This window comes from Lactuca serriola, chromosome 4 (genome assembly GCF_051521515.1).
Source record: "Lactuca serriola cultivar US96UC23 chromosome 4, Lser_US96UC23_V15, whole genome shotgun sequence".
NCBI classification, from domain to species: Eukaryota; Viridiplantae; Streptophyta; class Magnoliopsida; order Asterales; family Asteraceae; genus Lactuca; species Lactuca serriola.
In genome coordinates, this window is record NC_136411.1 from 312,780,423 (window position 1) to 312,924,601 (window position 144,179).

Consider the following 144,179-nt stretch of genomic DNA (forward strand, 5'->3'; position numbering starts at 1 on the left):
TTGGATAGAGATTCGTGTAAGTCTTTCCATCTTAAATGTTTCTTTGATTGGAAGGAAGTGAGCGGATTTGGTCAATCGGTCGACTATTAGCAACATGGTATCGTACCCACTCGGAGATTTGGGCAATTTAGTGATAAAATCAATAGTAATCCTCTCCCACTTCCACTCATGTATTTTCGGCTGCTAAAGCAATCCTGAGGGCTTTTGATATTCAACCTTCACCTTGGCGCAAGTCCGACACTTGCCCATGAAGGTAGCGAGCTCTACTTTCATGTTTGGCCACCAATATAACTTCTTGAGATCTAGGAACATATTATCCGAATCTGGGTGAACGGAGTATCTAGTCGTATGAGCTTCGTTCATGACAATCTCCCTGTAACCACCGAGTTTTGGGGTCCAGCTCCGGTCCATGAAATAACAGACTCCATCTCATTTGATCTCTAAGTTCTTTTCCACCCCCCTCAGGGCTTCACCCGACATGTTCTCTGGTTTTAAGGCCTCCTTTTGAGCCTACTAGATTTGCGCAGATAAATGGGAATGGATTGTCATTATCAGTGCTTTCACTTTACGACATGAATACTCTTTCCAGCTAAGGGCATCAGCTACCACATTGGCCTTACCTGGATGATAACGTATCTCGCACTCATAATCACTGAGCAGCTCTACCCATCGACTTTGCCTCATGTTTAACTCTTTCTTGTCAAAAATGTGTTGTAGGATTTTATGGTCAGTGAAGACAGTGCACTTGCTTCCATAGAGATAATATCTCAATACCTTTAATGTGAAGACCACTACTCCCAATTCCAAATCGTGAGTTTTATAGTTGACTTCGTGTGATTTCATCTTCCTTGAGGCTAAGCAATAACCTTTCCTCGCTGCATGAGCACACAGTAGGCCCTAAGTGGACGCATCACAATAGATGTGACAACCCGAAGTTTATTCTATCGCTGTAACCCATTCCGTCAATAAAATTCGTCTCTTTCGAATTGTTTCTGTTTGTGTTTTTAAAGTAAGTCATTAAATTTGAGACTTCTATTATGACATAATGGGTGTCCAAACATGTTAGAAACACATGAAAACACCCCAAATTATTACTTAGAAAATTTTTAGTTTCGACCACGTCTGTGACAACCCGAAATTTCCATTTGTACGAACAATATCTATTCAATAGAAGTCAGTCCAATTTCAGTGATTTTCTGACTTTTCCGAACAAGTTAATGTACCTTAGGGTTTACACTTTAGGAGATATCAGGAGAGTGGATGCTCCTGAGTTTGTGAAATTTGGACATTTCAAGTTTCATAATGTTACAGTCTAAGTTCAAGAATAAAAATATTTTCTGTCAAAATATTTCAGGACTATAAATAGTTTTCTGAATTTATTTAATTCATTATTCACAATTCCAACTAGAGAAAAGCCATTTTCTCTCTGACAGATCTTCGGGTTTTTATCCCAGATTGTGAGTAACTCTTTCTAGTAGTGTTAGATTACATATTTGATGCTTATAACATGATTTAGTGGGCTAAATCATGAGATCTAGGAGTTTACTCCCCAAGGTGTTCTTGGGCGGTAAACTCCCGAAACAAAGCCAAATCGGACATTGATGCTAGAATAAGGCCTTAGGACATTAGGTAAACACATTAGGGACATGAAGTCACACACAAAACCACCCAAGATTGGGAGTTTACGGCCCAGAACTCTCTTAGGCCGTAAACTCCATTTCAAAGGGGTAAATGGTGGTTTTTGGACTAAAGGACTTTAAGGCTTGCATCTAGATTAATTCCCCAAGTAGCTTAAGGTCTTAAACACTTCAAATGGCACAAAAGAAAGTGAGTTTACGGCCCAGAACTCTCCTAGGCCGTAAACTCCATGTAAATGGTCACAAAGGGTGTTTTCATGACACCTAAGGTCCTAGCCCTTTACAAGAAATTGTACCCACTAAATGGAAGGACCAAACCACACCAAAATCACTTAAACAAGTGAGTTTACGGCCAAGACATGGTTCTTGGGCCGTAAACTCCTAAAAAGGGCACTAAGTGGTGCCTAATGCCTTCATATGCTTGGATTAAAAGTCTAGAACACATCCCACTAGTACAAGAGACTTGAAATCAACCAAGGAATCACCCCAAGGGAGTTTACGGCCGTAAACTCCAAGGGGAAATGTCCTTTAGGCCGTAAACTCCTATTTTGAGTACTTCTAGGCCTTAAACCCTTCCAAGAACATAGCCACTTGGTTAGAATAATTCTAGAAAGCATATTGGACTTCAAAACACACCAAACACACATGTTTGGGAGTTTACGGCCGTAAACTCAAGAGTTTACAACCGTAAACTCCATGTGTGATGGTATATGGAGAGTAAACTCTCATATGGGGTCCTTTGGAAACCCTAAACTCAAGTACCCTGTCCCACAATAGCTTAGATGAAGTCCTTACGGCTTAAAACACTTACATAAAGTGTTATCTATATCTAAGATGTCTTAAACATTATCAATTAGTTTTTGGTGTCTAATTGAGTGCATATATGTGTGATTAGATGTTCATTAGGATCGTAGTGTGTGCACAAGTCCTCGCTTGACACCTAGCCATCCGATACCGTTCAGTTCATTCCAATCACCAACTGCAGGTGAGTTCATACCCCGTAATCAATGTTTTAAATGATTTTAAATGCTTTAATGGGGGGAATACAAGTAGAAACAAACATGTTATTAAATCAGTTTCATGTATTTTATAACTGTGTTTTCACTCAGTAGATTTCACATATTTCAAAAGGAGTCACGTGAAATGGTTTTCTATCTTAAAATACTTGGACAACAGAAGTATTAGTTTTGAATTGTATAATGACTTCAAGTCACTTTAAATTATTGTTCAAAGCTCTTAGATATCTTTCATAAACCTACTTGATCAATCACATACTTTCCAGTTAGCTATCATAGGGATAGTTAGAAGATATCAAACGAGACTCAGTTCATTCATGAGTCTATACTAATGCCTTACATGATACATGAGTACACGTACTTAGGATTATATGATACATGAATATGTTTACATATACTTACTTGTTACATGAACACACCTACATGAATTCTATAAAGGGACACTTCTTCATAGGTACATTATTTTATACTTACTTACCTTGGATACTTGAACTTAGATCTAAGAGGATGATTTATTAGTATTTACTGTATAAATTGTCTTTCCTATCCCCGTTCAATGGGATGTTTCGGCGGGACTTACCATTCCGAATCTCACTGATTAGCACCAGTGATCGATGACATCTACGGATGTCTAAGGTAGTCACTTGATTTGTGGTCAGTGACGGGACTAACTATCCCTCCGCCCACTGTTGCAACAGTGGACGAGATGTGAATCTTCGGAGGATCATTAGGTTGACGATCTACGTCAAGAGATCGATGCAGGGACTAACCCTCCTTCCATCCTGCTGCTGCTACAGAGGATGAGGGGACACTCTTCGGATGTTCCTTAGGGTCTATCTTTCGCTTCATGCGATGTAGTGTTGGTCCTAGTACCTAGTGACAACACTTACCATATTATATTTTTCCTGTTCACCTTATTCTGTGACACATTCACATAAAGGATGAGTTAGACTAAGCACTTTAAGTACTAGTCTACACAAAGGAAAAACTATCATTTTACAAACAGAACATTCGGGTCTTGGTAGAAGACTGCAATTCATACTTACAAAACATTCGGGTCTTGGTAGAAGACTACACATCATACATACAAAACATTCGGGTCTTGGTAGAAGACTACAGTTCATACTTACAAAACATTCGGGTCTTGGTAGAAGACTAGACATCATACATACAAAACATTCGGGTCTTGGTGGAAGACTGCATTTCATGCTTACAAAACATTCGGGTCTTGGTAGAAGACTACACTTCATATATACAAAACAATCGAGTCTTGCTAGAAGACTACACTTCATTCATACAAAACATTCGAGTCTTGGTAGAAGACTACACTTCATACTTATAGAAAATAAGGGTTTTTCTAGGGATTTCATACTTACCTCAACATTTTCACTTAAAGGTTTTTCATGGCATTCATAGCAGGTTTTCACAAACAAAGCAATGACACTTATATACTTATGAACTCACCAGCTTTAAAGCTGATACTCGCTTTCAAAATAACTTGTATTCTCAGGTCGCCAGTAGACAGGTACGGAGGCCAGGTTTTGAGAAGACGGAGCAGTCAAGTCTCGTCTTTTATTTTGATTGTATATTTTTGGTGTCTTATTACATATAAAGAACACACATGTATAAAACTTTACTTATAATGCAATGGATGATGTTGTTGCTTGTTTATTATATTACACTGTTGTGATACTGTACATGACGTCCTACACCCCTGAACGTTTCCGCCGTTCGTGGTTTTGGGGTGTGACAGATTGGTATCAGAGCATTGTTTATAGTGAATATAGTATATCAACCCATAAAAGATATACTAACTATAAGTACATGGGATTAAAACACTTTGTCTAAGAGTTATACTTTTAAATAATAAAATATTTAACATAGTATACGTGCCTGCATTCATACTAAAATCAGTGTCACAACGACAAGAACAAAAATATTACGATTGTTGGATATCACAAGTAAGACAGGCGTATAAGGGACATCGAACGTCTACTGTCGGAATCAAGGACTCATGTTAGTAGTTCTCGTCGCCGATAGAATATCGTTATCTCATCTTTTGGATATAACCTAGTTTATGTAAAACTATGGTCTAATTTCCTGTCTATATAAATCTTAGACCTGTTAGGTCTTTATCTGATCTTAAGTCTGTCAAAATTTTCCATCTTGGTTGATGTAAGGCCTACTCTTAGGCCATTTTTCCCGAACTTGTTACATCTGTAATTCCAGTTTTATTGACAGATATCTAATCTTATGGAAATTATTATCCAACTGCTATCTTCTTCATTTAGTCATGCTATTCTTTCTGTTGTTGGACTATGGCGATTTAGTCCATGAGACACATTCATTTATCATTTATTCTTATCCATGTGGTCATCTTTTAAACGTATAGTTAAAGATGCCGCCACGCAGGAATCCTAGGAGGAATCCAAACAACGAAGCACCTATACCACCACCTCCACCACCACCTGTACGTCTTCAACCACCAAATCCTTTTGATGTCACTATGTTCCAGGCAGCTTTCACAGCAGTAGTTGCAGCTGCTGTGTCAGCAATCAACGCTCCTGCCCCTAGTGGATCAGGAACAGGTGCACCACCCTCAAACCACGGCGAAAGCCATGGACACCCTCGGGAATGCACCTACAAGGATTTTACTAACGCCAAACCCCGCAGCTTCAATGGGACTGGGGGTGTTATGGTGTTGAGGCAATGGATTGAAAAGATGGAATCCGTCTTTGAAATGTGTGCCTGTCAGGAGGGCAGCAAGGTCAAGTTCGCAGCTTGTACCTTCTCTGACCGAGCACTTACATGGTGGAACAGCCATGTTAACTATCTAACTCTGTCGGTGGCGTATTCCATTGGCTGGGAGAAATTGAGAGATGCTCATGAAGGAATACTGTCCTCGAGGTGAAATACAAAAACTCGAGCAGGAATTCTGGGGTCTACAAATGGTTGGATCCGACATCACTACCTACACAAATAGGTTTTGTGATTTGGCAAACTTGTGCCCCGACATGGTTGCTCTCCAGAGCAAAAAGATCGAGAGGTATATATGGGGACTGTCACCCCAGATCCAGTCAAGTGTGATCGCTTCCAAGCCTATTACTTTTGATAGTGCCAAGGAACTGGCACAATCTCTTATCGATCACCGGAAACCTCAGAACATAACAATCCCTACCCCTGTACCACAAAAGTCCAACCCCGACTACCACAAGAAGGGGTGGAATAAGAGGAAAGGAGGGGCTCCGCAAGGGTCCTCCAAGAAACAACAATATGTGTTAATCAATGCTTCCACAGTTACTCCTGTTGCCCCTGCCAACCTCTTACCAGCAAGGGCATATGCTGGAACCCTCCCGAAGTGCACCAAGTGCAACTTCCATCACAACGGACCTTGCAGGGAGATGCATTGCTCTAACTGCAACAAGAAGGGACACACCGTCCGCTTCTGCAAAACTCCAACAGCTCAAGCTGCTCAAGTTCCTAACGCCGGTATGGGCCAAGCTTGCTACGGATGTGGCGAAGTGGGCCATTACAAGAGGAACTGCCCTAAAGCAGGGATGGCTGGAGGAGTGGGAAGAGTTATGGCTCTAGGCCACGAGGAAGCAGTAGCTGATCCAACGATAGTTACTGGTACGTTCCTCCTCGATAACTCTTATGCTTGCATACTTTTCGATAGTGGAGCCGAGAAAAGTTTTGTAAGTCACAAATTTGCACACCTGCTTAAACAAAAACCATGTGCATTAGATAGTTCATTCACGGTAGAAATGGCTAACGGGAAAACAGAGAGTACAAACTGCATATACATAGGTTGTAGTTTAACTTTAGATAGCCATACTTTCAAGATAGATCTTATGCCAGTTACCATTAAATGTTTCGACGTCATCATCGGAATGGATTGGTTGAGTCTTCTACGTGCTGACATTATGTGCTTCGAAAAAGCAGTCCGTCTTAACCTTCCTAACAACGAAACTTTAATTATCTACGGCGACAAACCTAGTACGAGCCTTCGCATCATTTCGTGCATTCAAGCACAAAAGTGTTTGCGGAAGGAGTACCATGCATTTCTCGCACACGTCGTCGATACCAGCCAAGAACAGAAAGACATCCAGAAAATCCCAGAAGTACGCGACTTTCCCGACATATTCCCAGAAGAACTTCCCGGTTTACCACCACAACGCCAAGTCGAGTTCAGAATCGACTTAGTGCCAGGGGCTACCCCCGTAGCCAAATCTCCTTATCGTCTTGCACCGGCTGAAATGCAGGAACTTTCCAGTCAACTTAACGAACTTCTCAAGAAGGGATTCATTCGACCAAGCTTCTCACCATGGGGAGCACCGGTCTTGTTCGTCAAGAAGAAAGATGGATCGTTTCGCATGTGCATAGACTATAGAGAACTCAACAAACTTACCATTAAAAATCGTTACCCCTTGCCCCGTATTGACGATTTATTTGATCAACTTCAAGGAGCCAACTACTTCTCGAAGATAGATCTACGATCCGGATACCACCAACTACGAGTGTTAGAGGAAGATGTTCCCAAGACAGCCTTCCGAACTCGTTACGGGCACTACGAGTTCGTAGTGATGCCATTCGGATTAACAAACGCGCCTGCAGTATTCATGGATCTGATGAATAGGGTGTGTCATCCTTACTTGGATCAGTTCGTCATCGTCTTCATTGATGACATACTCATCTACTCTCGAAGTAAGGAGGAGCATGGTCAACATCTCCGTAAAATCTTAGAAACATTGCGAGCGGAGAAGCTCTACGCAAAGTTCTCAAAGTGCGAATTTTGGATTTGGCGAGTCGAATTTTTGGGCCATGTGGTTAGCGAAGAAGGTATACACGTGGACCCTTCCAAAATTAAGGCCATCGAGAACTGGTCAGCACCAAAGACACCTACCGAAATTCGTCAATTTTTAGGTCTAGCTGGCTACTATCGCAGGTTCATTCAAAACTTCTCCAGCATAGCGAAACCTCTTACAACCCTGACCCAGAAAGGTGTGGCCTTCGACTGGGAGGAGAAACAGGAAAAAGCGTTCCAAACGCTCAAACGAGCCTTGTGCACCGCCCCGGTACTATCCCTTCCCGAAGGAATAGAAGACTTCATTGTCTATTGCGATGCATCCAATCAAGGACTCGGATGTGTTCTGATGCAGCGAGGTAAAGTCATCGCCTATGCCTCGAGACAGCTGAAGACACATGAGGTTAACTACACAACCCACGATCTCGAGCTAGGAGCAGTTGTGTTTGCTCTGAAGATCTGGCGACATTACCTATACGGTACCAAAAGCACGATCTTTACAGACCATAAGAGTCTACAGCACATCTTCGACCAGAAAGAGCTCAACATGAGACAACGACGGTGGGTCGAACTACTTAGTGATTACGAATGCGAAATTCGTTATCATCCGGGTAAAGCCAATGTAGTAGCCGACGCCCTAAGTCGGAAAGAATATACTGGTCGTAGGGTCAAATCTTTGACTCTAACCATCCATTCGCACTTGTCCACACAAATAAAGGAGGCTTAGCTCGACGCTTTGAAACCTGAAAATGTGGCGGGTGAATCCCTTGGAGGGATGGATAAGAACTTGGAAGTCAAGGGTGGCGGAGCCTTATACCTCATGGATCGGATCTGGACACCGAAACACGGTGGCTTCAGAGACTTGGTCATGACGGAAGCTCACAACACTCGTTATTCCGTCCACCCGGGTTCAGATAAGATGTATCTGGATCTTAAAAAGCTATACTGGTGGCCTAACATGAAAGCAGATATTGCTACCTTCGTGAGTAAATGCCTTACTTGCGCAAAGGTCAAGGTCGAATACCAGAAACCCTCCGGTCTTCTACAACAACCGGAAATACTAGAATGGAAGTGGGAGCGGATCACTATGGACTTCATAACCAAGTTGCCCAAGACGACGGGTGGACTTGATTCCATATGGGTCATCGTCGATAGACTGACCAAGTCTGCACACTTCCTACCGATCAAGGAAACAGACAAGATGGAGAAACTTACCAGAACTTACATTAGGGAGATTGTAAGACTGCACGGTGTTCCTTTATCTATCATCTCAGACCGAGATAGTAGATTCACTTCGAGGTTCTGGCAGTCATTACAAAATTCCCTAGGAACTAGGCTGGACATGAGTACAACCTACCATCCACAGACCGACGGGCAAAGTGAGAGAACTATCCAAACCTTAGAAGATATGTTGTGCGCCTGTGTGATAGACTTTGGAAAAGCTTGGGATACTCATTTACCCCTTGTTGAATTCTCCTACAACAATAGTTATCACACGAGCATCAAGGCAGCTCCATTCGAGGCCCTCTATGGCCGGAAGTGCAGATCCCCTCTTTGCTGGGCTGAAGTGGGTGATACCCAGTTAGCTAAGGGACGCATTCCCGAAAGCACTCTCACGGGTCCGGAGATCATAAAGGAAACGACAAAGAAGATCGTCCAAATTCGTGAACGACTAAAAGCCTCTAGAGACCGACAGAAAAGCTACGCCGACAAGCGTAGGAAACCATTGGAGTTTCAGGTGGGCGACCGAGTCCTACTGAAATTGTCACCCTGGAAGGGCTTGATAAGCTTTTGAAAGCGTGGGAAGCTCAATCCAAGATACATAGGGCCTTTCGAGATTCTCGCGAGAATCAGCCCTGTGGCTTACAAGCTCAATCTACCGAAAGAACTCAGTAACGTACATCCTACCTTCCACGTGTCAAACTTGAAAAAGTGCCTATCTGACGAGACTCTTGTTATTCCACTCGACGAGATCGAGATCAACGAGAGCCTCAACTTCGTGGAGGAACCAGTAGAAATCATGGACCGAGAGGTCAAGTGAACAAAGCAGAGCCGTATCCCGATAGTGAAGGTGAGCTGGAACGCAAAGCATGGACCGGAATTCACTTGGGAACGTGAGGATCACATGAAACTGAAATACCCTCACCTTTTTGCTTAGTTATTTGTAATTTCTTAATTGCTTACATTCTAATTTCGGGACGAACAATATCTATTCAATAGAAGTCAGTCCAATTTCAGTGATTTTCTGACTTTTCCGAACAAGTTAGTGTACCTTAGGGTTTACACTTTAGGAGATATCAGGAGAGTGGATGCTCCTGAGTTTGTGAAATTTGGACATTTCAAGTTTCATAATGTTACAGTCTAAGTTCAAGAATAAAAATATTTTCTGTCAAAATATTTCAGGACTATAAATAGTTTTCTGAATTTATTTAATTCATTATTCACAATTCCAACTAGAGAAAAGCCATTTTCTCTCTGACAGATCTTCGGGTTTTTATCCCAGATTGTGAGTAACTCTTTCTAGTAGTGTTAGATTACATATTTGATGCTTATAACATGATTTAGTGGGCTAAATCATGAGATCTAGGAGTTTACTCCCCAAGGTGTTCTTGGGCGGTAAACTCCCGAAACAAAGCCAAATCGGACATTGATGCTAGAATAAGGCCTTAGGACATTAGGTAAACACATTAGGGACATGAAGTCACACACAAAACCACCCAAGATTGGGAGTTTACGGCCCAGAACTCTCTTAGGCCGTAAACTCCATTTCAAAGGGGTAAATGGTGGTTTTTGGACTAAAGGACTTTAAGGCTTGCATCTAGATTAATTCCCCAAGTAGCTTAAGGTCTTAAACACTTCAAATGGCACAAAAGAAAGTGAGTTTACGGCCCAGAACTCTCCTAGGCCGTAAACTCCATGTAAATGGTCACAAAGGGTGTTTTCATGACACCTAAGGTCCTAGCCCTTTACAAGAAATTGTACCCACTAAATGGAAGGACCAAACCACACCAAAATCACTTAAACAAGTGAGTTTACGGCCAAGACATGGTTCTTGGGCCGTAAACTCCTAAAAAGGGCACTAAGTGGTGCCTAATGCCTTCATATGCTTGGATTAAAAGTCTAGAACACATCCCACTAGTACAAGAGACTTGAAATCAACCAAGGAATCACCCCAAGGGAGTTTACGGCCGTAAACTCCAAGGGGAAATGTCCTTTAGGCCGTAAACTCCTATTTTGAGTACTTCTAGGCCTTAAACCCTTCCAAGAACATAGCCACTTGGTTAGAATAATTCTAGAAAGCATATTGGACTTCAAAACACACCAAACACACATGTTTGGGAGTTTACGGCCGTAAACTCAAGAGTTTACAACCGTAAACTCCATGTGTGATGGTATATGGAGAGTAAACTCTCATATGGGGTCCTTTGGAAACCCTAAACTCAAGTACCCTGTCCCACAATAGCTTAGATGAAGTCCTTACGGCTTAAAACACTTACATAAAGTGTTATCTATATCTAAGATGTCTTAAACATTATCAATTAGTTTTTGGTGTCTAATTGAGTGCATATATGTGTGATTAGATGTTCATTAGGATCGTAGTGTGTGCACAAGTCCTCGCTTGACACCTAGCCATCCGATACCGTTCAGTTCATTCCAATCACCAACTGCAGGTGAGTTCATACCCCGTAATCAATGTTTTAAATGATTTTAAATGCTTTAATGGGGGGAATACAAGTAGAAACAAACATGTTATTAAATCAGTTTCATGTATTTTATAACTGTGTTTTCACTCAGTAGATTTCACATATTTCAAAAGGAGTCACGTGAAATGGTTTTCTATCTTAAAATACTTGGACAACAGAAGTATTAGTTTTGAATTGTATAATGACTTCAAGTCACTTTAAATTATTGTTCAAAGCTCTTAGATATCTTTCATAAACCTACTTGATCAATCACATACTTTCCAGTTAGCTATCATAGGGATAGTTAGAAGATATCAAACGAGACTCAGTTCATTCATGAGTCTATACTAATGCCTTACATGATACATGAGTACACGTACTTAGGATTATATGATACATGAATATGTTTACATATACTTACTTGTTACATGAACACACCTACATGAATTCTATAAAGGGACACTTCTTCATAGGTACATTATTTTATACTTACTTACCTTGGATACTTGAACTTAGATCTAAGAGGATGATTTATTAGTATTTACTGTATAAATTGTCTTTCCTATCCCCGTTCAATGGGATGTTTCGGCGGGACTTACCATTCCGAATCTCACTGATTAGCACCAGTGATCGATGACATCTACGGATGTCTAAGGTAGTCACTTGATTTGTGGTCAGTGACGGGACTAACTATCCCTCCGCCCACTGTTGCAACAGTGGACGAGATGTGAATCTTCGGAGGATCATTAGGTTGACGATCTACGTCAAGAGATCGATGCAGGGACTAACCCTCCTTCCATCCTGCTGCTGCTACAGAGGATGAGGGGACACTCTTCGGATGTTCCTTAGGGTCTATCTTTCGCTTCATGCGATGTAGTGTTGGTCCTAGTACCTAGTGACAACACTTACCATATTATATTTTTCCTGTTCACCTTATTCTGTGACACATTCACATAAAGGATGAGTTAGACTAAGCACTTTAAGTACTAGTCTACACAAAGGAAAAACTATCATTTTACAAACAGAACATTCGGGTCTTGGTAGAAGACTGCAATTCATACTTACAAAACATTCGGGTCTTGGTAGAAGACTACACATCATACATACAAAACATTCGGGTCTTGGTAGAAGACTACAGTTCATACTTACAAAACATTCGGGTCTTGGTAGAAGACTAGACATCATACATACAAAACATTCGGGTCTTGGTGGAAGACTGCATTTCATGCTTACAAAACATTCGGGTCTTGGTAGAAGACTACACTTCATATATACAAAACAATCGAGTCTTGCTAGAAGACTACACTTCATTCATACAAAACATTCGAGTCTTGGTAGAAGACTACACTTCATACTTATAGAAAATAAGGGTTTTTCTAGGGATTTCATACTTACCTCAACATTTTCACTTAAAGGTTTTTCATGGCATTCATAGCAGGTTTTCACAAACAAAGCAATGACACTTATATACTTATGAACTCACCAGCTTTAAAGCTGATACTCGCTTTCAAAATAACTTGTATTCTCAGGTCGCCAGTAGACAGGTACGGAGGCCAGGTTTTGAGAAGACGGAGCAGTCAATTCTCGTCTTTTATTTTGATTGTATATTTTTGGTGTCTTATTACATATAAAGAACACACATGTATAAAACTTTACTTATAATGCAATGGATGATGTTGTTGCTTGTTTATTATATTACACTGTTGTGATACTGTACATGACGTCCTACACCCCTGAACGTTTCCGCCGTTCGTGGTTTTGGGGTGTGACAACGTCGGGCTGCGACAACTAAATCGGGTACGACCAAAAGCCTCGTTTAACGTCGGTATCGGGTAGAATTCCACCGTGTCTCAAACTTAACCATATTTAAGGTTGAAAGAACTTCATTTTGAAGCTTTTCACCCTCTCTCTACTCTCTCTCTACAAATCTCAACCTTTGATCCAAAATCATCCAATTCAAGCTCAAATTCGGTAAGGAATCAATCCTAGCTTAGAGTTTTGATTTTTAGCTTACAATTTCGTGTTTAAATCATGAAATAGGACCAAAAACTTGTGTTTACGGCCCTGGAACAGTTCTAGGCAGCAAACACACATAAATGGGGTTTTGGAGCCCCAAAACCCTTCCAAACCATCTTTGGAGCTTAGATATGACTTAGGGCTTACAAGACCGAACTTGGAACACCAAAAACTCAACATTTGAGGGGTAAACATGACTTTACGGCCCAAGAACATGCTTGGACTATAAACCCCCTTTCTTAGGCCGTAAACACCTTTTAAGGTGTTAAGATGCCCCTTAAACGCCTCCTAAGCCTTTGAATAATGTCTAGAATCATCCACAAGTGTGTTAGGGACCTTAATCATCAAGAAAACTACCCCCTTAGGAGTTCACAACCATAAACCCCCCAAGGATGGGTTCCTCGGCCATAAATTCCCAATTAAATCGGTCAAATGGTGCCCTAATTTCATTCTATGGCATGTATACTGAGTTTGAATCACATGTGATTAATCTTGGACCACTAAAACACCAAAGGAATGGGTATAAGAGATTTTATGGCCGTAAACTCCTTTTTTACAGCCGTGAACTCCTTAAATGGTCCATATGATTCATCAAATCCCTTTCCAATGCCCTAGAGCTAAACCTAGCATCATCCCTCAAGTGTCACCAGGCCATTAAGCACCCAAGAGCATCACCCATGAGTTTACGGCCGTAAACTCATGGGGATATGGTCATTAGGCACGTAATCTCCAATAGAAGTTTACTCTTGAAGAGTAAACTTCATATCTAGGTCATACACATCGATAAATGCCACCCAGGTCACTCCTAACACTTGAATTGAAGTGTTTTCGCCCCTCGAAGTGTTTATTCATGTTAATTAGTAAATCATGGTCTAATTAGATACAATTTATGTAATCAAGCCCCGAACTGACGTTTAGCATCCAAACCGACACATTTCTCGACTGGTGAGTTCATACCCCTATGCCTTTTTCCGTGTTTTTCAATGTCTTCAAGGGGGAATACACGCAAACTATAAATGTTTTCGAAACATAAAACTTGTGTAATTCTATAAATATCTGGCAGACTTTTCGATATCTTTACCCCTTATGTATTATGTGGAGCATAAGGGATGTTTTCTGAATATAACTATATGGATTTTAATTACAGTGTAGGAAATAATCAATACAATCATATTATTATGGGAATAATTGGGGATCTTCATTTGTTGTTTTAAGAGTTCGGATTTCATGCAATGTCAATAGATAAACATTGATATTTATACGACTCACAGTACGTATTAAAAATAAGATTGTTAACGGATTTTATTTCTTTCCTCTATCTATAGTTTTATGTATTAAAAATATCTACTGTCGTACGGGATGGTATTCCCAGGGTTTTCAATCTATAGTTTTATGTATTAAAACTACCTACGGTAGTACGGGATGGTATTCCCAGGGTTTTCAATCTATAGTTTTATGTATTAAAACTACCCACGGTGGTACGGGATGGTATTCCCAGGGTTTTCAATCTATAGTTTTATGTATTAAAACTACCTACGGTGATACAGGATGGTATTCCCAGGGTTTTCAATCTATAGTTTTATGTATTAAAACTACCTACTGTGATACGGGATGGTATTCCTAGGCTTTTCAATTTATACTTTTATGTATTAAACTATCTTCTGTTGTACCGAATGGAATTTAGAAGTTTTAAGTTATTTTTTCTTAACATACTAGTAATAATTAGGGTTTATTTTATAGAAATCGATAAACGTAATAACAAATATGGGATTTTCTTGGATAACAACGTTTTTCAGAAAAACAAAGGAAACTTGTTCTTTTTACATAAACAAACAACTTATGAACTCACTAGCTTTATGCTGATTTTTAAATTGGTTGTATTCTCAGGTTCTCCTTAGACAGGTATCATGCGTTCTTTTGCAGAAGACGGAGCATATGGAAGTCACGTCTTACTTTGTTTAAACTTATGTATTTACAAAACTTGTATTACTTTACTTTCAAGCAAATGTAATGATTCTATGTAATGTAATGTTTTGTGTTACTTCGCTTACTATGTACATTGGTTGTGATACTTAACATGAAGTCACCTCCGCCCCGGAACGTTTCCGCATTCGGTTTCGGGGTGTGACAGTAGACAACGAAGTCCTTCGTCCCTTCGGGCAGAGACAGGATAGGTGTGCTGTATAGCGTCTGCTATAATGTTTGAAACGCAGTGTCTTGCTTTTCTTCCCAACAAAAGGATACACCTCTTTCGGTCAGGGTGGTTAGAGGCTTAGGAATTCTGCAAAAATTTTGGATAAAATTGCGATAGTAGCCAGCGATACCCAAGAATTGACAGACTTCTGTGGGCGTCTCCGGTGCCGACAAACTCTCAATCGATTTAATTAGAAGCGTCCAAGTGTATGCCTTCCTCGCTTACCACGTGACCAAGGAAAGTTACTTTTCGAATCCAAAATTCGCAATTGGAAAACTTTGCATCAAGCCTTTCCACTCTCAGTGTCTCTAGCACTAGCCTCATGTGCTACCTATGATCTTCCTCGCTCCGGGAATAGACAAGTATATCATCAATGAATACTATCACAAAGTTGTCTAGGAAAGGGTGGCATACCCGATTCATCAGGTCTATGAATATCGTTGGTGCATTGGTTAGACCAATGGGAATTACTACAAAATCGTAGTGACCATATCGAGTCTAAAATGTTGTCTTAGGAACATCAAACTTATGGACTCGTACTTGATGGTGCCTTGATCTTAGGTCTATTTTCAAGAAGTAGCTCGCTCCTTGAAGTTGATCGAAGAGAATGTCGATTCGGGAAGGGGATAACGATTTTTTACGGTAAGCTTGTTCAATTCACAATAATCTATACACATCCGAAAGGATCCATCCTTCTTTTTCACAAATAAGATCAGGGCTCCCCAGGGTGTGGAACTCGGCCTGATGAATCCTTTGCTGAGTAGCTCATTGAGTTGGCTGGATAATTCTTGCATTTCTACTGGTGCTAGACGGTATGGGGATTTAGCTACAGGGGTAGCTCTGGGGATTAAGTAGATGTGGAACTCGACCTGGCGCTCAGGAGGGATTCCCGGAAGCTCTTCGGGAAAGAAATCAGGGAAGTTGCTAACTTCGAAGACGCTCTCGAGGTCTTTAACTTCCTGATCATTAACAACATGGGCTAGGAATGCATAACACTCCTTTTGCAGATATATTTGAGCTTTGATGCACGAAATGATACGGAGGTTGGTGCTAAGTTTATCGCCATAAATCATAAGAGTTTCAACAGAGGGAAGAATAAGGTGGATGGCTTTTTAATAACAAAGGATATCAGCACGATTGGGGCTCAACCAATCCATGCCAATGATGACATCGAAGCTTTTTATGGAAACTGGCATAAGATCGATTGGAAGGGAATAGTCGTTTAGGGTAAGGGTACAGCCGATGAATACGTTGTTAGTTCCCTCTTTCTTACAATTAGCTATCTCAAAGTTGAACGTTTCGGTTAAGGGTTGGGGTTCATGTTTGAGAAGATCCTTGAATGTATGACTAACAAAACTTCTCTCTGCACCATAATCGAAAAGAAAGCATGCATAAGAGTTGTCAAGGAGAAACGTACCCATAACAACGGAGGGATCAACAACTGCCTCTTTCTAGCCCATTGCTAGCACTATCCCCGTGTTGCCAGGTGTTGTCGCCTTTGGGCAATTTCTCTTGTAGTGCCCGATTTGTCCACAGCCATAACATACTTGACCAACGGCTATTCTAGAGGCCTAGTTAGTGGGTTGGACTTGTGTCTTGCAGCCTCGAGTTCTGTGCCCTTTATTGCCACAGTTTTTGTACATCATCTCACGGCTTGGCCCGTGATGATGATAGTTGCACTTGTCGTACCCGAGGAAGGGTACCAGCATATCTGCTGGTAGGTGCTTAAGTTGTAGGAACAACAGCAGGAGTGGTAGTAGCATGAACTGCCACTACTTGCTGTTTCTTGGAGTGCTCCTGCAAAGACTGGCCCTTCTGCTTGTTCCAAAACTTTCTCTTCCCACCACTTGCCTTTGGTGGTTCGGGAGCGGATGCCACTTCGTCTAGATCAACCCCATGATCTATCAGGGTTTGCTCTAGGCACTTGGCGCTGTCGAACATGGAAGGCTTAGCAGCCAAAACATTTCCTTCAGTTGCGGGTATCAATCCCCAAATGTATCTCTCTATCTTTTTGCTTTCCGAGGAGACCATTCCCGGACAGAGAAGAGCCGGATCACAGAATCTAGCTGTATAGGAGGCAATGTCAGAACCTTTCATCTTCAGATTCCAGAGCTCATGCTCCAACTTCTGCATCTCACCCCTTGGGCAGTATTCTACGAGCATGAGTTCCTTTAAACTTTCCCAACCCATGGAATTAGCCACTAGCAGGGGTTAGGGATTTATCTCGATTGTTCCACCAGGACAATGCTCTATCGGTGAAGGTGTAGGCGGCGAACTTCACCTTGTTTGCTTCGGAGCACACACATATCTCGAAGAATGATTTGATATTCTCGATCCACCGGGTGAGGGCAATGACACCTCTATTACCGACGAAGGATTTATGTTTCGTGTTCATCAAATCTTTGTAGGAACACTCCTTCTGGTGTCCTTGACCACCTTCAAGATTTTGGGGATAGGTAGCACCTCCCAACCCGCTAGAGCCTCTAGTATTTATCTGCGACATTGTGGCCGCCAAAACAGCTATCACCGCTGCCTGGAACATGGCTGGATCGATCTGTAGAGGTGGTGGCGTCGGATCTGTCGGGGGATTGTTGTTCTTTTTGTTGGGTCTTTTCTTCGGAGGCATATTGTTCTAAAAATAGTCAGGGAGAAGAGGATGGTGAGTCCCCTAGACTTTTAAATCAAGAGATATGAAAAAAGATATATCTAAACTTAAATAATAAAGTGTTCTACTAAGCGATAACAAAGAAAGTTACTAGTGCAAGTAAATTACCGCTAGGAAGGAATGAATCTCTACAATGTATTCGGTTTTGGCTAAAATACTCCTATAGTATTTTAAGTTGGATGTTTGGTTCTATCGATATCAGTTGTATATGCTTGGTAAGTTTTAGGCCTGCTATAACACCACAGTCACTCCCAAACACACATTGGTCATGTCTCAAATAAATATAGTTGATCAGACTATATTTACCCTAGACATGATTACATAACTGTCCAGGTTTAACCGTAGTGTCTAGCATCCAAATACTTTTGTTTTGTTCTACTTACAATATTGTTTCTGGTATTATGCATACTTCTATACTTCCTATAAAATACTTATATTTTAGAAGTATACTTTTAGTTCAGAGCACTTCGGCCCCTTCGCGTTTATAGTTGTATACCATGTAAGGTTCGGTATACTTAGTTCACTATAAACAATAGCTCTGATACCAATTTGTCACACCCCCAAACCGGAACGGCAGAAACGTTTGGGGCGGAGGACGTCATGTGTAGCATCACAACAATTGCAACATAGTAATCAAAGACAACATAACCATTACATTAAGATATGAATATTTACATCTGTTTGAAACATAGTTTGTATACATCAAAAGTAACAAAATATAAAGATGAGACTCTATAGGCTCCATCTTCTCAAAAGCTGGCGAGAGTACTTTTCTACTGATGTCCTGAGAATACAAGCGATTTTGAAAACGTATCAGCATCAAGCTGCTGAGTTCATAAGAATGTTTTTGTAATGAAAACTGGTCATTGAATTCTGAAAAATGTATGCATGCTTCCGAAGAAAATCCAATATTTTCTGACATGTTTGTTTGTTACTGTATGTATAGTGTGCTTTGTTTGAAAACCCTGGCTACCATCAGTATGTATAGTATGTTCCTTAGAAAACCTTGGCTACCACCAGTATGTATAGAAATTTTATTACTTAAAATAAAACTAGTGAATAATGAAATACTATAAACAAAAGTTAGTTTATACTATTGTGAGTTCATACAACGATGCTTGATATGACTAGGGACCTAAGCAACATTTCTTCAGGCGTCGTATGGTATGATATTTATCGCCACAGGCATGCCTGCCTAACTGTAGCTAGTAGTTTAGGTGTAGGATTGTCAGTCCTGAATATATCTATTCACAAATCTCACATTGTCCCTCCAGGAGACTCTGGCAATACTGAATGTTGACGATTTTACCAGTACCATGAAGGGTACAAATGAAGAGATGTCTCACAATCATGTATTAACTAGTTTATGTGTTGTACTTTATCACGTTCTTGTATTGAAATCGTTTATATATTTGGTAAGAGTATAAATAGTTATATGTCAAATAATTATTTAGTGTTATACTATTTTATCTGAACGTAGTAAAGAATATCATAAACTATATCTGTCATAGTTTATATGATTGATCAAGTAAGTAGTTTGCATCGGTAAAACTGGTAATGAATTCCCCAAACTATACCTATTATAGGTTGACTGAAATGTTATGTTTGTGAATTGTTCTGAAAACTTCGCAATTATGTTTAGAAAATGTCCCTTATGCTCCACATAATACAAAAGGGATAAAATATCTATATATTTTATCAAACTTGTTGGACTGTATTAATTACATAAGTTTTGTTGAAATCATTTTTGTTTCAGTTCACAAAATAAAATCGTTTATGTTTGGCTTGTATTCCCCCCTGAGAACGTTTAAAAACCATAAAAGCGTAGGGATATGAACTCACTATTTGTTGTGTGAAAGTGTTGAACTGGAAACGAAGACCCTCGAGTTGTGGCACTTAATGGAATCCTAATATAAAAATAAATACATATAGGTATCTAAATTAGTGATTTTGTTAGATAAGTGTTAGAAAAGCACTTGCTTTCGGTTAAGGAATGTTACCGGGACTTGAGTGAATCGAGGGAACGGGTTGTTCACCACTTACGAGGCGTGTATGGCCGTGAACAAGAGTTTATAGTCGTGAATGAGGTTTATGGTCATATAGGCAGTTTACGGTGAGAAGAGTTTACAGCCGTGAAATCCGCTTTGAAGGGTTTACGGCCTTTCAAGATTTGAAGGGTGTACGGTCGTAAACTCAAGAACAAGGATGTTTGATTTCACAGAAAACGTGCTCCAGATGCTCCCAATCGACTCCAAATGATAATTTTTGATGTTTTACGGAAGAAAAGAGGTGTTTTAGGTGTTTACGATCAAGAGTCTAGAGAGAGAAAGTGAGAGTTTTTGGCCAAGAGGGTCCAAATGAAGGTTGGGGTCTGATATATATAGGATGGGGGTATGGTCGGTAGCGAGGTCCACCTGGCACCAACCGCAAACGGGTTTACGGTTGTACACGGGTTTACGAACGTAAACTCATTCTGGCCGCAAACATATTGTTTTTCAAGAAAAGTTCGAGTTTTCGCGTGATTTCCGATTTCCAATTCATATAAAATATTATTTACTTAAAACGTAAAATTTTTCCCAAACCAAGGAATTTGAAGGAAATCCAATAAAATTCAAATTTTATTAACGGAAATCGGTTAAAGATAATAGAAAAAGTTTCGGGTTGTCACATCATTCCCCCGATAGAGGAAATTTTTTCCTAGAATTCCAACATAGAATACAAATCATGGACTCGGAAAGAGATGTGGATATTTATGTTTCATATGATATTCACGCTCCCAAGTGAATTCAGGTCCCCGCTTGGCATTCCAGCGAACCTTCACTTTTGGTATGCTACTTTATTTCATAAGTTTGATCTCCCAATCCATGATTTCGACTGGTTCTTCCACGAAGCTAAGGTTCTCGTTGATCTCGATCTCAACAAGAGGGATCACAAGGGTTTCGTCAGATAAAATCTTTTTAAGGTTCGAGACGTGGAAGACATGATGAATATTGTTAAGCTCTTGTGGTAAACGAACTTTGTATGCTACTGGACCGATCCTAACGAGGATCTCGAATGTCCCTATGTATCTCGGACTCAGCTTTCCACACTTTCCGAAGCGTATCATGCCTTTCCCGGGTGATACCTTCAATAGAACACGGTCACCAACCTGGAATTCCAGGGGTTTTCGTCTCTTATTGGCGTAGCTCTTTTGTCTATCTCTTGAAGCCTTTAGTCGTTCCCGGATTTGTATGATCTTTTCTTTAGTTTCACGAATGATTTTTGGGCCCGTGAGAGTGCTGTCAGGGACTTACCCCTTGGCTAGCTATGTGTCACCCACTTCAGCCCAACATAGAGGGGATCTACACTTATAGCCATAGAGGGCTTCGAACGGCGCAACCTTGATACTGGTGTGATAACTTTTGTTGTAGGAGAATTCAACCAAGGGCAAGTGGGTGTCCCACGACTTAGCAAAATCTAAGACACATCCTCTCAACATGTCTTCCATGGTCTGAATGGTCCTCTCACTCTGCCCGTTAGTTTGGGGATGGTAAGCTATGCTCATATCCAGTTTAGTTCTAAGATCCTTTTGCATTAACTGCCAAAATGTCGAGGTGAATCTACTATCTCGATCGAAGATAATAGACACAGGCACACTGTACAGACGAACTATCTCTTGGATGTAGATTCGTGTAAGTCTTTGCATCTTGAATGTTTCTTTGATCGGAAGGAAGTGGGGGGATTTGGTCAATCGGTCAACTATTACCCACATGGTTGTCACACCCCCGAACCAGACCGCAGAAACGTTCGGGGGCTAGCGTGACTATCAATTGAAATATCATCACAATGAATACACATCAAACATAACACATTCATCACCAAACATTACATAGTACAACTGACATTGTTTACATCAATTACATTGTTTACATTACATAATCCCAAAATATCAAATGTTTGATGATTAACAATATCACAAAAGAAACTTTCATTACACACTTGATGCTTCCTCGTTCTAACGGTTACCGGAGAATACATGTTTTTTTGAAAACGATCAACATATATAATGTTGGTGAGTTCATAAGTATATTTGATGTAAAATAGTTTATGACGCTTGTAAAACCCAGAAAATCCGATATTTTATGTAATAAGATTGTTTAAAAAAATGTTGTCATGATCTCATTTGTGTATGTGCATGTGATTTAAAATAGGTAAAAGGAATACCTTTCATATTTGTTCATTGTATAGTAGATAAGTGTTTGTAAACGAATTGAATATCATTGTTATCCCCGGAAAACCCGATCTTTTCCATTTTAATAGTATGATGGTTTTGTATTATCGAATAACCACTTGTACGTTCAATATATAAGAATTCGCCTTCCCGAAAGATGAAATGAGTAACGGATCTCGATGTGAGTCGTTATAACCATACATGATGATGACTATTTCGCCTGCCTTAGCATTTGTGAAAATGTCGGATTTGATCAAGGTTTTTGTCACCCTAGACTAGCCGAGTCTAACTGCAGCGAACAACTTAGGTGTAGGGGAGTCACCCCCGTATAGATCTATACACAAACTCTCACTCTCCCTCTAGGAGACTCTGATTATAACTACAGGCTACACCCAAACACTCTCTGGTGCTGAACGATGTTTCTCACTTTTAACACCCGGAGATTCATGTGCATATCTTTCATCCTCGTTCTTTATTGTATTGTCATGTTTAGTCCTTGAGTGGAGAATGTATAGCAAGTGAGTACGCTGGGCGTACCAAGGGGGTATGCTACGCGTACTCACACGCTTAATTTGGACGCAGAGTCGGAAAGGTACGCTGGGCGTACCTAGAGTTACGCCGGGCATACCCGGCCCAGGTGCAAAAACCCTAATCCTCCTTGTGCACTATTTAAAGGGTGTTATGGCTCATTCCTTAGCCTCCATATGAGTGAGTGAAACCCTAAAAGAGAGCCCCATCGTTCTTAGTGTGTGAGAGTGTTGATTTGAGCTTGTTGGTGCTTTAGAGGCTTGGTGAAGAAGAAGGAAAGGATAACTTGGAGGCTAAAGCTTGAGGTGCCATTTTGGATCTGAGATCTACAGAGGAAAGAGCTACTCTTGGAGGTATAAAGTTCAAAACTTTCCTCTTCTTTTGGTTGTTGTAGTATGTGTCCTTTTTAGGGCTGAAAACCCCAAAGGTGGAGACTTTATGAGTGTAAAGTACTCCATGGTCCGAGATCTGTCCCTTTTGAGTGTTATTAGTGATGTAGAGCCATAAAGTTCCCATCTTGGATGTTACTTTGGAGTCATGCATGTGTTTTAAGCCTTCTAGAGTTGAGGGTTGGATCACTTTGGGAGTTAGTGACTTGTTCAGCCATGCAAAGGCTTAAAGTCATCAACTTTATGGATTGAGGGGCTTAGAAGGGGTCAGATCTAAAATATGGACGTAGGTCTTAACTGATTAAGACCTGAAGAGCAAGAGAGCTGATGCAAGGGAGTACGCTGAGCGTAATTCCTAGTACGTGCCGCGTACTGGGAGGCGCTCCCCGATTCTGTGGTGCAGCCGGGTACGCCCAACGTACACACCTGGTACGCGCAGCGTAACCCGGAGAGTTGAATTTTGGTTGACTTTTAGGGTATGGTCTATTGTGGGTCCTTTGAGCTATGGGAGGGTAAAATGGTCTTTTACCCTTCTGAGAGTGTCATAAAAGAGCATAGTCTAGCCTTCAGAGTTATACTAAATAGAGCATTATTTTTATATGATTAGACGGAGGCTAAGCCAACATTACCGAGTCAGAGATTTACCGAGATACCCGAGGTGAGTCTTCTCACTATACTTTACCTAGTGTGGTAACAGAGTTAAGAGATAGAGTATTATAGAGTTATATGCCAGTGTGATTGCATGTTAATATGTGTTGTGATTTATTGTGATATGTAATATGCATGATTCAGAGTTACAGAGTTGGGACTTTCGGGTCCTTAGAGTTAGGGCCAGATGGCCCACAGAGAGTTGGGGCTGGAGGGCCCCACTGAGACACATTGACCAGAGGGTCAACAGAGTTACAACCTCGAGTGACTATTATGGGATTATTGTGGCATTTTGGAGAAACTCACTAAGCTTATGCTTACAGTGTTCAGTGTTATGTGTTTCAGGTACCAGTGATGACCGCGGGAAGGCAGCGACTTGATTCATACACACATATGGGAATTGGATGTATTTTGATCTTTGGAGACATTGTGATTTGAAAACTTGATGTTATGACCTTTTGTGAACGATCTGTTTAATTAAAAATGTGTTTTCAAAAGTGAAAAATTGTTTAATTTTTACGGTGTTACAAGTTGGTATCAGAGCCTAGGTTTGAGGGCTTCGGGTGCACCTTCGGGCGTATCTGAACTCAAACCGAGGATTTGAGAACTTGCGAGATAAACAGAGGAGAGTCGTGTGTACGAACAGCCAGCGCCCGAACGGTGATTTCCCAAAATACCATCATTATAAGTGTTATAATATATGATGTAATATGTTATCTGATGAGTTATGATATGCATGCTAGAGTAGACTAGGTATTCTTATTAGGACTAGAGTGGCCTGATATGTGATGCCTGAGTCTAGGAGTCTTGTTGCTATGAATATTTCAGAGTGGTTAGGTAGCAGCGAGGATATTTTGAGAGATTTGTTGCGAGTATCATATGATTAGAGAGAGTAGAGTGCTTGGGACTTGGGACTCTGGGAGGAGGACTTGGGGTGGATGCTGATGCGGTGTGGACGGTAGTATTGGGCCCGTACTACTGAAGACACCGGGTCAGTGCACAGTCCAAGTAAGAACCTTTGGAGTACTAGGGAACAAGTAGGATGGAGTACTCGAGTGTGAGTATACTCGAGCGAGTGCTTGATATTATTCTTATGTTGTATTTCAGAGAGAGAGAGATCGTGGCTGGGACTCGCCAGACATCAGGGACCAGTGACACGAGGGATGAGGAGATCCGTAGGACAATCCAGGAGGAGGTGGCTGCGGCCTTCAAGGCAGAGATACCAGAGATGTTCGGTTCTATAAAGACCACGTTGATAGAGACATTTAATGAGAAGTACGATGCTCTTTATGAGGCTGTTGTTGCTGCAGCCACTACAGCCATAGCTGCGACGAGGTCACAGGGTGCTGATGCGTTGTTGTTCCGAGAGTTCAGCAACACGAAACCACCAGAGTTTGACGGGACCCAGGACCTGATTGCGGTGATGAGATGGATTTCAGACACAGAGGGGTGTTTCTTCACTTGCTCATCTCCTGAGCATTTGAGAGTCCGGTTCGCGTTGAACCAACTTCGCTTGGGGATGAAGGACTGGTGGAAATTTGTGACGGCGCACTATACGCCTGCTGAGCTTGTAGCAGTGACCTGGAAGAGGTTCACTGCTATGTTCCAAGATGAGTACGTTCCCCAGGTGGAGAGGGAGCGTTTGGCCCAGGAGTTTCTGTGAGCGGGCGATGTTCTTCCCGGAGCATGTGTCCTCCGAGCAGGCACGTATGAGTTGATATTTGAGCATTCTGAGGAGGGACATACGTGAGTTCGTGGCGAACTCGACGTACCGGACATTTGCCGAGCTTCAGGTAAATGCCCGGAAGAGGGAGATAGAGCTGGAGACTCAGGCTAGGGAGGAGGCTGAGTCTCAGGGGAGGCATCGGCAACCGGCGCAGTCCCAGCCGGTAGCCAAGCGGGCCAAGCCCACCGATTCAAGATCAAGGAACCAGAGGGGCCGCACTTGTGGCAAGTGCGACAAGAGCCACGACGGAGTGTGCAGAGTAGGGTCTTGCTACAAATATGGCAAGGAGGGGCATATGGCCAAGGACTGCCCCAAGGGGTTTACAGTATGTTTTCACTGCAACCAGACCGGACACCGAAAGGCAGAGTGTCCGCAGTTGCGGGGATCAGCATAGGGAGCACCTCAGGGATCTGCCCCTACCGCCATCAGAGCTACCGAGAGTCGGCTAGTGAAGGCCAAAGCGCCGAGGGCAAGAGGGAGAACCTTGCAGTTGACCGCGGAGGAGGTCCACGCATCGCCCGATGTCGTGGCTGGTATGTATTCTTTCATGTAATTATTTTGATGTTGAGATATTGTGCTTATATTATGTTATGCGTAGGTACTTTTCTTGTGAATTATGTACCTGCCTTGGTGTTATTTGACTCGGGTACGAGTCGGTCTTTTGTATCTTTGGCTTTTAGTCAGCATATCAGTGTTAGTAGTGAGGCGTTGAGTCGGCCTCTGAGAGTTTCCATAGCTGACGAGACGGTGATTTATGCCATAGAGGTGATCCGAGAGTGTGTATTCGAGATTTTCGGTGTTTAGTTCCTGATTGATTTGATTCCTATTACGATGGGTGATGTTTGTGTCATTGTGGGCATGGATCAGTTGAGTAGATTCGGTGCGGTTATTGACTGCGAGCGACAGCTGGTGACCATACGAGACCCTAGTGAGGGAGTTCTTACGGTGTACGGCGAGGGTACACGTTCTGGGTCAGCGTTTTGTTCGGCTGCTAGGGTGAGGCAGTGTCTACAGCAGGGCTGTAAGGGCTTTGTGGCGTATGTGATGGATATGCAAGTTGATTCAGGGAGACCGAGGTCAATTGAGGAGGTTCCGATAGTGCATGAGTTCCCGAATGTATTTCCAGAGGAGTTGACGGGTGTGCCTCCCGTGAGGCAAGTGGAGTTCAGTATCGATTTGGTTCTGGGGGCCGCACCTATTGCCAAGGTGCCCTATCGCCTTGCACCTCCAGAGATGCAAGAGTTATCCTCGCAGCTTCAGGAGCTGTTGGGGAAAGGGTTTATTTGGCCGAGCAGCTCGCCGTGGGGAGCGCCTATCCTTTTTTTCAAGAAAAAGGATGGTTCACACCGGATGTACATTGATTATCGGGAGTAGATCAAGCTGACGGTCAAGAACCATTACCCGTTGCCGAGGATCGATGATTTGTTCGATCAGTTGCAGGGAACATCTTGGTTCTCCAAGATCGATTTGAGGTCAGGGTATCATCAGGTAAGGGTGCGAGATGAGGACATCCAGAAGACAGCGTTCAGGACTCGTTATGGGCATTATGGGTATGTGGTGATGCCTTTCAGACTCACCAATGCCCCGACAGTGTTCATGGATCTCATGAACAGAGTGTGCAGGCCGATGTTGGATCGGTCGGTGATCGTGTTCATCGACGATATTTTGGTGTATTCGAGATGCAGAGAGCAGCATGAGGAGCATTTGCGGGAGATCCTCGGAGTACTGAGATCGGAGAGGCTTTACGCCAAATTCTCCAAGTGTGATTTCTGGTTGCGAGAGGTCCACTTCCTAGGGCACCTCGTTAACCAGAAGGGGATATTGGTCGACCCGGCCAAGGTGGGGGCAGTGATGAGTTGGGAGGTGTCGAGGTCACCGTCCTAGATCCGGAGTTTCTTGGGTTTGGCAGGCTATTATTGGAGATTTATCAGGGATTTCTCCAAGATCGTCGTGCCACTCACCATGTTAGCCCGGAAGGGTGTCGCTTTTTCATGGGGACCAGAGCAGCAAACCTCCTTTGAGACACTTCGCCAGAGGCTATGTGAAGCCCTAGTGTTAGCCCTCCCGGAGGGGATGGAGGACTTTGGGGTGTATTGTGATGCATCGATCTTGGGGTTGGGAGCGGTGCTGATGCAGAGTGGGCATGTGATAGCATATGCATCGAGGTAGCTGAAGCCTCATGAGACGAGGTATCCCACCCACGATCTTGAGTTGGGGGCTGTGGCGTTCGCCCTCAAGATTTGGCATCACTATCTGTACGGGTTTCGGTGTATGATATGCACGGACCACAAGAGCCTAAAGTATTTGATGGATCAGCCCAACCTAAACATGCGACAGAGGAGGTGGTTGGACGTGGTCAAGGATTACGATTGTGAGATCCTATACCACCCGAGCAAGGCTAATGTTGTTGCCGATGCACTGAGCCGCAGGGTGGAGAGCACCCCGTTGCGAGATGTATGTTTAAGATTGACCGTGATAGCTCCGGTGTTGGACGCCATTCGTGGGGCACAGGCTAAGGCTGTGCAACCTGAGATGCAAAAGAAAGAGCGAGTTGTTGGGTTGGTATCGGAATTCGTTACCGATGGCCGGGGGCTTATGACTTTTCAGGGGCGTATCTGGGTACCGTTTGTGGGGGGGACGCGTACCATTTTGATGGAGGAGGCTCATCGGTCAAAGTTCTCGATCCATCCTGGGGCCACTAAGATGTATTTAGACCTGAGGAGGGAGTATTGGTGGCCATGTATGAAGAGGGATGTCGCATGGTTTGTTGAGAGGTGCTTAACCTGCCGTAGGGTTAAGGCCGAGCACCAGAGACTGCATGGTAAGTTGCAGTCGTTGGAGGTTCCCGAATGGAAGTGGGAACAGATTACCATGGATTTTATCACCAAATTGCCAAGGACTGCTAGGGGAGTCAATGCAATTTTGGTGATTGTGGACAGGTCGACAAAGAGTGCCCACTTCCTTGCTATCAGTGAGAGGTCTTCCGTAGAGAAGTTGGCAGAGATGTACGTGAGGGAAGTGGTATCTCGGCATGGAGTGCCGATCTCGATTGTCTCAGACCAAGATGTGCGTTTCACTTCCAGATTCTAGAAGAAGTTTCATGAGGAGTTGGGTACTAGGCTGCATTTTAGTACCACATATCACCCCCAGACTGACGGACAGAGTGAGCGGACAATTCAGACGCTCGAGGATATGCTCCGGGCGTGTGTGTTGGATTTCGGGGGGAGTTGGGACACGTATTTTCCCTTGGCAGAGTTTTCCTACAACAACAGCCATCATTCGAGCATTGGTATGCCACCCTTTGAGCCGGTGTATGGGAGGAGGTGTAGGACTCCCATTTGCTGGGGTGAGGTCGGGCAGCGTGTTATGGGTAGTACAGAGATTGTGCTGCAGACGACTGAGCAGATACAGCAGGTCAGGCAGAGGTTAGTGACCGCTCAGAGTCGTCAGAAGAGTTTTGCGGACAGGCGCCGGTTCGAGCTAGAGTTCCAGGTCAGTGACTTTGTACTCCTGAAGGTCTCTCATTGGAAAGGTGTGATCCGATTCAGGAAGAGGGGCAAGTTGGGGCCCTGTTATATCGGTCCTCTTCGGATAATTGCAAGGGTAGGCATGGTAGCCTACCAGTTGGAGGTACCTGCAGAGTTAGGTCAGATCCATGACACTTTCCACGTGTCGCAATTGCGGAAGTGTGTAGCCGATGACTCGGCAGTGGTACCATTGGAGGATATTCAGGTGGATGCGAGCCTGAAATATGCTGAGAGACCGGTGGCAATCAGAGACCGGAAGATCAAGGTTTTGAGGAACAAGGACGTGCCTTTGGTTTTGGTTCAGTGGCAACATCGGAAGGGATCCGAGATGCCTTGGGAGTTAGAGTCGGAAATGCGAGGGCAGCATCCAGAGTTGTTCGAGGAATGAGACTTCGAGGACAAAGTCTAGTTCTAGTGGGGGAGAATTGTAACACCCCGAGATTCAGGTGCATATCTTTCATCCTTGTTCTTTATTGTATTGTCATGTTTAGTCCTTCAGTGGAGAATGTATAGCAAGTGAGTACGATGGGCGTACCAAGGGGGTACACTGCGCGTACTCACGCGCTTAATTTGGACGCGAAGTCGGCAAAGTATGTTGGGCGTACCTAGAGTTACGCCGGGCGTAGCCGGACCAGGTTTAAAAACCCTAATTCTCCTTGTGCACTAGTTAAAGGGTGTTATGGCTCATTCCTTAGCCTCCATATCAGTGAGTGAAACCCTAAAAGAGAGCCCCATCGTTCTTAGTGTGTGAGAGTGTTGATTTTAGCTTCTTGGTGCTTTAGAGGCTTGGTGAAGAAGAAGGAAAGGAGAACTTGGAGGCTAAAGCTTGAGGTGCCATTTTGGATCTGAGATATATAGAGGAAAGAGCTACTCTTGGAGGTATAAAGTTCAAAACTTTCCTCTTCTTTTGGTTGTTGTAGTATGTGTCCTTTTTAGGGCTAAAAACCCCAAAGGTGGAGACTTTATGAGTGTAAAGTACTCCATGGTCCGAGATTTGTCCCTTTTCAGTGTTATTAGTGATGTACAGCCATAAAGTTCCCATCTTGGATGTTACTTTGGAAACATGCATGTGTTTTAAGCCTTCTAGTGTTGCGGGTTGGATCATTTTGGGAGTTAGTGACTTATTCGGCCATGCAACGGCTTAAAGTCATCAACTTTATGGATTGAGGGGCTTAGAAGGGGTCAGATCTAAAATATGGACGTAGGTCTTAACTGATTAAGACCTCAAGAGCAATAGGGCTGATGCAGGGGAGTACGCCGAGCGTAATTCCTAGTATGCGCTCCCCGATTCTGTGGTGCAGCCGGGTACGCCCAGCGTACACACCTAGTACGCGCAGCGTAACCCTGAGAGTTGACTTTTGGTTGACTTTTAGGGTATGGTCTATTGTAGGGCCTTTGAGCTATGGGAGGGGTAAAATGGTCTTTTACCCTTCTGAGAGTGTCATAAGAGAGCATAGTCTAGCCTTGAGAGTTATACTAAGTAGAGTATTATTTTTATATGATTAGACGGAGGCTAGGCCAGCATTACCGAGTCAGAGATTTACCGAGATTGTGACAACCTGAAATTTCCATTCTGTACAAACTATATTACTTCAATAGAAGTTATAGCAGTCACAGTTAATTTTCAGACTTTTTCGCGTAAGTTTGAGTAATTCAGGGTTTACACTTAAGGAAATATTAGGAGAGTGGGTGCACTAGGGTTTTGTGCAACACTGTTATTCCAACACTCTATTATATTAGAGATCATTTCAGGAATAAAAATATTTTCTGCCAAAATATCTCAGGACTATAAATAGAATTCTGAACCAAATTCATTCATTATTCACATTTCCAACTAGAGAAAAGCCATTTTCTCTCTCACGGATCTTCGGGTTTTTATCCCAAATCGTAAGTACCTCTTTCTAGTAGTGTTAGAAAGCTTTATATGTATTTATAACATGATTTAGAAGGCTAAATCACTAGATTTAGGAGTTTACTCCCCAAGGTGTTCTTGGGCGGTAAACTCCCGAAACGAAGCCTAGACCGACCCTTGTGTTATGCTACTGCCTTAGACTCATTTATAAGTGTGTTAGGGACATGAAATCAAGCAAAAACCACCCAAGTTTGGGAGTTCACAGCCCAAGAGTTTCTTAGGCCGTAAACTCCAAATTCAATCTCCAAATGGTGCTTTTAAGGCACCTAAAGCATTGGACATTTACTAGGAATTGTTCCCACTTAATTTAAGGACAAAAACACATCAAATTCACCTCTTGAAGTGAGTTTACGGCCCTGGTGATGCTCCTAGGCCGTAAACACCAAACAAGGGCACCAAAGTGTGCCTAGGGTCCTTATTAGCTTTAAACAGATGTCTAGAACCTATCCTTCATATGCAAGAGACTTGAAAAAACAAAAACACCATTCCAAGGGAGTTTACGGCCGTAAACTCCCTTGAGATGATGTTGTTGCTTGATTATTATATTACATTGTTGTGATACTGTACATGACGTCCTCCACCCCTGAACGTTTCCGCCGTTCGTGGTTTTGGGGTGTGACAGATTGGTATCAGAGCATTGTTTATAGTGAATAAAGTATATCTTTACTATATTATTAAGGATATTGCATGTTTCTTGAAAATTTAGAGGTACAAAAAATATTACCTCATGTACAATAATATTAAGCGTTATACTATTATACTACACGAATCATATACATATTACAGTAAAGGAGCTTACCTAATCTCATAAACAACTGCCATCTAACCTATTCACATAGGCACCACCAAAGATGCAGTGAAGACTTCACCTTTCCAACTTCATCCGATGCTTCGAGACCCTCTGCTTTGGTGAATGCCCGTGTGGAGTGGAAAGAAACTCTGGAGGTGCACGTAGATCGGACCTCCGTTGCTTGAAAAAAAAAGGAAAAATTAGGGCAAGATTTTTTAGATCTGTAACGGAGGCGGTGATGAAGATAGACTAATGTTACTCAAGGGTGTTAGTGGAGCTTTCAGGAAACCAAACCAACACCAGCATCACATCATCAAGAACAAATCCCTGGCATAATCTCCTGATTTCAGGATTTCAATGTGTCTTCCATCTATTTCGATGAATACTATGGGGTAATTTTCTGTTAATACTCTTAAACCTTTGCTGATTTTTTTGTAGGTACCTTTCTCTATAAAATGATTTTCAAATACCAATCATTATTATTTGAATGTTATTTCTTTTCGCAAGGTATGTTCAATGGTTACCTATTTTTCATTTTCGGGGTTTGAAGACCTACTTTTGCTTGAGTTTCTTAATTAGGTTTGGTTCTTTCTGTAATTTCTTTTAATATGTGGTTTTCTCTCTATATATATAACATCTTCCCCTACAGCCAATTCCGGCATGACCAACACCATCACCTGCCCTCCACTGCATATATCTCCATCATCGAACCACCGGTGCACCACACTAAATCAACGCTTTGCACCATCGTTATACTCTCCTACAATTCTCTCTCTCTCTCTCTCTCTCTCTCTCTCTCTCTCTTTTTCTCTCTCTCTCTCTCTCTCTCTCTCTCTCCAAACCACCACATAAACACCATCACTCAAAAATTAATACCCTTCACCTCTATGTGTTACTACTACTTATGAGAGACTTTAAAGTATTAACCCACCACACCTCCACTGGCCATGGCCATGTAAGAAGAAAACCATGTATCTATGAACACACATCACCATTGTACCTCTATTACCGTGAAGTTTAGGACTTTTGTATTGGCTGGACCATTTTGGATGGATATTGATTTCTTTCTCTGTATGTCCTGGCACACACACTCACAAAACCATTTCTTTTTCTATCTAGAATTGTGAATATCCACAGAAGTGCTGAACAAATCCGTGATTGATTGATTTAATTTTGTTGTTTTGAACTGTAAGCATCATATTATCAGTAATCATAGTTAGCCCCCACATTGTCCCTTCTTCGCTTCTCCTTCACAACCTCACTCACCTTTGAAGATTCTTATCTTTTTGGAGCTTTGTTTAATGTTCTTTGCCTTTTCTCTTTTTCATTATGGTTTTTTATGTAATAGAATTGGTTTTTTTAACTTTGTGTGTGTTTGTGTGTGTGATTACATGTGTATTGAAATATAATCAATTTATTTAGTTTAAAAGAGCAAAAATAGGCCCAGTAACACTAGAAAGAATCACATATAACAGGTGGACCAAACATGAAAGTTTAGATGAAAATAACAAAACTCATTTTAGGAAGACAAATGTAAAATGACGGAAGTAACCCTAAAAAGAATAGGGATTGGTACGGTCTAGAAGGAAAAGAATGGGTGAATGAAGGTGGTGTGGAGAATCAACATGTTATTAATTCTCCAGGTTCTCCAGTAACTCCTACACTCTGATATTGTTCATCAAGCTCTATGTTCAATCACCAGACACATACTCTGTAAGCTTGAATTCAATGTAAGATTCCATTAATCTTGATATCATTCAATATGATGTATATTCATACCGAATGTAATTTTTTGTCACTGAAAATTATATAAGTGATAAATTATCTTACCATTCCAAGATGGAATGAAAAAAAAAATCCCAGGAATGAAAATTAGCATAATGGAATGAGCGGAATGGTCAATTCCATTCCATCATTTGCAGGGATTACTATACTTGACTGAAGCCATTAGTGTTGAAAACAGAGCAAGATCCACATCTCGCATTTCCCGATTGCCAACTTCAAAATATGGATACAGGGTTTTCTTAAAGAATAAGAAAAATGAAGAAAAGTAAGAACGATTTCTAATCATATTTCTTTTTTAAGTTTAATCTTTTTTTTATAATCTTCAAGTAGTTTTAACATGATTTTTTTTACATGTGTGATATGTCAATTTGAATTCAGCTTTGGTGAATGGTATCGAAAGTCACAATGTTTAGTAGAATTAGATGAAATGATGTTGAGTTTAAATGAAAAGCTCCAATTACCTTTTCGTTTATTTGAATAGGTGCAACAGTGGCATCGCATGCATTCACCAACACAAGCATGGTTATTTTCATGGTTTGTTTGCTATGGTTAAAAAGAAATAAATTGTCTATGTTAGTAAAAAGAATAAAGTATATTGCTATTAGTATGAACTGAATATTATTAACAAACCTTCTTATCTTTTTGTAATTTTTTACAAAAGGTGATATAGAACTGAAGGATAATGGTTGACTATGTGTAGATAAGGCTGGTGGATCACTAATACTTATATGTATGGGAAGTGGACCTGGATTTATTTGTTTTATAGTTTTGTTGTTAATGAAAGAACATTTGTATTATTGAGGTACAGTTCACCATTTTCTTCTCTTGTCTTCAACATTCCTTGAATATGTAATTTGATTTCATTTTTATCTTGGAATTGTATCCCTCCTTTCTGTATGTATTTATTTTTCAAAAAATTGTTATTTCTATGAAAGATAACTATATGTTGATTATGTAATACAAGAATATGAAATCACTAAACTAGGTAAACGATCCCAATATTTGTTTCCTGTAAACAAGGATGAATATATTAATATAGTTTGTTTGTTTTCTTTAATATAAAAGATGTCACGTAATTGTATCATGTAATCATTTCAGTTTATCTTAATACTAACTTTTATATAAATTTTAAAGGTATGTCAAAATTGATTTTTATTATAGATATGTATTCGATCTGTTAAATAGATACGAGTTATATCATTGTGAAATACAATTACAATTCATTTTATTTTTGAATTTATGACGAGACTAATATATTATTTTTGGTTTATTAGTTTTTATGTATCTTCAATAACCGAGGTAAAGTTATTTAATTAAAAAATTAAATACCTTGCAAAACATCTTTGTTTTGATGCAACACAAAACTTTTGTTTGAAAAAAATCTAACATTTAATTTCAAATATTTTGTTTAGTTCGGTTTATAAATAAAAACAATATACATTAAAAATATGTATCTTTAGTCCGGTCTTTAGGACCAGTTGGATCAATTGAACCATCTAAACGGTAAGATGACCATTTTGATGTCCAGTCTGGTTTTCAAAACCTTGCCTACAACTGAAAGTTGGATTCCCGATAATAATGTTACGAAATCTCAACCCATCAAACGGATTGTATAAAGATATCGATTGATACGTAAAAGTTTTGAACACAATGTTATTGATGTCAAAATAGTTGTCGGTCAAAATGCTAAAAAGATAGTATTTTTGTTGTTAGGTCCAAATTCCAGAGATCCAAATGAGTGATTAAAAAGATAGCAATCAAACACAATAAGAATGGAGTAGAAGAAGAATTAAACCAAGCATGTACACGTTAATATCACAAAAACATTTGGTACACCTTGGATACACGCACATGGACTGTGAACTCACTATTTGACATCAACTCTGACAAAAGAGTGATAGACTCCTATTTAAATGAAACATATCAACCGCAAATGGGGTTGCCGTGAACACCCTCACAACCGCAAACACTAGACGAAAGAGCTACAAACACACTGAAACCTACCAAGACATGAACAAGAAAATGCCTAGCTCAAACCATTAAATTGTGCCCTAACATTTGCCGGTGATTCCTCTATGTTCGTATGAATATGACATGTTCTCATTCAAGCTTAAGAGAAAACAATTTCTAATTCTATTATGTTTCACAATGACAATCAATAAAGCTCACGGACAAACACTTACACGTATATGTATTTACAGAATCGGTTTTCTCGCATGACACACTTTATGTGGTATTATCCAGAGGGATATCACGTGTCAATACAAAAGTATTAGTAACCCTAATGAACAATTCAACGAGAGTGATATTTATACATCAGATGTGGTGTATAAGGAAGTGTTGCACGATTAATAATGCAAGATTAATAATGTGTTTATTTACATTTGTAAAGAATCTCAATTTCTCATTTTTAATTCTTATCGGTTTCCTTTTTTTACTCCATGACTCTTATTGATAAATGTTTAGATGTAATAAACTATTTGTACAAAAAAAAAACTAATTGCCTTTAAAAAACTATTTGCACCCGTCGCTTGGTGCGGGTAAACGGCTAGTCAACCCATAAAAGATATACTAACTATAAATACATGGGGATTAAAACACTCTGTCTAAGAGTTATACTTTTAAATAATAAAATATTTAACAAAGTATACGTGCCTGCATTCATACTAAAATCAGTGTCACAATGACAAGAACAAAAGTATTACGATTGTTGAATATCACAAGTAAGCCTGGGGATATATGGTCAGTCTTTGGAATGACATAGCCTGATCAACTATGCTGGTCCGAGGAGTGATTAGCATATGCCCAAGAATGGTTGTGATATGGCAACAAGTCTAAAAACTTACCAACACAACCATAAAGAAATACCATAGGGGTATTTAGCCTTACTGTAATTATCTTAGTTAGTTCGTTTATTTTAGCTATTTCTTATATCCCTTTTCTCGCATAGATTAAAATGGCTGGATTTCACCATGGCGATCCGTACTTCCCAAACCAAGGCAATGCTGGTTGGCTAGAGTCAAAACCAGAAGATGATCACCCAATCCCTTTGGATGATCACCATGTTGAGGGTTTTTCCGATAGTTCTGACTCGGAGCCAGAAGTCAACAACCTACCCCCAGCTGCTCAAAACCCAAACCTGAACCCTCGTCCCGCATTTCAAGGACCCACACCTCTGTGGGCCACTAACTTGAATACATGGAGTCATGAACAGGGTCAGCCCATTCCCTACAATGGAGACCGAAGTTTCTACAACCTCACTGAAGGAGGTTCTGCTGATAGAGTCCTACCAATCATGGTGCATAGGATTTCTCAGAACACGATAATGGCTTAGGCGACTATCAATCAAGTCTTGGAAGTTGACGCCAACTCTGGTGTTAACACTATCCATATTCGCTAACTAGAGTCTGCTCATGAAAGGACTCTGGTCCGCAATGCAAATCTGCAGAGGGAACTTACTGAAACCCGAGCTGAAGTTAGAGAACTTCGAGCTCAGCAAGCAAGGTCGGACAGGCGTATAAGGGACATTGAACGTCTACTGTCAGGATCGAGGACTCATACTAACAGTTCTCGTCGCCGATAGAATCTCGTCGACTCACCTTTTGGATATAACCTAGTTTATGTAAAACTTTGGTCTAATTTCCTATCTGTATAAATCTTAGACCTGTTAGGTCTTGATCTAGTCTTAATTCTGTCAAAATTTTCCATCTTGGTTGATGTAAGGCCTACTTCTAGGCCATTTTTTCCTGAACTTCTTACATCTGTAATTCCACTATTATTGACAGCTACCTAATCTTATGGAAATCATTATCTAAATGTTGTTATCTTCATTTAGTCATACTATTCCTTCTGTTGTTGGGCTATGCGGAGTTAGTCCATGAGACACATTCATTAATCATTTATTCTTATCCATGTCGTCATCTTTTAAATGTATAGTTAAAGATGCCGCCACGCAGGAATCCAAGGCTTAACCCATACAACGAAACACCGATACCACCACCACCACCACCACCTGAACCTCTTCAACCACCAAATCCTTTCGATGCCAACATGTTCCAGGCAGCTTTCACAGCAGCAGTTGCAGCTGCTGTGTCAGCAATCAATGCTCCTACCCCTAGTGGATCAGGAACAGGTGCACCTCCCTCGAACCACGGCGAAAGCCATGGACACCCTCGGGAATGCACCTACAAGGACTTCACGAACGCCAAATCCCGCAGCTTCAATGGAACTGGGGGTGTTATGGTGTTGAGACAATGGATTGAAAAGATGGAATCCGTCTTTGAAATATGTGCTTGCCAGGAGGGCAACAAGGTCAAGTTTGCAGCTTGTACCTTCTCTGACAGAGCACTAACGTGGTGGAACAGCCATGTTAACTATCTAACTTTGGTGGTGGCGTATTCCATCGGCTGGGAAAAGTTGAAAGACATGCTGATGACAGAATATTGTCCTTGAGGTGAAATACAAAAACTCGAGCAAGAATTTTGGGGTCTTCAAATGGTTGGATCCGACATCACGACCTACACAAACAGGTTTTGTGATCTGGAAAATCTATGCCCTGATATGGTTTCTCTTGAGAGCAAAAAGATAGAGAGGTATATCTGGGGACTGTCGCCCCAGATCCAGTCAAGTGTGATCGCTTCCAGGCCTATTACCTTCGATAGCGCCAAGGAACTGGCACAATCTCTCATCGATCATCGGAAACCTCAGAACCCAACAATCCCTACACCCGTACCCCAAAAGACCAACCCTGACAACAACCAGAAAGGGTGGTCTAAGAGGAAAAGGGGGGCTTCGCAAGGATCCTCCACAAGACAACAACTTGTGGCAATCAATGCTGCCACAGTGACTGCAGTTGTCCCTGCGAACCCCTTACCAGCAAAAACTTATGTTGGATCTCTCCCGAAGTGCAACAAATGCAGCTTCCACCACCGCGGGCCTTGCAGGGAGATGCAATGCACCAACTGCAATAGGAAGGGGCACACAGACCATTTCTGCCAGGCTCCAACAACTCAGGCCGCCCAGGTTCCTAATGCCGGTGTGGGCCAAACTTGCTACGGTTGTGGCGAAGTGGGCCACTACAAGAGGAACTGCCCTAAAGTAGCAATGGCTGGAGGGGTAGGAAGAGTTATGGCCCTAGGCCACGAGGAAGCAGTAGCTGATCCTACGATAGTTACTGGTACGTTCCTCCTCGATAACTCATATGCTTGCATACTTTTCGATAGTGGAGCCGAGAAAAGTTTTGTGAGTCACAAATTTGCACACCTACTTAAACAAAAACCCTGTGCTTTAGATAATCCATTCACGGTAGAAACGGCTAACGGGAAAACAAAGAGTACAACCTGCACATACGTAGGTTGTACCTTAACTTTAGATGGCCATACTTTCAAGATAGATCTCATGCCAGTCTTAATTAAATGTTTCGACGTTATCATCGGTATGGAATTGTTGAGTCTTCTTCGTGCCGACATTATGTGCTTCGAAAAAGCAGTTCGTCTTAACCTTCCTAATAACGAAACCTTAGTTATCTACGGCGACAAACCTAGTACGAGCCTTCGCATCATTTCGTGCATTCAAGCCCATAAGTGTTTGCGAAAGGAGTACCATGCATTTCTCGCACACGTCGTCGATACCAGTCAAGAACTGGAAGACATCCAGAAAATCCCAGAAGTACGTGACTTTGCCGACATCTTCCCAGAAGAACTTCCCGGTTTACCACCGCAACGCCAAGTCGAGTTCAGAATCGAGTTAGTGCCAGGGGCTACCCCCGTAGCCAAATCTCCTTATTGTCTGGCAACGGCTGAAATGCAGGAACTTTCCAGTCAACTTAACGAACTTCTCAAAAAGGGATTCATTCGACCAAGCTTCTCACCATGGGGAGCGCCGGTCTTGTTCATCAAGAAGAAAGATGGATCGTTTTGCATGTGCATCGACTATAGAGAACTCAACAAACTTACCATTAAAAATCTTTATCCCTTGCCCTGCATTGACGATTTGTTTGATCAACTTCAAGGAGCCAATTACTTCTCGAAGATAGATCTACGATCCGGATATCACCAACTACGAGTGTTAGAGAAGGATGTTCCCAAGATAGCCTTCCGAACTCGTTACGGGCACTACGAGTTTGTAGTGATGCCATTCGGATTAACTAACGCGCCTGCAGTATTCATGGATCTGATGAATAGGGTGTGTCGTCCTTACTTAGATCAGTTCGTCATCGTCTTCGTTGATGACATACGCATCTACTCTCGAAGTAAGGAGGAACATAGCCAACATCTCTGTAAAATCTTAGAAACATTGCGATCGGAGAAGCTCTATGCGAAGTTCTCCAAGTGCGAATTTTGGATTCGGCGAGTCGAATTTTTGGGTCATGTTGTTAGCGAAGAAGGTATACACGTGGACCCTTCCAAAATTAAGGCGATCGAGAACTGGTCAGCACCAAAACACCTACTAAAATTCGTCAATTTCTAGGTCTAGCTGGCTACTATCGCAGGTTCATTCAGAACTTATCCCGCATAGCAAAACCTCTTACGACACTGACCCAGAAGGGCGTAGCCTTTGACTGGGAAGAGAAACTAGAAAGAGCATTCCAAACGCTCAAACGAGCCTTGTGCACCGCACCAATACTGTCCCTCCCAGAAGGGATAGAAGACTTCGTGGTTTATTGTGACGCATCAAACCAAGGGCTCAGATGTGTTCTGATGCAGCGAGGTAAAGTCATAGCCTATGCCTCGAGACAGCTGAAGACATATGAGGTTAACTATACAACCCACGATCTTGAACTAGGAGCAATTGTGTTTGCACTGAAGATCTGGCGACATTACCTGTACGGTACAAAAAGCACGATCTTTATAGACCATAAGAGTCTACAACACATTTTCGACCAGATAGAGCTCAACATGAGACAACGACGGTAGGTCGAGCTACTCAGTGATTACGAGTGCGAAATTCGTTATCATCCGGGTAAAGCCAATGTAGTAGCCGACGCCCTAAGTCGGAAAGAATATACTGGTCGTAGAGTCAAATATTTGACTGTAACTATCCATTCACACTTATCCATGCAAATAAAGGAGGCTCAGCTCGACGCTTTGAAACCTAAAAACTGTTGGAATAGTGTCTAAGGCTGTAACTATATTAGGCAAGTATTTGATCCGGTTGTGCATGGTCCTTTTGGGTTGCCTTCACCATAGCAACTTGATAGGATGATTTAATAAGAGATAGTAAATATTATTAATATATTATGGGAATAATATAATGAATAATATATTGTTATTTGATTAATATAAGTCATAGAATTAATTAGAATTAATTTGGTGACTTAAAGAAGTTAATTAAATAAAGAGGTATAAACTGTCAATTGTTTGATAGTTAAACTTTAGACTGTAAATCCATTTGGATATGCTATGGACGAATTCTATAAGATATAGGATAGCTAAAATCGTCCAAAGGCTTATCTTAGGAATGGATTTGGATAGCCTTAAGAGAAGATTATCCAATTAGGGTTTAGGTTGTAACCCTTAAGGAGTCTACAAGTATAAATAGACCCTATGGCTGATGGAATTCGACACTTAACCTAAAGTAAGGAACCTCTGGTTGAAATTCCTCCCCTCTCCTCTCTCTTAAATCATCCTTCTTGCATTGGTGTTTGTAATCCATTAGAGGAGTGACATTTGTGACTCTAGAAGCTCCAAGACAACAAGGTCAACAAGGAATTCAAAGGTATGATTCTAGATCTATTTCAATGTTGTTATTTAGCCTAAATAGTCATTAGAAGTCTTGGATTCAAAGCATGTTTAATTAGAAAGCCTATATCCGAGCATTAGGGTTTTGCATGCGCACATAGGAAAGTTCTTATGGCTAAAACCCATCAGTGGTATCAGAGCCTAGCTTGGTTTTCTTTAAATTGTTGCTTGATTAACTGAAACAAACCTGCAAAATTCGTTTTTTGGTTTCTGAGTCATGGACTCGGCGAGTCCCTTTGTGCACTCGGCGAGTCCAGGCGTCAGGAATGGCCAGATTCGGGATTTCTTTGTAATTATCTTATGGAAACTTACCTTAATCATAATAGATCAACATAAATCCGATTTTTTGATAAATATAACAATTATCTTGATCTAGTTAAAGGTAATTATCTACTAATTAAATATTTAATTTCCCTATATGATAATTAATTAATTATTTTGATTATTTTGGTAATTATCTTAAAAGAAATCTTGAATAAATCAAATATAGATAATTAGGATATTAATTGTTAATTGGAATTATTTGTTATTTGATCCTCCATGTTTTAAATGTTTAAAACTTGCCCTCAAGTTTTGAAATTTATATTTATGATAAAAGTTTTAATTTAGACAACTTAAATTTCAAAACCCTAAATTTTAAAAGGTTTAAAATACAACCCTATACTAATATGATATTACTAGTATAATATATATATATATATATATATATATATATATATATATATATATATATGTGTATAACTAAATGCTAGTCTTACTGTTAGTAGGCCTCATTCACAAAGCCGATCTATAAGGTGGGTATAAGGTTGCGGCCTATAAAATAGCGCTTAATGGGTGTACACTCACACCCACCGCATGCTTGATTGGTGGAGGGTCGTTAGCCGAACGGGTAGGATAGGGCAACCTCATCCTCTCATTAAAAGTATAATAAGAAATATAAAGTAACTACACATATTTTAAAATTCCCAATCTTAGTTACTTTAGGAAAAGTGAATTGATGCAATCCCATGAAATTACACTTTGCACCCTTGCTAAGAAGTTAGTGGAGCGTGTGTGGTTTACCGGCACACTAATTGGTTCTAAGCGAAGGTGGAAAAGGGTGATTCATTGTTTATCATAGTTCGATGGAGCGTGTGTGGTTTACCGGCACATCGAATAGGTGATCGTTACAATGAAGGCACCATGTGAATTTGCATGGTAATTCACACCCGCTTTGTGATCCTCGGCATCCCAGTCACAAACAAGAGGGGCATATCGAGATTTAAACATGCCATTGAATAGTTTCAATGAATCTCATCCGAACCTAGGAATTCTCAAAAACACTTAGGACTAATAGTTTAGGTTTTTGTGATGGAGAATTAGTGAATCGTCATTCACTTACCTTTAATTTGTTTACATGTTAGATTACGGCATCCCTTTTCTAATGTGTAAATGTCATTGTTGGATCCTAGCCCTAATTTTTCTTATTGGGTGATAATTAGGGATTCATATTCTAATCTATCTTTGTCCTTTTCTAATTATAGATGTCGAACGCAAACAACGCTGCTGCTAGTTCTTTCACGTTGATGAGCCTTTGCCAAAAGGTCACTTTCGATGGAACGAAATTTAGCGAATGGATAAGATACATTCGCACCATTGCTCGCTATGAGGACAAGGAGTATATCCTTGATGAGAAGCTCGAGAAAATCAACACCGAAATCGCTACTCCAGCCGAAATCACCGCCTTTGAAACTCATGAGCGAGATGCAACGAAGGTACATTGCATCATGATTGCTACCATGAACTTCGAATTCCAAAAGTCCTACGAGGACATGTACCCGTACGAGATGCACCAAGACTTATTGGAGAGGTACCACCAAAACGCGAGACAAGAGCGGTATCAGATTTTCACTAACATGATTTCCGCGAAGATGGGTCATGGAGAATCTCTTACCGTGCACTTGCAAAAGATGCAAAGGTATGTCGACCGCCTTCGCAAGTTAAATGTTGACTTCGGGGAAGACTTGGCGATCGACATGGTGCTTCACTCTTTGCCTCCGATGTACAACCAGTTTAGGATGACCTACCACATGAAAAAAGAGGAGGTCACCCTAAGAAAGCTCCAAGGTCCTTGAGGGTTGCTGAGAGCAACTTCAAAGACAAGTCTGCTGCACCAACTCCCAATCCACCTGCTGCTCCTGTCTTGGCTATTGGTCAAGGAAAGGGAAAGAAGAGGAAGGCTTCATCGAAGAACTATCGCAAGGTCAAAGCCCGAGATGGTGCCTCTTCTACTGGGACCAAAGTTGATCCCGCTAAGCCCTGTCCTAACCCGAAGGAGGCAGAGTGCCACCACTGCCACAAGATAGGACATTGGAAGAGAAGCTGCCCAGAGTACCTGCAAGCAATCAAAGAAGGAAAGATCAAGCCATCTTTCGCAGGTATATACGCAATTAAATCTAACGATTCTAATCATGCTATTTCTTGGGTCCTTGATACCAGTTGTGGTTATCACATTTGTTCTAATGTGCAGGGACTAAGAAGAAGTAGGGATGTGGAGCAACAAAGGATCAATCTAATCATGGGGAACAGAAGATCGTAGCCTGTAACCAAGATTGGAGTGTATTCTTTAGTGCTTAGGAATAGTTTGGTTTTAGATTTGAACAATTGTTGCTATTCGCCAGAAATGGCAAGAAACATCATTTCATTTCATGGTTTATATAGACAAGGATTTAGATTTTCTTTTAATAATGAGAATGGTTCTATTTTGGCTTATCTAAATGGTGTCTTTTACTTTGAAGCTATACCATGTAATGGAATATATGAAACTGTTATGATTGTTGATAACTTAGGAAATGATGTGTCACACCCCCAAACCAGAATGGCGGAAACGTTCGGGGGCGGAGGACGTCATGTCAAATATCATAACAATTAAATAGTAAAGAAAGTACACACCACCATAATATAAATATATTTGAAAAGTTTACATGATTGTATATGTTACATGTTTGCAAAAGAAATCAAATACAATATGGTGATCCAAAATGTGTTACTAACGCCAGCGCGTTAATCTTCAAAAGTAATTGCTACCTGGTCTAGCGGTTTCCTGAGAATACAAGTTATTTCAAAGAAAAAGTGTCAACATTTAAGTTGGTGAGTTCATAAGTGGTGTTTTGAGAAAATGTATGCCATTCGAAAGTGCATGTATGTTTTCCAGAAAATCCCTTATTTTCTATTATATGTATGAAATGAGTTTGAAAGATTGTTGTATGTACTATATGTATTTGAACCAGGAAAATCCCTTATTTTCCTAAAAGTGAAATGCAGTCTTCTACCAAGACCCGAATGTTCTGTACGTATGAAGTGTAGTCTTCTACCAAGACCCGAATGTTTTGTAAGTATGAAGTGTAGTCTTATTGTTAAGTAAAACTTGTTGTGGAAGTGTTTTAACCTGAGATTTGATCATGCCGATAATACCCTAGAATATAGTTATTACCCCTCGAGCATGATTGAGTTAAGTATTACTACGTGCATGAGTCATTGTTTCCGCGTGTTGTGAGTTCCTCATAACCATACTAGACGCAGTACCTAATGTTGACGTTTGTCACCCCAAATGACGGACTGTAGCTAACAGTCAGGGTGCGGAGTTGTCAGCCCCGTATAGATCTATACACAACTTGTCACGCTCTCCCTCCAGGAGACTCTGGTTATAGGTGAGGACTTTCGTTTGGTACAAACAAAGCCATATGCCATCACATGATTGCTAACAACAAGTTCACGAGTAATATGATGAAAATCGTTCGTATGAAATGATTTCGTTTTCTACCGTGTTACAAAAACGTGATGATGAGTTGAGTTTTCTTGTAAAAGCATCATGTTATATTTGAAATGGTTACTCTTGATATGATGTAGTATGCAAACGTATAAATAAAACTTATTTCTATTTATAAAACATATTGTATCCCAAGAGGGTAAAGTTGTGTTGTGAGGTGTTTTGCATGATTATAACTTCATAAGATAGTTTAAAACAACAGTATGAAAAGTATATAAAAAGATCGATGTTTCACACGATTTTAGTTGTGTGTTTACTTGTATTCCCCCCCCCCCTTAAAAGTGTTTCAAAAGCATTTAAAAATCATTTAAAGTGTGGTTGTAGGGGTATGAACTCACTTGATTGAAGTGGTTGATTTGAAGTGGTCGAGAAAAGAATCGAGCAGAACTTCGACAGGAAGAGTTGAAAACGCGGGAAAATATCGGGATTCTCGGGAATCTCAGGAATCTCGAGAACACAAAACCTTCCTTCGGGACTTGAAGGTGAAAACCGAGGCTTTGGGAGGGTCTTGGGGGCTTAAACGCAGAGTTTCGGCGCGAGAAAGAAAGGAACTGAACAATGGAACTCGGAGCCCTTGTGCCACGTCGTGGCAAGTGATGGCCACGTCGTGGGGAGACAAATCTATCATCTTCCATTGATTGGATGTCGTCAGTCACTTGCCGGGTCGCGGCAAGCTTGTGCCACGTCGTGGGGCCTGACAGCCTCGAATTTTGGACCCCGAACTTGTAAAATCCATAACTTTCGCATACGAGCTCCGTTTTCGACGTTCTTTATATGCACGCGTAGCTAAAAATATGATCTACAACTCTCGTTTAGACTTCATCGGCAAATTTTGACTTTATTTTTAATTATTTATTTTTAACGGGCCGGGACACGAAAAGTCCGTTAAAATTCCATAACTTCTTCATCCGATGTCCGTTTTCGTCAGACTTTTCGCCGTCGCGCTACTAATGTTGAGACCTTCGATTCTCATTTAGGTTGTTTTGGTCAAAAGTATCTCGAGCTCTATTTCGAGTTTTTAGCTGTCTACTGCTATACCCGAACCTTGGAAAAATCATAACTTCCTCATACGAAGTCAGATTTGGACGTTCTTTTTATGTACGCTCACGGTTTGATGTTATCTATAACTTTTATTTAGATACTTAAGGTTTTTAAATATTGTATTGAAACTTCGCATTTTTCGTTTAATCGGTGTTGCCGGTTTTGTCGGGAATTTTAGAATGGTTATAACTTCCTCGTTATAACTCGGATTTTTGTGTTCTTTATATGTATGAAAACCTTGTTACGATATTTACCACTTAGTATACTCAATTACGGTTTTATAAAAGTTTAAATTTTGACCTGAATTTTGCTGTTGTTACATGATGTTTTGAATATTGATTCTTCCACTAGTATGGATAAAGCATCCTTGTGGCATTGTCGTCTTGGACATGTCAACAAGAAACGCATAGCCCAACTCCAAAAGGATGGAGTGTTGGAATCATTCGACCTTAGGGAAGATGACACATGCGAGTCTTGTTTATTTGGAAAGATGACTAAATCACCCTTCACAAGTACATGTGAAAGGGGCGAAGGTCTATTGGACCTAATACATACCGATGTATGTGGACCGTTTAGATCAACCACGAAGGATGGGAACCGCTTCTACTTGACTTTTACCGATGACTAGAGTAGATATGGGTATATCTACTTAATCAAGCAAAAGCCAGAAACCTTTGAAAAGTTCAAAGAGTTCAAGAATGAAGTGGAGAATCAATTAGGCAGGAAAATCAAGATGCTTCGATCCGATCGAGGAGGAGAGTACCTAAGTCTTGAATTCCACGATTATCTCAAGGAGTGTGGAATAGTTTCACAATTGACGCCTCCTAGGATACCGCAGTTGAATGGTGTGGCAGAAAGGCGTAATCGAACCTTATTGGATATGGTTCACTCTATGATGAGTCGTGCTTCACTACCTATCTCTTTTTGGGGGTATGCCTTAGAGACTGCCACCCATATCCTTAACCGAGTCCCTACTAAGAAGGTTGCCAAAACACCTCACGAGATGTGGACAGGGAAAGCTCCCTCGTTGGCACATATCAAGGTTTGGGGTTGCGAGGCTTTCGTAAGACGAGATACTCACGACAAGCTTGAACCTCGAAGTGAGAGATGTATTTTCATCGGCTACCCGCAGACATCCTTTGGATATCTCTTCTATAGACCGAAGGACAATGTGGTCTTCGTTGCGAGGAGAGGAGTTTTCCGAGAGCGAGAACTCATAAGCCAAGGAGACAGTGGGAGGCAAATCGAACTTGAAGAGATTCAAGAGTCGATAGATGAAGGAACCTTTACCGCTGGCGTTCAACCCGAGGAGGAAACTCTGGTTGAACCGATTGACGAATCCTTACCTCTTAGACGTTCCGATAGAGTTAGAGTTCATCCCCAGTTTTATGGCCTTCATATTACTACCGAAGGGGACAAGTATATTAGTGATAGTACACTAATAAATCTTGATGAACCTAATAGCTATAAGAAAGCCATGGCAGGCCCGGAGTCTGCGAAATGGAAAGAGGCAATGGATAGCGAGATCCAATCCATGTATGATAACCAAGTTTGGAATTTGGTTGATTATGTGCCCGGACGTAAGACCGTTGGGTGCAAATGGATCTTCAAGAAGAAGACCGACGTGGATGGAAACGTGCACACATATAAAGCGCGATTGGTTGCGAAGGGCTTTACTCAAACTCCTGGAGTTGGCTATGATGAGACCTTCTCACCAGTTGCGAAGATTAAATCTATTAGAGTGATGTTAGCTATTGCCGCATTTCATGATTATGAGATTTGGCAAATGGATGTCAAGACCGCTTTCCTTAACGGGAAGTTGGCTGAGGATGTTTACATGGCTCAGCCTGAGGGGTTTGTGGATCCGAAGCATCTGAATAGAGTGTGTAAGCTTGAGAAGTCCATTTATGGACTTAAGCAAGCATCTCGCAGATGGAATCTTTGCTTCGATGAGAAAGTCAAAGAGTTTGGATTTGTACGAAGCGAAGACGAGTCTTGTGTATATGTCAAAGCCAGTGGGAGTATAGTAAGCTTCCTCGTTCTATATGTCGATGACATATTACTCATAGGAAACGACATCCCGACTCTGCAGGAAGTTAAGTCCTGGCTCGGGAAGTGCTTCGCTATGAAGGACCTCGGAGAGGCTTCTTACATTTTGGGAATAAGGATAGTGAGAGAAAGAAGTAAGAGACTAATTGGACTTAGTCAGAACACTTACTTGGAGAAGGTAATAAAACGTTTTAGTATGGAAAACTCAAAGAAGGGAGAATTACCAATACAAAGTAATGCCAAGTTGAGTAAGACTCAAAGCCCGAGTACTGAAGCTGAGATAGCAGAAATGAGCCGAGTACCATACGCTTCCGCAGTTGGTTCAATCATGTATGCTATGACTTGTACTCGCCCTGATGTAGCCTTCGCTTTGAGCCTGGTTAGCAGATATCAAGGGAATCCTGGCAAAGCACATTGGATTGCGGTGAAGAATATCCTTAAGTACCTTCGGAGGACGAAGGAATGGTTCTTAGTCCTCGGAGGGAGTGATGACTTGAAGGTGCGAGGGTATAGTGACGCCAGTTTTCAGACCGACAGGGACAATTACCGTTCGCAGTCGGGCTGGGTCTTTACCCTAAATGGAGGAGCAGTGACATGGAAGAGTTCCAAGTAGGAGACCGTAGCTGATTCAACGTGCGAATCAGAGTACATTGCAGCGAGTGAAGCGTCGAAGGAGGCAATATGGCTAAAGAACTTCATCGGTGATCTTGGAGTCGTACCTGCCATAAAGGAGCCCATGGAGATTTTTTGTGATAACGAAGGCGTGGTTGCCTTGACCAAGGAACCGAGGGATCATGGTAGATCAAGACATATCGACAGAAAATATCACTTTATTAGACATCGTGTAGAAGAAGGACAACTCTTAGTGAAGAGGATATCATCAGAAGATAACCCAGCAGATCCGCTTACAAAGGGACTGAGTAGGGTTAAGCACTTGCAGCATGCTAAGAGTATTGTGCTGAAGGATGATATTAGCATAGATTAGATAGTATTAGAAACGTGTAATAGATAAATGTGATTAACATTTGATGATTAAATAAAGGAGTTTTATTTATGAGTAATGTTACTGTCTTATGTTAATTGTTTAACTATTGTTTCACTTTGCATGTTTTGACTTCCAGAATAATTGAAATTATTAGGAATAATAGAATTGTTCAAATTGTCCACAATTGTTCATATGTTGGAAGTAGATATGAATGAAGATTGTCATGAATTGGTGTGTAGATTGTCTAAATGGTGTTAGACATAGCAAAGGGTTGCTGCAACGTTCATGAGTGCTTATGAACTAGTTTTGAGCATTGGAACAAACCCGCGCTTGCTGGAATCACCTTATGGAATAAGATATAAAAGGGTGATCACAAGACGATAGTGTCATATAGTCTTAAAACCTAGATATATGGTTTGTTATTTGTTAATTGGTTGTACATTGATAATGCGAAAACGCATCAGTAACTCGGTGTTATAAAACGCATTGTTGTGTATAATTGGTTAATGAATAAGTAAATGCATATAAGTCGATGTTTATCTGTAACTTTTATCTAAGAAAGTAAAAGCGATATCTCGGCTGCTCGATGATTTGATTTGACTTATGTGCCGGGCCCGGTCAGAACTAAATTGATGTGTTCGATTAAGTTCTATGTCAAATAAATCAGAGATCGAGAAACCTAAATGCTTGACTAACCATTCCATAGGATTGTCAGCATGATATCTAACAGAGGACTGTACGATCCCTTATCTAAAGGACAAGATTGATTAGATCAGAGTTTGACAGCGTCTTTGAGAGCTACGATTGCAAACCGAATTGTACTTGTATAGTTACTAGACTTATCCAAGTGGGAGACTGTTGGAATAGTGTCTAAGGCTGTAACTATATTAGGCAAGTATTTGATCCGGTTGTGCATGGTCCTTTTGGGTTGCCTTCACCATAGCAACTTGATAGGATGATTTAATAAGAGAGAGTAAATATTATTAATATATTATGGGAATAATATAATGAATAATATATTGTTATTTGATTAATATAAGTCATAGAATTAATTAGAATTAATTTGGTGACTTAAAGAAGTTAATTAAATAAAGGGGTATAAACTGTCAATTGTTTGATAGTTAAACTTTAGACTGTAAATCCATTTGGATATGCTATGGACAAATTCTATAAGATATAGGATAGCTAAAATCGTCCAAAGGCTTATCTTAGGAATGGATTTGGATAGCCTTAAGAGAAGATTATCCAATTAGGGTTTAGGTTGTAACCCTTAAGGAGTCTACAAGTATAAATAGACCCTATGGATAATGGAATTCGACACTTAACCTAAAGTAAGGAACCTCTGGTCGAAATTCCTCCCCTCTCCTCTCTCTTAAATCATCCTTCTTGCTTTGGTGTTTGTAAGCCATTAGAGGAGTGACATTTGTGACTCTAGAAGCTCCAAGACAACAAGGTCAACAAGGAATTCAAAGGTATGATTCTAGATCTGTTTCAATGTTGTTATTTAGCCTAAATAGTCATTAGAAGTCTTGGATTCAAAGCATGTTTAATTAGAAAGCCTAGATCCGAGCATTAGGGTTTTGCATGCGCACATAGGAAAGTTCTTATGGCTAAAACCCATCAAAAACGTGGCAGGTGAATCCCTTAGAGGGATGGATAAGAATTTAAAAAAATCAAGGGTGGCAGATCCTTATACCTCATGGATCGGATCTAGACACCGAAACACGGTGGCTTCAGAGACTTGGTCATGACCGAAGCTCACAACACTCGTTATTCCGTCCACCCGGGTTCAGATAAGATGTATTTGGATCTTAAAAAGTTATACTGGTGGCCTAACATGAAAGCAGATATTGCTACCTTCGTGAGTAAATGCCTTACTTGCGCAAAGGTCAAGGTCGAATACCAGAAACCCTCCGGTCTTCTACAACAACTGGAGATACCAGAATGGAAGTGGGAGCGGATCACTATGGACTTCATAACCAAGTTGCCCAAGACGACGGGTGGACTTGATTCCATATGGGTCATCGTCGATAGACTGACCAAGTCTGCACACTTCCTACCGATCAAAGAAACAGACAAGATGGAGAAACTTACTAGAACTTACATTAGGGAGATTGTAAGGCTGCACGGTGTTCCTTTATCTATCATCTCGGACCGAGATAGTAGATTCACTTCGAGGTTCTGGCAGTCATTACAAAGTTCCCTAGGAACTAGGCTGGACATGAGTACAGCCTACCATCCACAGACCGACGGGCAAAGTGAGAGGACTATCCAAACCTTAGAAGATATGTTGCATGTCTGTGTGATTGAATTTGGAAAAGCTTGGGATACCCATTTACCCCTTGTTGAATTTTCCTACAACAACAGTTATCATACGAGCATAAAGGCAGCTCCATTCGAGGCCCTCTATGGCCAAAAGTGCAGATCCCCTCTGTGCTGGGCTGAAGTGGGTGATACCCAGTTAGCTAAGGGACGAGTTCCCGAAAGCACTCTCACGGGTCCGGAGATCATTCAGGAAACGACAGAGAAGATCATTCAAATTCGTGAACGACTGAAAGCCTCTAGAGACTGACAGAAAAACTATGTTGACAAGCGTAGGAAACCATTGGAGTTCCAGGTGGGCGACCGAGTCCTACTGAAGGTCTTACCCTGGAAGGGCTTGATACGCTTTGGAAAGCGTGGGAAGCTCAATCCAAGATACATAGGGCCTTTCGAGATTCTCGCGAGAATCGGCCCTGTGGCTTACAAACTCAATCTACCGCACGAACTCAGTAACATACATCCTACCTTCCACGTCTCAAACTTGAAAAAGTGTCTATCCGATGAGACTCTTGTTATTCCACTCGACGAGATCAAGATCAACGAGAGCCTCAACTTCGTGGAGGAACCAATAGAGATCATGGACCAAGAGGTCAAGCAAACAAAGCAGAGCCGTATCCCGATAGTGAAGGTGCGCTGGAACGCAAAGCGTGGACCGGAATTCACTTGGGAACGTGAGGATCATATGAAACTGAAATACCCTCACCTTTTCGCTTAGTTATTTGTAATTTCTTATTTGCACAAATTCTAATTTCGGGACGAAATTCCTTTTAACGGGGGGATGATGTGACAACCCAAAACTTCCATTATGTACAAACTATATCACTTCAATAGAAGTTATAGCAGTCAGTTAATTTTCAGACTTTTTCGCGTAAGTTTGAGTAATTCAGGGTTTACACTTCAGGAAATATCAGGAGAGTGGGTGCACTAGGGTTTTGTGCAACACTGTTATTCCAACACTCTATTATATTAGAGATCATTTCAGGAATAAAAATATTTTTTGCCAAAATATCTCAGGACTATAAATAGAATTCTGAACCAAATTCATTCATTATTCACATTTCCAACTAGAGAAAAGCCATTTTCTCTCTCACGGATCTTCGGGTTTTTATCCCAAACGTGAGTACCTCTTTCTAGTAGTGTTAGAAAGCTTTATATGTGTTTATAACATGATTTAGAAGGCTAAATCACTAGATTTAGGAGTTTACTCCCCAAGGTGTTTTTGGGCGGTAAACTCCCGAAACGAAGCCCTGACCGACCCTTGTGTTATGCTACTGCCTTAGACTCATTTATAAGTGTGTTAGGGACATGAAATCAAGCAAAAACCACCTAAGTTTGGGAGTTCACGGCGCAAGAGTTTCTTTGGCCGTAAACTCCAATTTCAAGCTCCAAATGGTGCTTTTAAGGCACCTAAAGCATTGGAGATTTACTAGGAATTGTTCCCACTTAATTGAAGGACATAAACACATCAAATTCATCTCTTGAAGTGAGTTTACGGCCCTGGTGATGCTCCTAGGCCGTAAACACCAAAGAAGGGCACCAAAGTGTGCCTAGGGTCCTCATTAGCTTTAAACAAATGTCTAGAACCTATCCTTCAAATGCAAGAGACTTGAAAACAGCAAAAACACCATTCCAAGGGAGTTTACGGCCGTAAACTCCAAAGGAAATGGCCTTAGGGCCGTAAACTCTTAAATGGAGTGTTTCTATGCCTTAAACCCTTTCAAGAATTGAACCACCAAGTTGGAATAATTCTAGGAATCATTTGGGACTTCAAAAAACACAATACCCCCATGGTTGGGAGTTTATGGCCGTAAACTCAAGATTTTACAACCGTAAACTCCATGTGTGATGGTATATGGGGAGTAAACTCATATATGGGGTACTTTGGAACCCTAAACACAAGTGCCTTGTCCCACAATAGCTTAGATGCAATCCTTAGGGCTTAAAACACTTATATAAAGTGTTTATTATGTCTAGGATGTCTTAACATTATCAATTAGTGATTTGAGACTAATTGAGTGCATATATGTGTGATTATATGTTCATTAGGATCATAGTGTGTGTACAAGTCCTCGCTTGACACCTAGCAATCCTATACCATTCTGTTCATCCCAATCACCAACTACAGGTGAGTTCATACCCCTAATCAATGTTTTAAATGATTTTAAATGCTTTAATGGGGGGGGGGGGAATACAAGTAGAAACAAACATGTTATTGAATCATTGATATGTATTTTATAACTATGTTTGTCATTTAACAGATTTCACATGCTACAAAATGTGATGCATGAAATGGTTTTAAATCTTAAAAATACATAGTTATCAAATGTTTTACCTTTGAAATGTTTATTAAAATGACATCAAGTCATTGTTAATTATTGTTCAAAACCAATCAGATGTCTTACAAAACAATTTTTCATTCTTGAACTAAACTATGCATATACACTTATATTCTTATATATGTATCGATCTTATAGTTTACAACTTTCATTTAGTTTCCCACACCCTTGACTAGTAAGAGTGTATAAACCTACATGATCAACCAATTATATTTCAGTAAACTATCATAGGGATAATTTGAAGATATCAAACATTACTTTTATTACAAGGAATCACACAAGAGTCAGTTCATTCATGAGTCTATACTAGTACATTACCTGATACATGAGTACATATACAGATGCTTACCTGATACATGAATATGTTTACATATACTTACCTGTTACATGAACACACATACATGAATACCATACAGGAATACGAATACGAATACGAATACGAATACGAATACGAATACGAATACGAATATGAATACGGATACGAATACGAATACGAATACGAATACGAATATGAATTACGAATAAGAATACGAATATGAGTACGAATATGAATACGAATACGAATTAAGAATACGAATACGACTACGAATGCGAATACGACTACGAATGCGAAATGACGCCTTTGGTTGACACTATGACTTCGAAAATACAGTTAGTGTACTCCTTGAGTGTCACCAGAGTTTCGAATCTAATACGAAAATACGCCTCTGGACCTCTACTGAGTTTCAAATATATCCGCCTCAGAATGTCGACAGAGCTCCGAATACACAACTAATATACTCTTTTGGAACTCAGCAGAACTTCGAAAATACAGTAATGTACGCTTCTGTGTGATTCCAAATATTCGAAAATACAAGTAAGCTAGTAGATAATAGTCATTAGAATGTAGAATAACTAAGGGTTTAGAACACATAACTAATACTACTGACATGGTAATTACTAGTACTTCAAAATTAGACTTAAGAACCAAACACCACATATAGGAAAATATGGGATTTTCCTGGGATAACATAACAACCAAGTAACGAACCTAGATACAAATAGACAACTCAACACATACGAAAATATGGGATTTTACTGGGTAGCACAACAACACATAAACGGATAAAGTAACAAACGAATAACTAAAACTATAAGGAAAATATGTGATTTTCCTGGAACGACATAACCAACTGTTTTCGATGTTGTAACAAAGGATAACCAAACCGTTTTCATAAGTAAATATGGGATTCTCTTGATCAACAACATTTCCAGAAAGTAAAGGAACTCGTTCTTTTCAAAACTAAACCGCTTATGAACTCACCAGCTTTATGCTGATTTTCAAACCGCTTGTATTCTCAGGTCAGCGTTAGACAGCTACACCGCAACCATTTGGAGAAGATGGAGCATCCCGAAGACTCGTCTTTACTTTTGTTTATATTACATATGTAAAACACTTGTACAACTTTTCTTTCAAATAGATGTAAACAATATTACGTAATGTAATGTTTTGTGTTCACTGTTTTACTATGTGCATTGGATTTGATACTCAACATGGAGTCAACCCCGAAAATGTTTCCGCCTTCGGTTTTCGGGGTGTGACAGATTGGTATCAGAGCCCTTGTTTATGGTGAACTGGTATACCAAAGCTTACATGGTATAAGACTATAAACATTAAAGGGCCTAAATGCTCTGAACTAAAAGTATACTCTACAAATATATGTATTTTCTAAAAGTATACAAGTATACCGAACGTCGAAATCCGTAACTACAAGTAGAACAAAACATAAGTAAATGGGTGTTGTATGCTGCGGTTAAACCTGGGCAGTTATGTAGTCGTGTCTAGAATCAATATATCCTGGCCAACTATATTCATTCGAGACACGACCAACATGTGTTTGGGAGTGACTGTGGTATGCAGCATGCCTAAAACTTACCCTAATACCACAAATATCGAACCAGCATCATAACGAATCATGAAATAATATAGGAGTATTTCTCGAGCCAATCCTTGGTAGAAATCCTCGTTCATGCATTATTCTTTGATCATTCTCTTAGCGATAATTTTCTCGTCTTGATAACTCTATCCTGCTTTATCGCTTATTCATCATATATCTGTCATATCTCTTGATTCAATTCAGAGGACTTATCATCCTCTCTTCCTTGATCTTATTAGATCAAGATGCCTCCAAGAAAGAGACCCAGCTCAAAGAACACCAACAACCCTCCACCGCCACCACCTCCTCTTCAAATCGATCTAGAAACACTTTAGGAAACCATTTCCGCCACCATATCAGCTCTTCTACCTCAACTAAACCCCAATGGTTCAGGAGGTGGTTCCCAAAACCAAAACCAAGAAGGTAATCAGGGACACCAGAAGGAGTGTTCCTATAAAGAATTCATGAACGCAAAACCGACATTCTTCGATGGCACAGGGGGTGTCATTGCTCTAACTCGGTGGTTAGAGAGAATTGAATCTATCTTCGAGATTTGTGCCTGTTCGGAATCTGATAAGGTGAAATTTGCCGCCTGTATGCTCACCGATAAGGCTTTGACTTGGTGGAATGGCCGAGTCAAATCCCTGACTTTACCTGTAGCGAATGCCATGGGATGGGAAGTTATGAAAGAACTACTACGTGCGAAGTATTTCCCTCGGGGTGAAATCCAAAAGCTGGAACATGAGCTATGGAACCTGAAGATGAAAGGTTTCGATATTGCCGCTTACACTTCAAGGTTTGACGACTTGACACTTCTCTGTCCGGGAATGGTTACCCCGAAGAGCAAAAAGGTAGAAAGGTGTATCTGGGGATTAACCCAGCCAACAAAAGGGAATGTTATAGCAGCAAAGCCAGATACCTATGACAGCACCTAGTGTCTGGCACAAACTTTGATCGATCACAATGATGATCAAGAGGAAGCAGGCACCACTCCCGAGCCAACAGAAAAGAGTGGCGAGAAAAAAGGTTTTGGAGAAAGAAGAAGAAGAGTCAGTCTTCCCCAGAACCCTCAAAGAAACAACAAATAGTGGCAGTCCATGCTGCCACTACCTCTGCTGCTGTTTCTGTTGTCAATTCCACATCTCAAGTACCTGTTACCGGATATGTCGGTACCCTCCCGTGGTGTGACCGATGTAACTACCACCATCGCATCCCTGGTCCTTGTCGTGCAAAGTTCTGTAGAAGTTGTGGTCAGGATGGTCACCTCGCACGAACCTGCAAAACCCCAACCCCGTCAACTAGTCAAGCTTCCGGAGCAGGTATTGGTCAAACCTGCTACAACTGTGGAGAGGTCGGGCACTATAAGCGAAACTGTCCAAAGACAGTAACGTCTGGCAACACCGGGAGAGTCCAAACTATGGGACAAGAAAGGACAGCCGCCGATCCCACCGTTGCCACAGGTATACTTTCCCTTGTTAAATTTATATGCCTGTGATTCTTTTCGATTCTAGCACCGAAAGAAATTCGTTAACCATCCATTTGAACATCTTCTAACCCCGTCGTTTGCGAGTAATCAAATATGTATATCTTCGAGATGGTTATCACGTGAGAGCGAGAACTCTTGTGTCGTATCCGTAGATTGTATTCTCAATGCGAGCAATATTCTTTTTCCATTTGACCTAGTGGAAAACTTTTATGAGATGCTTTGATGTCACAATTAGCATGTAATGACTGAGCCTCATTCATGCTGTCTTTCCTAGTTTCGAGAAAGCCATTCGTTCCAACCTTCCTCCGACTCGACTTTCATGATCTTCGTACATCAAAGCTTAAAAAGTCTTTCCATGTATTTCTCGTCCGAGTGATCATCGAGAAACGAGAAGTCTACGATTCCTTCCCTGATACTGTTTCCAAAGAATTCTTGGTAATTCTTTCCGAATGTACAGTCCAGTCTCGCATCGATCTAATCCCAGGAATTTCCTCGTAGCCAAACCTCAGTGAGTACGATGTGTGCAAGTCCGCAATTCGGGCTTGATACGATCACTACGAAGTAGTAGTGGCGCCCTTCAGTCGAACCATTTTCTTGGTCCGTAGATAAGCAAAGCAGTCATACTCGTAAACCCTTCCAAAAGCAAAGGCAATAAAGAATTAGTTGACACCAGGAACACCCATGGAAACCTGTCGATTCTTAGGATTCCGTCGACTATAATCCTAGACTCATGTAGAAGTTTCCCTTAGAACCATCGGACCCTTAGTTACTCTGCCATGTGAAAGTGATCCAAGTCTTCATTTTGAAGCTTTTGCTCCATTCTACAACTTTCACTCCAACCTCTCTCCTAAATCCAAGTTTAAGGGTCCAAATCTCAAGTGTAAGGCTTCTAATCACCAAGGTACCTTCCCTAGCTTGTTATGTAACCTCTTTAGCCTTCAAGTTCGAGATTAATCTATGGATTAGGACCATTATCATGTGTTTATGGCCCTAGAACAATCCTAGGCCGTAAACTCATTTAAATGGGGTTTTTGAGCAACAAAACCCTTCCAAACCACAACTAGAATTTAGATATGGCTAAATGACTTCATGGATTGGACTTAGAACACTTTAGACATGGATTTTGAGGGATTATCATGAGTTTACGGCCCAGGAAGGTGCCTACACCGTAAACACTAAATTATAAGGGTTTTAAGCCCTTAAACCCTTCCATGGCTCAAACAAGACTTAGATACGACTTTTAGAATATTGGTTATGGACCTAGAACACTTCAAACATGAATTTTGAGGGGTTTGTATGAGTTTACGGCCAAGGCATGTTCTTGGGCCGTAAACTCCTCAAACATGGGTGTAAACTCACTTCTAAGGTGTTAGAAAGCCATCCAACACCACCAAAAGCCTTGGAGTAAATCATAGAACCAACCAAAAATAGTTTAAGGACCTTAAACACATCAAAACTCTTTATTTGAGAGTTTACGGCCATAGAAGGTGCTCCATGGCCGTAAACTCCTAAAAACATGTCATATTGTGCCCAGAAATCATTTTAAGGCTTGTAGGAATTTTTAGAATCACATGTGATTGAGTTAGGACCAAAACATCAAGGATCTTGTGTGAGGGGGGAGTTTACGGCCGTAAACTCCATGTTTACAGCCGTAAACTCCAATAAATGGTCCCTATGTGTGTTAAAATTCATTCCAAAGCTTAAAATCCAAGTCTAGCATTATTCCCCAAGTGTTTTGAAGCCATTTAGCAACCAAAAGTACCCCACCATGAGTTTACGGACGTAAACTCATGGGGAATATGTCTTTAGGGCCGAAAACTCTAGTATGAGTTTACTCTTGAAGAGTAAACTCAATATCCTAGCTATATGTGTCCCCAAATGTCACCCGGGTCTTTCCAAACACTTGTAATGGGGTGTTTCCACAACTAGAAGTGTATATACCTAACAAATAAATTAATCAAGTCCTAATTAAATGCAAATGTGTATCATTTGATAATCGATAGGAATCTTGTGCATTCACGAACCCCGAACTGACGTTTAGGATCCGAAACCGACACATTTCCGCATCCGGTGAGTTCATACCCCTACCCTTTTTCCATGTTTTCAATGGTTTTTCAATGTTTTCAGGGGGGGAATACAAGCAACAGTACAATTGTATTTTGTACTTAAACTGATTTTCAACTCAATGGTTTTACTTACTAAATGTTTTGATTTCCAAAGATTTGTGATAACTGACGTTTCGAATTGCAGGTTAAACATAGATTTCTTTTAAGAGTGTTATAACTATATTCTCTTTGAATAAGAAATCATACTATCCATATTTAAGATCAATACGAATGTAATCTAGTACGACTAGGAATACGAATACGAATACGAATACGAATTACGAATAAGAATACGAATACGAATACGAATATGAATTACGAATACGAATACAAATACGAATTACGAATACAAATATGACTACGAATACGAATACAAATACGAATACGAACACGAATACGAATACGAATACGAATTACGAATACGAATACGAATACGAATACGAATACGAATACGAATACGAATACGAATACGAATATGAATACAAATACGAATTACGAATACGAATACGACTACGAATGCGAATACGACTACGAATGCGAATACGACTACGAATGTGAAATGACGCCTTTGGTTGACACTAAGACTTCGAAAATACAGTTAGTGTACTCCTTGAGTGTCACCAGAGTTTCGAATCTAATACGAAAATATGCCTCTGGACCTCTATTGAGTTTCAAATATATCCGCCTCAGAATGTCGACAGAGCTCTGAATACACAACTAATATACTCTTTTGGAACTCAGCAGAACTTCAAAAATACAGTAATGTACGCTTCTGTGTGATTCCAAATATTCGAAAATACAACTAAGCTAGTAGATAATAGTCATTCGAATGTAGAATAACTAAGGGTTTAGAACACATAACTAATACTACTGACATGGTGATTACTAGTACTTCGAAATCAGACTTAAGAACCAAACACCACATATAGGAAAATATGGGATTTTCCTGGGATAACATAACAACCAAGTAACGAACCTAGATACAAATAGACAACTCAACACATAGGAAAATATGGGATTTTCCTGGGTAGCACAACAACACATAAACAGATAAAGTAACAAACGAATAACCAAAACTATAAGGAAAATATGTGATTTTACTGGAACGACATAACCAACTGTTTTCGATATTGTAACAAAGGATAACCAAACCGTTTTCATAAGAAAATATGGGATTCTCTTGATCAACAACTTTTCCAGAAAGTAAAGGAACTCGTTCTTTTCAAAACTAAACCGCTTATGAACTCACCAGCTTTATGCTGATTTTTAAACCGCTTGTATTCTCAGGTCAACGCTAGATAGGTACACCGCAACCATTTGGAGAAGACGGAGCGTCCCGAAGACTCGTCTTTACTTTTGTTTATATTACATATGTAAAACACTTGTACAACTTTTCTTTCAAACAGATGTAAACAATATTATGTAATGTAATGTTTTGTGTTTACTGTTTTAGTATGTGCATTGGATTCGATACTCAACATGGAGTCAACCCCGGAAATGTTTCCGCCTTCGGTTTTCGGGGTGTGACACATTATTAATTTTTCTGGAAAATCTTCGGATGTTCATTAGGTTACATATTTCGCTTAATGCGATGTTGTGTTAGTCCTAGTACCCAGTGACAACACTTACAGTAGTACATTTTCCTGTTTACTTTATTTTGGGATACTTTCACATAAACGATGAGTTAGACTAAGTACTTTAGTACTAAACAATCAAAGGAAAAACTATCATTTTACAAACAATACATTCGGGTCTTGGTAGAAGACTACATTGTCATAACAAAACATTCGGGTCTTGGTAGAAGACTACATCTCAAACTGATAGAAAATAAGGGATTTTCTAGGGCTTTTCATACTTACATCATCATTTTCATTTAAAGGTTTACATGACTTTTAAAACAGCTTTTAGTAAGCAAGTCAATGACACGTAAATACTTATGAATTCACCAGCTTTAAAGCTGATACTCTCTTTCAAAATAACTTATATTCTCAGGTCAACAGTAGACAGGTACGATGGCCAGGTTTTGAGAAGACGGAGCAGACAAGTCTCGTCTTTTATTTTGATTGTATATTTTTGGTGTCTTACTACAATGAAAGAACACACATGTATTAAAACTTTACTTATAATACAATGGATGATGTTGTTGCTTGTTTATTATATTACACTGTTGTGATACTGTACATGACGTCCTCCACCCCTGAACGTTTCCGCCGTTCGTGGTTTTGGGGTGTGACAGAGATACCCGAGGTGAGTCTTCTCACTATACTTTACCTAGTGTGGTAACAGAGTTAAGAGACAGAGTATTATAGAGTTATATGCCAGTGTGATTGCATGTTAATATGTGTTGTCATTTATTGTGATATGTGATATGCATGATTCAGAGTTACAGAGTTGGGAATTTCGGGTCAACAGAGTTACAGCCTCGAGTGGCTATTATCTGAATATTGTGGTATTTTGTGGAAACTCACTAAGCTTATGCTTACAATGTTCAGTGTTATGTGTTTCAGGTACCAGTGATGACCGCGGGAAGGCGCCGACTTGATTCGTACACACATATGGGAATTGGATGTATTTTGATCTTGGGAGACATTGTGATTTGAAAACTTGATGTTATGACCTTTTGTGAACGAATTGTTTAATTAAAAATGTGTTTTCAAAAGTGAAAAATTGTTTAATTTTTACAGTGTTACATCACTAAATTAAACTGTCAGTTTCTGAATATGAATCACCTTGTCCACACTTGTTTAATGTTTTTGTGAATATGAAGTAGGCCTAACAGACACGAGTGAGGACCATGGCAACCCGTAGATCATGTATGTTATTCTAGGCCATCGAGTATGCTACGAGCATGTTAAAGCCCATTGAGCATATGCTGAGTAGTTTGGGCCACACTAGTAGTGCAAATGGGCAACTAAGGCCCAATAGCATTTAATAGCTAATGAAGGTCCACCAAACATGTGACTGGGCCACCAAGGCCGAATAAACATGTTTTGGTCATATTGGGCCCAAAAGATCATGAAATTAGTTCATAAAGGCCCAATAAGCACGAATAGGAAATAATGGGCCTGGATATCTTATCATGTATTTGTTTATCAATATAATTAGTAGCATAGGATTTTGCTTTACATTTGTTATTTGGTTACAAAGCTAAAAACACCCGATGTTTGATTTATAACGACAATATAAAAATATAATTATATAATTATTTCGTATCCATAGGTTATAAATCGTTATATTCTTGTCATATTAGATCCAAAATGTTTATTTGGCCGCTTCAGCCCATTTTTCAACAAAAGTTACAATTTCAGCCCTTTTTTAAAATAAAATGACATTTTTAGTCCTTTTTAATGAAAAATGACATTTTTAATCCTTGAATTTATTTTCTTGTCATTTTCGGCCCAAAACATTTATTTAACATACGAATTCAGCCCAAATTATAACTTTGAACATTCTCAGTCCCTTGTTTACAGAAATTTACAGTTTTGGCCCAACATTCTGAAAGTTTTACATTTTTGACCCAAAATCCAAAAACTTTACATCTTTAGTCCCGGATTTAAAACTAATGCCATTTTTAGCCTCATTATTTGTTTATTTACTGTGTTGGCTCGTACTTTAGTTGTTAATACATTTTTGGCCCAAAAACTTCCATTTTCGCAACTTTGGGCCCATAAATCCCTGAGGCCCAAATGTAAGCCCAATAAGCCCATTTTTATGTTTTTGACCCTTAGAAAGGTATTATTTTCATAAAAGTCAGATAGTTATAAAAAATACCATTCTAACCCTTTTAGATCCAAAAATATCATGTTTACCCCAAACTTTTTTTATTTTTGCAAAAATGACACTTATGAGGATTTTAGCCTTGTTTTCATCTTTTAAGCCTAAATATTCTTAGATATTCAAAGTAAGTTGTTTATTATGTTATATTTTTATGTATTCTTCACCCTTCTACCATAAATTTCGAGATATAGGAATGTATTATCATATTATCACAAAACAAATCAAATAAATCACATAAAAAAGCACACACACATAGATCAACACATGAGACTTGTGTTCTCCCCCAAAAACCAAGTAAAAACCGAAAAGCAAGGGGGTATGAACTCAACTTAAGTTTGTGGATTTGGTTTTTGAAGAAGATGTGGAAAGATGAAGTGATTTTTCGGCCCTAGCAATTCCCTTGAGTAGATCTCGAACTCAAGAAGATTTCTAGGAGTATGATTAAGAGTTTAAGGTGGTAAGAAGAGCGATTAAGTTGAAATAAGCAAGTATGTTGTCAATATCTTACCACAAGTATGTATCTTGGAGTAATTCTTGGATGAAAACCTTCTTGAATGCCCTTAATCTCGAAAATTTTAATGGAGGAATGAAGGTGTTCTTGAGAGGATTTGGAAGTGAATTAAGTGTGTGTGTGTGTGTGTTTGTGTGTTTGGTGATCCTCGGCCGAGAGTAGAAGATGAGAGGGGAGAGAGTGAGATGAGTTGACACACATATAGATATGAGAATGGTTCATGGATATCCTATGTACATTTATGAGGTGGCACCACAAATGTCAACCCTCATTTCATCCTTTCTTTTCTTTTTTTTACTTGGGCCGAAATGTGCTAAGGAAGGAGGAAGGAATTACTTTGGCCCATTTGTTCCTTGGCTTGAGTTCATGAGGCCCATAAGGAAAAATTACGGCCCATTGGGCCCTTAGGGTAGCTCACTGCCCGATCTTTGTATAAGAGAATGGATTTGAGTCCATTAAAGCTAATTGGATTTTTTATGGCCCAATAAGGCCCATTAAAAATAAACTAGTCCATTTTAGGCTTATATAGCCCAAAAAGGTTAAGTCTCATGAGAGTGAGTGCAATGAGAGCCCATTTAAGAGTTCTAAGCCCAAAATAGTCAAATTGGAAGCTTATTGGCCCATTAGGCCCAATAAGGAAATCCTAGTCCATATAGGACTTAAACCGGGATTTCTAGGGTTTTTCAACTTTACTTGATGAATCTAGGTTTGAATGTGTTTCCATAGGTCGAATTTCAAGCATAACATGAATTAGGGTTACGAGTTTACAGTAGATAATGTTTACAAAAGTACAGAATTTCCTAGCTAGAATGCTAGTTGTGACATCATCCCCCCGTTAGATGGAATTTCGTCCCGAAATTCTTTTTGAAGCTAGAGTTCAAGAATGCGAAAATAAGTGAGGTTACCTCTGTTTCATCTGGTCTTCTTGTTCCAAAGTGAATTCCGGTCTATGCTTTGCGTTCCATCGAACCTTCACTATTGGAATGCGACATTGCTTAGTACAATTCACCTCCCTATCCATGATCTCAATGGGTTCTTCCACAAACAAGAGATTCTTGTTGATTTCGATTTCTCCCAACGGGATGACGAGAGTCTCATCGGATAAGCACTTTTTCAAATTTGAAAAATGGAACACGGGGTGTACACTGCTAAGTTCGGTAGGTAGCTGCAATTTGTAAGCCATTGGACTGATTCAAGCAAGAATCACGAATGGTCCAATGTATCGTGGGTTTAGTTTTCCGTGTTTCCCAAAACGAATCACCCCTTTCCAGGGAGAGACTTTTAGCAACACTGGCTCTACGACTTAAAATTACAATGGCTTTCGTCGTTTATCGTCGTAGCTCTTCTATTGGTCCCGTGATGCTTGAAGTCAAGGCTTGATTTGAATTATCTTTTCACTAGTTTTGCAGATGATTACAGGTCCGGTTAAAGTACTGTTCAGTGATTGTCCCCTTGCTAGGTAGGAGTCGCCTACCTCGGCCTATCATAGAGGCGATCTGCATTTGCGTCCGTATAATGCTTTGAAAGGAGGGACCTTGATGCTTGTTTGATAACTGTTATTATAGGAAAATTCAATCAGAGGCAAGTGGGTGTCCCAAGATTTATGGAAGTCAATCACACAGGCTTTAATCATATCCTCAATTATCTGAATGGTATGTTCGCTCTGCCCGTCCGTTTGAGGGTGGTAGGCAGTGCTCATATCTAATCGAGTTCCCATTCCCTTTTGAAGCGATTGCCAAAATCGTGAAGTAAATCTACTGTCTCGGTCTGAGATAATGGATACTGGTACTCCGTGGAGTCTCACGATTTCCTTGATGTAAATTCGTGTCAATCTCTCCATCTTGTAAGATTCCTTTATTGGTAGAAAATGGGCGGATTTTGTTAATCTGTCGACAATCACCCATATAGCATCCAATTCGTCCATTGTCTTAGGTAATTTAGTCACAAAATCCTTGGTGATCCTCTCCCATTTCCACTCTGGTATTACTGGCTGTTGTAATAAACCTGAGGGCTTCTGATGTTCCACTTTCACTTTGGCGCAAGTGAGGCACTTGCCAACGTAAGTGGCGATTTCTGATTTTAGGTTCGGCTACCAATAGTGTTGTTTGATATCCAGGTACATTTGGTCTGCTCTTGGGTGGATGGAGTATCGTGTTTTGTGAGCCTCATTCATGACTAGTTCTCTGAATCCCCAAGCTTAGTGATCCAGATTCTATCCATGAAATAGTATGCTCCATTTTCTTTGACTCCAAGATTCCTCTCCATCCCACGTAATGATTCATTGGTAATGTTCTCGGGTTCTAATGCATCAAGCTGGGCTTCTTTGATTTGTGAGGTTAAGTGGGATTGAATAGTTATGGAAAGGGTTCTCACACTACGACTCGAATATTCCTTTCGGCTTAATGTGTCAGCTACTACGTTAGCTTTGCCTGGGTGGTACTTTATTTTGTTGGGTTTTGAGCATTCTAACACTTCCTAAGTGTACATGCAGCCCTAATAAACCTTGGATCTATGTTTGTCTGAATACATGCAAAATTTGTTTCCAGGATTTATAACCAATCTAGCATGGCATGGAGAACTTTTAAACATAAAAGAACTAGATGAATTACATACCTTTTGTTGATTGTTGATTCCTTGGGGTTTGAGAGCCAAGCACCAATAATGTGAATGCCTCAAATGGAAATCAAAAATCACCACAAACTTGGAAAATATATGAGAGAGTATACTAACACTTAGAAATCGGCCACCATTATTACACACACACTAGGGTATCATTTCATGCAACATAAGCTTGTTTATATAGTGTGCATGGTTAGGGTGAAACCCTAATAACCCATGTCTTTTCCTATTCCAAGGATCCATGGGTTAAAAGCTCCATGGATCATCCATGGACTTCCGTATAAGTTTAGCCCATTAACAAATGAGTATTAGCCCGCACCATATAAATATAATAGCCCATGATTTAATTAGTCTTTCTTTTAATCACTAAATTAATTCATAATTAATTCAAGATTAAAACTAATTAAATAACATGATTTCATAGTAATATATTATCACTTATAATATATTAATAAATCGTAAGTATACAATTCTCATAAAATTATCCATAAATAGTTCGGGTGAAGTGCAACCCAAATGGACCATGCCGGGTCGGGTCAAGTATATACCTAATAAGTTATGGACTTAGACACGTTATCCAACAGACTCCCACTTGGATAAGTCTAATAACTGTATTTGCCTATATTACTTCAGGAACCAATCGGCAATCGTAGCTCTCGAAAATTCTTTTGAACTATGAAGTGCCATTTTAGATAAGCGGTCATATAATCCTCTGATCTCATGATATCAGTCGAACAAGCACATGGAAGAATGTCTTACTTATTGTCTATCAGTTGTTTCCCGATTTCCGATTTGTTTGACAAAGAACTTAAATGAACACATCAATTTAGTTCTGACCAGGCCCAGTACATGGGTCAACACAAAATCATCGAAGGGCCCAGATACGGCTTCTATTTCTACAAGGAACAGATAAACTTCGACTCATATGCTTGTTCTACTACTTGTTGAATTGTACACAAAGGCACGTTTTATAACATCAAGTTACTGATGCGTTTACGTGCAATCAATGCACAACCAACTCATAGGTAACAACTCATATCTCTAGGTTTGAAGACTTACATGATATTATCGTCTCACGATCACTCGAGATAAATTCCATGAAGTGATACAAGTGAGCGTGGGTTTATTCCAATACTCATAACTTATGAGCACTCATGAACGTTGTAGCAACCATTGTTATGTCTAAACACATTTAGCCATCTACAAACCCAATTCATGACAATCTTGATTCATACCGACTTCCGACGTATGACCGATTGTGGAGGTTTGAATAAATTAATTATTCTGGAAGTCAAAACATGCAAAACTGAAACAATAGTAAATAATTGACAACGATAGCAACACTTTACTCATAAATAAATCACAAATTTTATTCATCCACAAACGTCGATTACATTTTACAAGTTTCAGAAAAGGCTATCTATTCTGTAAAACTAATATCGCCTCTCAGCCCGATGCGCCTCGCATGCTGCAAATGCTTAACTCTCGTCAGTCCCTTCGTGAGGGGATCTGCAGGGTTCTCATCTGACGATACCCTCTTTGGCACGAGGAGTCCTTCTTCTATCTTGTGTCTTATGAAGTGATATTTTCTATCAATGTGTCGGGATCTGCCATGATCTCTCGATTCCTTGGCTAAGGCAACCGCACTATTGTTGTCATAGAAAATCTCCATAGGCTCCTTAGTAGCTGGTACAACTCCAAGGTCTCCGATGAAGTTCTTCAGCCATATCGCCTCCTTCGCTGCTTCACTCGCTGCCATATACTTTGATTCACAAGTAGAATCATCCATCGTCTCCTGCTTGGAACTCTTCCAAGAGATTGCCCCTCCATTTAAGGTAAAGACCCAGCCCGACTGAGAGCGGAAGTTATCCCTATCAGTCTAAAAACTAGCATCACTATACCCTAATACTCTCAAGTCATCACTCCCACCAAGGGTAAGGATCCAATCCTTTTCCTCCACGGGTACTTGAGAATGTTCTTTACCGCGGTCCAATGAGCCTTGTCAGGGTTCCCCTGATATCTGTTGACCATGCTCAAGGCAAAAGCCACATCAGGGAGGGTACAAGTCATAGCATATATGATCGAGCCAACAGCGGCAACATACAGTAATTGACTCATCTCAGCTGTCTCAGCCTCTGTACTCCGACTCTGAGTCTTACTCAGCTTGGCATTGCTTTGGATCGGTAAATTTCCTTTCTTGGAATTCTGCATGTTGAATCTTTTCAACACCTTATCCAAGTAGATACTATAACTAATTCCAATTAGTCTTTTACTCCTTTCTCTTAATAGCCTAATCCCTAGGATATAGGCAGCTTCTCCTAAGTCCTTCATAGCAAAGCACTTCCCAAGCCAGGACTTAACCTCCTGCAAGGTTGGGATGTCATTTCCTATAAGTAGTATGTCATCCACATACAGTACCAAGAAGATATCTATACTCCCACTAGCTCTGACATACACGCAAGACTCATCTTCACTTCTCGAGAAGCCAAAATCTTTGACCTTCTCATCGAAACAAAGGTTCCAGCTACGAGATGCTTATTTTAATCCATAAATGGATTTCTCAAGCTTGCACACTCTATTAGGATATTCTGCATTGACAAAACCCTCTTGCTGATTCATGTACACATCCTCAGCCAACCTTCCATTAAGAAAAGCGGTTTTGACATCCATTTGCCATATCTCATAATCATGAAATGCAGCAATGGACATCATAACCCTAATAGACTTAATCTTTGCTACTGGGGAGAAGATTTCATCATAATCAATACCCTGAGTCTGAGCAAAACCCTTCGCAACCAGTCGAGCCTTATAAGTGTGCACTTTACCCTCCATGTTGATCTTCTTCTTGAAGATCCATTTGCACCCGACTGTCTTACGTCCTGGCACATTGTCAACCAAGTTCCAAACTTGATTGTTATACATTGACTGTATTTCGCTGTCCATAGCCTCCTTCCATTTGGCAGACTCCGGGCCTGCCATGGCTTCCTTAACACTGCTAGGTTCATCAAAAATTACCATTGTACTATCACTGATAAATGTATCACCTTCCGTAGTAATATGAAAACCATAATAAAACTCAGGTGTATTCCTAACTTGTGTGGAATGCCTCGGAGGTACAGACTTGTCAGCTGGCTCAACAGGAGTTTCCTCCTCAGGTTGATTGCTAGTGTCTGAGGTTCCTTCACCAATTGATTCTTGAATTTCTTCAAGGTCAATTTGCCTCCCACTATCTCCTTGGCTTATAAATTCTCTCTCACGAAAGACCACTCTTCTTGCTACAAAGACCACATTCTCACTAGGTCTATAGAAGAGGTAACCAAAGGATTTCTGTGGGTAGCCGATGAAGATACACCTTTCACTTCGGGGTTCGATTTTATCATGAGTTTCATGCCTCACGAATGCCTCACAACCCCAAATTTTGATGTAGTCTAATTTGGGAACCTTCCCAGTCCACATCTCATAAGGTGTTTTGGTAACCTTCTTTGTAGAGGCAGTCTGGAAGGCATACCCACAAAAAGAGATTGGTAGCGAAGCTCGACTCATCATATAGCGAACCATGTCTAACAAAGTTCGATTACGTCTCTCAGCTACACCATTCAGTTGTGGTGTTCTGGGAGGTGTCAATTGTAAGACAAACCCACACTCATTAAGATAGTCAAGGAAATCGGTACTAAGATACTCACCACCTCGATCGGATCGAAGCATCTTAATGTTCCTGCCCAATTGATTTTCTACTTCATGTTTAAATTCCTTAAACCTTTCAAAGGTTTCTGACTTATGTTTGATTAAGTAAACATAACCATATCTACTAAAATCATCAATAAAAGTCACATAATAACGATTAGCATCCCTTGTGGCGGTTTTGAATGGTCCACATACATCAATATGTATTAGGTCCAACAAACCCTCACCTCGTTCACAAGTACCAGTGAAGGGTGATTTTGTCATTTTTCCATGTAGACAAGATTCACAACTATCATCCAATCTTAGGTCGAATGATTCCATGACTCCATCCTTTTGGAGTTGGCCTATGCGTTTCTTGCTTCCATGTCCAAGACGACAATGCAACAATGATGCTTTATCTAGGCTAGTAGAAGAATCAATATACAAAACATTATTTCCTAAGTTGTCTACAACCGACATAGTTTCATACACACCATCACAAGGTAATGCTTTAAAATAAAACACATTATTAAAGAAAGCATCAATACCACCACATTCATTATCAAATGAAATTGTAAAACCTTGTTTGTACAAACCATGAAAAGAAATAATATTTCTCGCCATTTTAGACAAGTACACACATTTATTCAAATCTAATTTTAACCCATTATTTAGCAACAAAGTATAAACTCAAATATTGGTGTAACACCGCAATTTGAAAACAATTTTTCGCATTTTATAAAACATAATTCATTTAATATTCATAAAAATATCAATGTTTGAAACTCAATCCACGCCATATAAAATACCAATATCTCATAACATAAAAATCCCGTGTGTGTGTACTGATCAAGCCGGCGCCTTCCCACGGTCATCGCTAGTACCTAAAACAAATAACACTAAACACTGTAAGCACAAAGCTTAGTGAGTTCCCCAAAATACCACACATAACACATATTAGCCACTCGAGGCTATAACTCTGTGGGTCTGTGGACCCTACTCTGTGAACCTTCTGGTTCTATCTTTGTTAACCTTCCGGTTCCAACTCTATAAACAAGCACAACATAAATCACATAGAAATAATGCAGTACAACACATAACATACATATAGCATACAAATACTCTGTCACATAACTCTGATTACCTACTCAAGGTAAAGTATAGTGAGAAGACTCACCTCGTGTATCTCGATAACTCGCAAATCCCGGAAATCACTGGCGCTCGATCCCCCGAGCTATAATCCTCCTATAACACAATATATCTCTAATTAATACTTTCACAACTAAGGTTGACTAACCCTATCAAGTCAAAACTGGTCAACTCTGGTCAATGGTCAATGGTCAAATTTGAGCGGACTCGGCGAGTGCACTAGAGCGACTCGGCGTGTCTATACGTGTTCAGTGACTCCCTCGGATCCTCTCTTGACACGTCGAGTACTTCCCTAACTCGACGAGTTCCAACTGACATGAATCGCGGGGCCACCACGACTCAACTCGCCGAGTCTCAAGAACAACTCGGTGAGTTCCGGCTTGACTCAGCCCCCTATTGACTCTCCCTGACTCACTGGGGCATCCCCCAACTCGACGAGTCTACTCGCTGAACAATTTACGTGAAACCCCAACCCTACTCGCCGAGTCTAAAGAACAACTCGGTGAGTTCATGCCATGAACAAACTCTATTGACCTTCTGAGGTCAGATCTGCTTCCCCAAACCATAGATTTGGCCTTCCCAAGCATGAATGTCACGTAAAGTTCGAAACTTGATGCTTGTATAACCCCCACAAGGCATCAAAAGGAGATTTGGTCCCAAAAATGACAACCTAGGTCCAATAACTCTGTAATAACCCAAAAAGCTCCAAGGGTTAGGGTCTCTAGACCTCTTTGAGTCCAGATCCAAGGCACAAACTCGAAGAGGGACCATTTGCTTCACATAATCAGTCTCCAAAGGGGGTTAAAAAACCCTAACTCTAAAGATCAACCCTAAAACTGAAGGAGGTTCGAACTATTACCTCAAAATGAAGCCTCTGGACTCTGGATATGCTGGAATCTCATCTCCTCCTTTCTCTTGCCACATTCTTCTTGCTAAACAAGGAATACAAAGGCCCAAAAGTGACTTCCTCTCTCCCAAAATGATTTAGCTCTCTTAGGGTTCTCTCAAGGGACTGGTAGCCGCAATGGGAGGCTATAAGTGCCCTTAAATAGGCTCCAAACCCGGGGAATTAGGGTTTCATTAAACAGCGTGGACTCGCCGAGTCCACTTTTGGACTCGCCGAGTCCAGACGTGAACCCGTGCCTATAGCCGCGATCATACTCGGCGAGTTTGAGCTCCAACTCGCCGAGTCTCCTCACAATCACCATAATTATAAGAATGAATAATACCTAGGAATCCGGGCTGTTACATTTCTCCCCCACTAGAACTAGACTTCGCCCTTGAAGTCTCGCTCTGCAAATAACTCCGGATGCTGCTCACGCATCTCACGCTCCGGCTCCCAAGTCTTCTCGGACCCTTTCCGATGCTGCCACTGAACCAAAACAAAGGCTACCTCCTTGTTCCTCAGAACCTTGATTTTCCGATCTCTGATTGCCACTGGTCTCTTAGCATAATTCAGGCTCGCATCCACCTGAATATCCTCTAATGGAACCACTGCCGACTCATCGATTATACACTTCCGCAATTGCAACATGTGGAAAGTGTCGTGAATCTGCCCTAACTCTGCTGGCAATTCCAAACGATAGGCTACCTTGCCTACCGTCGCGACCACTCGGAATGGACCAATATATCGGGGCCCCAACTTGCCCCTCTTCCTGAATCGAATCACTCCTTTCCAAGGAGAGACCTTCAGGAGCATAAAGTCTCCGACCTGAAACTCAAGCTCGGACCGGCGTTTCTCCGCATAACTCTTCTGACGACTCTGAGCGGTCAACAACCTCTGTCTGACCTACTGGATCTGCTCTGTCGTCTGAACCACGATCTCTGTACTGCCCATCACACGCTGTCCAACCTCTCCCCAGCAAATGCGGGTCCTACACCTCCTCCCATACAACAGCTCAAAGGGCGGCATACCAATGCTCGAATGATGGCTGTTGTTGTAGGAAAACTCTCCCAAGGGCAAGTACGTATCCCAACTCCCCTCGAAATACAATACACATGCCCGGAGCATGTCCTCGAGCGTCTGAATCGTCCATTCACTCTGTCTGTCTGTCTGGGGGTGATATGCGGTACTAAAATGCAGCCTAGTACCTACCTCCTCATGAAACTTCTTCCAGAATCTGGAAGTGAAACGTACATCCCGGTCTGAGACAATCGAGATTGGCACCCCATGCCGAGATACCACTTCCCTCACGTACATCTCTGCTAACTTCTCTACGGAGGAGCTCTCACTAATAGCAAGGAAGTGGGCGCTCGTCGTCAACCTGTCCACAATCACGCAAATTTCATCGACTCCCCTAGCAGTCCTTGGCAATTTGGTGATAAAATCCATGGTGATCTGTTCCCACTTCCATTCGGGAACCTCCAACGGCTGCAACTTACCATGCGGTCTCTGGTGCTCAGCCTTAACCCTACGGCAGGTTAAGCACCTCTCAACAAACCACGCAACATCCCTCTTCATAGAGGGTACGTGGCCCCAGGATGGATCGAGAATTTCGACCGATGGGCCTCTTCCATCAAAATGGTACGCGCCCCTCCCACAAACGGTACCCATATACGCCCTTGAAAAGTCATAAGCCCCCGACCATCGGTAACGAACTCCGATACCAACCCAACAACTCGCTCTCTCTTCTGGTTCTTCGATCTCACGGCCTCAGCCTGTGCTCCACGAATGGTGTCCAAAACCAGAGCCATCACGGTCAATCGCAAACATACACCTCGCAATGGGGCGCTCTCCGCCCTGCGACTCAGGGCGTCGGCTACCACATTAGCCTTGCCCGGATAGTACAGAATCTCACAATCATAATCCTTGACCAGATCCAACCACCTCCTCTGTCGCATATTTAGGTTGGGCTGATTCATCAAATACTTCAGGCTCTTATGGTCCATGTATATCGTACACCGAACCCCATTCAGATAGTGACGCCAAATCTTAAGGGCGAACGCCACTGCCCCCAACTCTAGATCATGGGTGGGATACCTCGTCTCATGAGGTTTTAGATGCCTCGATGCGTATGCTATCACATGCCCTCTCTGCATCAGCATTGCTCCCAACCCCAAGATCGATGCATCACAGTATACCAAAAAGTCCTCCATCCCCTCCGGGAGGGCTAACACCGGGGCTTTGCATAACCTTTGGCGAAGCGTCTCAAAGGAGGCCTGCTGCTCGGGGCCCCATGAGAAAGCGACACCCTTCCGGGTCAACCTGGTGAGTGGCACTGTGATTTTAGAGAAATCCTTGATAAATCTCCGATAATAACCCGCCAACCCTAGGAAACTCCTGATCTCGGAGGGTGACCTCGGCAACTCCCAACTAATCACCGCCTCAACTTTGGCCGTGTCGACCAATATCACTTTTTGGTTAACGAGATGGCCCAGGAACTGGACCTCTTGCAACCAGAAATCACACTTGGAGAATTTGGCATAAAGCCTCTCCGATCTCAGAACTCCAAGGATCTCGCTCATATGCTCCTCATGCTGCTCTCTAGATCTCAAATATACGAAAATATCGTCGATGAATACAATCACCGACAAATCCAGCATCAGCCTGCACACTCGGTTCATGAGATCCATGAACACTGACGGGGCATTGGTGAGCCCGAAAGGCATCACCACAAACTCGTAATGCCCATAACGTGTCCTGAACGCTGTCTTTTGGATGTCCTCAACTCGCACCCTCACCTGATGATATCCAGACCTCAAATCGATCTTGGAGAACCAAGATGCTCCCTGTAACTGATCGAACAAATCGTCGATCCTCGGCAACGGGTAACGGTTCTTGACCGTCATCTTGTTCAACTCCCAGTAGTCAATGCACATCCGGTGTGAACCATCCTTCTTCTTGACAAACAGGATAGGCGCTCCCCACGGCGAGCTGCTTGGCCGAATAAACACCTTTCCCAGCAACTCCTAAAGCTGCGAGGATAACTCTTGCATCTCTGGAGGTGCAAGGCCGTAAGGCACTATAGCGATAGGCGCGGCCCCTGAAACCAAATCGATACTGAACTCCATTTGTCTCACAGGAGGCACACCCGGCAACTAATCTGGAAATACATCCAGGAACTCACGCACTATCGGAACCTCCTCAACTGACCTCGTCCCCTCGGAATCCACTCGCGTATGCATCACGTATGCCACAAAACCCTTACAGCCCTGCTGAAGACACTGCCTCACCCTAGCGGCCGAACAAAACGCTGACCCAGAACGTGTACCCTCGACGTACACCGTAAGGACTCCCCCACTAGGGTCTCGTATGGTCACCAGCTGTTGCTCGCAGTCGATAACCGCACCGAATCTGCTCAACCAGTCCATGCCCACAATGACACAGACATCACCCATCGCAATAGGAACCAAATCAATCGGGAACTCAACACCGAAAATCTCGAACACGCACCCCCGGAGAACCTCCGTGGCATATATCACCCTCTCGTCAGCTATGGAAACTCTCAGAGGCTGACTCAATGCCTCACGACTAACACTGATATGCTGACTAAAAGCTAAAGATACAAAAGACCAACTCGCACCCAAGTCAAATAACACCAAGGCAGGTACGGAATTCACAAGAAACGTACCTACGCATAACACAATATAAGCATAATATCTCAACATCAAAATAAATACACGAAAGAATACATACCAGCCACAACATCGGGCACTGCGCGGACCTCCTCCGCGGTTAGCTGAAAGGCTCTCCCTCGTGCCCTCGGTGCCTTGGCCTTCACTAGCCGACTCTCGATAGCTCTAATGGCGCCTCGGCCATCAAACTCCGATGGTTTTGTGTTGCTGAACTCTCGGAACAACAACGCATCACCACCCTGCGGCCTCGCGGCAACAAATAGCTGCGGTGGCCGCTGCAACAGCAGCCTCAGAAAGAGCAGCATAACGCTCGTCGAAAGTCTCAATCAACGTGGTCTTAATAGACCCAAACATCTCTGGTATCTCTGCCCTGATGGCCGCAGCCACCTCCTCATGGATGATCCGGCGGATCTCCTCATCACTGGTCCCACTGCTCTCAGGCATCAGACGCGTCCTCACCATGATCCACCGTTGAAATACATCATACGATAAATTAGAATCCATTCGAGCATACTCACACTCGAAAAATCATTCCTCCTTGATCCTTGGCATTCCAAAGATTCTTACTTAGGCTGTACACCGCCCCCGTGCTTTCAGTAGTACGGGCCCAATTCTACTGTCCGCACCGTATCATAATACACCCCAAGTCCTCCTCTTCGGATCCCAATTTCCAAGTACTCTATTATACATAATCCACTCTCTAGCAGATCTCTCATAAGTCCCTCGCTGCTACTTACTCACTCTCAAGCATCTCAGAGCAGCTCACCTCCCCCCTAGGCTAATGCATCACAAATCAGGCCACTCTAGTCCTAATAGGAGTACCTAGCCTACTCTAGCATGAGAATACATCATATCCATATCCATATCTATATCACATAACATGTGGGTATTTTGGGAAATCACCGTTCGGGCGCGGACTGATCGTACTCACAACTCTGCTCTGCGTTTTTCCAAAAATCTTTTACTCTTTTTGAAATACTTCTCAAATCCTCAGTTTGAGTTCAAATACGCCCGAAGGTGTACTCGAATCCCTCAAACCAAGGCTCTGATACCAACTTGTAACACCGTAATTTCAAAACAGTTTTTCGCATTTTATAAAACATAATTCATTTAATATTCATAAAAACATCAATGTTTGAAACTCAATCCATGCCATATAAAATCCCAAGATCTCATAACATAAAAATCCTGTGTGTGTGTATTGATCAAGTCGGCGCCTTCCAACGATCGTCGCTAGTACCTGAAACAAATAACACCAAACACTGCAAACACAAAGCTTAGTGAGTTCCCCAAAATACCACACATAACACATATTAGCCACTCGAGGCTATAACTATGTGGGTCCATGGACCCTACTTTGTGAACCCTCTGGTTCTATCTCTGTGAACCTTCCGGTTCCAACTCTATAAACATGCACAACATAAATCATATAGAAATAATGCAGTACAACAAATAACATACATATAGCATAGAAATACTCTGTCACATAACTCTGATTACCTACTCAAGGTAAAGTATAGTGGGAAGACTCACCTCGCGTATCTCGATAACTCGCAAATCCCGGAAATCACTCACGCTCGATCCCCCGACCTGTAATCCTCTTATAACACAATATAGCTCTAATTAACACTTTCACAACTAAGGTTGACTAACCCTATCAAGTCAACACTGGTCAACTCTGGTCAATGGTCAATTGTCAACATTGACCGGCCTCAGCGAGTGCACTAGAGCGACTCGACGAGTCTATACGTGTTCACTGACTCCCTCGGATCCTCTCTTGACACGTCGAGTACTTCCCTAACTCGACGAGTTCCAACTGGCATGAATCGCGGGGCCACCACGACTCAACTCGCCGAGTCTCAAGAACAACTCGGCGAGTTTCGGCTTGACTCAGCCCCCTATTGACTCTCCCTGACTCATTGGGTCATCCCCCAACCCGACGAGTCTACTCGCTGAACAATTTACGTGAAACCCCAACCCTACTCGCCGAGTCTCAAGAACAACTCGGCGAGTTCATGCCATGCACAAACTCTATTGACCTTCTGAGGTCAGATCTGCTTCCCCAAACCATAGATTTGGCCTTCCCAAGCATGAATGTCACGTAAAGTTCGAAACTTGATGCTTGTATAACCCCCACAAGGCATCAAAAGGAGATTTGGTCCCAAAAATGACAACCTAGGTCCAATAACTCCATAATAACCCAAAAAGCACCAAGGGTTAGGGTCTCTGGACCTATTTGAGTCCAGATCCAAGGCACAAACTCAAAGAGGGACCATTTGTGTAACATAATCACTCTCCAAAGGGGGTTAGAAAACCTTAACTCTAAAGATCAACCCTAAAACTGAAGGAGGTTCGAACTATTACCTCAAAATGAAGCCTCTGGACTCTGGATCTGCTGGAATCTCACCTCCTCCTTGCTCTTTCCACCTTCTTCTTGCTAAACAAGGAATACAAAGGCCCAAAAGTGACATCCTCTCTCCCAAAACGATTTAGCTCTCTTAGGGTTCTCTCAAGGGACTGGTAGCCACAATGGGAGGCTATAAGTGTCCTTAAATAGGCTCCAAACCCGAGGAATTAGGGTTTCATTAAACAACATGGACTCGCCGAGTCCATAAGCGAATTCGTGCCCATAGTTGCGATCATACTTGGCGAGTTTGAGCTCCAACTCGCCGAGTCTCCTTACAAACACCACAGTTATAAGAATGAATAATACCTGGGAATCCGGGCTGTTACACTTGGAAACAGGTGAAGCCTTCCTATTCCCCATGATTCAAGTTTATCTTCCCGTGCTCCATATCCTCACTTCTTCTTAGGCCCTGCAAAATTGAACATATGTGAATACCACATCCTGTATCAAGCACCCAATAATTAGAATATGGTGAGTTATTAGACAATATTGTGTAAATACATGTGTGGGTGGGTTTCACTTTCCCATCCTTTAGATCCTGCAAGTACTTAGAGCAGTTTCGCTTCCAGTGCCCCTTGTCCTGGCAATAGTAGCAATCAGCATCCTTGGGAATGGCAGAAGGAGTGACAGAACCACTTTTGGTCTTTGATGAGGAGCCTTCAAGAGACTTTCCCTTTGTACCCTTCGAAGGGGACTTCCTCTTTTTCCCTTTGCCTTGCCCGATAGCCAAAATAGGGGTAGATGTTGGAGTAGGAGCAGTAGAGGTAACAACCGACTTGCCTTTAAGACCGGTTTCAGTGGTCTTCAAGATTTCTTGAAGTTTGCTAAGAGTAACCTCCTCCTTGTTTATATGATATGTCATATGAAATTGGTCATAACAAGAAGGTAAGGAGTGCAAAATGATGTCAATTGCCAACTCCTCAGGGAAGTTCACGTTTAGCTTGAGCAAACGGTCCACATACCTATGCATCTTTTGCATGTGGCCCGTGATGGATTCACCATCCTTCATGCGGGTTGTTATCATGGAGGAGATTATTTCATACCGCTCTTGACGAGCACTCTGATGGTACCTTTCCACCAGGTCTTGGTGCATCACAAAAGGGTAAAATCCTCATAGGACTTTTGGAGCTCGGCTGTCATCGTGGCCATCATGATGCATGCTACCTTAGTAGCATCTCTCTCATGCATCCTGAATTCAGCGATCTCCTCAGGAGTAGCATTGGAATCATCATGCTCCTTTAACTCCTTATCGAGGACGTATTCCTTGTCCTCATAACGAGTAACCATCCTAATGTTCCTAATCCTGTCCATGAAGTTGGAACCATTAAAGATGACTCTCCCAAAAAGATTCATGAGAGAGAAAGAGCTGTTTGGTTAGGATCCAATCACAATATATTATACTTAGAAGAGGGGTTCCGTAATCTAAGTGATAACATATTTGAAAGTTAGGTGAATGACGATTCACCAATTTCCACCACGAAAAACAAAATGAATTATTCGGTTTTAATTGGATCTGAAATTCCTAGATTCTGTTGAGATTCATTGAGCTTTTCAATGGCATGTTTCAATCTCGATTGTGCCCTTCAAGTTTTGTGACTGGGATGCCGAGGATCACAAAACAAGGTGTGAATAACCATACTAAATCACATGCTCCATTGATTTATGACAAACATTAACTCACCCTTCGTGATCCTTACTAGTCCTAGTTACTGTGCCGGTTAACCACACACGCTCCACCAACGACTTGGTAAGGTACAAAGTGTGAATTCTATGGACTAGCACCATATTCACATTTTTCCATAAAGTAACTAAGATTGGGAATTAAAATGTTTAGCTACCTTATAATAATCATTATACTTTTAATGATAACTTAAATTCATTGTCCTACCCGTTCGGCTAACGACCCTCCACCGATCAAGGAAGCGGTGGGTAAGAGTGGACACCCATTAAGCTGCCATTTTATAGGCAACAATCTTATACCCCCCTTATAGACCGGCTTCGTGAACGAGGCTTACTAACGGTAAAACGACTTATTCTTATACATATATATCATAATTAACCATTAATGTTATAAATAGTATAAGTGTTGAATTTTAACTATTAAAACTCTAAGGGTTGGAATTAAATTTTATTAAAGTGTGTGAAACTTTTCAAATTCCAAAACTTGAGGGCAAGTTTTGAAACTCTTTAAAACTTTTCATTTCATAACTTACGAATTAAAGGTTCATAAAAATGAAGACTCTTCCTTTTTATGTAACTTATGTGTTTTTAATGTGTGTTTAAAAGAAGTGAACTTTGGATATCCATAACTTGGGGACAAATTATGGACTCCATTAAAACACATAAATGATGAAGAATTAATTCTAAACAAATCAACAAATAATTCCTGTCATCTTCTAAATTCATCAGAACATGAACATGATCATCAAAATTTCAAGAAATATATGAACACATAAGATCATGGAATTTTGATATAAGCCATTGTAAATGGATTAGAACAACCATTACACCAACTAAAACAAGTTTTAAAACACCAAAACAATTTAGGGTAATGTTTCTAGTCCATTTCCAGCAGCAAAATCGAAAAAACTGCATTCTGCATGACCAACTCGCCGTGTGCACGAACAGACTCGCCGAGTTGGTTGAAGATAGCCTTGGACTTGTCGAGTACCCCCATGGACTCGGCGAGTCCCCCTGTGCAGATAGCAAGAAAATCGATTTTTTTCACTATTTCGCATCAAGTATCAAACAAACAAGCCTAGGCTCTGATACCACTGTTGGGTTTTGAGCATTCTAACACTTCCTAAGTGTACATGCAACCCTAATAAACCTTGGATCTATGTTTGTCTAAATACATGAAAAATTTGTTTCCAAGGTTTATAACCTATCTAGCATGGCATGGGTAACTTTTAAACATAAAAGAACTAGATGAATTACATACCTTTTGTTGATTGTTGATTCCTTGGGGTTTGAGAGCCAAGCACCAATAATGTGAATGCCTCAAATGGAAATCAAAAATCACCACAAACTTGGAAAATATATGAGAGAGTATACTAACACTTAGAAATCGGCCACCATTATTACACACACACTAGGGTATCATTTCATGCAACATAAGCTTGTTTATATAGTGTGCATGGTTAGGGTGAAACCCTAATAACCCATGTCTTTTCCTATTCCAAGGATCCATGGGTTAAAAGCTCCATGGATCATCCATGGACTTCCGTATAAGTTTAGCCCATTAACAAATGAGTATTAGCCCGCACCATATAAATATAATAGCCCATGATTTAATTAGTCTTCCTTTTAATCACTAAATTAATTCATAATTAATTCAAGATCAAAACTAATTCAATAACATGACTTCATATTAATATATTATAAATTATAATATATTAATAAATCGAAAGTATACAATTCTCATAAAATTATCCATAAATAGTTCGGGTGAAGTGCAACCCAAATGGACCATGCCGGGCCGGGTCAAGTTATACCAAATAAGTTATGGACTTAGACACCTTATCCAACAGATTTCACGCTCATAGTCGTTAAGTAGTTCAACACATCTTCGTAGTCTCATGTTTAGTTCCTTCTGATTCAAGATCTGTCAGAGGCTTTTATGGTCAGTGAAAATGGTGCACTTGGTAGCATAAAGGTAGTTCCTCCAAATTTTTAGGGCAAAGAACATGGCTCCTAGTTCGAGATCGTGTGTGGCATAATTCACTTCATGTGTATTTAGTTGTCTCGATGCGTATGTTATTACCTTCCCATGCTGCATAAGTACACAACCTAAACCCTGATTTGAGGCATCACAGTATACCAAGAAGTCTTTGGTTCCCTCCGGTAGAGATAGTACGGGTGCACTATAGAGGGATTTCTTCAGGGTTTGGAAGGCAACTTCCTCCTTCTCTATCCACTCGAAAGGTACTCCTTTTTGTGTAAGTGCAGTAAGAGGCTTGGCTATCCGGGAGAAATTCTGGATAGATCTTCTGTAATATCCTACGAGTACCAGAAATTGGCGAATTTCAATGGGTGTTGATGGGACTGCCCATCCTGTTGGATAAGGTGTCTAAGTCCATAACTATTTCTGGTATGTACTTGACCTGACCCGGCATGGTCCATTTGGGTTGCATGGGACCATGCATTGGATAAACTAAATGAGAGAAATAACACTTATGGTTTATTAATATATTATAAGCTCTAATATATTAATAATAATATTTAATTAGTTTGATCAAGAATTAATTTAGAATTAGTTAAATGATCAAAAGACAACTAATTAAAAATATAGGTTGATTATGTAAATCATCCATAACTTATATAGTGAGCTAAGAGGCTCCATGGATTATCAAGTTGGATTCCACCCATAGGATGCTCCATGGAGTTAACCCATGGATCATGGAAATGAAGAGTCATGTTACATTAGGGTTTACCTAATGCAACACACTATATAAACCATGTGATATCTCCCAAAATCGGCTACACATAGAAGAACAAGAGGGCTAGAGCTGATTTTAGTGTGTTATACATTCTCTCCAAGTTTACTCCATAGCATTTGGTGTTGTGTGAAGCATTTGAGGCATCACACTTGGGGTGCTAGGCTCAGAAGGATTCAATGAATCAAAATCAACAAAAAGGTATGTTATTCTATCTTACATTTAAGTTAAAATGTTCCCCATGTATGCTGGATAGGATCTTGAACCCTGGAAATCAACTTGCATGAATTTTAGACAAACATAGATCCAAGGTTTATTAGGGTTGCATGTACACTTAGGAAGTGTTAGAATGCTCAAAAACTATCAGTGGTATCAGAGCCTAGGCTTGTTTGTTTGTTATTTGTGCAAATATATGTTAAAAATCGAAATTTCTTGTTGTCTTACGACTGGACTCGTCGAGTCCATGGGGGGACTCGACTAGTCCAAGTGAAAATTCATCCTACTCGTCGAGTAGGTTCATGCACTCGACGAGTAGGAGGCCCTGATAGCAGATTTACGACTTTTGTTGCTGGAAATGGACTAGAAACATTATCCTAAACTGTTTTGGTGCTTTAAAACTTGTTTTAGATGGTGTAATGTTTATGCTAATCCATTTACAATGGCAATTATAAAAAATTACAAGTTTTAAGAGTAATTTATGATTCTTGAAATGTTCATATTCATGTTCTTGAACTTATGAAGATTAGATGATCATAGGAATTGTTTGTAACCTACATGGTAGTTTAATTCATGATCATTATGTGTTTTAATGGAGTCCATAACTTGTCCTCAAGTTATGGAAAACCAAAGGTCACACTTTAATAAAAACCAATAAAAGAACACAAGAGTTATAAAAAAATGAAGAGTCTTCATTTTTAATACTTGATCAATTCATAAGTTATGAGTAATGAAAAGTTTTGAAAGTTTACAAAATTTGCCCTCATGTTTTGGAACAAGTAAAGTCATGATTAAAACTTTAGTTCCAACGCTCAGAATTTTAAAAGTTAAAATTCAACCGTTATACTTTATAATATTATAAGTTAATAATATATATATATATATATATATATATATATATATATATATATATATATGTACAAGATCAGGTCGTCTTACCGCCAGTACGCCTCATTCACGAAGTCGGTCTATAAGGGAGGTATAAGGTTGTTGCCTATAAAATGGCTACTTAATGGGTGTGCACTCTCACCCACCACTTCATTTTATCGGTGGAGGGTCGTTGGCTGAACGGGTAGGACAAGGACTTATAAATTTTCATTAAAAGTATAACGAATATTATAAAGTAACTAAATGTTTTACTAAATTCCCAATCTTAGTTACTTTAGGAAAATGTGAATAATGTGCAAACCCATGAAATTTCACTTTACACTTTTTTTAAGTCGTTAGTGGAGCGTGTGTGGTTAACCAACACACTAACTTGGACTTAACAAGGTAGGTAAAGGGTGACTTAAAGTTTATTATTGGTCGGTGGAGCGTGTGTGGTTAACCGGCACATCGATTGAATAATAAACCTTGAGGGTAGAAAGTGATTTGCATGGTTACTTCACACCTCGTTTTGTGATCCTCGGTATCCCAGTCAGAAAACTTGGAGGGCACACTCGAGATTAAAACATGCCTTTGAAAAGTTCATTGAATCTCAAAAGAATCTAGGAATTTCTAAGAACCAAATTAAAAAACTTAATATATTAATATTTCGTTTTTGGTGGAAATTAGGTGCTTTATTAGGGACTATATTTATATCTAAACTAACCTTGTCTTTCTTCTTGCTTAGATGTCTTCAAACAATGCTGCTTTTGGCTCTAATCCTAATGGCTCCTTTACCCTTATGAACTTGTATGGGAAAGTCACCTTTGATGGATCCAACTTCAATGAATGGATCTGAAACATCAGGATGATTACCCTCTACGAGGACAAGGAATAAATCCTCGATAAGTAGCTTAAAGAGATTGATGAGACCACTGCAACTCCCCAGGAGATCACTGACTTTCGGGCACATGAAAGGGAGGCCACCAAAGTAGCATTCATCATGATGGCCAGGATGACAGTAGAACTCCAAAAGTCCTATGAGGACTTCTACCCTTTTGAAATGCACCAAGACTTGATGGAAAGATACCATCAAAGTGCCCGACAAGAGAGGTATGAAATCATCTCCTCCATGATAAAAACCCGAATGAAGGATGGTGAACCCATCATGGGCCACATGCAGAAAATGCAAAGATTTGTGGACCGTTTGGTGAAGCTTAATGTGAACTTCCCAGAGGAGCTTGCAATAGATAGCATTTTGCACTCCTAATGTTGGGTATTGAGCATTCTAACACTCCTAAGTGTACATGCAATCCTAAATACCTTGGATCTATGTTTTCTCTATTATACATGCAAATAAGAACTTCCAAGGTATTATCCTAATCTAGCATACAAAACAATGAGTGTAACAAGATAGAATACATACCTCTTTCATGTAGAAAGTCTTCATGAAGCTTGAGTGCCTAGTGCCCCAAGTGTGACACCTCAAATGGTTCACACAACACCAACTACACTTGGAATAACTTGAGAGAAATCCACAACTCATGAAATCGGCTAGCCCTTATTTTTACACACTCTAGTGTGATTCTAGTGGCCGATTTTGTCAAGAATAAGATCTTTATATAGTGTTACAATTAGGGTAAACCCTAATTGTTATGACGTTCCATTTCCTTGGATCCATGGGTTCAAATACACCATGGAGCATCCATGGACCATCCTATGGGTTTTAGCCCGACTTGATTATCCATGGAGCATTAGCCCACTATACAAAAGTATGGATGATTTACACAATCAACCCATATATTTAATTAGTCTTCTTTTGATCACTTAATTAATCCTAGATTAATTCTTGATCAATACTAATTAAATAATCTTATTATTCTTATTATTAATATACTAGAACTTATAATATATTAATAACCATAAGTGTCTTATTTCTCTCATTATAGTCTATCCAAGTGCATGATGCCATGCAACCCAAATGGACCATGTCGGGTCGGGTCAAGTCTTACCAATTATAGTTATGGACTTAGACATTAATCCAACAGTCTCCCACTTGGATAAGTCTAAAACTAATATTGTGTATGATTTCAGGAACTGACTGGCAATCGTAGCTCTCCAAAGCTTCTGTCGAACTCTGATCTTTGTCAATGATTTGTCCATTAGATAAGGGATCATATATTCCTCCATTCTATATATCATATGAACTGAGACATGGATTATAATCATTCTCTATGTCCATTTGTTGTTTCCCGATTTCCGATTTATAACGACTGACTAATTGAGCAAATCAAATCAGTCCTAGCCCAGACGAGCACTTCCATTTGTCATCATCAAATCATCGAGGGGCCCACATATATCGCTTTTATCCCGAAGGTAAAAGGAATGGATAAATTTCGACATATATGGCTTGTTCTACTACTTGTTGAATCATACACAAAGGCACGTTTTATAGCACCGAGTTACCAAATGCATTTTCGTGAAATCAATGTACAACCAACTCATAGTAACAACTCATATCTCTAGGTTTGAAGAATATAAGATATTATCGTCTCATGATCACTCATGATAAAATCCATGAAGTGATTCCAATGAGCGCGGGTTGAATCCAATACTCAGAACTTATGAGCACTCATGAGTGTTGTGGCCCTTTGTCGAACACCTTAGACCTCTACAAGCCAACCCAAGACAGTCTTAATTCATATCTAGTTCCAACATATGACCGACTGTGGATGGTTTGAATAACTTAGTCATTCCGGAAGAATAACCCAGTTTATTCGGGAAGTCAAAACATGCAAAGTGAAACACAATAATAATTGAATCCAATATGGTATCAAAACCTATGAACATAAATAAAACACCTTTTATTTATCACCATATGATTACACATTATTCATTGTATACTGTTTCAACTATCAACTTTATTCTTGAATTTAAAACAATAGTTGTCCCATGCTCCAAGCATGTACACTATGTTTTCTAAACACTAGTCATGCCATACACCAAGTATGCATACTATGTTTTTCTATGATCTTTACTTTGTGAACTAGATCCATTGAACATAACTTCAATGATTCTCTTTTCACACTCCCAAATCCTTACTGCAAGTACAAGAATTCCAAATTCATGTCATTTACTGAAATATGTTAGATTCTAAACTTATATGCATTGATCCTCTTGTAATGATTATTCACAAAGTCAAAAAGACTTGACAACAATCATTACAAAGTATTCCAAAGGAGATAAGCTCCTTGCAAACATCCTTCTTGCATTAAGTTTCCTAATCTTACACAGATTGAATAATTTCTAATTTTGAAACATTTCCATATTCCATTTTGACTATCACTTCTGAACAGGAGTTGCCTCCTTACAGATTATGTCAATATGGTCCTTCCAAAATTATCACTATACTTCCAACTGTCCTTGAGCACCCAATCTTTGGTAAACCTTAGATTGTCCTCAACAATTGTTTAATCCTTTTAGTCATATCTAGTTCTAAACCTTTTCCCTTCTTAATGCCCCAGGCATTTGGAAAATTTTAGAAAGGATGAATATAGCACATGTAATCGATCCTATATCCGAAGCATATGGGAATCGATTCATGATGTCTCACATAAAGACTAAACCAGTCTTTTGCTATAACATTTCCATTTCAATTTGCCAAGTTCTCATAATTCAGATTATGAAAAGGGATGCTGTAATCATAATCGAATTTTAGAACGCAAATAATGGACTCATATACAAAATTTCCTTATGTTGAGCCATTCCAACATGAAATTCATATATATCCTTGACTAAATGATTAAAACCTCACGATCTAAGCTTATAGATTTGAGATGAAGTATAATTTCCTCTCCCTTAATTATAGCAAAACAACTCTTTCCCAATTGAAACTTTTGTTTTCTATAATTAACATTGCTAACTTGCAATACTTATCATAATTATCATGCTCCCACTAACATGATGATTATTAGCATAACACTTATGCTCCAACTAGCTTTGACATGTACTCAGAAATCAGCTGACTTTCTTACCAAAGTTCAGATTTCTGATACTAGATTGTTTTGATAAAACTTTATCAAAATCATACACCTTCCCTTAGATAGCACACTTGTGTGTCTAAACAATTATGAAGAGGGATGCCGTAATCATAATGGTTAGACCTTTTTTCCACTTCTCACAAGTCCAGGTTAGTGTGTCGGTAAACCACATACGCTCCACTAACGACTTTGAGAATGAAAATATCACAATTGCTATCTAGCTAAAATCTACTTAGTGAAAGTGTTTCCTCACCATCATTTTCATGAATCGGAGAGAAACCTTATGACACTTAGATTTAATGGTGTATGTGTTCTTATCGATGTGAATTGTCAAAACCATAGACACAAGACAAGGATAATGACAAATCCACACTCATATGGATTGAACTCAATCTTAATTTCTTGCCACCTGGCAGCTCAAGGGCCTGCCATTACTTCCAAGTTGTTTTTGCAACTAATTGAGAACTCTAAGAACTCATATGCAAAACCAACTTTAACTAGAATGGGCACAGAATATGTCAACACGATAGGTTATAAACCTCAAGTCGTGTGCTAGTGAAGAACTTCAGGTTTTATTCTTGATTAGTTCTTGAGACTTTCAAGACCTTTAAGACTCCCACTGTCCTCTTGACATATAAGAATTTCTTGTCAGTTATTCAAGAGATAGTGTGGATTCTTATCAAGACAAACACTTCACAAAATTGGCCTAAGTTGGTCTTTATTTTACCCAAAACATCACAACTTACCAATTTCAAATGTACAAGAGTAGAAAACTTCTACTCTTACATTTGACAATTGTTTTAAACTTTCTTTAAGACAAGTCACTCAAGTTACAATCTTGGAGTATGACTCTAAGACTTGTATTGGAACGAATTATGACTCATCTTCTTGATTTAACCATTTCAACAATTCAAGTTCCTCTTCTTAGTCATAAGAATACACTAAGATTTCCTTAGAGAACTAAATTTGATATGGTTTCTTAATCATTAAGAGGATCACAAAACTGATACTAAAGTACTCTCCCATCTTTTCAGATTTGAGAAACTTTTATCCTTCTGCCTAAGTTGATTCTTCTTATTCGCTCTACCTTACATTGAAACTTTTCCAATGTCTCAGAATTATACTTTAGCCTGTAAGTATAACCATATGTACTAAGCTTTAGTAAATTATGACCAATAACCTTATCGATATTTTGTGGTGGACTTAATCAGTGCACAAGAATGTGTACTCGATCCCTTAGTCCTTTACTTGACTCACACATCCATGTGACCGAGTAATTAGTCTTAATTTTTCCAACACTTGAAATTTCTCATTCATCATGCTATACAACTTGCATGATTCCAAGTTCCGGTCCAATTGCAACTTGGGTGATGAGAATCTTTCCTTATTTGGTAAATTTAGACATTACCACAAATGAAAGAATCAATTTCGTATTTCCACTCTTGCTATTAATGGAATCATATAAGCAACAATTTTTCCTCAAATGCCATTGTAAGGATATTTTAAAATAAATAAAATCTAAAATGTTCTTTTATTTTAAAACTTTGCGCAAAAATATATCCTTACAATGCATATGAAAACTTGTTGTTATCTATTCGTAAGCAATATCTCATAACTCCTAAGAAGTAGCTCAAGAATCTGATCTTCAAGCTACGCGATTGAAATCCATCTACGCGATCAGATTCAGCATATTCTTTCTTTAAGTTTCTTTACTTTTCTTTGATTCTTAAAACATCAACAAGTGACCCAGTCACATCATGTATCAAGAATCTCAGATTAGAAACTTAGCAGAGTTAGATAGTGGACTTTACCTGAAGTAGAGTCAAACTTATTGACTTCAACATCCTTAGGTAAATTTGGCAGATTCGTAACCAATGTCCCTTCCTTTCGCAATATAAACATATGGACCCTTTGATAATGGTACACAGGCCTATCACAGACTTAGCTTTTCTCTTTACCATTTGGTCAACCGAGTTGACTATGGCTGATCCCTTTCCATTGGCAAGAAAATGCTTTTCTGGATTTCCCGTGTCACTATTGTCAATGTCCATCAAGTTTTAAGGAAGTTGATCTTAACAAATAGATAAGATCATTAAGGGTCTTGTTATAGTCTGTTTCATAGGTGTCCCAAAGTAACTCACTATGTGACTTAAAAAGTGATTGAACCACCAACTTTCTCAAGACTTTGACACCCAACTCTCCCGGCTTGTCAATATGTGACTACATCTCCAAGATGTGATCACACCTAGACCTTGCCTTGCCAATAGGGCTTGAGTGACCTTGAACTTGTGGGTTAAGGAGAATAATTGGAGGAGGTGAAAGAAGTATAATTTCCAAGGGACATCATCTTCATTTAGGAAAGCTTGTTTCAAGAGATTTGGGAAGATCATAACTGTCTAAACCAGACATCTTTTGGGAGGTATTCAAGATAATTGATCTTAAGTCCTTAATATGACACCCAATATGAAATATTAAGGCTAGGACCCTACAAACTATTTTATAACTTAGAAGACGGATGCCGTAATCCAAGCTATAAAATAGTTTAAGGTAGGTGAATGACGATTCACCAATTTCCACCAGGATAAACGAAATGTATTATTAGGTTTTAATTGGTCTTTGAAACTCCTAGATCTATGAGATTCATTGAACTGTTCAATGGCATGTTTCAATCTCGAGTGTGCCCTTCAGGTTTTGTGACTGGGATGCCGAGGATCACAAAACAAGGTGTGAAGTAACCATGCAAATTACTTGGTACCCTTAAGTGTTTACCCCTCAATCGATGTGCCGGTTAACCACACATGCTCCATCGATACTATGATAAACATTAAGTTACCCTTTACCTACCTTGTTAAATACGAGTTAGTGTGCTGGTTAACCACACATGCTCCACTAACCGACTTAAACAAAGTGCAAAGTGTAATTTCATGGATTAGCACCTTATTCACATTTTCCTAAGTAACTAAGATTGGGTATTATTAAGAGTTTAGTTACTTAGTATTTATCATTAATACTTTTAATGAAGGGAGAATTCTAGTCTTGTCAAACCCGTTCGGCTAACGACCCTCCACCAATCAAGCAAGCGGTGGGTGAGAGCGGACACCCATTAAGTTGCCATTTTATAGTTAACAACCTTATACCCACCTTATAGATCGGCTTCGTGAATGAGGCGTACTAGTGGTAAGACTGACTTTACTCTTATACATATATATATTATTAACTTATAATATTATAAAGTATAAGGGTTGAATTTTAACTTTTAAAATTCTAAGGGCTAACTTGGAATTAAAGTATTCATAAGAGAAAACTTTACAAATTCCAAAACTTGAGGGCAAGTTTTTGAAACTATTCAAAACTAATTAATTCCATAACTTATGTGTTTAAAGTAGTTTTAATCCAAAAACTCTTCAAGTTCCATAACTTGAGGACAAGTTATGGAAGACTTTAAACTAATAAAAGAATTAACTTTTCTTTATTTTATAACTTATGGAATTTGTAGGGTTTTAAAGCACTCCATGGATGATGGCAATGGGCCCCTTTGATGAATTCTAGGTTAAAAGCCCAAGACTTGTCTTTTCCCTATAAATAGTCATGTATTATTCATTATTAGGGTTAACAGTGAGGCAAAATGTAGCCGCCACGTTGTGAGGTTTCTTGTAGAGTTAGATTATTATTTCTTAAGTGTAATTTGTTCCTCACATTTCAATAAATCGAGTGATCATTCGACATAATCTTCATTATTGTGTTTGTTCTTATTTTCCGCATCTTTTTCATCAAATCACAATTAGGGTTTTAATCCCAACAAGTGGTATCAGAGCGGGTCTTTGAAAATCTATTGATTTTTGAAGTATCGGTTCTTGATTTGGTGATTTTCTGCACATATATTGAAGATTATTGGTGTTTTAGCGGTATGGAATCAAGATTTTTGTTCATGTTACTGTTCATGGAGATTTATACTGTTCATATGGTATTTTTTTTAAACTGAATCTCTTTTCTGTTCGTTTGGGATCAAATCATTTGCTTAATCCCAAATCAATTAATTCCTTTGTTTTTAGCCTTTGAATCCAATCGTATTTGCTTTTGCTTTGGCCCAAAATGTTCAGTCCGTCACTGTTCATAAAGCGGGTATTTGATGATATTCACGATCCAATTTTATTTGACCCTAATATTACATCTATGTCTCCGTTTCCGTTTAGTTTTTTGTTTTGTGCTTCAATTCTTTCATTCGTGATTATCAATTTCAACATCCGTGTCGCGATTATCGACTCATGAATCGATTCCTTTTGATTTCAAGTTTTTTTTTTTTCGATTGGTATTCATGTGTTTCTGGGTACTTTGATGAACCATTGAAGGAAGTTTGCTATTTTAAATGAAAAACACATTCGATCTGGAAATGACTTGTGATTTTCACGGAACTCAAATCACCAATCAGAGATTAGCTTTTAATCAGAACAGATGGCTTTTTCAATTAGAATACAGATCTCGGAGTCGGTACCAATTTCTCAGAATTTGGTTTCAAAGTTGTGATGTTGGATGGCGTCTATCGGAACGAGATGGAATGGTAATGCAAAATCTTTGATTCCATTGAACTCACTGGGAACGAATCGGATTTGAGAGTTTATCGGAATGAAATCGTAACTGGTGCAAACGATAGTCAAAATCAAAAAGTCAAAATTGATGATGTTCACTGCAAACGAATGGAACTGGAATTGGAAATCAATTGGGAAGGACAATTATCAAACGAAAGTCAAAATCGCTATGAAAGCCTTACCTGTGAATGCTCGTTTACTGTGCTTCTCATTGGGGTATAATCGATGAAATTGAAGCGAATCTATGATTAGGTTTGTTTGTTGCCTTGGAACGAAAGAAAGGAAGACGGAAATCGAACTTGGGTTCGGGTGCTAGCACTTGGAACGAAAGGGGGGAGATTCGCGTTAGCAGCTCATGGAACGAACCTCGATCTTGGGTTCGCGTGTTTATGCTGGGACTGAAATAGGAGATGAACCGAAAGCGAACCTGAAATTCGGCTTGGCTAAGGTTTGGCTCCTTATTCTAATCGGGATGCTCGGTTTTGCTTTTGAAACTGGGTTCGGTTGTTAATGGTTGGAGCAAACGAAGGATGAACCGAAAGCGAAAGGAGTTTCGCCTGATGAAGCTTGATTTGGAATAAGAAACGAACCGAACGTTCGGTTGTGTTCTCGTGAATAAATGGCGATCTTGAAACGAACCTTGGTTCGGTTGGTTGTGCTTGAAACGAAAGTCTACAAGGAGTTGATTGGAATCGTTTGTGAACGCTCGTATGATCCCCCTTCCAGTCGTGTTCTTTAAATTGGGGAAGATGACTTAACGTTTCTTTTTTGTCCCTGCAACACCTACGATTTGTCAATTCCGGTCCCTGTATTTTTCATGGCTTGGCGATTATGGACCATATCCAGAATTTGTTGCAAATGAAGGGGCATTTGATGCAGAATTACCTTTTCAGTCCTGGATCTTTCAGCAAAGTGACTATTTCAGCCCATTTTTCGAAAAATTTGCAATTTGAAGGGCTGGTGAACAGTTTTGGATTCTTTAACGCTCATATTTTTTTGTGAACAAAAAAATAATGATTCCATCAAGTCTTGGCGATTCGGAAAGTCGTTTGTTTTTTTTAACGTCAAGTTTTCACGATTTTTTCGGATTTATTTTTATATCTTTTTGTCGCGGGGGAGCATAGTAAATTTTTATCCATTCAAGATCATTCTCATGACCTTTTGAAGGCTTTATAATCATGTTTTTGATTATAAATCGGGGGAGAATTTGGTATGGCCATTCGAAATTGGATTTGTGACTTTTCAAAGTTGAAGATTTTTGATAAAGCTTGTGGGAAAATTATGAAGGTAGCTTTTTTACAGAAGTTCTTCATCGAGCTCTACTAAGGTTTTTACAGAGAAGTATCCTTTACAGCAAGAGTTCTTCATCGAGCTCTGCTAAGGACTTGTTATATCTCCGACTTCTTGTATTTTCTCGATCAAGTGGCGTTACGAATCTTAAAGTTTGGGTTGTTACATGATATTTTTTGATGGCTTATATCATTAGCCTATTTGAAGATCGTTGTGACTTGGAGGGGGAGCTCTTCAAAGACAAGAAGTGATTCAGTTTCTTTGTTCTGAAATGGGTTTTATGGCGGGTTTGGTTTTCATGAAGATTCTTTGGGATTACATTCGAAAATGAAGTTTAAAGACATTACTTCAGTGCTTGATTTATATATCCTAGAGCCCGTGTTTGAAGACCATTGAAGAATCAAGATTCGTGGATTGCTTCATATATTCCTCGTTGCAGATCTTTTTATTTGCTAGATGCTTGTTTTGGAAGTTAAAGCATTGTCATCCATTCCATACTTTGAGGGGGAGATTGTAGGGTTTCAAAGCACTCCATGGATGATGGCAATGGGCCCCTTTGATGAATTCTAGGTTAAAAGCCCAAGACTTGTCTTTTCCCTATAAATAGTCATGTATTATTCATTATTAGGGTTAACAGTGAGGCAAAATGTAGCCGCCACGTTGTGAGGTTTCTTGTAGAGTTAGATTATTATTTCTTAAGTGTAATTTGTTCCTCACATTTCAATAAATCGAGTGATCATTCGACATAATCTTCATTATTGTGTTTGTTCTTATTTTCCGCATCTTGTTCATCAAATCACAATTAGGGTTTTAATCCCAACAAAATTAATTAAGGTTACACTTTTTTTTTACTTTATTATTAAATGAAGAGACTCTTGGTCATCCATAACTTGAGGACAAGTTATGGAGTCATAAAACAATTTAATGAGGAAAAAGCCTCTTCATTTTGTAACCTATGATAACTTTTATGAGTTTTAAGATTCGCAAATGTGACTTATAAGTTACATAAACACATTTTATGAACTTCTTTTAGATTATTTTGGATTAAAACCAACTATCACATAATTTTATTCATTAATCTAAATTCACTCATAAAACAAGGTAACACAAAAAACTTTTGGTGATCCATAACTTATTCTTAAGTTATGGAATCCTTTAAAAAATTAACACCAAATTTTGTAACTCCATAAAAACTTTGAATCAATTTTTTTTAAAACCTTTTCATATCCATAACTTATGGAGGTTTCAAAAAATAAAACTCTTTAGATCAAACTTTTAAAACTAATAAAATAATCATATCATTTTATCTTTTATTAAATTTGACCTAATTCAACTCATAAAGCAAATTAATCAAATTTTACAAATAATTAGTTTTTCACAAGAACAAGTAATTATCTTAAAATTTGACAAACTTCATGTTTTTTTTCCTTTTTTTCAACTTTGAAAATAAAATATTTGCATCAATATAACAGAAAACAACCCGTGGCTCTGATACCACTGTTGGGTTTTGAGCATTCTAACACTCCTAAGTGTACATGCAACCCTAAATACCTTGGATCTATGTTTTCTCTATTATACATGCAAATAAGAACTTCCAAGGTATTATCCTAATCTAGCATACAAAACAATGAGTGTAACAAGATAGAATACATACCTCTTTCATGTAGAAAGTCGTCATGAAGCTTGAGTGCCTAGTGCCCCAAGTGTGACACCTCAAATGGTTCACACAACACCAACTACACTTGGAATAACTTGAGAGAAATCCGCAACTCATGAAATCGGCTAGCCCTTATTTTTACACACTCTAGTGTGATTCTAGTGGCCGATTTTGTCAAGAATAAGATCTTTATATAGTGTTACAATTAGGGTAAACCCTAATTGTCATGGCTTTCCATTTCCTTGGATCCATGGGTTCAAATACACCATGGAGCATCCATGGACCATCCTATGGGTTTTAGCCCGACTTGATTATCCATGGAGCATTAGCCCACTATACAAGTATGGATGATTTACACAATCAACCCATATATTTAACTAGTCTTCTTTTGATCACTTAATTAATCCTAGATTAATTCTTGATCAATACTAATTAAATAATCTTATTATTCTTATTATTAATATACTAGAACTTATAATATATTAATAACCATAAGTGTCTTATTTGTCTCATTATAGTCTATCCAAGTGCATGATGCCATGCAACCCAAATGGACCATGTCGGGTCGGGTCAAGTCTTACCAATTATAGTTATGGACTTAGACATTAATCCAACACCTAACCCTCGTGCTATGATCAATTCCACATGACATATCACATGAATAAGGAAGTGGTCACACTCAACAAACTTCAAGGACTCCTAAAGACCACGAAAAGTGGTCTTACGGGTTAGTCGGTTGTTACTCCTACTCTTACCAACTCCGTCCCTGTTTTGGCAATAGGGAAAGGGAAGAGTAAGAAGAGGAAGAGACCCTCGAAGGGTACCAAGGGTAAGAACCTTGAAGTCTCCTCTTCAAATGGAACCAAGAAAGGTATTTACACTATTCTATCTAATAACTCACCTTATTCTAACTTTTGGGTCCTTAATACCGGTTGCGGTATTCATATTTGTTCCGATTTCCAGGGACTAAATGTTGGGTTTAGAGCATTCTAACACTCCTAAGTGTACATGAAACCCTAAATACCTTGGATCTACGTTTTCTCTATTATACATATAAATATGAATATCCAAGGTTTTATCCTAACTAGCATACCAAAACATTGATACTGGGGTAATAAAATAGATAGAATACATACCTTGTTGTTGTTGCTTGACTCCATGAAGCTTGAGAGCCTAGTGCCCCAAGTGTGACACCTCAAATGGTTCACACAACATCATGAACACTTGGAATAACCATGAGAAGAAGATACTCCAAGCTCAAATTGACTAGCCCTAATATGTGTATTACTTGTGTCAATTTCTTGAGCTAAAGGGGTCCTTATATATTGTGCACATTAGGGTTACACCATGTAACCCATGACTTTACCCATTCCTTATGCTCCATGGGTTTTAACCTCCATGGAGTATGCATGGACCACCACATGGGTTAAACCCAACAAAAGGAATCTTGGATCATAAGCCCACATATATAAGAATGAATGATTTACACAATCAATCCGTACATATTTAATTAGTCTCTTTTAATCAATAAATTAAGTCCAAATTTATTCTTGATCAATACTAATTAAAGAACATAATTTTATATTAATATATTAGAACTTATAATATATTAATATGTCACAAATGTCCTCTTCTCACAGACGGTCTATCCAAATGTCCCGATGCCATGCAACCTAAATGGACCATGCCGAGTCGGGTCAAGTCTTACCAATTATAGTTATGGACTTAGACACTAATCCAACAGTCTCCCATTTGGATAAGTCTAAAACTATTATTGCGTATGACTTCAAACCTAACTTGCAATAGTAGCTCTCAAAAGATGTTGTCGTACTCCGACCTTGTCGATGAACTCTGACCTTTTTCGATGACTTGTCCATTAGATAAGGGATCACATATTCCTCCATTCTAAATATCATATGGACTGAGACATGGATTATTAATCATTTTCTCTGTCCATTTGTTGTTTCCCGATTTCCGATTTATGATGACTGACTGATTGAACAAATCTAATCAGTTCTGGCTTGGCCAAGCACTCACATGTATCATCATTAAATCATCGAGGGGCCCACATATATCGCTTTTATCCCGAAGGTAAAAGGAATGGATAAACTTCGACTCATATGGCTTGTTCTACTACTTGTTGAATCATACACAAAGGCATGTTCTATAACATCGAGTTACCAATGTGGTTTCGTGCAATCAATGTACAACCAACTCATATTATCAACACATATCTCTAGGTTTGAAGAATATAAGATATTAGCGTCTCATGATCACTCGTGATAAAATCCATGAAGTGATTCAAATGAGCGCGAGTTGAATCCGGTACTCAGAACTTATGAGCACTCATTAGTGTTCCACCAACTTGGACCTCTACAAGCCAACCCATGAAAGTCTTGATTCATATCCACTTCCAACATATGACGAACTGTGAATGGTTTGAATAACTTAGTCATTCCGGAAGAATAACCTAGTTATTATGGAAGTCAAAACATGCAAAGTGAAACACAAGAACAAATGAATCAAATATGGTATCAAGCCCTATGAATATAAATAGACCACTTTTATTTATCACCATACTAATTACTCATTATTGTTTGCTTCGGTTTTATCAACTTTATACTTAAATTAAAAGCAGTAGTTATCCCATGCTCCAAACATGTACACTATGTTTTTCTAAACAATAGCTTTGCCATACACCAAGTATGCACTCTATGTTTGTCTATGATCCTTACATTGTGAAATAAACCAATTGACAAAACTTTCTATGATTCTAATTTCACACTCCCAAATCGAAACCTTGTTAGTCATTAAACATAAATGCACTACCCTCTTACAATGAATGTGAACAAATTCACAAAGACTTGTCAACAACCATTATAAGGTATTCCAATGAAGACCTACTCCACGGACACAAAGCCTTATGTTCAAAGTATGCATTGCTTTGAACATGCTTCTTGCACTTTGTTTTTTCTAATCTTACACATATTGCTTCTATCTATGGAGACAACTCTATATTCCCATTTTGACTACCACTTCTGAACAAGAGTTTCCTCTTTTCAGACTATGTCAATATGGCCCTTCCAAAATTCACACTATACTTCCAATTGTCCTTGAGCAACCAATCTTTGGTAAACCTTAGATTGTCATCGAAAAATGCTTAATCACTTTAGTCATATCTAATTCTAGACATTTTCCTTCTTAATTCCCCAAGGCATTTGGATAATTCAAAAAGGATAAATATTATAGCACATGTAATCGATCTTGTACCCAAAGTAAATGGGACACGATTCATGATGTTTCACATAAAGACATGGTTCTAGACCCGTCTTTTGCCAAAATATTTTTTGTTTGCCATATTATCAAAATTTAACTATGAAAAGGGAAGCTGTAATCATAATCGAATTTTAAGAACACAATCGAATTTTAAGAACACAATATATAGAATTTTCTTAAGTTGAACCAAACCAACATAAAATTCATATATATATATATATATATATATATATATATATATATATATATATATATATAGCAAAAAAAACTTTTTCAACCCGTGCGAAACTTTTGTTTTCTATAATTAACATTGCTAACTTTCAATAGTTATCATAATTAGCATGCTCCCACTAACATGATGATTATTAGCATAACACTTATGCTCCTACTAGCTTTGACATGTATCTAGAAAAAAACTGGACTTCTAGAGGTCAATACTAGATTGCTTTGATAAGACTTTATGAAAATCATACACCTTATCTTAGATAGCTCACAGGTGTGTCTAAACAATTTCAGAACTATGAAAAGGAATGCCGTAATCATAGTCTCAATTGTTTAGACCTTTGTTATCTGCTTCAAATCTACTCGGTGGAAGTGCTTCCTCACCGTCATTTTCATGAATCGGAGAGAAACCTTATGACCCTTAGATTTTATGGTATATGTGTTCCTTTCCATGTGAATTTGTTTTGTCAAAACCATAATCACAGGACAAGATTAGTGACAATTCCAAATTCATATGGACTAAAAATGTGCAATCTTAAAGTCATGCCACCTGGTAGCTCAAGGGCCTGCCATTGCTTCCAAGTTGATATGCAACCAATTAAGAACTCTAAGAACTCATATGCAAAGCCATCTTTAACTGGAATGGGCACAGAAATAGAAATATTTCTACACGATAGGTTATAAACCTCACGTCGTGTGCTAGTGTTAAACTACAGGTTTTCTTATTTTTGATTAGATCTTGAAATTCTTTTTGGGATCTTTAAGACTCCCACTGTCCTCTTGACATATAAGACTATCTTGCTAAATATTCAAGAGATAGTGTGTATTCTTTATCAAGACAAACACTTCACATAATTGGCCTAAGTTGGTCTTTGTTTTATCCAAAACATCACAACTTACCATTTTCAAATGTACAAGAGTAGGATACTTTTACTCTTACATTTGACAAGTGTTTTAAACCTTTCTTTAAGATATGTCACTCAACTTATAGTCTTGGAGTATGACTCTAAGACTTGTTTTGGAATGAAGTATGACTCATCTTCTTGATTTAACCATTCCGACAATTCAAGATTCCTCCTTTTAGCTATCAGAATGCATTTAGAGGATGAATCTTGATAAGGTCTCTTAATCATTAAGATGATCATATAACATGATACTAAAGTACTCTCCCATCTTTTCAGATTTGAGAAACTTTTATCCTTTTGCCTAATTTGTTTCTTCTCATTCGTTCTACAATACATCGAAATTTTTCCAATGTATCAGAATTACACTTAAGCCTGTAAGTATAACCATATTTACTAAACTTTAGTAAATCATGAAGAAGAGTCTTAACGATTATTTGTGGTGGGCTTGATCAATGCACAAGAATGTGTACTCGATCCCTTAGTCCTTTACTTGACTCACACATCCATGTGAACAAGTAATTAGTCTTAATTTTCCAATGCTTGAAAGTTCTCATTCATCATACTATACAACTTGCATGATTCCAAGTTTCGGTCAAATTGAAACTTGGGTGATGAGAAACTTTCCTTATTTGGTAAATTTAGACACTACCACAAATGAAAGAATCAAAACCATTTACCTATATTACTAGCAATCGAATCATATAGACAACAATTTTTTTCACAAATGCCATTGTAAGGATAATTAAAATAAATAAAATAAAAAATTTCCTTTTATTTTAAAAACTTTGCAAAAAAACTTATCCTTACAATCCATATGAAAACCTTGTTGTTATCTATTCCTAACCAGTGTCTCATAACTCCTAAGTAACAACTCAAAAATCTGCATGCGAACGAAATCCATCTTCGCGATCTGAATCAGCATATACTTCCTTCAAGCTTTGTCTCTTTTCTTTGATTCTTATAACATCACCATGTGACTCAGTCACATTATCTAATAAGAATCTACAAATAGGAGCTTAACAGAGTTAGCCAATGGACTTTACCTAAAATAAAGTCAAACTTATTGACTTTAACATCTTTAGGTAAATTTCCGGCTTCACAATGAATGCCCCTTCCTTTGGAAATTTAACATATGGACCCTTTGGTAATGGTACATGGGACTATCTGTCACACCCCGAAAACCGAAGGCGGAAAGATTTCCGGGGTTGACTCCACGTTGAGTATCAAATCCAATGCACATAGTAAGTAAAGTAAAACAACCATTACATTACTTATAGAAAAGTTTACATTTGTTTCAAAAGTAAAGTTATACATGTGATAGATAGTATATATGAACAAAATGAGACGAGTCTTCTGCGCACTCCGTCTTCGCCAAAAGAGATTGTCGGGTACCTGTCTAATGCGGACCTGATAATACAAGCGGTTTGAAAATCAGCATAAAGCTGGTGAGTTCATAAGCGGTTAGTTTTCTGAAAATGTACGAGTTCCTTTGGTTTCCTGAAAAAGTAGTTATCCAAGAAAATCCTATATTTTCTTAAAAGTTGGTTACCAAATCCAAATATTAATGTAAAAGGTGTACAATGAAAACATGATTGTTCTTGTCAAATGTAAAGTTTGGTTATCTAACTTGTTACACTTTTCTGGTTACGTACCACTGTTACCCAGGAAAATCCTATATCTTCCTACATGTGTGTGTGTGATGAACTGTTACCAATTCTGATTATGTTCAATGTTATCCCCAGGAAAATCCCATATTTTTTCTGAATGTGTGTGTGCGAATTCTCCTGAAAGTCTGATTATCCTTAATGGTACATTAGTTTTACTACGTACATAAAACTAATAATTAAGTGTGAAGTGTTCATAATCTTTATTGCGAGTTCCATAACCATACATCAGACAAGATATGACTAGATTCGTGGCCAATATCATTTTTATGACTTTCGTCACCCTTGAACCTTTCAGTTCGGCTGTAGCTAGCAGCCAGGTGCAGGATTGTCAGTCCCGCATAGATCTATACACTCAAGTCATGCTCCCTATATAAGAGATTCTGGTTACAGGTGCGGTCCTCCACTCGCGTATCTCTGTAGAGTGTTCACCGAGGACGTGTCTCCAATCTGTAAGATTACTCTATACTCTCGTGTCTAGGGAAGTAGTACCTATGACTAACTATGTTCTAATGGTGCATGTCCTTTACACTCGAGCCTAGGTGTTTTATTAAGGACATTACAAATGTTTCATGTTTTCTAATGGTATCTATCCATTACACTCGAGCCTAGGTGTTTTATTACAAACATTACAAAGGTTTTATGATCTCTATCAATATAAGTGTGAACGATCAATTGTGAAACATAACAGTATATAATAAGAATTGAAATCGTTTAAACAAACAACTCTGCAAGTTAAAGCAGTTTGTTAATAGGTTTTCAATTCTTAAAAGTGTGCAAATTATGAAACCATTTAAGTAAAATAATGAATTTAAGTACAAGATATTCTTGTACTTTTGCTTGTATTCCCCCCCTGAAAACATTTAAAAACCATTGAAAAAGGGTAGGGGTATGAACTCACCAAACGAGAAAATGCGACGTTCCGGATGCTAAATGTCGAATCGAGGCTTGATAACACGCGAGGTTCCTATGTAATATGAAATGGTATACAAATATATCTAATTATATTCATAAACTCTAATTAGATATGATATTACACTCCAATGAACGAAAACACCTCAAAACGAGTGTTTGGAGTGACCCCGGTGACATCTACGGACACGAATTGATGCGTGGGACTTGGGATTTGAGTTTACTCTTCAAGAGTAAACTCCCTAATGAGATTTCGTCCTGATACACCACCCACACATGAGTTCACGGTCGTGAACTCATGTTGTCAAGGTTTATGGTGCTTAATTGGTCAATGTCACTTGGGAAGAGTTGGAACAATTTTACCTAAGGCATGGGAGTAATTAAATTCACCAAATGACATTATTTAAGGGAGTTTACGGGCCTTGCATGGTGATTACGGCCGTAAGCTCCCATACTCCCTTAGATTGTGATTTTAAAGCCTTAGATTAATCACATGTGATTCCTATAATTTTTACAAGCCTTGATATGAATTTGGGGCTCCAAATGAGACACAATTAGGAGTTTACGGCCCTGGAGCACATGCTATAGCCGTAAACTCTCAAATGAAGAGTTTTTTATGTTTAAGGTCCCCAAACTATTTTTGGTTGGTTCTATGATTTATTCTAAGGCTTTTGGTGTAGTTGTATGTATTTCTAACATGTTTAAATGAGTTTACTCCCCATGAATGAGGAGTTTACGGCCCAAGCATACTCCTTGGCCGTAAAATCTTATTTTTCCCTTAAAATCCATGTCTAGGGTGTTCTAAGTCCAATCCAATAAGTCCTTAATCCATATCTAAGCTCCAATGGTGATTTGGATGGGATTTAAGGCTCTAAAACCCCATTTTCATGTGTTCACGGCCTAAGGCTGTTCTAGGGCCGTAAACACATGTTTATGGTCCTATCCCATGATTTGAACACGAAAATGAAGGCCAAGGATGTTATACTAGGAGCTAAGATGATTACCTTGGTGTTTTGAAGCCTAAATTTGATGTTTTTGGACCTTAAATTTTGGTTGAGGAGAGAGGTTAGAGAGAGAGAGAGAGTTGTGAAATGAAGCAAAAGCTTCAAATGGAAATTTATAACACTTTAAATAGTGTTCTGGATTTGGACATGGTGAAATTCTACCCGATACCGACTTTAGACGGGGCTTTTGGTCGCACCCGATCAAGTTGCCGTAACTCGATATGGTTAATTCTAGAAATGATCCGATTACTAATATGAGGTGTTAGAATGAGTTCTAAAGGCATTAGGACACCCACTAAGTCCTAATATAAAATACACATTAATGACTTAATTAAATGATGGAAATCGGAAACGAAATTGGAAACGGCGATTGGATTATCGAAATGAGTTACGAAAAGGGTTACAAGCAACGATACGAATTTTCGGGTTGTTACATTATCCCCCCGTTAGAGGGAATTTCGTCCCGAAATTCAAAGATTTGAACACAGATTGCGTAGTTAAAAGAGATATGAGGATGAATCTACTGCTTTGGTCCTTCATGCTCCTAAGTGGAATCGGGTCCCCGCTTGACATTCCAGCGAACCCTCGTTGTCGGGATGCGGCTTTGTTTCGAACGGTCAACCTATCAATCCATGATCTCAATTGATTCATCCATGAAGGTTCCGACTTCTGTTGGTTTCGATCTCATCAAGGGATTTCTAGGGTTTCGTCAGGTCGGCACTCCTTACGAACAAAGATATGGAATACCAGATGGTTGCTGCTGAGTTCTAAAGATAGTTCGGAGAGGGCTACGGAATTGATTCCTAATGAGGATCTCGAAGGTTCTAATGTTCTACGAGTTGAGTTTTCCGCACTTCCAAGGGTGTACAATGTCTTTTCAGAGTAAGACTTCCAACAAGAGGGCACATCTTCATGTGGCAGAGTAGCTAAGGGTCCGATGGTCCTAAAGGAATTTCTAGACGGTTATGCAATAATAGTCGGCGGGACCCAAGAGTTGACGGGTTTCTATGGGTATCTCCAGTGCCGACTAATTCTGTATTGTCTTAGCTTTTGGAAAGGTCCATGAGTACGACTGCTTTGCTTTTCTACATGACCAGGAAAATGGCTTGACCGAAGGGCACCACTACTACCTCGTAGTGATCATATCAAGCCCTGGTTGTTGTCTTGGACACATCGTCATCACTAAGGTTTTGGCTACGAGGTAATTGCAGGGATTAGGTCGATGCAAGACTTGACTACGCTCGGAAGGAAATTCTCAGGAAATCTTTGGAAAATGCATCGGGGAAAGAGTTGCAAACTTCTCGTTTTCGATGATCACATGGACGAGGAATACATAGGAAAACTTTTTAAGCTTCGATGCACGAAGATCATGAGAGTCGGGTCGGAGGTAGGTTAAGACGAATGGCTTTCTCGAAACCAGGAATAACAGTATGAATGAGGCTCGGTTATTACATACTAAAGATGACATCAAAGCATTTCATGAAAAGTTTGCCATTAGATCAAACGGAAAAGAATAGTTGTTCGGATTGAGGATACAATCTACGGATATGACGTTAGCATTCTCATTATCACTTGATAACCATCTCGACGGTATACATTTTCGATTACTCACGAATGACAGGGTTTAAAAGATGTTCAAATGGATGGTTAGAGAAATTTTTTTGGTGCTAGAATCAAAAAGAATCACAGGCATAAAAATTAACGAGGGGAAATATACCTGTGGCAACGGTGGGATCGGTGGCTGTCTCCTCTTGTCCTATCGCTAGAACTCTTCCGGTGTTGCGAGATGTTACTGCCTTGGGCCAGTTTCGCTTGAAATGTCTAACTTCTCCACAACCATAGCAGGCCCGACCAATGCCCGCTCCGGAGGTTTGACTCGTTGAATGAGTTGGTGTCTTACAGTTTTTCGCCATGTGACCCTTTATGCCACAACTGTTGCAAAATACCTCTATACATGGACCGGAAGGAAGGTGATGATAGTTGCACTTGTCACAACTAGGAAGGGTTCCAGCATACCTACTGCCAGGTTTTCGAGTTGAGGATCCAACAACAGAAACAGTTACAGGGGAAGTGGCAGCGTCAACTGCCACTGTTTGCTGCCTCTTCGAACACTCTTGCGATGTCTGAATTTTCTCCTTCTTTCCAATATTTCTTTTCTCACCACTCCTCTCCGTCGGCTCAGGAGTGGTAGCTGTCTCCTCAGGGTCATCACTATGATCTATTAAGATTTTTGCTAAGCGTTTGGCGCTGTCGTATGTATCTGGCCTCGCAGCTATGACGTTTCCTTTCGTTGGCTGGGTCAGCCCCCAGATGAATCTCTGTATCTTCTTACTCTCCGGGGTAACCATTCCCGGGCAGAGTAGTGCCAAGTCGTCGAACCTGGAAGTGTAAGCGGCGATATCGGAACCTTTCATCTTTAGGTTCCAGAGTTCGTGTTCTAACTTCTGCATTTCACCTCGAGGGCAGTACTCAGCCAGCAGAAGTTCCTTCATGGCTTCCCAAAGCATGGCGTTGGCTACAGGTAAGGTTAGGGATTTGAATCGGCCGTTCCACCAAGGCAGGGCTTTTTCGATAAAGGTGCAGGCGGCAAACTTCACCTTGTCAGATTCTGAGCAGGCGCAAATTTCAAAGATGGATTCGATCTTCTCGAACCATCGGGTGAGGGAAATGACACCTCTAGTGCCATCAAAGGACGTGGCTTTTGCGTGCATGAAATCCTTATAGGAACCCTCTTTTCGGTATCCCTAACTACTTTCTTGGTTTTGGGTTTGGGTACCACCTCCCGAACTACCGGAACCGCCAGAGTTCCGTTGAGACATGGCAGCTGCCATTGCGGCTGTAACAGCTGCCTGGAATACTATAGGGTCGATTTGAGGAGGAGGTGGTGGCGGAGGGTTGTTGGTCTTGGAGCTGGGTCTCTTTCTTGGAGGCATCTTGATCTAATAAGATCAAGAAAGAGAGGATGATAAGTCCTCTGAATTGAATCAAGAGATATGACGGTTATATGCTGACTAAGCGATAAAGCAGGAAAAAGTTATCTAAGCGGGAAAAATTATCGCTAAGGGAATGATCAAAGAACAATGCATGAACAAGGATTTCTACCAAGGATTGGCTCGAGAAATACTCCCATAGTATTTCATGATTCGTTACGACAGTGGCTCGATGTTTGTGGTATTAGGGTAAGTTTTAGGCATGCCGCATACCACAGTCACTGCCAAACACATGTTGGCCGTGTCTCGAATGAATATAGTTGGCCAGGCTATATTGATCCTAGACACGACTACATAACTGCCCAGGTTTAACTGCAGCGTACGACACCCATTTCTTATGTTTTGTTTTACTTGTAGTTCCGGATCTCGACGGTTCGGTATACTTATATACTTTTGAAAATACTTATATTTTGAAGGATACTTTTAGTTTAGAGCACTTAGGCCCCTAAATGTTTATAGTTTTATACCATGTAAGGTTTGGTATAATTTATTCACTATAAACAAGGGCTCTAATACCAATCTGTCACACCCCGAAAACCAAAGGCGGAAACATTTCCGGGGTCGACTCCATGTTGAGTATGAAATCTAATGCACATAGTAAGTAAAGTACAACAACCATTACATTACTTATAGAAAAAGTTTACATTTGTTTCAAAACTAAAGTTATACATGTGATACATAATATATATGAACAAAATGAGACAAGTCTTCTGCGCACTCTGTCTTCGCCAAAAGAGATTGTCGGGTACCTGTCTAATGCGGACCTGAGAATACAAGCGGTTTGAAAATCAGCATAAACCTAGTGAGTTCATAAGCGGTTAGTTTTCTGAAAATCTACGAGTTCCTTTGGTTTCCTGAAAAAGTAGTTATCCAAGAAAATCCTATATTTTCTTTAAAGTTGGTTACCAAATCCAAAAAGTAATGTAAAAGGTGTACAATGAAAACATGATTGTTCTTGTCAAATGTAAAGTTTAGTTATCTAACTTGTTCCACTTTTCTGGTTACGTACCACTGTTACCCAGGAAAATCCTATATCTTCCTACATGTGTGTGTGTGTGTGGTGAACTGTTACCAATTCTGATTATGTTCAATGTTATCCCCAGGAAAATCCCATATTTTTCCTAAATGTGTGTGTGTGCGAATTCTCCTGAAAGTCAGATTATCCTTAATGGTACATTAGTTTTATTACGTACATAAAACTAATAATTAAGTGTGAAGTATTCATAATCTTGATTGCGAGTTCCATAACCATACTTCAGACCAGATATGACTCGAGTCGTGCCCAGTATCCTTTTTATGACTTTCGTCACCCTTGAACCTTTCAGATCGGCTGTAGCTAGCAGCCATGTGCGGGATTGTCAGTCCCGTATAGATCTATACACTCAAGTCATGCTCCCTATCTAAGAGATTTTGGTTACAGGTGCGGTCCTCCACTCGCGTATCTCTGTGGAGTGTTCACCGAGGACGTGTCTCCAATCTGTAAGATTACTCTATACTCTCGTGTGTAGGGAAGTAGTATCTATGACTAACTATGTTCTAATAGTGCATGTCCTTTACACTCGAGCCTAGGTGTTTTATTAAGGACATTACAAATGTTTCGTGTTTTCTAATGGTGTCTATCCATTAGACTCGAGCCTAGGTGTTTTATTACAGACATTACAAAGGCTTTATGATCTCTATCAATATAAGTGTGAACAATCAATTGTGAAACATAACAGTATATAATAAGAATTGAAATCGTTTAAACAAACAACTCTGCAAGTTAAAACAGTTTTTTAGTAGGTTTTCAATTCTTAAAAGTGTGCGAATTATGAAACCATTTAAGTAAAATAATGAATTTAAGTACAAGATATTATTGTACTTTTGCTTGTATTCCCCCCTGAAAACATTTAAAAACCATTGAAAAAGGGTAGGGGTATGAACTCACCAAACGAGAAAATGCGACGTTCCGAATGGAAAATGTCGAATCGAGGCTTGATAACACGCGAGGTTCCTATGTAATATGAAATGGTATAAAAGTATATCTAATTAGATTCATAAACTCTAATTAGATATGATATTACACTCCAATGAACGAAAACACCTCAAAACGAGTGTTTGGAGTGACCCGGGTGACATCTACGGACACGAATTGATGCGTGGGACTTGGGATTTGAGTTTAATCTTCAAGAGTAAACTCTCTAATGAGATTTCGGCCTGATACACCACTCACACATGAGTTCACGGCCGTGAACACATGTTGGCAAGGTTTATGGTGCTTAATTGGTAAATATCACTTGGGAAGAGTTGGAACAATTTTACCTAAGGCATGGGAGTAATTAAATTCACCAAATGACATTATTTAAGGGAGTTTACGGCCCTAGCGTGGAGCTTACGGCCGTAAGCTCCCATACTGTAGCAACCCGAAATTCGTGTCACTACTTGTACCCCTTTTTGCGACTCATTTTGATCATCCAATCGCCGTTTCCAATTCCGACATTTAATTAAGTCATTAATGTGTATTTTATTTTATGACTTAATGAGTGTCCTAATACATTTAGAACTCATTCTAACGCCAGTATTAGTGATCGGAACGTTTTCTAGAATCAGCCATATCGGGTTTCGCCAATTTGGCCGGGTGCGACCAGTAGCCCCGTCTAACGCCGGTATCGGGTAAAATTCCACCGTGTCCCGAACTTGAACACTATTTAAGGTGAACCAAGCTTTCATTTGAAGCTTTTGCTTCATTTGACAACCATCTCTCCAACCTCTCTCCTCAAACTAGATTCAAGGTCCAAAATCATCAAAATTAGGCTTCAAATCACCAAGGTACTTTCCTTAACTCATTGTGTATCATATTTGACCTTCAAATTCGAGATTAAAGCATGAATTAGGACCTTGTATATGAGTTTACAGCCCTGGAATGTGCTTAGGCCATAAACACATATTAAGAGGGTTTTTAAGCCCTTAAACCCTTCCAAGTCACAACTAGACTTTAGATATGTATTAAGGACTTCATGAAATGGACCTAGAACACCTTAGACATGGATTTTGAGGGATTTGCATGAGTTTATGGCAAGGCATGTGCTTGGGCCATAAACCCCTCAAACATGAGAGTAAACTCATTTCCAACATGTTAGAAAGCCATCCAACACCACCAAAAGCCTTGGAATAAATCATAGAACCAACCAAAAATAGTTTAGGGACCTTCAACATATAAAAACTCTTCATTTGAGAGTTTACGGACATAGCATGTGCTCTAGGGCCGTAAACTCCTAAAAATGTGTTATTTGATGCCCTAAATTCATACCAAGGCTTGTAAAAATGATTGGAATCACATGTGATTAATCTAAGGCCTTTAAATCACTCATTCAAGGAGAGTTTAGGAGTTTACGGTCATAAGCTCCGTGCTAGGACCGTAAACTCCCTTAAGTGTTGTTATTGGTGATTTAAATTCATTCCATGCCTTAGATAAAATTGTTCCAACCCTTCCTAAGTGTTATTGACCCATTAAGCACCATAACCCTTGCCAACATGAGTTCACGGCCGTGAACTCATGTGTGAGTGGTGTATATGGCCGAAAACTCATTAGGGAGTTTACTTTTGAAGAGTAAACTCAAATCCCAAGTCCCTCGCATCAATACACGTCCGTAGATGTCAACCGGGTCACTCCAAACACCCGTTTTGAGGTGTTTTCGTTCGTTAGAGTGTAACTTCATATCTAATTAGAGTTTGTGAATCTAATTAGATATATTTGTATGCCATTTCATATTACATAGGAACCTCGCATGTTATCAAGCCTCGATTTGACGTATAGCATTCCATTCGACACATTTACGCGTCTGGTGAGTTCATACCCCTACCCTTTTTCAATGGTTTTTCAATGTTTTCAGGGGGGAATACAAGCAAGGGTACAAGAGTATCTTGTAATTAAACTCATAATTTCAGCTAAATGGTTTCACAATTGTACATTTTAAGAATTGAAAACCTTTTTATCAAACTGTTTTATCTCATAGAGTTGTTGTTCAAAACGATTTTCAATTCTTATTATACACTGTTATGTTGTATACTTCACATTTGATTGTTCACACTTATATCGATAGAAAACATAAAACATTGTAATGTCTGTAATAAAACACTTAAGTTCGAGTGTAAAAGACAGACACCAATAGAAAACATAGAACATATGTATGTCCTTAACAATACACCTAGGCTCGAGTGTGAAAGACAAACACCATTATAACACATAAATCATATGTAATGTTCTTGATAATACACCTAGGCTCGAGTGTAAAGGACAGTCACCATTAGATAACAGTGAACATTTTTAACGTCCTTAATAATACACCAATGCTCGAGTGTAAAGGACAGGCACATTAGAACTTAGTTAGTCGTAGATACTACTTCCCTAGGCGAGAAGTAAAGAGTAATCTTAAAGATTGGAGACACGTCCTCTGTAACACTTCCTTGGCACGAGAGAGTAGAGGACTAACCCTGTAACCAGAATCTTGAGGAGGGAGAACGTGACTTGAGTGTATAGATCTATACGGGACTGACAATCCCGCACCTGGCTACTAGCTACAGCCGAACCGAAAGGTTCAAGGGTGACGAAAGTCATAAAAAGGATACTGGCCCTGGCCCGAGTCATATCTAGTCTGAGTATGGTTAAGGACTCGTAATCAAGATTATTAACACTTTACACGTAATTATAATTTTTATGTACGTAATAAAACTATTGTACGTTTAAGAATAACCGGACTTTCAGTACACACACACACACATTCAAGAGAACATGGGGTTTTCCTAGGGATAACATTGAACATAATCGGAATCGGTAACAGTACACACACACATTCAGGAGAACATGGGGTTTTCCTAAGGATAACATTGAACAGATGTGGAACCGGTAACAATTCGTACACACAGAATCAATAACAGCTCACACACACATGTAGGAAAATATAGGATTTTCCTGAGTAACCGTAGTACGTAACCAGAAAAGTGTAACAAGTTAGATAATTAAACTTACAATTCATAAGAACAATCATGTTTTCATTGTACATCGTTTACATTACTCTTCGGATTCGGTAACCAACTTTTAAGAAAATATGGGATTTTCTTGGATAACCACTTATTTAGGAAACTAAAAAAACTCGTAGATTTTCAGAAAAACAAACATCTTATGAACTCAGCAGCTTTATGCTGATTTTCAAACCGCTTGTATTCTCAGGTCAGTGTTAGACAGGTACCCGAAGATCCTTTTGTACGAAGACGAAGTTCTCAGAAGACTCGTTTCGTGTTGTTCGTATAAACTATGTATCACTTGTATAACTTTGATTTTGAAACAAATGTAAAACTTTTCTATATGTAATGTAATGGTTGTTTTACTTTACTTACTATGTACATTGGATTTGATACTCAACATGGAGTCAACCCCGGAAATGTTTCCGCCTTCGGTTTTCGGGGTGTGACAGATTGGTATCAGAGCCCTTGTTTATAGTGAATGAAATATACCAAACCTTACATGGTATAAAACTATAAACATTAAAGGACCTAAGTGCTCTGAACTAAAAGTATCCTTCAAAATATAAGTATTTTTGAAAGTATATAAGTATACCGAACTGTCGAGATCCGTAACTACAAGTAGAATAGAACATAAGTAAATGGGTTTCGTACGTTGCGGTTAAACCTGGGCAGTTATGTAGTCGTGTCTAGGATCAATATAGCCTGGCCAACTATATTCATTCGAGACACGACCAACATGTGTTTGGCAGTGACTGTGGTATGCGGCATGCCTAAAACTTACCCTAATACCACAAACATCGAGCCACTGTCGTAACGAATCATGAAATACTATGGGAGTATTTCTCGAGCCAATCCTTGGTAGAAATCCTCGTTCATGCATTGTTCTTTGATCATTCCCTTAGCGATAATTTTTCCCGCTTAGATAACTTTTTCCTGCTTTATCGCTTATTCAGCATATAACCGTCATATCTCTTGATTCAATTCAGAGGACTTATCATCCTCTCTTTCTTGATGTTATTAGATCAAGATGCTTCCAAGAAAGAGGCCCAGCTCCAAGACCAACAACCCTCCGCCACCACCTCCTCCTCAAATCGACCCTCTAGTATTCCAGGCAGCTGTTACAGCCGCAGTGGCAGCTGCCATGTCTCAACGGAACTCTGGCGGTTCCGGTAGTTCGGGAGGTGGTACCCAAACCCAAAACCAAGAAAGTAGTTAGGGACACCAAAAAGAGGGTTCGTATAAGTATTTCATGAATGCAAAACCCACGTCCTTTGATGGCACTGGAGGTGTCATTTCCCTCACCCGATGGTTTGAGAAGATCGAATCCATCTTTGAAATTTGTGCCTGTTTAGATTCAGACAAGGTAAAGTTTGTCGCCTGCACCTTTATCGACAAAGCTCTGACTTGGTGTAACGGCCGAGTCAAATCCCTAACCTTACCTGTAGCCAACACCATGGGTTGGGAAGCCATGAAGGAACTTCTGCTGGCTGAGTACTGCCCTCGAGGCGAAATGCAGAAGTTAGAACACGAACTCTGGAACCTGAAGATGAAAGGTTCCGACATCGCCTCTTACACTTCCAGGTTCGACGACTTGGCATTACTCTGCCCGGGAATGGTTACCCCGGAGAGTAAGAATATAGAGAGATTCATCTAGGGCCTGACCCAGCCAACGAAGGGAAACGTCATAGCTGCAAGGCCGGATACATACGATAGCGCCAAACACTTAGCATAGATCCTAATCGATCATAGTGAAGACCTTGAGGAGGCAACTACCACTTCAGGAACCAACTGGCAATCGTAGCTCTCAAAAGCTTCTGTCGAACTCTGACCTTGTAGATGAACTCTGACCTTTGTCAATGACTTGTCCATTAGATAAGGGATCATATATTCCTCCATTCTAGATATCATATGGACTGAGACATGGATTATAATCATTCTCTCTGTCCATTTGTTGTTTCCCGATTTGCGATTTATGACGACTGACTAATTGAACAAATCAAATCAGTCCTGGCCCGGCCGAGCACTTCCATTTGTCATCATCAAATCATCGAGGGGCCCACAGATATCACTTTTATCCCGAAGGTAAAAGGAACGGATAAACTTCGACTCATATGGTTTGTTCTACTACTTGTTGAATCATACACAAAGGCACGTTTTATAGCACCGAGTTACCAAATGCGTTTTCGTGCAATCAATGTACTATCAACTCATAGTAACAACTCATATCTCTAGGTTTGAAGAATATAAGATATTATCGTCTCATGATCACTCGTGATAAAATCCATGAAGTGATTCCAATGAGCGCGGGTTGAATCCAATACTCAGAACTTATGAGCACTCATGAGTGTTGTAGCCCTTTGTCCAACACCTTAGACCTCTACAAGCCAACCCATGACAGTCTTAATTCATATCTACTTCCAACATATGACCGACTGTGGATGGTTTGAATAACTTAGTCATTCCGGAAGAATAACCTAGTTTATTCGGGAAGTCAAAACATGCAAAATGAAACACAATAATAATTGAATCCAATATGGTATCAAAACCTATGAACATAAATAAAACACCTTTTATTTATCACCATATGATTACACATTATTCATTGTATACCGTTTTAGCTATCAACTTTATTCTTGAATTTAAAACAATAGTTGTCCCATGCTCCAAGCATGTACACTATGTTTTTTTCAAAACACTAGTCATGCCACACACCAAGTATGCATACTATGTTTGTCTATGATCTTTACTTTGTGAACTAGATCAATTGAACATAACTTCAATGATTCTTTTTTCACACTCCCAAATCCTTACCGCAAATACAAGAATTCCAAATTCATGCCATTTACTGAAATCTGTTAGATTTTAAACTTATATGCATTGATCCTCTTGTAATGATTATGCACAAAATCACAAAGACTTGGCAACAATCATTACAGAGTATTCCAAAGGAGATCAACTCCTTGGAAACATCCTTCTTGCATTAAGTTTCCTTAATCTTATACAGATTGAAATCTCTAACTTTGAAACTTTTCCAGATTCCATATTGACTATCACTTCTGAACAAGAGTTGCCTCCTTACAGATTATGTCAATATGGTTCTTCCAGAATTATCACTATACTTCCAATTGTCCTTGAGTAACCAATCTTTGGTAAACCTTAGATTGTTCTCGACAATTGTTTTAATCCTTTTAGTCATATCCAGTTCTAAACGTTTTCCCTTCTTAATGCCCCAGACATTTGGAAAATTTTAGAACGGATGATTATAGCACATGTAATCGATCCTATATCCGAAGCATATGGGAATCAATTCATGATGTTTCACATAAAGACTAAACCAGTCTTTTGCTATAACATTTCCATTTCAATTTGCCAAGTTCTCATAATTCAGATTATGAAAAGGGATGCCGTAATCATAATCGAATTTTAGAACGCAAATAATGGACCCATATACAGAATTTCCTTATGTTGAGCCATTCCAACACGAAATTCATATATATATCCTTGACTAAATGATTAAAACCTCACGATCTAAGCATATAGATTTGAGATGAAGTATAATTTCCTCTCCCTTAATTATAGCAAATCAACTTTTTCCCAATTGAAACTTTTGTTTTCTATAATTAACATTGCTAACTTGCAATACTTATCATAATTATCTTGCTCCCACTAACATGATGATTATTAGCATAACACTTATGCTCCCACTAGCTTTGACATGTACCCAGAAATCAGCTGGACTTCTAGAAATCAATACTTCATTGACTTTCTTACCAAAGTTCAGATTTCTGATACTAGATTGTTTTGATAAAACTTTATCAAAAATCATACACCTTCCCTTAGATAGCACATTTGTGTATCTAAAAAATTATGAAGAGGGATGCCGTAATCATAATGTTTAGACCTTTTTGCCACTTCTCACAAGTCCATATTAGTGTGCTGGTTAACCACATGCGCTCCACTAACGACTTTGAGAATGCAAATATCACAATTGCTATCTAGATAAAATCTACTTAGTAAAAGTGTTTCCTCACCATCATTTTCATGAATCGAAGAGAAACCTTATGACACTTAGATTTTTAATGGTGTATGTGTTCTTATCCATGTGAATTTGTCAAAACCATAATCACAAGACACAGATAATGACAAATCCAAAACCATATGGATTGAACTCAATCTTAATTTCTTGCCACCTGGCAGCTCAAGGGCCTGCCATTGCTTCCAAGTTGTTGTGCAACCAATTGAGAACTCTAATAACTCATATGCAAAGCCAACTTTAACTGGAATGGGCACAGAATATGTCAACACGATAGGTTATAAACCTCAAGTCGTGTGCTAGTGAAGAACTTCAGGTTCTATTCTTGATTAGTTCTTGAGACTTTCAAGACCTTTAAGACTCCCACTATCCTCTTGACCTATAAGACTCCCTTGTCAAATATCCAAGAGATAGTGTGGATTCTAATCAAGACAAACACTTCACACAATTGGCCTAAGTTGGTCTTTGATTTATCCAAAACATCACAACTTACCAATTTCAAATGTACAAGAGTAGAAAACTTTTACTCTTACATTTGACAAGTGTTTTAAACCTTCTTTTGAGACATGTCACTCAAGTTACAATCTTGGAGTAGGACTCTAAGACTTGTATTGGAACGAAGTATGACTCATCTTCTTGATTTAACCATTTCAACAATTCAAGTTCCTTTTTCTTAGTCATAAAAACGCACTAAGATTTTTCCTTAGAGAACTAATTGTGCTACGGTTTCTTAATCATTAAGATGATCACAAAAACTGATACTAATGTACTCTCCCATCTTTTCAGATTTGAGAAACTTTTATCCTTCTGCCTAAGTTGATTCTTCTTATTCGTTCTGCCATACATTGAAACCTTTTTCCAATGTCTCAGAGTTACACTTAAGCTTGTATGTATAATCATATTTACTGAGCTTTAGTAAACTATGACGAATAGTTTTATATCTTTTGTGGTGGACTTAATCAGTGCACATGACTATGTACTCGATCCCTTAGTCCATTACTTGACTCACACATCCATGTGAACAAGTAATTAGTCTTAATTTTTCCAATACTTGAAAGTTCTCATCCATCATGCTATACAACTTGCATGATTCCAAGTTCCGGTCCAATTGAAAATTGGGTGATGAGAATCTTTCCTTATTTGGTAAATTTTGACATTACCACAAATGAAAGAATCAATTTCATATTTCCACTCTTGCTATTAATGGAATCATATAAGCAACATTTTTTTCCTCAAATGCCATTGTAGGGATATTTTAAAATAAATAAAAACAAAATTTTTTCATTTATTTTAAAACTATGCGGAAAAACTTGTCCTTACAATCCATATGAAAACTTGTTGTTATCTATTCCTAAGCAATATCTCATAACTCCTAAGAAGTAGCTCAAGAATCCGATCTTCAAACTATGCGATAGAAATCCATCTATGCGATCAGATTCAGCATATTCCTTCATTAAGTTTCTTCACTTTTCTTTGATTCTTAAAACATCACCATGTGACCCAGTCACATCATGTATCAAGAATCTCAGAATAGAAACTTAATAGAGTTAGATAGTGGAATTTACCTGAAGTAGAGTCAAACTTATTGACTTTAACATCCTTAGGTAAATTTGGCAGCTTCGCAAACAATGCCCCTTCCTTTGGCAATATAAACATATGGACCCTTTGATAATGGTACACGAGACTATCCAGACTTAGCTTTTCTCTTTACCATTTGGTGAACCGAGTTGACTATGGCCGATCCCTTTCCATTGGGAAGAGAATGCTTTCCGGGATTTCCTGTGTCACTATTGTCAATGTCCATCAAGTTTTAAGGAATTTGACCTTAGATAAGATCATTAAGGGTATTGTCATAGTCTGTTTCATAGGTGTCCCAAAGGAACTCACTATGTGACTTAGAAAGTGATTGAACCACCGACTTTCTCAAGACTTTGACACCCAACTCTACCGGCTTGTCAATATGTGACTACATCTCCAAGACGTGACCACACCTAGACCTTGCCTTGCCAATAGGGCCTGAGTGACCTTAAACTTTTCAAGAACTTGTGGGTTGGGGAGAATAATTGGAGGAGGAGAAGTATGATATCCATGGGACATCATCCTCATTAGGAAACCTTGTTTCAAGAGATTTGGGAAGATCATAGGTGTCTAAACCAGACATCTTTTGGGAGATATTCAAGATAGTTGATCCTTAATATGACACCCAATATGAAATATTAAGGCTAGGACCCAACAAACTGTTTTATAACTTAGAAGAGGTATGCCGTAATCCAAGCTATAAAATATTTGAAGGTAGGTGAATGACGATTCACCAATTTCCACCAAGATAAACGAAATGTATTATTAGGTTTTAATTGGTTTTGAAACTCCTAGATCTTTGAGATTCATTGAACTATTCAAAGGCATGTTTCAATCTCGAGTGTGCCCTTCAGGTTTTGTGACTAGGATGCCGAGGATCACAAAACAATGTGTGAAGTAACCATGCAAATTACTTGGTACCCTTAAGTGTTTACCCCTCAATCGATGTGCCGGTTAACCACACACGCTCCATCGATACTATGATAAATATTAAGTCATCCTTTACCTAACTTGTTAAGTCCAAGTTAGTGTGCCGGTTAACCACACACGCTCCACTAACGACTTAGACAAAGTGTAAAGTGTAATTTCATGGATTAGCACCTTATTCACATTTTTCCTAAGTAACTAAGATTGGGTATTATTAAGAGTTTAGTTACTTAGTATTGTCATTAATACTTTTAATGTAGGAGAATTATAGTCTTGTCAAACCCGTTCGGCTAACGACCCTCCACCGGTCAAGCAAGCGGTGGGTGAGAGTCGACACCCATTAAGTTGCCATTTTATAGGCAACAACCTTATACCCACCTTATAGACCGACTTCGTGAATGAGGCGTACTAGCGGTAAGACTGACTTTACTCTTATACATATATATATTATAAACTTATAATATTATAAAGTATAAGGGTTGAATTTTAACTTTTAAAATTCTAAGGGCTAACTTGGAATTAAAGTATTCATAAGTGAAAACTTTATAAATTCCAAAACATGAGGGCAAGTTTTGAAAACTAATTAATTCCATAACTTATGTGTTTAAAGTAGTTTTAATCCAAAAACTCTTCAAGTTCCATAACTTGAGGACAAGTTATGGAAGACTTTAAACTAATAAAAGAACTAACTTTTTCTTTATTTTATAACTTATGGATTTAATTATGGTTACATATTTTCCTTTAATGAAGTGACTCTTGAACTTCCATAACTTGAGGACAAGTTATGGAGTCATAAAAATTATTCAATGACACAAGACTCTTCATTTTCTAACCATTGCCAACTTTTATGAATTTTATGAGTCTTTAATGTGACTCTTCACGTAACTTGAGGACAAGTTACACAAACACATTTTATACTCAACTCTTAGATTAAAATGGATTGAAAACAACTATTTCAATTAACTTTCTATTAATCTAAGCAACTCATAAGAACAACATAATTCAAATCAAACTTTTTCATGTAATTAGTCTAAACCTTAAACTAATACAAAACATGAATCTATTGACAATTATCTTTGAAAATGGATTAGCATGAACATTACCACATCAAAAAACAAGTTTATAAGTTCAAAAACAACTTAGGGTAATGTTCCTAGTCCATTTCTAGCCAAAAAACTCGAAAATATGCTGTCTGGGGGTCCAACTCGTCGAGTGCATGAACAAACTCGGCGATTTGGATCGAATTGATCACATTTTTGGCATGGACTCGCCGAGTCCTCTGATGGACTCGCCGAGTCCTCTGATGGACTCGCCGAGTCAGATGATCAGACAACACCAAATTCGTTTTTTCAGCTTCTATTGCAGGTATAACAAGAAAACAAGCCTAGGCTCTGATACCACTGTTGGGTTTTGAGCATTCTAACACTCCTAAGTGTACATGCAACCCTAAATACCTTGGATCTATGTTTTCTCTATTATACATACAAATAAGAACTTCCAAGGTATTATCCTAATCTAGCATACAAAAACAATGAGTGTAACAAGATAGAATACATACCTTTTTGATGTAGAAAGTCTTCATGAAGCTTGAGTGCCTAGTGCCCCAAGTGTGACACCTCAAATGGAATCACAATCACCAAAACACTTAGAATAACTTGAGAGAATTCTACAACTCATGAAATCGGCTAGCCCTTTTACCTCACACTCTAGTGGCCGATTTTGGTCAAGAATAAGATGCTTATATAGTTAGGGTTACACCATGTAAACCCTAATTGACATGGCCTTTCATTTCCATGATCCATGGGTACAAATACACCATGGAGCATCCATGGACCATCCTATGGGTTTTAGCCCAACTTGATTATCCATGGAGCATTAGCCCACTATACAAGTATGGATGATTTACACAATCAACCCATATATTTAATTAGTCTTCTTTTGATCACTTAATTAATCCTAGATTAATTATTGATCAATACTAATTAAATAATCTTATTATTCTTATTATTAATATACTAGAACTTATAATATATTAATAACCATAAGTGTCTTATTTCTCTCATTATAGTCTATCCAAGTGCATGATGGTATGCAACCCAAATGGACCATGCCGGGTCGGGTCAAGTCATACCAATTATAGTTATGGACTTAGACATTAATCCAACACTACCTCCGACCCAACTCTCATTATCTTCGTGCATCGAAGCTTAAAAAGTTTTCCCATGTATTCCTCGTCCATGTGATCATCGAAAACGAGAAGTCTGTAACTCTTTCCCCGATGCATTTTCCAAAGATTTCCTGAGAATTTCCTTCCGAGCATAGTCAAGTCTTGCATCGACCTATCCCTGCAATTACCTCGCAGCCAAAACCTTAGTGAGGACGATGTGTCCAAGGAAGCAACCAGGACTTGATATGATCACTACGAGGTAGTAGTGGTGCCCTTCGGTCAAACCATTTTCCTGGTCAAGTAGATAAGCAAAGCAGTCATACTTGTGGACCTTTAAAAAAGCTAAGGAAATAAAGGATTAGTCGGCACTGGGGATACCCATAGAAACCTGTCAATTCTTGGATCCCGCCGACTATGATTGCAGACCCATCTAGAAATTTCCTTTAGGACCATCGGACCCTTAGTTACTCTGCCACGTGAAAATGTACCCACTTGTTGGAAGTTTTACTCTGGAAGGACATAGTATGTCTTGGGAAGCGCATAAAACTTAACTTGTGGAATATTAGACCCTTTGAGATCTTCGTTAGGAATCGATTCCATAGCCCTCTCCGAGCTATCTTCAGAACTCAACAGCGAGCATCAGTATTCCACCTCATTGTTTGTAAGAAGTGCTGACCTGACGAAAACCGTGGTCGCCCCTTTGATGAGATCAAAACCAACGAAAGTCCGAACCTTCACGGATGAATCCATCGAGATCATGGATTGAGAGGTTAACCGTGTGTAACAAAGCCACATCCTGATAGTAAGGGTTCGTTGGAAGGTCAAGCGGAAACCCGATTCCACTTAGGAACATGAAGAACCGAAGCAGTAGATTCATCCTCATATCTCTTTTCACTTCATTATTTGTGTTCGAATCTTTGAATTTCGGGACGAAATTCCCTCTAATAGGGGGATAATGTAACAACCCGAAATTCGTGTCACTGCTTGTACCCCTTTTCGCGACTCATTTCGATCATCCAATCGCCGTTTCCAATTTCGTTTCCAATTACGACATTTAATTAAGTCATTAATGTGTATTTTATTTTATGACTTAATGAGTGTCCTAATACCTTTAGAACTCATTCTAACGCCCAGTATTAGTGATCGGAACATTTTCTAGAATCAGCCATATTGGGTTACGGCAATTTGGCCGGGTGCGACCAAAAGCCCCATCTAACGCCGGTATCGGGTAAAATTCCACCGTGTCCTGAACTTGGACACTATTTAAAGAGAACCAAGCTTTCATTTGAAGCTTTTGCTTCATTTGACAACCATCTCTCCAACCTCTCTCCTCAAACTAGATTCAAGGTCCAAAATTAGGCTTCAAATCACCAAGGTACTTTCCTTAACTCATTGTGTATCATTTTTGACCTTAAAATTCGAGATTAAAGCATGAATTAGGACCTTGTATATGAGTTTACGGCCATGGAATGTGCTTAGGCCGTGAACACATGTTTAGAGGGTTTTTAAGCCCTTAAACCCTTCCAAGCCATAACTAGACTTTAGATATGGATTAAGGACTTCATGAAATGGACGTAGAACACCTTAGACATGGATTTCGAGGGATTTGCATGAGTTTACGGCCAAGGCATGTGCTTGGGCCGGAAACCTTTCAAACATGAGAGTAAACTCATTTCCAACATGTTAGAAAGCCATCCAACACCACCAAAAGCCTTGGAATAAATCATAGAACCAACCAAAAATAGTTTAGGGACCTTAAGCATATCAAAACTCTTCATTTGAGATTTTACGGCCATAGCATGTGCTCCAGGGCCGTAAACTCCTAAAAATGTGTTATTTGATGCCCTAAATTCATACCAAGGCTTGTAAAAATTATTGGAATCACATGTGATTAATCTAAGGCCTTTAAATCACTCATTCAAGGAGAGTTTAGGAGTTTACGGCTGTAAGCTCCATGCTAGGGCCGTAAACTCCCTTAAGCGTTGTTATTGGTGATTTAAATTCATTTCATGCCTTAGATAAAATTGTTCCAACCCTTCCCAAGTGTTATTGACCCATTAAGCACCATAAACCTTGCCAACATGAGTTCACGGCCATGAACTCATGTGTGAGTGGTGTATATGGCCGAAAACTCATTAGGGAGTTTACTTTTGAAGAGTAAACTCAAATCCCAAGTCCCTCGCAGCAATACACGTCCGTAGATATCAACCGGGTCACTCCAAACACCCGTTTTGATGTGTTTTCGTTCGTTGAAGTGTAACTTCATATCTAATTAGAGTTTGTGAATCTAATTAAATATATTTGTATGCCATTTCATATTACATAGGAAACTCGCATGTTATCAAGGCTCAATTCGACATATAACATTCCATTCGACACATTTCCGCGTCTGGTGAGTTCATACCCCTACCCTTTTTCAATGGTTTTTCAATGTTTTCAGGGGGGGAATACAAAGCAAGGGTACAAGAGTATCTTGTACTTAAACTCATAATTTCAGCTAAATGGTTTCACAATTGTACATTTTAAGAATTGAAAACCTTTTTATCAAACTGTTTTATCTCACAGAGTTGTTGTTCAAAATGATTTTCAATTCTTATTATACACTGTTATGTTGTATACTTCACATTTGTGGAGGACTAACCCTGTAACCAGAATCTCGAGGAGGGATAACGTGACTTGAGTGTATAGATCTATATGGGACTGACAATCCCGCACCTGGCTGCTAGCTACAACCGAACCGAAAGGTTCAAGGGTGACGAAAGTCATAAAAAGGATACTCGCCCTGGCCCGATTCATATCTAGTCTGAGTATGGTTAAGGACTCGCAATCAAGATTATTAACACTTTACACATAATTATTAGTTTTATGTACGTAATAAAACTAATGTACGTTTAAGAATAACTGGACTTTCAGTACACACACACACATTGAGGAGAACATGGGGTTTTCCTGGGGATAACATTGAACATAATCGGATTCGGTAACAGTACACACACATTCAGGAGAATATGGGGTTTTCCTGGGGATAACATTGAACAGATTTGGAATCGGTAACAATTCGTACACACAGAATCAATAAAATTTCACACACACATGTAGGAAAATATAGGATTTTCCTGAGTAACCACAGTACGTAACCAGAAAAGTGTAACAAGTTAGACAATTAAACTTACAATTCATAAGAACAATCATGTTTTCATTGTACATCGTTTACATTACTCTTCGGATTTGGCAACCAACTTTTAAGAAAATATGGGATTTTCTTGGATAACCACTTTTTCAGGAAACTAAAGAAACTCGTACATTTTCAGAAAAACAAACATCTTATGAACTCACCAGCTTTATGCTAATTTTCAAACCGCTTGTATTCTCAGGTCAGTGTTAGACAGGTACCCGAAGATCCTTTTGTACGAAGACGGAGTTCTCAGAAGACTTGTTTCGTGTTGTTTGTATAAACTATGTATCACTTGTATAACTTTGCTTTTGAAACAAATGTAAAACTTTTCTATATGTAATGTAATGGTTGTTTTACTTTACATACTATGTACACTGGATTTGATACTCAACGTGGAGTCAACCCCATAAATGTTTCCGCCTTAGTTTTTTGGGGTGTGACACATACTCCCTTAGATTGTGATTTTAAGGCCTTAGATTAATCACATGTGATTCCTATAATTTTTACAAGCCTTGATATGAATTTGGGACTCCAAATGACACACAATTAGGATTTTATGGCCCTAGAGCACATGCTATGGCCGTAAACTCTCAAATGAAGAGTTGTTATGTTTAAGGTGCCCAAACTATGTTTGGTTGGTTCTATGATTTGTTCTAAGGCTTTTGGTGTAGTTGTATGGCTTTCTAACATGTTTAAATGGGTTTACTCCCCATGAATGAGGAGTTTACGGCCCAAGCATGCTCCTTGGCCGTAAACTCTTATTTGTCCCTCAAAATCCATGTCTAGGGTGTTCTAATTCCTTAATCCATATCTAAGCTCCAATGGTGATTTGGATGGGTTTTAAGGCTCTAAAACCCCATTTTCATGTGTTCATGGCATAAGGCTGTTCTAGGGCCGTAAACACATGTTTATGGTCCTATCCCATGATTTGAACACGAAAATGAAGGCCAAGGATGTTATACTAGGAGCTAAGATGATTACCTTGGTGTTTTGAAGCCTAAATTTGATGTTTTTGGACCTTAAATTTGTTGGGTTTTGAGCAATCTAACACTTCCTAAGTGTGCATGCAACCCTAATAAACCTTGGATATATGTTTGTCTAAATACATGCAAAATAATAATTTTCCAAGGTTTATAACCTATCTAACATGGCATGGGGAACATTTCAACATAAAAGAGTTAGAAGAGATTACATACCTTTTGGTGTGTTGGGTTCTTAGGAGTTTGAGGGCCAAGCACCAATAGTGTGAATGCCTCAAATGGAATCACAAACACCACAAACTCTTGGAAAACTTTGAGAGAGTATATACACCTTGTATAAATCGGCCACACACATGCACACACACACTAGATCACTAGCTTTCTCTTAGGCCTCTCTTAGGCTCCATTTCATGCTCCATAAGCATGCTTATATAGTATGCATGGTTAGGGTGAAACCCTAATAACCCATGTCTTTTCCTTTTCCAAGGATCCATGGGTTAAAAGCTCCATGGATCATCCATGGACTTCCACATAAGCCTAGCCCATTAACAAATGAGTATTAGCCCACACTATATAAAACAAATAGCCCATAATTTAATTAGTATTCCTTTTAATCTCTAAATTAATCCATGATTAATTTAAGACTAAAACTAATTAAATAACGTAACTTCATATTAATATATTATAACTCATAATATATTAATAACCATATGTGTATAACTCTCATAAAATTATCCATAATAGTTTGGATGAGATGCAACCCAAATGGACCATGCCGGTCGGGTCAAGTATATACCAAATAAGTTATGGACTTAGACACCTTATCCAACAGACTCCCACTTGGATAAGTCTAATAACTATATTTGCCTATAACTTCAGGAACCAACCAACAATCGTAGCTCTCGAAAACTCCCTCGAACAGTGAAGACTCTGTCGAACTATGAAGCGCCATTTTAGATAAGTGATCACATAATCCTCTGTTCTCATGATATCAGCCGGACAAATACATGGAACAACGTCGTACTTATTGTCCAGCAGTTTGTTTCCCGATTTTCGATTTGTTTGACAAAGAACTTAATCGAACACATCAATTCAGTTCTGACCGGCCGGTACATGGGTCACAACAAAATCATCGAGGGGCCCGGATATCGCTTCTATTTCTAGAAGGAACAGATAAACTTCGACTCATATGCTTGTTCTACTACTTGTTAAATTGTACACAAAGGCACGTTTTATAACATCAAGTTACTGATGCGTTTACGTGCAATCAATGCACAACCAACTCATAGGTAACAACTCATATCTCTAGGTTTAAAGATTTATATGATGTTATCGTCTCACGATCACTCGAGATAAATTCCATGAAGTGATACAAGTGAGCGTGGGTTTATACCAATACTCATAACTTATGAGCACTCATGAATGTTGTAGCAACCATTGCCATGACTAAACCCATTTAGCCATCTACAAACCCGATTCATGACAATCTTGATTCATACCTACTTCCAACATATGAACGACTGTGGAGTGTTTAAATAACTTAGTCATTCGAAAAGAATAACCTAGCTATTTTGGAAGTCAAAACATGCAAAGTGAAACACAATAATAATCGAATCTAATATGGTCTCAGAACCCTTTTGAATATAAATAAAACCACCTTTTATTTATCACCATATTGATTACACATTATTCAATGTTTCAAATATCAACTTAAGACTTGAATAAAAACAACAGTCGTCCCATGCTCCTAGCATGTACACTTTGTTTTCTAAACAATAGTTATGCCATACCCCAAGTATGCACACTATGTTTGTCTATGATCCTTACATTGTGATGTAGATCAATTGAACATGATTCCAATGATACTCATTTCACAATCCCAAATCCTTATTGTAAATGCAAGAATTCCAAATTCATGTCATTTACTGAAAACTGTTAGATTCTAAACTTATATGCATTGATCCTCTTGTAATGATTATGCACGAAGTCAGAAAGACTTGACATCAACCATTATAGAGCATTCCAAAGGAGATCAGCTCCTTTGGGAACATCCTTCTTGCATTAAGTTTCCTAATCTTACATAGATTGAATAACTTCCACCTATGGAGACATTTCCATAGTTCCATTTGACTATCACTTCCGAACAAGAGTTACCTCTTTTCAGAAAATGTCGATATGGTCCTACCAAAATTAACACTAGACTTCCAAATGTCCCTGAGCAACCAATCTTTGGCGAACCTCAGATTGTCCTCGACAATTGCTTAATCACTTTAGTCATATCCAGTTCTAGACTTTTCCCTTCTATATGCCTTAAGCATTTGGAAAATTTAGAAAGGATGAATATTATAGCACGTGAAATCGATCCTATATCCGAAGCATATGGGACACGATTCATGATGTTTGACATAAAGACATGATACTAGACCAGTCTTTTGCTACAATATTTTTCATTTGCCATGTTTTCAAAATTTAACTATGAAGAGGGATGCCGTAATCATAATCGAATTTTGAAAACACAATATATATAGAATTTTCTTAAGTCGAACCATTCAGACATAAAATTCTTGTATATATTCTTGACTAAAGATGATTAAAATCTCAATCTAAGCTTTAGAATTGAAATGAAGTATAATTTCCTCTCCCTTAATTATAGCAAAACAACTTTTCAACCCCTGCAACTTCACGGATTGAAACTTTGTTTTCTATAATTAACATTGCTAGCTTGCAATACTAATCATAATAATCATGCTCCCACTAACATGATGATTATCAGCATAACACTTATGCTCCCACTAGCTTTGACATATTTCCAGAAATCTGCTGGACTTCTGAAATTTAGATTCATACACCCTTTCTTAGATAAATCACATGTGTGTCTAAACAATTTTCAGAACTATGAAAAGGAATGCCGTAATCATAGTCTCAATTGCTTAGGCATTTGCCATTTCTCACAAGTCCATGTTAGTGTGCCGGTTAACCACACGCGCTCCACTAATGACTTTTGAAAATGCAAATGACACAATTGATATCTACTTAAAATCTATTTAGTGAAAGCGTTTCCTCACCATCATTTTCATGAATCGGAGAGAAACCTTATGACACTTAGATTTTATAGTGTATGAGTTCCTATCCATGCGAATTTGTCAAAACCATAATCACAAGATAAGGTTAGTGACAAATTCAACCCTACATGGATTAAACTTATTCAATCTTAGTTTCTTGTCACCTTGGTAACACAAGGCCCACCAATGCTTCCAAGTTGAACTCTGATAACTCACATGTAAATTCAACTTATTTGAAGTAGGTACAGAAATAAGAATTATGTCAACATGATAGGTTACAAACCTTAAGTCGTGTGCTAGTGATAAATTACAGGTTTCACTCTTGATTAAATCTTGAAACTCTTTCAGGATCTTTAAGGCTCCCACTGTCCTCTTGACATATAAGTTTCCCCAGTCAAGAACCATTCCTTAACAAAACAAATATTCAAGGGATAGTGCGGATTCTTATCAAGACTAACACTTCACACAATTGGTCTTAGTTGGTCTTTGTCTCATCCAAGACATCACAACTTACCAATCTCAAATGTACAAGAGTAGAAAACATTTTACTCTTACATTTGATAAGTGTTTTAAACCTTCTTTAAGACATGTCACTCAAATTACAATCTTGGAGTATGACTCCAAGACTTGTATTGGAACGAAGTATGATTCATCTTCTTGATTTAACCATTTCAACAATTACAAGATCCCTTCTTCTTAGTCATAAGAATGCACTAAGACTTTCTTAGAGAACAAATTTTGATATGGTTTCTTAATCATTAAGATGATCACAAAGCTGATACTAAAGTACTCTCCCATCTTTTCAGATTTGAGAAACTTTTATCCTTCTGCCTAATTTGATTCTTCTCATTTGTTTTGTCATACATTGGAACCTTTTCAATGTTACAGAATTATATCTAACCTTATAAGTATAATCATATTTACTAATCTTTAGTAACTCATGACAAATCAATCTTTGTGGTGGACCTTGACCAGTGCACACCCAGTGTACCTAATGCCTTAGTCCTTCAATTGACTCACATATACATGTGATCAAAGAATTAGTCTTAATTTTTCAACGATGAAAATTCTCATTCATCATACAATACAACTTGTATGATTCCAAGTTTCTGTCCAACTGAAACTTGGGTGATGAAAAACTTTCTTCATTTGGTAAATTCAGACACTACCACAAATGAAAAATCAAATCCACTTTCCAATATCGCTATTACTGGAAACATATAAGCAACAATTTTCACAGATGTCATTGTAAGAATTTTTTTTTTTTTTTTTTTTTTTTTTTTTTAAAATAAATAAAATTAAAACCTTTTTTTTCTTTTATTTTAAAACTTTGCGGAAAAACTTATCCTTACAATCCACATGAAAAACTTGTTGTTATCTATTCATAAGCAATATATTATAACTCTTAAGCAACAGCTCAAAATTCTGATTACCGAACCATGCGATCGAAACCCATCTTCGCAATCAAAATCAGCATATACTTCTTTAAGCTTCCTATCTTTTCTTTTGATTCTTAAAACATCACCATGTGACCCAGTCACATCATGTATCAAGAATCTCATAATAGAAACTTAATAGAGTTAGACAGTGGACTTTACCTGAAGTAGAGTCAATCTTATCGACTTTAACATTCTTAGGTAAATTATGGCAGCTTTGCAACCAATGCCCCTTCCTTTGGCAACAAAACACATGTAGACCCTTTGATAATGGCACATGAGACTATCTCAGACTTAGCCTTTCTCTTTACCATTTGGTCAACCGAGTTGACTATGGCCGATCCCTTTCCATTGGGAAGAGAAATGCTTTTCTAGATGTCCAATGCTACCATTGCTAATGTCCATTTATGGTTTGGGAAGTTGATCTTCTAACAAAATTTGCTTTACTAGTGTTCCAAATCGTTTCTGATTCCACAACACAAAGCAAATAGATAAGATCATTAAGGCTCGTGTCATAGTCTATCTCATAGTAGTCCCAAAGTGACCCGCTATGTTACTAAGAAAGTGATTGAACATCCAACTTTCACGAGACTTTGACACCCAACTCTCCCGTCTTGTCAATATGTGACTACATCTCCAAGATGTGACCACACCAAGACCTTAACTTGCCAATAGGGCTTGAGTGACTTTAAACTTTTCAAGAACTTGTGGGTGAGGGAGAATAATTTGGAGGAGATAAAGGAAGTGAAGCATGATGTTGAGGAACATCATCTTCAAGAGATTTGGGAAGATCATAAATGTCTAAACCAGACATGTTTTGGGAGATATTCAAGATAGTTGATTTAAAGTCCTTAATATGACACCCAATATGAAATATTAAGGCTAGGACCCAACAAACTATTTTATAACTTAGAAGAGGGATGCCGTAATCCAAGCTATAAAATATTTGAAGGTAGGCGAATGACGATTCACCAATTTCCACCATGAAAAACGAAATAATTTATTAAGTTTTAATTGGATTTGAAATTCCTAGATCTTTTGAGATTCATTGAACTTTTCAATGGCATGTTTCAATCTCGAGTGTGCCCTCTCAAATTTTATGACTGGGATGCCGAGGATCACAAAACAAGGTGTGAATAACCATACCAATTCACTTGGTACCCTTAATATTATCACCTAATCAATGTGCCGGTTAACCACACACGCTCCATTGATCTATGAAAAACATTAAGTCACCCTTTGTGGTCCTTACTAGTCCAAGTTAGTGTGCCGGTTAACCACACACGCTCCACCAACGACTTGGTAAGGTACAAAGTGTGAATTCCATGGGTTAGCACCAAATTCACATTTTTCCTAAAGTAACTAAGATTGGGAATTATTAAGATTTTAGTTACTTTAGTATTTATCATTAATACTTTTAATGAAGGGAGAATTTAAAGTCATTGTCCTACCCGTTCGGCTAACGACCCTCCACCGATCAAGCAAGCGGTGGGTGAGAGTATACACCCATTAAGTCGCCATTTTATAGGCAACAACCTTATACCCACCTTATAGACCGGCTTCGTGAATGAGGCCTACTAACAGTAAAACGACTTATTCTTATACATATATATAATAATTAACCATTAATGTTATAAATAGTATAAGGGTTGAATTTTAACTCTTTAGAATTCTAAGGTTTGGAATTAAAGTTTATTAAAGTGTGTGAAACTTTACAAATTCCAAAACTTGAGGGCAAGTTTTGTAACTTTGCAAAACTCTTCATTTCATAACTTATGAATTAAAGGTTTATAAAAATGAAGACTCTTCATTTTCATGTAACTTATGTGTTTTAAGTGTGTGTTAAATGAAAGTGACCTTTGGTAATCCATAACTTGAGGACAAATTATGGACTCCATTAAAACACATAAATGATAAAGAATTAATCCTAAACAATTCAGCAAATAATTCCTATCATTTTCTAAATTCATAAGAACATGAACATGATCATCAAAATTCAAGAAATATATGAACACATAAAATCATGGAATTTTGATATATGCTATTGTAAATGGATTAGAACAACCATTACACCAACTAAATAAGTTTTACAACACCAAAACAATTTAGGGTAATGTTTCTAGTCCATTTCCAGCAGCAAAAGTCGAGATTCTGCATTCTTTCGATCCTACTCGTCGAGTGCACGAACGGACTCGTCGAGTAGGTTGAAGTTTGCCTTGGACTCGGCGAGTCCCCCCAATGGACTCGGCGAGTCTAGCATGCAGACAGCAACGATTTCGACTTTTTTCACTATTTTGCATCAAGTATCAAACAAGCAAGCCTTGGCTCTGATACCACTGTTGGGTTTTGAGCAATCTAACACTTCCTAAGTGTGCATGCAACCCTAATAAACCTTGGATCTATGTTTGTCTAAATACATGCAAAATAATAATTTTCCAAGGTTTATAACCTATCTAACATGGCATGGGGAACATTTCAACATAAAAGAGTTAGAAGAGATTACATACCTTTTGGTGTGTTGGGTTCTTAGGAGTTTGAGGGCCAAGCACCAATAGTGTGAATGCCTCAAATGGAATCACAAACACCACAAACTCTTGGAAAACTTTGAGAGAGTATATACACCTTGTATAAATCGGCCACACACATGCACACACACACACTAGATCACTAGCTTTCTCTTAGGCCTCTCTTAGGCTCCATTTCATGCTCCATAAGCATGCTTATATAGTATGCACGGTTAGGGTGAAACCCTAATAACCCATGTCTTTTCCTTTTCCAAGGATCCATGGGTTAAAAGCTCCATGGATCATCCATGGACTTCCACATAAGCCTAGCCCATTAACAAATGAGTATTAGCCCACACTATATAAAACAAATAGCCCATAATTTAATTAGTATTCCTTTTAATCTCTAAATTAATCCATGATTAATTTAAGACTAAAACTAATTAAATAACGTAACTTCATATTAATATATTATAACTCATAATATATTAATAACCATATGTGTATAACTCTCATAAAATTATCCATAATAGTTTGGATGAGATGCAACCCAAATGGACCATGCCGGTCGGGTCAAGTATATACCAAATAAGTTATGGACTTAGACACCTTATCCAACAAAATTTTGGTTGAGGAAAGAGGTTAGAGAGGGAGTTGTGAAATGAAGCAAAAGCTTCAAATGGAAGTTTAGAACACTTTAAATAGTGTTCGGGATTTGGACACGGTGAAATTCTACCCGATACCGGCTTTAGACGGGGCTTTTAGTCGCACCCGATCAAGTTGCCGTAACTCGATATGGTTAATTCTAGAAATGATCCGATTACTAATATGAGGTTATTGAATGAGTTCTAAAGGCATTAGGACACCCATTAAGTCATAATATAAAATACACGTTAATGACTTAATTAAATGATGGAAATCGGAAACGAAATTGGAAACGGCGATTGGATTATCGAAATGAGTTACGAAAAGGGTTACAAGCAACGATACGAATTTTCGGGTTGTTACACTATCACAGACTTAGCTTTTATCTTTACCATTTGGTAACCCGAGTTGACTATGGCCGATCCCTTTCCACTGGGAAGAGAATACTTTTTTCTGGATTTCCAGTGTCACCATTGTCAATGTCCATAAAGTTTTGGGAAATCGATCTTCTAATCAAATTTGCTTTACTAACCTTCATTGCTGATTCAGCAGCACCAAGCAAATATATAAGATCATTAAGGGTCTTGTCATACTCTGTTTCATAGGAGTCCCAAAGGAACTCACTATGTGACTTAGAAAGTGATTGAGCTACCAACTTTCTCAAGACTTTGACACGTAACTCTCTCGGCTTGTCAATATGTGACTTCATCTCCAAGATGTGATCACACCTAGACCTTGCCTTTACAATAGGGCTTGAGTGACCTTGAACTTGTGGTTTAGGGAGAGTAATTAGAGGAGGTGGAGGAAGTGAAGTTCCAAGAGATTTGGGAGGATCATAGATGTCTGAACTAGACATATTTTGGGAGATATTCAAGATATTTGATCTAAAGCCCCTAATATAACACCCAATATGAAATATTAAGGCTAAGACGCAAAAAAATATTTTATAACTTGGAAGAGGGATGTCGTAATCCAAGCTATAAAATATTTGAAGGTAGGTGAATGACGATTCACCAATTTCCACCAAGATAAACGAAGTATTATTACGTTTTAAACGGTTTTGAAACTCCTAGATTCTTTTGAGTTTCATTGAACTTTTCAATGGCATGTTTCAATCTCGAGTGTTCCCTTTAGGTTTTGTGACTGGGATGCCGAGGATCACAAAACAAGGTGTGAATAACCAAGCAAATATACTTGGTACCTTTACTATTTTACCCCTCAATCGATGTGTCGGTTAACAACACACGCTCCATCGATACTGTGATAAATATTAAGTTACCCTTTGCCTACCTTGTTAAATACGAGTTAGTGTGCCGGTTAACCACACACGCTCCACTAACTGACTTAAACTAAGTGCAAAGTGTAATTTCATGGATTAGCACCTTATTCACATTTTCCTAAAGCAACTAAGATTGAGAATTATAAATAAAACATTTAGTTACTTTATATTTATCATTAATACTTTTAATGAAGGGAGAATTACAGTCCTTGTCTTATCCGTTCGGTTAACGACCCTCCACCAGTCAAGGAAGCGGTGGGTGAGAGTGGACACCCATTAAACTGCCATTTTATAGGCAGTAACCATATACCCCCGTTATAGACCGGCTTCATAAATGAGGCCTACTAATGGTAAGATGACTTGCTCTTATACATATATATATAAATATTATTAACTTATAATACTATAAAGTATAAGGGTTGAATTTTAACTTTTAATATTCTAAGGGCTTAACTTGGAATTAAAGAATTCATGGGAAAACTTTACAAATTCCAAAACATGAGGGCATGTTTTTGAAACTATTCAAAACTTTTCATTTCATAACTTATGAGTTTAATGGTTCATTAAAATGAAGACTCTTCATTTTTTATGTAACCTCTTATTCTTTAATAACACTTTTAAAGAAGTGATTCTGAAACAAGTTATCGAGTCATAATACTATTTAATGAAAAAGACTCTTCATTTTTTATGTACCATATGACACTTTTATGAGTTTTAAGATTCATAAATGTGACCTTTTATGTAACTTGAGGACAAGTTACAAAAACACATTTTATGAACTACCTCTAGATTAATTAGGATTCAAAACAACTAAAACAATATATTTTTCCATTAATCTAAACTAACTCATAAATTAAGGAAACATAAAACTTTTGGTAATACATAACTTATGGAGTTAAATGCATTTTTTATGATGAAACTTTTCATGTTCCATAACTTAAGAATAAGTTATGGAATTCTTTAAAACATTAACACCAAATTTTGTAACTCCATAAAAACTTTGAATCAATTTTTTTAAAACCATTTCATATCCATAACAAAACACTTCACAAAATTGGTCCTAGTTGGTCTTTATCCTATCCAAGACGTCACAACTAACCAATTTCAAATGTGCAAGAATAAGAAAACATTTCCAAATTCCACATTTGATGATTGTTATAAACCTTCTTAAGACTTGTCACTCAATTCACAATCTCGAAATATAACTCTAAGACTTGTTTTTTTTTTTTGGAACGAAGTATGATTGACTTCTTGATTTAACCATTTCCACAATTCTCGATTCCTCTTCATAGACATAAAAATGCACTAAGACTCACTTAGAGGATCAATTTAGATATGGTTCTTAATCATTAAGACTTATCATAAAACACAATAAAAGATACTCTCCCTTCTTCTTAGAATAGAGAAACTTTTATCTTTCCTACTTGATTCTTCTTTATTCGTTCTGCTATTTATTGAAACTCTTTCAACCAACTCAGAATTACACTTAATCTTATAAGTATAATCATATTTACTAACCTTAGTAAATCATGACGAATATCTTTGTTACTCTTGTGGTGGACTTGATCAACACACAACCTTCTGTACTCGATCTCCTAGTCCTTCACTTGACACTTTGTCAACGAATTAGTCTAATTTCCAAATATGAAATTTCTCATTGATCATGCAACCAAGTTGTATGATTCCAAGTTTCTGTCCAATTGAAACTTGGGCGATGAGAAACTCTCCATATCTGGTAAATTATCGACATTTCCACAAATAACATAATTAAGAATCAAATCCATTATTGCTAATAATAGAAACCTTCAAACATCAATTTTTTCATGCATGCCATCGCAAGGATAAATAAATAAGATAAAATCAAAATTCATTTTATTGCGGAAAAAAATTGTCCTTACAATGCAATTCAATTGAAAAACTATGTTATTACATATTTCTTAACAATCTATTCTAACTCCAAGTAGTAGCTCAAGAATCCAATCTTCAAGCAATGCGATCGAAATCCATTTCTTCAAGATTAGATTCAGCTCACTTCTTCCCTTAAGCTTCCTCTCTTTTCTTTGATCCTACAAGACATAAAAATGTAATCTTATCACATCATGTATTAAGAATCTAGAATATGAACTTAAAAAGGGTTAGTTAATGGATTTTTCCTGAAGTAGAGCCATACGTCTTGACTCTCCCGTCTCTTAGATCTCTCAGGTAAATATGGCAGCTTCGTCTCCAATGCCCCTTCTCTTGGCAATAAAAGCAAATGGATTCTTTTGGAATGGCACAAGGAACTATCTCAGAATTTACCTTTTCTAGATCTCCAATGTCACCATTTTCAATGTCCATTGAAGTTTGGGAGTTTGATTCACCAGACAAATTTATTTGATCAGCTCGCCAAATCATTGCTAATTCAGCAGTTATAAGCAAATAGGTGAAGTCAATGAGGGTCACGTCGTGGTCCATAATATAGTACTTCTAACAAACTCACTATATGATTCAGGAAGTGACTGAAGAACCCATTCAACAGCCAACTCACCTGAAATTTTGACACCCAACATTCTTAACCTATTAATGTATGACATCATCTCTAAGACACATTCACACACAGGTTTCCCATCTTCGTGTTTACTTTCCAAAAGGGCTTGAGTGAGCTTTAACTTTTCAAGCCTTCAAACTTGTGGGTTAGGGAGAACAATTAAAGGAGGTGGAGCAAGTGAAACATGACTCTGATTTCCTTGATAATATCTCGAAACGTCATCTTCATTTGGAAACCTTGTTCCAAAGGGTTTGGGAAGACCATTGTTAGATTCAGACATCTACAAAACGGGAGAAAATTCAAGTTAAGTTGATTACAATCCTTGATGTAACACCTAAATTTAATATTGAGGCTAGGATCCAACACAATACTCTACAACCTAGAAGAGGGATGTTGTAATCTAGTTGCAGAATATTTGAAGGTAGGTAAATGACGATTTACCAATTTCCACCATGAAAAACGAAATGAACTTTTAGTTTTAAAATGAATTGAAACTCCTAGATCTTTTGAGATTCATTGAACTTTTTAATAGCATGTTTAATCTCGATTATGCCCTTGTATTTGTGACTGGGATGCCGAGGATCACAAACAAGGTGTGAATAACCATATGAATCACGTGGTGCACCCAATGCTACTATCACCTAATCAATGTGCCGGTTAGTGACACGCGCTCCATTGATCTATCATAAAAATCAAGCCACTCTTCACCACCAATGTCATCCCAAATTAGTGTGCTGCTTAACCACACACGCTCCACTAAAGTAACTATGATTTGGGAATTTGTAAAACCATGGATTAGCATACAATTTCACATTTTGCCTAAAGTAACTATGATTTGGGAATTTGTAAAAGCATTTAGTTACTTTGTACTTCATTATACTTATATTGGAAGGTTTCCGTCCTATCCTACATGTTCGGCTAACGAGCCTCCACTAGTCAAGAGTGCGGTGGGTAAGAGTGTATACCCATTCAATCGCCATTTTATAAGCAATTTCCTTAAACACCCCTTATAGACCAGCTTCGTGAATGAGGCCTACTAATGGTAAGACTGACTTTTTACTCATATATATATATATATATATATATATATATATATATATATATATATATATATATATATATATATATATATATAATATTAGACTTTTAATGTTACATATATATATATATATATATATATATATATATATATATATATAGTATAGGATGAATTTTACACTTTTAAAATACTAGCTGGTCTAATTTAATAAATTATACTTTTAATTTAATTAATACACCTTAATTAATTAATAAAACCATAAGGATGTAATTTGAACTTTTCAAAATACTAGGGTTTTAGAATTTAACATTTCAAAATAAAACTTTTAATCAACTTTTAAATTCCAAATCTTGAGGGCAAGTTTTGAAACATTTCAAAACATTAGGGTTTAGAATTTAAATATTTCAAAATTAAACTTTTAATCAAAAAATTTTAATTTCAAAACTTTTAAATAGGGTTTCACTATTTAAATTTCAAAAACAAAAACTTTTAAGTTCAAATTTAAACTATAAAACCTAAAGGGTGCAAATTGAATCTTTTCAAACTTACGAGGTCAAATATTTATCCAATAATAATCCTATATTATCCATATTTAACCAAATCCATTATTTTTGATAAGGATAAACATTCCAAACATAAAATATCGATTTTAGGCAATAAAAACAAGTTTTGGAAGCTATCCTCAACAAAATCTGGTGGAAAAATTAAAAAATCCGGCAACTGATCCTTGGACTCGTCGAGTGCACACTGGAACTCGTCGAGTAGGACCTACTCGTCGAGTCCACGAATGCACTCGGCGAGTCTGGCAGTCCGAACCCAAAAAATTTGATTTTCAAGCAATTTTCGATCAAATAAGCATCAAATTCACTAACAAACAGCCCTAGGCTCTGATACCACTGATGGGTTTTGAGCAATACATCATTCCTATGGTGTACATGAAAAACCCTAATAGCTTTTGAATCTAGTTTGTCTAATGAACATGCAATTGAATATCCAAAGCTATAAACCCTAGATCAAGCATACAATTAATCATATTAACATAAAATAGGGTTTAGATCTTACCTTTGATTGTTATATAAAAATAACAATCAATTCCTTACTCTGATTGGCTTCAGAAAGCTTAGTGCCTCAAATGTTGCACCTCTAATGGAGTCACAAACACCACTAACCAACTAGATGAAGAAGAAAGAGAATGAAGCACCCAAAAACGTCCAGAAACCCTAAGGAAGTCTTAGCCACGTTTTTGGGGCCATAGGGTTCCTTTATATAGGTAGGCTATTAGGGTTTTCAGCTAGGAAACCCTAATTTGACCATGGATTCCTTTAACATATCCCTTGGACGATTTCTAATGGGCTTCCCCATAGAATTCGTCTAATCTATATATTATTAGGTAATCCATAGCCCAATTGCAATTATCTTATAATTACAAATCCAGTCCCCTAAATTTAATTAATCTCTTTTAGCAACAAAATTAATTCTTAATTAATTCTTGACTAATATTAATTAAACATTATGATTTCTCCTTTAATATATTATTCTTATAATATATTAATAATATATTATTCTTATAATATATTAATAAATCATAATTAAACCTTTCTCCCCTTAATTTATCCTACATATTGCTATGGTGAAGGCAACCCAAAAGGACCATGCTCATAATCGGGTCAAGTACATACCAAAATAGTTATGGACTTAGACACTAATCCAACAGTTACATTTGTTACACTTGGGAAGATTCCCTGTGTACTGTTTTGGAGAATTTGGCATGGATGAGACTGGAGCATGTGGTGTTGCGGTAGCTTGGGTTGCTGCATGGACAGTCACTGTCTATTGCTTCTTAGACGATTCGAAGTTCTGTTTTCGTCTTCTATTTTCGTTCTTCCCTTTCTTATTCTCTTCTTCCTTCTTTACATCCACTTCAACAATCTTAATACTCTTCTTGCTGCGATGATCATAAAGTTTCCTGGCCAATCTTTTGGCGCTATCAAACGTCTCAGGGTTTGCCGCAATGACATTCCCTTGGATAGGTGCAGTCAATCCCCAGATGAACCTCTCAATCATTCCCTTATGAGGTGATCATTCCCGGACACAAAATGGATAGTTCGCTAAACATGGATATGTATGCATCGATATTGGAGTTCTGAACCGTCAAGTTCCACAATTCTTGTTCCATCTTTTGTATCTCGCCTCTAGGGCAGTACTCTGCCAACATCATTTCCTTCAGTTCTTCCCAGGGCATCACGTTTGCCACTTGAAGGGTCATGGCTTCGATGTGACCATTCAACCATGAAAGAGATTGATCAACAAAGGTACATGCTGTGAACTTGACCTTACACCCATCTGGACAACCGCAAATTTCAAAGACAGTTTCAATTTTCTCAATCCAGCTCTTTAGGGCTATGACACCTCCCGTTCCATTAAAGGTTCGTGGTTTGGGGTTGGTAAAATCTTTGTAGGAGCATGCCTTTCTAGTCCCTTGGTTCATTCCGTTGTTGGAACTTCCAGTTCCTTGTCCGTTTCCTCCTCCATTGTGAAATTGTGAAATTGTGCCAATGTTGTTGTGACTGTAGCAGATACAACCGCTTGGAACGTAGTGGAGTTGATTTATGGTGGCTTTGGAGGCTAATTGTTTTCGTGAATGGGTCTCCGAGGCACCTTTCTGTCATAGAACAGAAGGATGTTGAGTGCATAGCATATCTTGAGTTTAATGTATAACTACCTAGATGAGTTCGTTCATTTAATGGTTGGCTTATAGATTTACAACATAGAATAACAAATAAACCCACATAGCATATCACAACATCACAATTAAAAACACATAACGTCTTTTCATTAGTAATATCCGGCTTGGTACATGAAAATTTTGTTGGATATAGTGTCTAAGTCCATAACTTTATTTGGTATGTACTTGACCCGAACCGACATGGTCCATTTGGGTTGCATGGCATTGCAATACTTGGATAGACTAAATGAGAGAATAAGGCACTTATGATTATTAATATATTATAAGTTCTAATATATTAATAATAGTATTATTTAATTAGTATTGACCAAGTATTAATCTAGTATTAATTTGGTGATCAAAGTGAGACTAATTAAATATATAGGGTAGATTATGACAATCATCAATTCTTTTATGGTGGATTAATGATCCATGGTTTATGGGTTATGGATCTAACCATTTGGAGCTCCATGGATAGTCCATGGGAGTTACAAACCCATGGGTCATGTGAAATGAAGAGTCATGACAATTATTAGTCTTCATGATGAAACCCTAATTGTGACACCACTATAAAAGTGACCCCTTTCGTTAGCAAAATCGGCACCTAGTGTTACTAGAGAGGGCATAACCGATATTTGAGTGTAAGAAGAATTCTCTCAAGGTATTCCAAGTTTTTTGGTGTTGTGTGAAGGATTTAAGGCACAACATTTGCGGTGCTAGGCTCACAAAGTCTTGAAGGAATCCAAGCAACAACAAGGTATGTATTTCTACTAGTTTTATGTTTTATGTAATCCCCATGCCATGCTAGTTAGTAAATAACCTTGAAAAAGAAATTTGCATGTATATAGAGAAAACATAGATTCAAGGTTATTAGGGTTGCATGTACACTTAGGAAGTGTTAGAATGCTCAAAACTCATCAGTGGTATCAAAGCCTAGGATTGTTTTCTGTATACTTGATGCAAAACTGCTTGAAAATCGAAAAATCTGCTCACTAACGATTGGACTCACCGAGTTCATGGGGAGGAATTGCCGAGTCCATGAACAAATTCATCCTACTCGTCGAGTAGGATCATGCACTCGACGAGTAGGAGCGTGTTGGGCAGTTTTTCGAGTTTTGTTGCTGGAAATGGATTAAAATCATTATCCCAATCTATTTTGGACTTGTAAAATCTGTTTTTCAAAGTGATAATGATTATGTTAACCCATTTTGCATGAATTTTATCAATTTTCAATTATTGTATATGTTTATATGATTTCTTGAAATTTCTTGACATGAATTTGTGTTCTTATGAGTTTTTAGAAGATCATAGTAATTATGTCTAACCTCCATGTATGTTTAATTCATGATCTTAATGGCTATGATGGTGTCCATAACTTATCCTCAAGTTATGGATAACCAAAAGTCACTTCTTTAAATTGTGATTAAAGAACTAAAGAGGTTTCATAAAATGAAGAGTCTACATTTTTATGAACCATTAAAACTCATAAGTTACAAATTGAAGAGACTTGGAATAGCTTCAATTCTTTCCTTCAAGTTTTGGAATTTGAAAAGTCTTACACTCTAATACTTTAATTCCAAATTAAACCTTAGATTTTTAAAAGGTTTAAAAATCAACACTTATACTATTATTATAATTTTATTATATAGATATGTATAAGAATATGTCATTCTTTCCGTTAGTAGGACTCATTCACGAAGCCGGGCTATAAGGGGGTATAAGTTTGTTGCGTATAAAATGGTGACTTAATGGGTGTCCACTCTCACCCACCACTTCCTGGATTGGTGGAGGGTCGTTAGCCGAACGGGTAAGATACGACTTTAAATACTCATTAAAAGTATAATGAATTATAAAGTAACTATGCATTATAAATTCCCAATCTTAGTTACTTTAGAAAATGCGAAATTGGTGCTAGCCGATAAAATTACACTTTGTACCTTACCAAGTCGTTAGTGGAGCGTGTGTGATTAACCGGCACACTAACATGGACTAGTAAGAGTCGCAAAGGGTAACTTGACTTTATTATAGATCGGTGAAGCGTGTGTGGTTAACCGGCACACGATTAGGTAATATTGTTATGGGTACCAAGTCAATTTGTATGGTTATTCACACCTTGTTTGTGATCCTCGACATCCCAATCACAAAATTGAGAGGGCACAATCGAGATTCAAACATGCCATTGAAAAGTTAAATGTATCTCAAAAGATCTAGGAGTTTCAAAAACCAATAAAACCTAATAATAAAATATTTCGTTCTTATGGTGGAAATTGGTAAATCGTCATTTACCTACCTTCAAATATTTTATAGTGTGGATTACGGCATCCCTCTTCCACCTATAAATAGTTTGTTGGATCCTAGCCTTAATATTTCATTTGGGTGACTTATTAAGGATTCTTAATCTAATGAAACTTGTCTTTCTTTCAGATGTCTTCCAATAACGTTGTTGGCTCAAATCCTACAGGCTCCTTTTCCCTAATGAACTTGTGTGGTAAGGTCATCTTTGATGGATCCAACTTCAATGAGTGGATCAGAAACATCAGGATGATTACCCGCTATGAGGACAAAGAATATGTCCTTGATAGGGTGCTTAAGGTTGTTAAAGAAGCCACTGCTACTCCTAAAGAGTTTGCAGAGTTCATTGCACATGAGAAGGATGCCACCAAGGTGTCCTGCATCATGATGGCCACAATGACTCTAGAACTCCAAAAATCTTATGAAGATTTCTACCCCTATGAGATGCACCTGGATCTGATGGAAAGGTACCATTAGAGCGCGCGTTAAGAGAGGTATGAAATCATTTCCTCCATGATAACCACAAAGACGAAGGAAGGTGAACCCATCAACGGTCACATGCAAAAGATGTAGAGGTTCGTTGACCGGTTGCTAAAGCTCAATGTTGACTTCCCTGAGGAATTGGCAATTGACATCATTCTCCACTCCTTACCTTCAAGTTATGATCAGTTTCGTATGACTTATCATATAAACAAGTAGGAAGTCACACTTAGCAAACTTCAAGGACCCTTAAGGACAGATGAAAATGGCCTTAAGGGTAAAGCGGTTTCTACTTCTACTCCTTCAATAGTCCCTGTTCTGGCTATTGGGCAGGGAAAGGGTAAGAAGAGGAAAATCCCTTCGAAGGGTACCAAGGGTAAGACTCTTGATGGTTCATCTTCAAGTGGGACAAAGAAAGGTCCCATTGCTCCTTCTTCAAACACAAAGGAAGAACAATGCTTCTATTGCCAGGATAAGGGACACTTTAAGCGAAGCTGCTCCAAATATCTGCAAGATGTAAAGGATGGGAAGGTTAAACCCACCCATGTAGGTATTTACACAATATTGTCTAACAACTCATCTAATGCTAATTCTTGGGTGCTTGATACAGGTTGTGGTATTCACATTTGTACTGATTTGCAGGCGCTAAGAAGAAGTGAGCAAGTGGAGCACGGGAAGATAAACTTAGTCATGGGCAACAGGAAAGCATCACCTGTTACCAAGATAGGAGTTTATTCTTTATTGCTTAATAATGGGTTAATGTTAGATTTGAATAAGTGTTGTTACTCGCCCGAAATGGCGAGAAATATTATTTCTTTTCATGGCTTGTACAAACAAGGTTTTTCATTTTCATTTGATAATAAAAATGGTGCTATTAATGTTTATTACAATGATGTGTTTTACTTTAAAGCATTTCCTTGTGATGGTGTATATGAAGCTGTGAATGTTGTAGACAATTTAGGAAATAATGTGTTGTATATTGATTCTTCAGATAGCTTGGATAAAGCATCCTTGTGGCATTGTCGACTTGGACATGTTAACAAGAAGCGCATAGGCCAACTCCAAAAGGCTGGAGTCTTGGAATCCTTTGACCTCAAATCAGATGATAGTTGCGAGTCTTGTTTACTTGGAAAAATGACAAAGTCACCCTTCATAGGTACTTGTGATAGGGGTGAAGGTTTGTTCGACCTTGTACACACGGATGTGTGTGGGCCCTTCAGAGTTGCTACAAGGGATGCTAATCGCTATTATGTGACTTTTACTGATGATTACGGTAGATATGGATATATTTACTTAATCAAGCATAAGTCAGAAACCTTTGAAAAGTTCAAAGAGATTAAGAAGGAAGTTGAGAATCAATTGGACAACAACATCAAGATGCTCTGATCCGATCGGGGAGGAGAGTATCTTAGCATTGAGTTCCTTGACTATCTTAAGGAATGTGGGATTGTCTCACAATTGACACCTCCCAGGACACCACAGTTGAATGGTGTAGCTGAGAGGCGCAATCGAACCTTGTTGGATATGGTTCGTTCCATGATGAGTCGAGCTTCGTTACCAATCTCTTTCTGGGGGTATGCCTTAGAGACTGCCGCCCATATCCTTAATCTAGTCCCGACTAAAAAGGTTGCCAAAACACCTCACGAGATGTGGACTGGGAAAGTACCCAATTTGGGCCACATCAAGATTTAGGGTTGTGCAGCTTTTGTAAGGCATGAGACTCATGACAAGCTTGAACCCCAAAGCTAGAGGTGTATTTTCATTGGCTACCCACGGAGATCCTTTAGTTACCTCTTTTATAGACCCACTGATAATGTAGTCTTTGTAGCAAGAAGAGGAGTCTTTCGTGAGAGAGAATTCATAAGCCAAGGGGACAGTGGGAGGCAAATTGACCTTGAAGAACTTCAAGAGTCAAGTGGTGAAGGAACCTCAAATGCTGTCATCCAACCTGAGGAGGAGACTCATGTTGAGCCGATAGATGAGTTTTTACCTCAAAGACGTTCCACTAGGGTGAGGAACACACCTGAGTTTTATTATGGTTATCACATCACCACTGAAGGTGATACATTTATCAGTGATAGTACACTGAGAGATTTGGATGAACCTAATAATTATAAGGAAGCCATGGTAGGCCTTGAGTCTGCGAAATGGAAGGAGAATATGGACAGCGAGATACGGTCCATGTATGACAATCAAGTTTGGAACTTGGTTGACAATGTACCAGGCCGTAAGACAGTTGGGTGCAA

The 144,179-nt window shown here is 39.0% G+C and overlaps 1 long non-coding RNA gene across 1 annotated transcript; it reads left to right on the forward strand.

The window, feature by feature from the left end:
• The first annotated feature begins 31,788 nt into the window (after positions 1-31,788).
• On the forward strand, positions 31,789-34,420 carry LOC145097290 (uncharacterized). Its single transcript, XR_013704309.1, has 3 exons — positions 31,789-33,795; positions 34,012-34,064; positions 34,231-34,420. It is a non-coding gene; the product is annotated as an uncharacterized LOC145097290 (long non-coding RNA).
• Positions 34,421-144,179: the final 109,759 nt, after the last annotated feature.